General features: G+C 41.4%; 1 protein-coding gene across 2 annotated transcripts; it reads left to right on the plus strand.

Moving 5' to 3' along the window:
* The first annotated feature begins 2,058 nt into the window (after positions 1 to 2,058).
* gabra3 (gamma-aminobutyric acid type A receptor subunit alpha3) lies at positions 2,059 to 115,840 on the plus strand. Of its 2 annotated transcripts, XM_058076969.1 has the most exons (11): positions 2,060 to 2,368; positions 38,248 to 38,354; positions 64,013 to 64,134; positions 68,346 to 68,413; positions 89,223 to 89,443; positions 91,964 to 92,046; positions 94,035 to 94,178; positions 97,203 to 97,355; positions 99,701 to 99,906; positions 109,628 to 109,666; positions 109,817 to 115,840. In XM_058076969.1, exons 2-11 carry the CDS (start codon positions 38,269 to 38,271, stop codon positions 110,177 to 110,179), a joined length of 1,485 nt encoding a protein of 494 aa, XP_057932952.1. In that variant the 5' UTR covers positions 2,060 to 2,368; positions 38,248 to 38,268; the 3' UTR covers positions 110,180 to 115,840. The 2 variants fall into 2 exon arrangements, with proteins under 2 accessions (XP_057932953.1, XP_057932952.1); XM_058076970.1 differs by lacking the exon at positions 109,628 to 109,666 and having other exon boundaries at positions 2,059 to 2,368.
* The last annotated feature ends 12,117 nt before the right edge of the window (positions 115,841 to 127,957 follow it).

Genomic DNA, 127,957 nt, shown 5'->3' on the forward strand with positions numbered 1-127,957 from the left:
GGTTGATTTTTCTCACGAGGTGAAGGACAGGTTGGAGTCAACTTGACTGACGGGGGACTAATTAACGTCCACATTGACTCTGCACGCATATCTCTTTGCGTGAGGTGAAAGAATCATAAGCCGTCATTAATGAGAAAATGAACTTTTTACTGCCACGATAACCTGGCAAGTCCACCTTATGAAGATTTTGGGACTAATGACATCGTCCACGCTGTCCCATACATTTGGCTAAAGGATGGTTCCAAGCAGCCAATTAAACGATGCTCTTTCATGCAGTGTTTGTAGCCACTGACTACATTTGCGGCCAGAACTGACCTACAAAAAAAAAAAGTACTCATCTTTCGAAAAAGCTATGACTCACAACACCGTCTAGACAAGTACAGGAAGACCGGTTGGCGAAAAAAGGCTATTAAATGATGAATTATGCTTATTTATTGATGAGATGTATTGTTGACATGGTAAGCTTTTGTGCCACACAAAACAAGATGGGTCCAACATGGAAATCATTTTTTATGACACAATCTCCAAGAAAGGCGTAGGCGCATTGATCAAAATACCAATGACAATATCAGTCAGGTCGATACTAATGCGTTGAGATTGATATGTTTCATTTCTTTTCTATCTTTATTTCCACAAATACACAAATACAGAAACATTTGGCTTGAAGGTGCGGTATAAACACATTTTGAAAAAGAGAACGAAACAAGAACAACCACTGTGTCAAAGTTGGTACATAATGTCCTGTAAGGACTATTCCACAATAGCAACAAGGCTGTAAACCTTTCTACATGTTATATAATAACATATTTTCATAGCCAAATGTTTACTGTGGGCGGCTATATGTACATATATACAATAAATAAACCCCTTTATGGTAATAACGAAGCCCATTTAAAACAATAACTACACTTAGCATTCTATTTGGAAGGCGGCTAATCTTCATCTCCATGTCTTGAGGCTTAAGTCTCCAAATTCTGTAAGTTCTCGATTTCATCTCCAAATGTCTGCCTCGTAGATCGTAGACGTTCCGTTGAGTGATTTGAGTCACTTCCGGAATTGAGGCTGAATGGAGAGAACTAGCTCCCCATGGGCGGCGGCATGAACTTTAAATGTCATTGTTGCAAATTGACCGTTTCCTCATTCATTCATTCATTTTCTACCTCTTATCCTCACGAGGATCACGGGGGTGCTGGAACCTATCCCAGCTGTCTTTGGGCTAGAGGCGGGGTACATCTTGGGCTGGTGGCCAGCCAATCACAGGGCACATATAGACAAACAACCATTCACACTCACATTCATACCTATGGACAATTTGGAGTAGCCAATTAACCTAGCATGTTTTTGGAATGTGGGAGGAAACCGGAGTACCCGGAGAAAACCCACGCATGCACGGGGAGAACATGCAAACTCCACACAGAGATGGCTGAGGGTGGAATCGAACCCAGGTCTCGTACTTGTGAGGTCTGCGCGCTAACCACACTACCTTTAAAACATAATCACAGACAATAAATAACAAATTCAAGCCAAGTTGATGAATCCTTTAAGTGCTGAATCGGAAGCTGACGAATCAGAAGCCAACTTTTCAATAATAGCTGACGTTAGCAGCTAAACTTGGCCAAATCACTATCAGTCGCTGACAATACGCCGATTGCACTTGCTACGGTTCGAGGTTAAAGGTGACATTCCACACTTGCGACATCGCCTAATTTAGAAGGAAATCAGGTATCATCCCCCCCCAGCACATCTCTCAGATGAGAGCAAAACATCCCCCAAGGTCACACGGAGGAAGTCATCTTCTTCCATTTCCTGCCTCCTGCACGACTCAAATGAGGCTGCTATATCACTGTCAGCTTGGCATGTCTTGGAACTTGGACCTGCAGCCCAGGTGGGCATGCGGATCAAGGGAGTCCATCCTCTGCGGTGCTTTCTGCTGCAATCAGGGGCAAAACGAGTGGGTGGTTGATGCATGTGGGGGATGTAGTGGACGGGGGGGTCCCTTCCTTGCGGTTGTCGTGCACATTACAGACAAGCTGTCCCGCTTGCATGCGATGCGCGTTCACGTGGCCAGTGGAGCGCCTGTAACGCAGCCCCCCGCGGCTTCAGGGTTTGCCTCTCCTGAAGAGCACCAATCTGAGATGGGTACATGGAGGGGGCGGGAAGGATAGTTTGAGGAGGGCTGAGCTTTTTTTTTTTTTTGCAAGAGGACGCCAATTTCTGTATTATTTCACTGCTGGAACAACAAGCAGCAAACAGAGAAAGAAGAAAAAACATCAGCCGGACCGCGCGTCAGAACCTCATCAACTCCAAAGAAATCCAAACCGGGAGGGAGAACAAGAAGGAGCAGGACCAGGAGCTTTATTTCCAAGTGGTGAGAATGTTTTTTTTTAATTATAATTCTTTCTTGTATTGTTTTGGGGTCGACGTGTTCAAGGTGCCGCACATGTGGTGGAGGATGCTCGCAAACGTGCACACGTCAGTGTTTCTTTCACATGCAACAACTGCGGCTGGTGAGGCGACTGCAGTGTAATTGATGGTTTAACAGGTCTCCTTCTGCATGCATGCGGCTGTGCTTTCTTTGCGTGATCCGCTTGTAAGGGCATCGGCGTGGAGTGCGACAGCGGTGCCGCCGTCCAGCCTGAGCCCGATGCGACACTAAAAAAGGAGGCGTCGTTAATGGGCAATTAAAAGCAACGTGACGGCGCGTGACGCAAACGAGAGGTTTTGCGCAAATAAATGCACACGCGGCTCTGACCCAGCGTGTTTGCGAAACTGTTTGAGTCGAGCCGTCGCAACCAGTGACAAGACTGTTGAGCAGAGGCTAACTTAACCTTGGAAGCAAGGCTCCGGCAAATACAGCACCCCACCCCCTTCCATAAGTCATCACTATAATGTCAAGCTTTCATGGTGTGAGTGAGCAGCACTGAGGCCAGCGTGGAAAAGGGACAGCAATGTACATTCTCTGCATTCCTCCCATCCTTACCCAGCAGTCACTGTGCAGCACGGGGGACGAGACCTTGATTCGGTACCTTGGTCAAGGTAACAGGCTTGAAATTAGATTTGTTTTTGATTGTGGAAATCAAAGTACCCGGAGAAATCCACACAGGCCCCGAAATGGGATGTGAACCGGGAAACTTATTACTGCAAGGCTTCTTTGCCAGTCACGGACCGACCCGTATGCCGTGTCAAATATTCAGGAAATGGATGACTGGTATTAGTCGGATGCCTTTCGTAAGGCAGGGAACCATATTTGGTAACTTAAACTCAAGTTGATACGGCTGTGACACGCCTCACCATCAAAAAGGTGCACTGGAACCCACGAAAGTCGACCAAATCATCAAGTCCTGGTCCATCGTGTTGTTATTTATTCATTCTTTCATTCATTTTCGACTGCTTTTCCTCACGAGGGTCGCGGGGGGTGCTGGAGCCTATCCCAACTGTCTTCGGGCGAGAGGCGGGTACACCCTGGACTGGTGGGCAGCCAATCACAGGGCACATATAGACAAACAACCATTCACACTCACATTCATACCTATGGACAATTTGGAGTGGCCAATTAACCTAGCATGTTTTTGGAATGTGGGAGGAAAACGGAGTACCCAGAGAAAACCCACGCATGCACAGGGAGAACATGCAAACTCCACACAGAGATGGCCGAGGGTGGAATCGAACCCAGGTTTCCTACCTGTGAGGTCTGTGCGCTAACCGCACTACCGCCGTGCAGCCCTTGACCGTTTCCTTTAAAACACAATTACAAACAATAAATAACAAATTGAAGCCAAGTTGATGAATCCTTCAAGTGCCGAATCGGAAGCTGACGAATCAGAAGCCAACTTTTCAATAATAGCTAGCGTTAGCAGCTAAACTTGGCCGCCAATTAACCTAGCATGTTTTTGGAATGTGGGAGGAAACCGGAGTACCCGGAGAAAAGCCACGCATGCACGGGGAGAACATGCAAACTCCACACAGAGATGGCCGAGAGTGGAATTGAACTCGGGTCTCCTAGCTGTGAGGTCTGCGCGCTAACCACTAGAACACCGAGCAGCCCTGTGTTGTTATGATTACTAAAAAAATCAACTTAAAGATGTTGACAATAAGGCTCCAATCATCTATTTTGGTTTTTGATTACAGCCATCCCTCACTATATCCTGCTTCGATTATCACTCCCTCGCTATATCACACTTTTTCACACATTCATTGTTTCATGGTTGACTGTGGCCTATTATTCGTCAAAACATATTGAAATAGATGAGATATGTAGTATTCTAGTCACTAGGTGGCAGTAATGACACAAAACATCTAGACATTACATGTCAGGCATCTCCTCCCATCTCTTGTGGAAGTGGTGAATTTTTGGCTTTTTAATTTTACAAGACAAAAATTGAGGCTGATTGGTTAGCTCGCTAGCTGTCCCTGCAACATAACAGTTGCACAATGTGTTGTAAACAATGACTAATAAGAGTGTAAAGGTGACTCTAGGTGTGTTATTTCATGTTTGCAGGGCTGTAATAATGGTAAAAAGCCATCCTTCAGAAAGTAATAAACGGCTTTTCTATGCTGGCACTATGAAAATATTCAATTTATTAACATTGGATCTTCTAGAGGAGAAATTCATTGATCACGGTCTGGTTCGGTCTACCATTCATCCATGTTCTATGTCATTTATCCTAACTAGGGTCACAGGGGTAATGCTGGAGCCTATCCTAGTTGGTGGGGTAGACCCTGGACTGGTGGCCAGCCAATCACAGGGCACATATAGACTAACAACCATTCCCACTCACATTCATACCTATGGACAATTTGGAGTTGCCAATTAATCTAACATGGGAGGAAATCGGAGTTCACAACCATTCGCTTTGACTTTGGAAAACCATGATTGACATGTTTGCCTCTTTTCGGGTATGTTGCAGACCAAACCAATAATGGCATGATTCTGGAATACCCCAAACAATCAATTAGAATTTCATAGAAATTCTGTTGAATTCCTTTGATTTGATTGCCAATTGTGATGTCTTTGCCATTCAAATTCATGGAAATGAATTGAAATTTGGGAGACACTCAAAGTTGACTTTGGAGGTCCGCACAAGCCTGCTGTCCAGTAGCTGCTAAATAGGAAGACATTTCACCCGTCCGGATGAAAAGGTCGGAACTTGGATAAGACACTAACTTCGTGGCTTGTCACAATGGCCTTCTAGAAACTTTTTGCAACCTTTTGGTTTCACTTCAGTTCGCAACAGTACGGTTTGAAACGTTCAATCTGTTTTTCCGCCAAAGGCAGGGTACAAAGGAACGTCTCATCAGTGATCAGTTATTCACCAAGACTTTGACAAAAGAAACAAGTTCAGTCCTTTAGATTGTCTTTGAGGGACTGAACTGTGTTCTATATCTAACTATAGTCCACGGCCACACACACACACACATACCTAAATCCGAACATAACAAACCCTTTCTTTCACCACGCATGACAGTGAAGTGTTTTTTTGCCTTCGCGCCAACTTGTGTTAGACGACAGAGCCAATGTTCCATTGAGTCTGTGCGCTTAATGTGGACGCATCAAGGTTGGTGTTCTTCCAGAAAAGATGATCATAACAAACAAAGCAGTTGGGTGCTGGATTTAAAATACTCATGACACAAAAAAACCCACCACAAAATATTTTTGTCATATTGCCGTCATCCATCCGCCAGTCACCGGCGATCAAATACGAGTCAAATGAACTTGTGATTATCAAACGTCCCCCAGCGAGCGTTCTGAACCATGATGTCATGCTGAGGATGCTTTCCGGCAACCACACTCATCAAAACACAGCCATGGACGCACAGCAAAGCAAAAAAAGAAAAATATCCCCAACAATAAGACAAAAATAACATTCACTGTGATATGTATGCAATCGTTTTTCAGCATTTACAGAATAAGCACTATCCATTGGGCATCTGGTGTAACACACATGAATAAAAATTGCCACCAGAGGTGATACTGACAGATTTGTTAAATATGAGACGAGCGAGCTAGCCTTGGCATGAAAAGCCATATTATTATTCTAGGATCTGTAGTCTACAGTATACGTATGTAGCAGACTAGAGGAATATCTAGCCGCACGGTGAATTAGTGGTTAGCATGTTGGCCACCCAGTCAGGAGATCTGGGTTCCTATTCACTGTGTGAAATTTGCATATTCTCCCAGTGGGTTTTCTTCAGATACTTTGGCTTCCTCCCACATTCCAAGGTTAGTTAGTCAGTTGCAAGTTAGGTTAAATGGAAACGAAATTGTCCATCGGGATGAATATGTGAGCGTGAATGGTTTGTTTTTATGGGCCTTGTGATTGGCTGGGGTCTAGTCCAGGTCGTAAAATCAGCTGGTCCAGCATTCCCCCCATGACCTAAACACACATCAATTATGTTATTTCTGCACTACACCACAGTAACATGTAAACAATGTATTCCGTATATATGAACATAACAGTAATATTGTGGTGCATTGTTTGTTGATTTTCTGTTGTTGTTTCATATTTGTTTGATATAATGCCTGCTTGTTGTGTGGCAGGATTTTGTTGGAACACTGGAACAGACCAAGACGGCCTGTTTACATTCCTAAAAATGCCATTTGACCCCCACCCCCGACTCAGTTCAGTTCAGTTCACAGTTCCACAAGTCCAAAAGGAGTAGGAAGAAGCAAAGCTTATTAAATCCTACCCCTCCATCTGGTACTTTTACAATCAGTAACTGTTACATTTGTTCACTTCCTGCTTTCCATAATACAGTTAATAATGAATGAATACAGTATACAGTAAACATTTTCATTTTCTTATTGTTTCTGCAGTTGAACATAATTTGGGTATCTATTGTTTGCTTATCTGCATCTACAAAAGTGAGTAGTCGGTAGTCAATATGCGGGACAGCTGATGGTAGTAGCACCCTCCCAAACTTTCCTTTATCTGAGACACAGTATCAAAACAACTGTCCTCCAAATACACTGAACGTAATATGGAAGAATTTGATGCAGTGGATGGTGTCTGCAGGACATCTGAACATGCGTACTCTGTCTGCTCTAATATTCCATTAAAAAGCTGGAATATTAAAAAAATATGAAAAAACAGCAGAAAATCAACAAAAAATGCCGCACAGTAATATGTAAACAATGTATTCCATACGTATATCTAAGAGGGAGGGTTCTGGAATGATGTCACTTCCTTCTTCCTCTCCAATCGCCGACATGATTGGTTTTCAGTGAAAAATGTAATTAAAAACAAAAGGGCTACTATATCAACTTTTGAGCAAACATCGAAGCAAATATGATTTCAAAATAAGCACTTTTGTAAAAATCTTGCCCATCATTCACAATGAACACATGTTTTTTTCGCTTTTCTGTGCATTATAACTCGAGAAAACAAGTTAATTTCAGCTAGCTTACAATGCTGTCATTGGGATACACCTATTTCGAGTACAACTGTAAAAACAAACCTCTTCCAACGTTGCGTGGTTTGATATCCATGCTGTGATCATGCATTAACACGTACACTGATGATAACCTTGAATAGTTGCAGTATCTTGGCCTATTTGGAGTATTTAAAACACTACCCAAACTTTTTTTTTGGTGCATTGATACACATGTGCACATACACATATACACGCATGCTTATGCTGGTTCTGTCAACAACAACATCTACGATATCCGCTGTCCTTGGGATGGCTGTATCTTCCAGCACAAGACGTGTCTCTCCAGTCATCAGGTAAAAAATGCTGACGGCAAACCAGCATCTTGTTGAGTCTTTGAAATTGAGGTATCCACTCTTCCGTCTGTGAATGACGCTGAGGCGAGCGGTTAGCAGTGTCATGTTAGTTAGGTAGCATCAATGCGCAGAGGAAAGAAGTCTCCCGTGGCCATTCTGTGCGTCAAATATTCGTGTTTTACCACCACTCTTAATGTGATGTAATGCAAAGTCTGACTTTGGTCCGTCAACCATCCTTCTCGCGTCTGCACACTTCAGGACTCAAAAAGCGATGACTCCCTCGGCTCATGAGTGTGACTGTGAGTAAATGACTTTTCTCAGCCAGTTTCTTCAGCTGTTGAGACATACGGAGCCCCCCCACCCCCTGTCGTCTCCCAGTAAATATCTGTGGTGGCGGACAGATAGCGAGCTGATTTATCGTCCAGCATGCAGAGAATGTGTCAAGGAGAGCAGATTTGTTTCAGAGAAAGGTGCTATTTTCTCTGCCACTTCCAGATGGATGGGCTTTGTTGATGTGACTTTGTGGACCGGCTACATCTGAAGTCTCAAATATAACGTGGAGGGAAAACAGTGAATATCTTGATGGGGTTAACACTGCCGTATTGTTCCTGGAGGCACAGTAAGGAATGATGCAGTAAATGCAGGGCATCTCCAGTGATTCCAAGATAAATGAGTGGAATGTCTCCCAGAGAGTTGAGCAAAAACATCATCTTTGCTCAGAAGGGGGAGAAAAATACCCCATCCGAAATGAATGTTTACATCATGTTGTGGAAATGACTCAGTATGCTAAATAACGCAGCCCTCCATCTACAAGAGGCTACTTTCTGAGATGGAAGCCGCCCGGCTATAGTAATGCATAGCTAATGTCTGATGATGAGGAGAGTGATGCTAGCTGACAGGAAAGAATCACAAGGGCCCTCCAAGTGTATTGAAACCCCCACCATGATCATGTCAGTCATGACCAAGAGGCTTTGAACGGGTATTTGCAGCTCGGCTCCATCGGGCGAGAGATGAGGGGAAGTGGAACAAAGTCGAACAATGAGAGAGCCAAGCTGGGTTAATACAGACACGAAGCGGACACTTCATTACCCAGCGTGACCAAATACCCTTGGTGGTTATGGAGGCGTATATTTTACGTCAGAGTCTACAAAGTGAGTTGTTTTCCAGATCATGGTAATCTCTAAAAGGTTGAATTGGACTTTTGTTGCCAAGTCCTTCCTCTTCTATTCAATTGGACTCTTCTTGTTGGTAGACTCTTCAACCGGACTCCTCTGGACTCTCAACTCGAGTTGCCTCGATTCAAGGCAGCTCCTCGATTACATCAACTGGACTCTTCCTGTTGGTTGAGTCTTCAACCAACAGGAAGAGTATCCACCCACGGATACTGGACTCTTCTTGTTGGTTGAGTCTTCAACCAACAGGAAGAGTCCAGTATCCGCCTCAGACTCCAGTTCTTCGGCAATTCACTGGTGACCCCGACGTGATTTGAACACGCAACCTTCTGGACTGTTCTTGTTGGTTGAGTCTTCAACCAACAGGAAGAGCCCAGTATCCGTAGAAGGTCCAATCAAGGCAACTGGACGTGTCAACCAATTCTTCTTCTTGATTATAAACCCCACAAGGAATGGTCCAATAGTCATTGGTTGACTCTTCCACCAACAAGAATAATTGGTTGGTGGAAGAGTCAACCAACAAAAAGCATTCAACCAATCAACCAACCAACCAAGTCATCTTCTTCGCCTTCTGTTCTATTCCATTCTGTCCAGTTGCCTGGATTCGACATGTTACGGATACTGGACTTTTCTTGTTGGTTGACTCCTCAGCCTCTTCCTACAGGAAGATTCTAGTTGCCAATTATATCATCTGGACAAAAGGAAAAGTCCGGTTCAAGAATCAACCAATGAGAAGTTGTCTAGTTGCCTCAATTCAACCTTTTACCGATGGCCATCGAGTGACTGGTTCAAGACTCTTCATCCTTCTATTTAGCAAACATCAACTGCTTGTATTGTTTCTTGAATTGGCTCATCGTTGTGCATTTTTTGAGGTCCTTACTCAATCCATTCCATAGTTTGATTCCACATACTGATCGAGGCATCAAGGCATCAAGGCAACAGGCAACTAAACTGAACTGGACTCTTCGAGTAACAAGAAGATCCCGGTTTCCTTGATTCTCCAACATCCTCAGGTCTGGAGACAAGTCTCATCGCAGACCTGAAATGATGTGAAAGCAATATAGATGGTGAATATTAAACCAACAAGAAGGGGTCCAGTTGCCTGACGAAACCTTTTACGGATCTTCAATGTGTTGTTAATACCGTTTTCTTGACTTATCCAGGCCTGCTGTCATAAAGATGAACCTTTTGGTTGTTTGTGAAAAGCTGCCAAATTTGAAGTCTGCTACACAGGAATGAAGAAAAATGCTATTGTAGTATTTTGGCAGCAAGTAAGGCCTCCTGCCAAGAGTAATCTCAAATGAAAGCGCATCTCAAAAATGTAGGGAATCAAAGTAAATTCCATGAAACTCCCTGATACATCTTGAATGAGAGCATAATGAGCAGAGCAAATCAATGACTATTGATTGATGAGCTGCGGTTGAAGTCTTTGCTAGTTGCTCACTAACACCCAATTTAGTGTTGGGTTTCAATTCCAAAAGTGTATTTCATGATGAATCTCTCCAAATAGTGTTTGTGGGGAGTATAAGAGAGCTAATACAAGTAGATTAAATCAACTCATGCAGAACAATGGGCACTCGCAGGATACACAGATGTCACCACAGATGTGCTTTTCTCTGACGCTCACACGTTTTTTTTTTTTGTCTCACGAAGCCACAGGAGGACTGTTTTGATCCATTTTAAGAATATGAATCCCATTCTAAGAAGACGGTTTAAAAATAGTGCTACAGCGTTGCATTTTTTTAGATTTACTCATTATAAAGCGTATAGTCTTCCTTGGACCATTAAGGTTAGGAGTTCAAGCTAAAGCCTAAAGCTGCATATCTGGGAAGCCGTATTTGCAGAGGCACAACATCCTCAGGTCCTGAGAAACGTCTTATCCCAGACCTGAAATGATGCGGAAGGAATATAAATGGTGCTCTTCCCCTGAACCACTGCCACAGTCAAACATTCATTTGATATATCACAGCTGAGAGGGGCGTAATCCAATAAATATCAAACTTTCAACATAGACAAAAGGCTTTATGCTGCACTGCAGAGGACCAGCATGTCAGAAATTACAGACCTCTGACACGGAAAATTGGAACCCTACTGGAAGTTGAAATTTCAATACTTCTGGCATATTAAAAATGAACCCGACCTCGTTGAGAGTAACGGTAGTCTGTCCTCAACAGACAGGGTTAGGCTCCCACAGAAAGATCTTTTTTGGTGGCATTGTGGCTTCTTTTTCAGCCGTGGCGTAACTGTGTTAGTTAGCAAAGAACTACAGAGTCAACCACCGATGACATCAAAGACAGGCGACGGAGCTGAAGGACAATGACTTATTGTTGCGGATTCCATGCTAACACCATGCTAACAGTTATGGTTTGTGATAAGTACATTAAGGACACCGTTAGCGTAGCGGGTAATACAGCACAACAAGACGCACAGCATTTTGTGTGCTAACCAGAAAATGTACAAAAACCGAGGCTTTTCTTTTTGACATAAACTGAAACATGCATTAACCGGGGAGTACAGTAACCGAGGCTCCACTGTACTCAATTTCGCAACTCAAAGCTTGTGTATGCAAACACAGCTACTAGCTATAGCTAGAACTGCATAAGTATGTAAGTATCAGTGCCTCCAAGACTTCGCCAGCCGGAGCCTTGAAGGAGGCCCCCGCTAGGGCGCCCTGAGAGACCCGGTGCCCCTTGTGCTAATACATGTACGGCACAGAAACAACAACAATGTCCATTTATGATACAATTATGAAACAGTTACATAGCAAACCCTTTGCCCCCCGGCGTTCCAGGAATTGTGTGTAAAAAAATACATTTTCTTGGGTGGGGGCCTTGCATATCATCCTTTGAGCCCCCAAGGACCCTTGCCCCCCCCCACTGAGCTTTTCACAAAGTTGTGGCAAAAGTTCCAATGTTTTTAAGCTAATTTTTTTCAGTAACATTGCATCAGCTTGTGACTTTATGAATTTGTTATGAATGTCTTTTTGTATGTGTTTTTTGTAACAATAACCCCTAAAACCAATGCAGAGACATTACTATAGAACTGACACAGCTGTAGAATATACACCCACACTGTAGACATATCCTTTCCAAACAGAACCGTGGAAAAGTCTGTGTGGCGAGAGGAAGTGGCCCTTGATGTGTGTGTGTCTTAAGTACGTTGGGCGTATTATTGTTGCTTGGTTTCCCCTGATGGCAGAACCTTGTTACTAACCTTGTTAGTGTGGAACTCTCAGCTTTCCCAGGTTGAAATCCCCTAAGAACAGATTGCAGTGGGTTGCCTGTTGCTCTGCAACCATCAGTGTGCCTTGAGCTCCTGCAACAAATAAAGAGGTGGAGGTTTGACTTGGAGTTGATGCAGCAAATCCTGCATTGTGATTTGCTGCACGGTGGCGTCAGGTGTACCTAATACACAGGTGTATTAGGTATCAGCATTACTATGCATCATTGGCGTAGCGAGATGAACAATGATACAATATTGGTTGTACATAAATACTCTAGTATTTGGCTCTATGAAGTGAAATTGATAAATAATTGTGGTTGGAATATATCATCATATATCATCATAAGGATGGTTTTAGGATATAACAACCTGCCAGAAAATACTGTATATATACAGTATCCATGCAGTATATTATTTTTTTCCAGCCTTTTGAAAACTAAATTAGGGTTGGGCATCGTTTCGATTTTGGCCATTTCAGTTTCATTTTGATTCCTCTTTTTGATTTCGGTATCTAACAATTCTCGATTCTGTGTGGCAATGTCGTAAAAGTTAGCATGGTTTAAATAAAGGTGCTAATCAGAATTATTTTTGGATGAAACGTTTGACCAGCTCTGTGATTTTTTTTTTCTTTTTAATGACATGAACTTTATTTGAACTTTTTTATGAATTTCTCGTAGGGTTATTTCCAAGGATGATATGAATATCAAACCATTGGACTTGAATATCAACATTTCAATATTGATATTCAATATAATCATTTCAATAATAATAATAATCAATAATAATAATAATAATTTCAATATTTCTGTCCACAGCAGTAGACTTTCTCCAAACCACGTGTGAGTGCGCTGACAAGCGATGCTCGAGCTTGGGCAGCGGGGGCAGGCTGTTATGCGCATCCAGAGAGGCCTCCAGCTGCCCGGGAGTGGTGCCGGGAGGCCGGCCAGAGCGACGCCTGGAGCACACCCAATGAGTCTCCATGGAGGGTGGGAAATGTAGCAGGGAATTGGGCTTCACCCTGGAAATAGTGTGTGGAGCCCAGCATTAACAGTGGTCATAATGGCAAAGTGTTCTGCCTGGCACAAGTCCAGATAAGCTTCATGAAAGGTTGGGTTAGTGTGGAGGGCAGAGAAGGAGCCTCCTGCACCCGGGAATGGCGCCTGGAGGTCGGCCAGAGTGGCGAGATATTCTGCCTGGAGCACACCCAGCAATGCTCCATGGAAGTTGGGGAAATGCAGTAGGAAACTGGGCTTCACGCAGCCTGGAAATGGTACATGGACCCTGGCCATGACACCGAGGTGTTCTGCCTGGTGACATAGTGCCAGGAGCCAGGCCAGAACAATCTGTTTCTTCTGGTCGTGGGACTGGACAGCCCCTTCGATGCCCAAGACTAGACTAGACTAGACTTGGCCAACCCCAAAAACTTCTACAAGAATGTACAGTTTCAAAGTAAACAACCAAAACCACCTTGCACGCAGTACTGGCTTCTTAGTTGGTAGACAAACATACCAGTATAATTGCATGCATAATGCATGTGCTTCCCCACTCCAACGTATGGAGGAAATAGCTTGCGTTTATAGCATAATCCTGCTAAATGTGTCTACCTGGCAACCTGATGGCAACTTCATATCACGTATCTCCCATCGTATAAGGCAACCTGGCCTTTCATTTAGCCTTTCATCCCATCCATCCATCCATCCACCCATCCATCCGTCCATCCGTCCATCCGTCCATCCATCCATCCATCCATCCATCCATTCATCCATCCATCTGTCCATCCATCTGTCCATCCATCCATCCACCTGTTTGTCCGTCATCCATCCACCCGTCCATCCATCCATCCATCCATCCAACCATCCATCCATCCATCCATCCAGCCATCCGTCCGTCCATCCATCCACTTTCTCTGCCAGTTTTCCCCACTAGGGTAACAGGGCCATACTGGAGCCTATCCCAGCTGACTTTGAGTGAGAGGCAGGTACACCCTGGACTGGTGGCCAGCCAATCACAGGGCACAACTATTCACTCTTACATTCATACCGATGGGCAATTTAGAGATTAAGGTAATAAAGTACAGTGGCTTATACGGATTAGCATGTTAGCCACACAATCAAGAGATTGGTAAATCGAGGTTGGAATCTCCGCTTAGGTATCTTTTTGTGGAGTTTACATGTCCTCCTCGTGTGGGCGTGGGTTTTCTCCAAGTACTCCGGTTTCCTTCCAAATTCCACAAATATGCCTGTTGGTTTAAGTTAGGATTTCATCCCGTATCTGATGACTAAATAATGTCTTCACTGGTGTACAATTGGGAATTGGATAGGTCCCGATCAAATTTGAAGGTAAGAAGCAAAGAGAGACAGTGCAAATTGTATGAACAGAAGTAAGGGCGATTTGGACAATTATCTGAATAAACCCTTAATATATCTTTTATTAATTATGATGTGTACCATGTCCCTACCACATACAGAACTACAATATATGGTTTCCCCGGCAACCCGGTGAACCTGCTTTGTTTTTCGACTGGAGAGACAAGGGGAGGATTTTTGTTATGTCGAGCGGTGAGAGCAGTTTTAATCATCTTGCCATTTTTCATTTGGATTTGAATAATTAGTGTGCACGGGGTTGTACAGCGTCGCCACGGCGTGAGTCAGAGGAACACAGGTGTTGCAATAGTCTGGTCCTCGCGGCACAATGTTTTATCAAGAAAACAATTCAACCTTGTCTCTGTGTGTGTGTGTGTGTGTGTGTGTGTGTGTGTGTGTATGTGGTCTGGCTTTGTGCAATGAATCTTTACATCAAAATTGTGATGTTGCAATAAGCCCCTCCTGAGTCAGCATCTGCTCCCATCACACCGTAAAACAATAGAAGCCGTAGATGCTGCCCTTGGACTTTATGCTGTTAACGGAATCTTACTACATCAATACAAAAAACGTATTGTTTGCTTTCCGGCAAGGTCAGTAGCATCCTTAAAATAGCACACAACAGGCCGATAAACCTTTAGATTGTGTCAGTGCCTTAATAAAGACTCATTGTTTTGGTATTTCTTCATGCATTGATTTCCTCTACAAATGAGTTCGGTACACGGTGACATCCGTGCAAAAATTAATCTCCCCTTCTTTGAGGGCCATCTACCAACTACTCCCAACCACCGTATTATTATTTTTAATCACAGCCTGCCAGATGAGGGTGGCCGGTTTAATTGTATAGCTTTTGGCCACAGTCACGCTGCTGCAGCCTACACAGGATTGCAGCAGGTACGACAGAAGAGAACAAATTATTTCCTTTGCAGAGATTATTTTACATCACCGTTGCATTGCAGGGTGAAATATGGAATTAGCCAGATGGGACTCAATTATTGTAGCAGGGTTGGCTGCATTTTGGACCACAGCACCGGTCAAAGACAGTGTCATGCATATTCAATAGGAGGACATACAGTACGGTATGTGACATGCAGTATAAAAGGTCTGGAATGAGAAAAGAAAGTGTTGAGTCCTGAATGAGATGAAGATTTTTTTGATTTAGCTCAGATGCAGCTGCAGATCACTCAGGAATTGTCTATGAATGCGAAGAGATGCTGAGCTGAAGAATTTATCAACTGAGCAGTATCACACTAGATAATACATCACAGCATACTGTATCACGGGGATGGGGGGCGGGGGGGGCATCGTACCTCTGGGCTTTTGTAAGGCTTTGATGATTTCTTTTTTTTTATTTCTTTTATTAAAAGGACGTCATGGGTGTTACAAATATCAGGAATACTGTTGTTTTAATGGAGGATGGAGGATGGTGTATGGAGGGTGGAGGATGGAGGGTGGTGTATAGAGGGTGGAGGATGGAGGATGGAGGATACATGGTCGAGGATGGAGGGTGGAGGATGGTGTATGGAGGTTGGAGGGTGGAGGATGGAGGATGGTGTATGGAGGGTGGAGGATGGAGGGTGGAGGATCGTATATGGAGGATGGAGGATAGATGGTTGAGGATGGAGGGTGGAGGATGGAGGATGGTGTATGGAGGGTGGAGGATGGTGTATGGAGGGTGGAGGATGGAGGGTGGAGGGTGGAGGTATGGAGGTTGGAGGATGGTGTATGGAGGGTGGAAGATGGAGGATGGTGTATGGAGGGTGGAGTCTAACAGACGAATTGAATTTGCTCCCAAAGAACACAAAGTACTCAGTTATCAAAAAAAAGTTCTAAACATTTTAGAGCACAAGACAGGAAGCTGTAGAAGCTAAAACTATCCAGATCCGACAGGCTGGCGGGATGAAAAAGGAAAACCACAAAACAGGTTCTCATTTGGATGTAACTCTGTTGGAAGCTGGTTTCTACAACGCGGGAGCCGGAACAGCGACAGTGCACGTAGAGGGAGTCAGTAGACCCCTGACTGAGGACATCAAAATGCTTGGAATTTCTTCAAAGAAAATTCAAATGAGTGCTAAAATAAGCACCCGATGGGAAAATGCTGTAATGGCGTTGAGGTGGGGCGGGTCTTTGTTTTCATAGAAAGCTTTGTTGAAATAGTTGAAGATAGCGTCCTCAGCGATTCATTGGCCAATGTGAAAACGACATTGTTACCACAGAATGTCGCGTGGTTGCTGTTACCAGGCTCCACCTTGGCATCGCCTTGATGCTAAATATCAGCGAGCATCAGCGTCAGGCAGGAAAACATCCTTGTCAGACTCTGATCCCAGCATGCCAAGAATGCAAATACCATACTCAACAAGGACAACTGCAGGCTGAATGTCGTGCAGCCCAACTTGTGACAGGTTACCTTGGAGAGCTCGGAATCTTTCACGTGTTGATGCCGTTTCTGTAGAATCAGAGGTTAATGATGATATGAACATTGCTGACTTATAATGATCATGTCAACAAGCATAGCACCCTTGTGTATAGTCCCAGAAATACTTTCATTTGGGATCATTAGCTTTGATTTTATACGTTTGGAATTTGCCCATCGACTAGAAACTTGTTGTTTTGATCAATTGAGTGATCGGTTAAATCAACGTGAGCCAAACACAAACAGTTGCACTCTAAATCCGTTGCGGAGCTGGTCCTGATCCAGTGCCAAAACCTTGTAAACAGGAAGTCGCATTTGCCTGTGCAGCCGCAGTGTCGTAGATTTGTGTGTGTTTTTTGGTGCCTTTTGATTTATACATTTATTATTATTATTTTATATGCTTTATTTTTATTATTATTATTATATTACATTAAAATTTTATTTGTTATATTATATTATATTATATTATATTATATTATATTATATTATATTATATTATATTATATTATATTATATTATATTATATTATATTATATTATATTATATTATATTATATTATATTATATTATATTATATTATATTATATTATATTATATTAATGTGTTTCATGACTTCATATTATTGTTTGACGGAGCTGAGCTGCATCACATGTTATATTATATTATAATATTATATTAATATTATATATTATATTATAATATTAATATATTAATAATATACTATATTACAATTGAATTAATTATAATTGTATTAATAAAAATTGTTACAATTAAATATATTATATTACACTATATTATATTATATTATATTATATTATATTATATTATATTATATTATATTATATTATATTATATTATATTATATTATATTATATTATATTATATTATATTATATTATATTATATTATATTATATTATATTATATGTGTTTCATGACTTCATATTATTGTTTGACGGAGCCGAGCTGCATCACATGGATCTAGTGTGAGCAACAGCTGGGATATCTAAAGGATTCAGTGGATCCCAGCTTTCGTGGTTTGGTCTGCAGCATATCAACGAAAATCATCGGTTTCCAAAGTTTGCCAAAAACACAAATACAATTTCTCTGCTTTCACGAAGGAAATTCATATCTGAGAGGCTGAAATCAGAGGATGTTTCCATATTTACGTCATAAAACAATAAATAACAAATCGAATGTCGATTTGCATCTTTAATAGCAACTAATGAGGAAAAGCACATTCAAACCACATGACCCAGCCATGAAAATCCAACACAGGCATGCAAGTGAAAGCAACGCTGGGTTATTTTCTTTGCTTAACTGGGCTGGCGTCTGGTGAACTGCATTTGATGACTCCTATTTTCAGGGCAGCAGATGGTGTAACCCAGTGTACTGTGTTTAGCAGTCATTGTCCAGTCATGAGCTTTTCAAGAAGTGACTTTTTCATTTATGAATGAGACAAAAAGGCAAAAAAAACTTTTTTGGTAATGGTTTTATTTCATTTGAACATGCATCAGATTACAATTGAGTGCATCCCATAATCAGTTCACAGTTCCACATGTCCAAAAGGAGTAGGAAGAAGCAAAGCTTATTAAATCCTACCCCTCCATCTGGTACTTTTACAATCAGTAACTGTTACATTGGTTCACTTCCTGCTTTCATAATATAGTTTAAGTTTGGGTTTTGGGTTTTTTGTAATTATTTTGTATTTTGATTTTTTTTTGTCACGTACCGAAGTACGAGGTGATCTGACCATACAATGACATAATAACATAATAATATAGCACATCATGTTTAGTTCTTCCCTGAGATCATATTTCTCCTCTCTTATAGAGAAGTATTGGATGACATTTTTAGCTAATTGCTTATTTTTAGCCTGTTTGAAGATTATTTTAGCTGTTTGAAGATGAACTATATCAGCAAATTTAAGTATTTGTGATTTTAGAAATAAGGAGTTAGTATGTTCTCTGTAGGCGGCATTATGAATTATCCTTACTGACCTTTTTTGGTCCATTTGTTTGCCCATATTTCCACACAATAAGTAAGATATGGTAGAACCAGAGTGATTTCTGATTGAGAACAAATTTAGCTTTGTTCAATATTGAAATGTTTCTCACCACCTTATGTTGTATATTTTTAATAAGAGGCTTCCAGCTCATATATTTTCATCTATTATGATGCCATAGACTTATTTTCCTTCACCCATTCATTGTCTACACTGTCTATTTGTATTTGCTGTGCTACAAAATCCTCTACAAACTGTATTGTTCGCACACTGTTTGGCTGTACTAAAACCGAGACAGTGAAGGAAAACTGTGTGCAGAAACCGAGGTACCGCAGTATTTTAACAAGCAAAATTACTTATCAGCCCTCCACAAAAACTGCACGCTTCCCCCAGCCTTTTCTGTTCCCCATAGCGTCTCCTCAAACCAGCAAACTTCACTTGCCGCACTCGTCAAAGCCGCTTTGATCACAATACTCCCTCTCGCCAGCCGCCCTAGCAAAGCCCACACAGAGCGTCCAAAATTCTGCTCACTGCAGATACCCTGTCACATTTCCACAGCTGGGTTGATGCAGTCACGGTCGGAGGAGCCGGCAGAGCTGTTTTTTACCATCATCTGCCAGAGTCGTCACCAGCGTTGCCCTCACCCGTGCGGCATTGAGCATCATGCTTGCTGCAGTCACAATCAGTCATGCTCACTGGAGTGCTACGCCACCCGAGCACCTGGCGCTGTACGCTACATGAGACCAGGCAGCCATCGCTGAAGTCACACTTGCCAGAGGCGCCCTCACAGCCGCCATCATTCACACTAAGTGGGACCCAAATGGCCACACGAAAAACGCCCGAAAACATCTCATCCACAGGGGCTAAGCTGATCAGAGCCCACAGTCGCCCTCGCCTCATCCCCCCCACAGGGAGCGCTGATTATTACTAAGACGGGAGGCAGGTAGCCTACAATGGAAAATACCAGCGGGTTTATTGATGTGCGTATCTTCTATGCATCCAATTTAAATACGTTCTCTATTCATGTGCTGTAATATGATGGTAATGGAAGGTGATGCCCGTGTGGAAATTTGCTGCGTGGAGACTTTTATGATACACCCCATCAGTTCTTGAGATAAAACGCAGTGTTTCCTGCAGCCCTGATTCCAGCTTCAGTTCATCTCCACGAGTGACTGGATTGACGTGGTAAATCACATGACAACGTATGACAACACCGTCGATGGGCTCGGCTGCTGTAGAAACGCTTTCGATCTATATTTCAAGCTCAAGCTCGAGAGTTTAAAATTGCATGGAAAATAATTCAAATATTAGATGTCTGTGTGTGATTCAGCTCATTTTGCAATTTGGAGTTCAGCAAACTTGATGGACGGATATGTTGGAGCCAGGCTGATTTAGCGTTTAGCGTGTTTTTTCCGTTACCCTTGAAAATGCTGCCTCGGTTCAAGTCCATTTTCCGTTTATGGCGCGCATGCGGTATCAACACACCGCATGCGTCTGACTGTGTCCTTGATGCTTTTTTTATCAGTAAAAACGTCCTTGTTAGCAACACGCTCACAGTTCAGTTGCAAATGTATGGTAATGGTAATGGTAATGGTAATGGTTTTATTTCATGTGAACATGCATCAGATTACAATTGAGTGCATCCCATAATCAGTTCACAGTTCCACATGTCAAAAAGGAGTTGAAAGAAGCAAAGCTTATTAAATCCTACCCCTCCATCTGGTACTTTTACAATCACTAACTGTTATATTTGTTCACTTCCTGCTTTCCGAATAAAATGTTATTTTTTTATTTTTATTTTTATTTTTATTTTTATTTTTATTTTTATTTTTATTTTTATTTTTATTTTTATTTTTATTTTTATTTTTATTTTTATTTTTATTTTTATTTTTATTTTTATTTTTATTTTTATTTTTGACATAATGGGTACCATAGTAAGTGTCAATATAGTGATATATATAGCACATCATGACTAGTTCAAGACTCTTCATCCTTGTATTTAGCAAACATCAACTGCTTGTATTGTTTCTTGAATTGGCTCATCGTTGTGCATTGTTTGAGGTCCTTACTCAATCCATTCCATAGTTTGATTCCACATACTGAAATGCTATGGCTAGCATAACGTAGTCCTAGCATCGAAGTGTTTCAAATGTACTTCTTCCCTGAGATCATATTTCTCCTCTCTTGTCGAGAAGTATTGGATGACATTTTTAGCTAATTGGTTATTTTTAGCCTTATGCATTATTTTAGCTGTTTGAAGATGAACTATATCAGCAAGTTGAAGTATTTGTGTTTTTACAAATAAGGAGTTAGTATGTTCTCTGTAGGCGGCAGTATGAATTATCCTTACTGACCTTTTTTTAGTGAGTGAAGATTGCTTTTATAGTTATTAGCCCATATTTCCACACAATGAGTAAGATATGGTAGAACCAGAGAGCAATATAGAGTGTGGAGTGATTTCTGATTGAGAACAAATTTTGCTTTATAAAATAGAATAGAATAGTAAATAGTCCATGGTGCTATTTTTCTTTTTAAAATTGTTATTTTTGTGTTGTTTATGTTGTGGCATCGTTGTTTTGACATTTTGTCTAAATATATGTGGTTAAATTTGTGTCAAAGTGAAAGTTATGCTTGAAATGTATATTTTCACAAAAAGCCTTTTTGTCCCGTTTTTGTTGATATTTTGCTCAAACTTCGCTATGTTCTCCTGCTGATTAGTACAGAACGAAAAAAGGTAGAAACTAACTTGTTTTTTTTGATGAAGGATGAGAGTCTAACCTTTCTTTTGGTGTATACCATGTCTATAACGCCCTACATCACATTATTCTATCTTCCTCGAAAAATCACAAAAAATCATCAAAATGTCCTGTTTTTGTCCTGTCCAGCCATTGGGCCAGATAGTATTATTGATTTAAATGTCCTTACATGCTGAACAGATTTGCTCTGCCCTGTTATATGGAATAATGTTGTGTAAATTTGGAGCAGGAGGGGATAGAAAACAAAACAAAAACAACAGCAAGAACAACAACTTTTAAAGAACGGCTGGGGTTGAATATGTTCAAGATAAAGTTATAGAAATTTCACGATCTATAGATCATCAAGGTGAATCACGATCCGGATACGTGATATATGGTTGAAATGATTTTAAACCGCACGTCTCTCTGTGTGGCCATTAGCAGTAAGTGAATGGCGGCCTACCAATTACAGTTAGGCTATATAGCTGTCAGTCACGTTAGTAATGGCCGCATCGTCTTCTTCTCTCGCTTGTGAATGCCTCAACAGTTAGTGCCATCGATCCGTTCTCGTCAAGCCACTGCAGAGATGCTCTAATAAATTACAGAGACTCAACTTTGGGGACATGACTCAAAAACATAGCAAATGGTATATATTTATGTTTAAAATGGACTTAAGTAAGTAAGGGCACACCAAGGTTAATAGCAAACCTCTGCATAATTAACAACAACCTTATCCATGGTGTAGTGCAATAAACGCCATTCAGAGAAGAGTTGCCTGCACTACTGTTGCATGAATAGGATGCACACCTAAAGTCCAATTGACATCCATTTGTAACTCATCGACAGGCCGATGGTTGTGGCGTCTGCACTTGGTCCATCGTGGTGAACAGAGAACAATGGTCATGAGCTGCCGGGTAGTGAAGGAACAGACTTGGGTGGCTGGCCTCCACACGGAGAGGGGCCCAGTGAGGTGGCTTGGGAGTCTGGTCAGGTTGCCTCTTGGACACTTCCCACACTTTTTTGCGATTGGTGTTGAAAGGCATTGATTGGCATGTGCCGATCACGTACTTTTCCACAGAATGATGATGGATCGTTCCAATGTATCCCAATGTACCGTGGTTTAATACAGCTGCTTTTTTAAATCCAGATTAATTTTGGCTCGACCATATTAAAGTGTATCACTGTCTCAAACATTTTAAGCGGTGAAATCACCCGGCACTCACCCAATCTCAGTCAACAATTCATGCAGGAGCGGTGGATCACTGCAAGCACGACTAAAATGGTGTCAAATATTAATGAAGACTGATAAAATGTCTGGCGACCTGACATGTTCATCCGCAGACCATAGTTACATCTGTAATGGGAAAGGACACTTGGAGCATTTGGATTGATGGAAATGACACGCAAATCCCATTTGAGAATTAACAGCCCATCTCACAGTCTTGCACTATTGACTTCCATCTCCCAGTGAAACCACAAAATACAGCTGACACGTGTTTGGCTGCTGCTGCTGCTAGTAGCCCATTTCTGATTACCAAAGATGGCCTGTTGAAATACGTTGTGGAATGTCTTGGTTTCAAGCCCAAAGACGGCGACTTCAAGGAGATGTGAGGGACTAACAAAGCAAACAAAGGAGAGAGAGACATACAGTAGTGTATGTATGCTTGAGTAATGCAAATGCTTGTACATCCAACACAAGCATAACTTAATGGGCGTTTCCATATTCCTTGTTTTCAACCTTTAACATCTTAGCTGTGGTGGCTGTGCTGTGCTATTGTGGCACGCTTGGGTCACACAGGAAGTAGTCTGTAAGCTAGCACAAAAAAAACAACACACACAATGTAACCACGTGAGCATACAAATAATGTCAACGTATGATACACATCCAAAAATATTCCCCATATATTCCTTCCGCAAGCCATGCTGGGTAACTTGTGGTACATTCTCTTCCAACATTTTCTTGTGTTTGTTGCACTTTTGCGTGATTGTAAAATATTTGAAGGAGGTCCTCAGGGAAGCAAACGAGAAGGGTCGTTAATATTGTTGATGCTGGGCTTCCCAGCATGCCTTGCGGGCACTTGTACACACCTTAAGTTACGTGTTAATCAGTGCTTAGTTGTTGAGCTGATTGTTTGATAGTGTGACTTAGTGTTTGAACCAACTACTTCAGCACACACAGTACAACCTCCAAAGTGGAACAAATTCATTCCGGGATGGTTTTCAACGTGTCCATCCATCCATCCATTTTCTATGTCGCTTATCCTCACTAGGGTCACATGCTGGAGCCTATCCCAGCTGGCTTTGGCCAAGAGGCGGGGTACACCCTGGACTGGTTGTGTTGGAATTCTCATTTGTTCATTTGTGCAACTTTAGAGACATTTTTAACAAAATATTTAGAAGAAAATGTTTGGCCTTGTGGTTGTTTGATTTAAGGGGCTGCGCTGTACTGCTGACAGTATGTCATGGGGATGCTATGACAACTCCCCAGCTTGAAAATTGCCCTAACGCTTCATCTAATTCATGGTAATTAGTCAAAGATTTAGATGTTGGAGTTTGGAATGACCATTTTTCAGTGTGGTGTGGACGCTTCATTAACAAAACCAAACAGTGTGAACCCTTTAATATCCGAGCTGCTCTTGCTACTGGGCTTATCCCAAAACGTGTGGTTCCTGAGATATTTTATTGGATCATAAAAAGTATCCCACTTCACCGTGCCCAAGTGATTTCATTTGAATTTATTGCTACCTGGCCGTCAGCCATTGCTCTTGTGGGAGACGGCCTTGATAAGGTGACCCAGCGTCTGCAACAGTGGGGGTTAGCTGGGGTACATCTACTCCAGGAGCCAAAGCATGAAAGCTGCCGAGATGGCAAGGTGGCATTGAATTAATGTTGATTTACTTCCGGGTTTTTGGGATCACGCCGCTATTGGTTTACAAATTGTAGGAAAAACGGCCCGTCCCTCTGGAAAGTCAAAGCTAAGCTTGTGTGTGAGAAATTGGCTTTAACTGATTTCAACTATGTTGTGCTACTCCAGTTGTGCTATGTGAGTGTTGTGCTACTCCAGTTGTGCTATGTGAGTGTTGTGCTACTCCAGTTGTGCTATGTGAGTGTTGTGCTACTCCAGTTGTGCTATGTGAGTGGTGCTACTTCAGTTGTGCTATGTGAGTGTTGTGCTACTCCAGTTGTGCTATGTGTGTGTTGTGCTACTCCAGTTGTGCTATGTGAGTGGTGGGTGTCATGAAAACATTCCTATGGGAAGCGATAAGACCGAAATACACTAAGCCAATAGACTTAACTCAAAAGTATTTTGGGTGTCTTTTCTGAGTTTTTCCACTTCCGATGTTGCAGCCTTGAATATTGGCCACTAACAACATTACTCAGCAGTAACAGGGGCCCGCTCTTTTCCGAGATAGCTAATACCTTTTGTCGTCCCGTGAGAGCTTCCCGTGCATTTCTGCTTCATATTCGTGATGGTATTAAACTTCCCCGGTTCTGCGCCACCACGGGAAACTTGTGCATGACAAGTTTTGCACTTAGCTGCAACATCTTTTTACCGCCACGCTGCCGATACGTGCTACTTTGTTAGCACGCAAGCAAACACCGTTGTTGTGATATTTGCTTTACTCTGTGCTGATGCTAATATTGATACATGATGGATGTATTTTTGACCAGGAGACCAACTTGTGGTAGACCAGCACAGCTGCACCCCTGCTTGATTTCAGGTATGCAGGTGATACTTTGCATGGTAAATAGGCTAGCAACACTGTTGAAGCCTGCTTGTGTAGCGTAATTCACAATAAACCATACTAACAAATGTTATCAATGTAGCGTTAGCAAGTTAGCTTCTTATACACCTGTTACCAAAGTCAGTTAGCTAGCCATCCTTCGCTCACCGTATGATTACATTGTTGTGAGGTTCAGTTGGGTGGTTAAGTGGTGTGGAAAGTGGAAACCATTGTTGTTGTTGAAAGAGCGAATGTTCAATGTAACCAAAAGTGCTTGAATGGATGATTCAGCCATTGCTGAAAGTGTAAAAGTCTCTCAGTCTATTCAGAACCAGACAGGAGGGGTTAGGCGTGACAGTAAAATAACACAGAACACGTGTTAGACTAAAATGAAGTAATAGCCGTTGATTTGTGTCTGCTATTATACAAGATAAAACCAACTTTAAAGTGGTGCTCATTTTCCGACCATTTGTATCGAGTTGTGGACTCCCATAGAGCAGCTACACACAATAACACACACAGAAGGTTTTCTTCTAGAATCTGCACCTATTCCAGCTGGATTTCCTTGGATTTCCAAAACTCTCTGTTCCACTTATTCCCCTCACAGCCCGCCTCCCGGCAGCTTGCATGCCCATATAAGGAAGTCACCATCGTGCTTGTTGGCTTATATTTTTCTACAATTCCAAATGATGCCTGGTCAGCATGACTGTAATGTCAATGTTGACGATTTATAAAGAACACAAGCCCCCTTTCACATTCCGCAGCAATGAAAAGATCCACGGGGCCAGATGCTACCTGCTGTGATAATCAGACCCCCAGACGACCACAAATGCAATTGCTCCAACAATCAGATTCCAAAGAGGAATGGAGTGAGCCATCATCAGGTTCATGATAAAATAATGACTGCTATGCAAACAAGGGGCGCATGCTGTGACGGATGAATAATGCAAGCCACCCCACAGTCAAATGGTGCATCAATACAGAAAGGGACGCCACTTGCCAGACACCTCTGGCCTGATTTTTACCAAAACCTGAAACACCATAGCTTTCCTTTCCACGGCGTTCAGCAGTTTTGTATTTTGCTGGTAAACCTGGATCGCAACATTTGTCAATCCTTTCTAGCACTGGCGGGGTATTGAGCGGCGGATCAATGGTATGACACTCATTTGTATTCCCGTAGCGCCCCCGCCGCACGGGATTACTGTGCTGACCCACAATATCATTCCCTGCACGCCGCCTCACTGGGATTGCTAAACGTGAGCACTCACACAGGTAGCTGAAGATGAGGAACATGTCAAGAAGTAGGCGGACGCTTACAGACCACCCACTTCTTTGCCTTACAGGCGGCAGGACCGGTGTGGGGTGCACACCCCAGTCCATACATTCCTGAAGGAACTTTGGTGGCCCATCCGAATGTGCAAAGGCTTTTCTCTCACTACACCAATCCGCTGAGGACAAGGAGAACATGTCTCCGTCTGAACGGCGATATTAATTTACCCGCCATGTGGGGCCCCGCTCAGTCGGCCATGTAATGCCGTCGGCTTTGGAAGACGCTCATCTGGTTAAGCATTTCACAAATATTCCGCGTGACATGTTCTTCAAGTGAAAGGACTCTGCAGTGGACATGCTCCATTGTCATCATTTTGAATAGAAACACTGGAACCTCAGTTTGCGTCGTTCATTCCTTCCAATCTTTCTGCAATACCCATCTTCAATGATTAAAAATAGAGTAACTCTTATAAGCATACGAGATTGATGTTAGATTAGATTAGATTAGATTAGATTAGATAAAACTTTATTATTATTGCTCATGTCACTGGTACAGGGCAACAAAATGCACTTAGCGTCCAACCAGAAGTGCAAATTTATAAATACCATATGAGTAAATAAATGAAGCAATAAAATAGAGCTGTAAAAGATATATGTACAAACTATAACAGGCTATGACTATGATATAGTGTGGATATGTACAGGGATATAAATATATATGAATGTGACAAGATATAATAGTAATATGTACAGTAGTGCAGTAAAGTAGTGCAATGAAGTGACTGGGGGGGGGGCTATTGGGGGGCAGAGTTCAACAACGAGACATCTGTTGGGAAAAAGCTGTTCCTGAACCTGGTGGTTCTTGTTCATAAGCTCCTATAGCGCCTCCCTGAGGGTAGGAGGGCAAACAGTCTGTGTGCTGGGTGGTAGGAGTCCTTAGAGACAATGCTTCCTGTAGATGTCTCCGATGGCAGGAAGTGAGGCTGCGGCAATGCGTTGGGCAGATTTCACTACTCTTTGCAATGCCTTCCGGTCCGCAGTTCCCATACCAGGCTGTGATGCAACTGGTGAGGATGCTCTCGATTTTGCATCTGTAGAAGTTCAACGTTTTAAAGTCATCAAAAAAACAAAAATATATATATATATGTATATATACCATATTTTCCGGACTATAAGTCGCACTTTTTTTCATAGGTTGGCTGTTCCTGCGACTTATACTCCAGAGCGACTTATAAATGAAAAAAGTGTTTATGTTACATAAAGACTGGACACCTTTTCTGTTCATGTTTACTTTTTGTGTAGCTGAATAAGCATTGTGTTAGCATATCTTACACCTATTCAGCCTGTTCTCTATTCTTTTATTGTTAGAACTTGCCTTCCAAGAGGACGTAATGTCTGTTTTGGTCAAGTAGTTTGGAAAATGAATCACCCACAAAAAAAATGACTTCAGTGCAACTTATGTATGTTTTTTTCTACCAAATTATGCATTTTTGGCCTGGAGCGACTTATACTTTGGGTCAACTTATAGTCCAGAAATATATATACGTATATATATATATATATATATATATATATATATATATATATATATATATATATATATATATATATATATATATATATATATTTGCTTTTTGGGTGTATGACATAAAACCGATAACAGTGAGTTTCAATTGCAACCATCTCACTTCTGCGTTATTAACACTTTCACTTTGACCGCACTAATGATTAATATAATAACATATTATCAAACACTTTACTACACTCAGCAATCAGCATAAATGTGGTACTTTTTGATGATTTAAAAGACTGAAAACATGACCTGATAGAAGGGTTCTTAAAGGGGACCTACTGTGCTTTCTCCACTTTTCTGACCTATAAATGTAGTTAGAATGTTGTATTCCCGTGTTAAGCGATGCCAAAGTTTCAGATAATGAGGGTTGCGCATTTGGAAGTGAGTCCTGAAAGAACTGAGAGTTCGGTTCCAGAGAGTTTTTTCCAATACCGGCTCACTATGACATCACAATGAGTCAGACTTTCTTATATGGGTGTACAACCTGTTGGCGGGCCGTGGGTGGAAATAAATTAAAACAGAGGAAATCCAAGGAAATCCTGCTGGAATAGGTGTTGATTGTGGAAGATCTAGAAAGCTTACTGTGCAGGTTATTGTGTGTAGCTGCTCTATAGGAGTCCACAACTCAATACAAAGGGTTTACTCGGTGGGGTTGCATCCTGATTTGTTTTGGCAATGAGCTCCAAAAGGTAAAACCTGAGCACAGGTGGTGAGTGCCAAAGACGGCCTTGCTCGTCACCATGAATCCTTCACCAATGCCGGCAGATTTCACCTACAAGGCAGACGCCCTATCCCTCGTCTAACAGCTGCTTTGCCTTTCTTTTTAATTAAGTCTGCACTGATTTGTATGCAGATTTGCTTCACCACTCTAATTGCAAAAGTCATACTGATTTAGCTTATTATTCCATTTATCTGATCAAATCTCCTCCTCCCGGCAGCTGGGTTGGGGTTGTTGCAGGGACACTTGCCTGATTACAGCACAAAGTGCACAACACAACATACGAGCTTGAATAAAAAAAAAAGAAACAAGCTCTTCCACTTATTCCAGCATGTCAATAAATAATTGAAAACCTTTAGTAAATCCTGGTGTGCTGCCTTAAGGACGCCGTTTGCGTATTAACCTGCTTCTTTGAACTGCCTTGCTACAAGTGTCAAGGGACACACTCTGGTCACGTCCATATTGTGTACTTTGCAGATTTGATAAAGGGCTAATGTTCATATTGGTGAGTCAGCAGAAGGGAGGGGGAATTGTTTTGTTTGTTTGTGAACATGCTCGACTCGGTAAGCAACAAACATTGGATGGACTTGTTAGCCTCAGCTCGGGGCATAACGACGGTCAATAGAATTAAATGGGGGTCACTGGAGGCGCCATAACAGTCACAGCAATATAAACAGGTACACATTTTCATGGACTTCACAGGAACAAGGGAACCCGAAAGACCGAAACACCACAACAGTCGTCCCTTGTTTGTCGCGGTTAATCAGTTCCACAAGTCGGTTCGCGGTTTGGTTGGCAACAGACCAGCCGACATGTTCATTGGTGTTTTGTCAAAAACGATGAGTGGGAAGATCCGGTGTGGCCTAAAACACAAAGATAATGCTCTACCTTCATGGGTGGCCAAGGACTTTCACAAATATTCATATATTGGAGGACATTTACATTTTTAAATTGACAAAAACTATTATTCCAATAGCCAAACAGTTGCATAGATGAATCTGATGAATATATATATGATATATAGATATATATAGAGATATATGATTATATAGTAATAAATAGTAATAAATTACGTATATACATACATATATTTACTACTGTAATCCGCAATCAGCGTCAGCAACGCTTTGTGAGATTTCACACACTGGCTGGGGGGGGGGGGTTACAACTTGTAGTCCAACAAATGTTGCTGACAGTTGCCCCCCAACTGTTTGCTTTATTGGAATGGATACATCAATCAAGCCAGGAAGGATAAGGGTTCAATTCCACCCTCGGCCATCTCTGTGTGGAGTTTGCATGTTCTCCCCGTGCATGCGTGGGTTTTCTCCGGGTACTCCGGTTTCCTCCCACATTCCAAAAACATGCTAGGTTAATTGGTGACTCCAAATTGTCCATAGGTATGAATGTGAGTGTGAATGGTTGTTTGTCTATATGTGCCCTGTGATTGGCTGGCCACCAGTCCAGGGTGTACCCCGCCTCTCGCCCGAAGACAGCTGGGATAGGCTCCAGCACCCCCCACGACCCTCGTGAGGATAAGCAGTGGAAAATGAAGGAATGAATGAACGAATATTATGACTTTATTCTTGTACAATTGGTTGTCCACAACATACACCTGCCCCCTTCAGGGGCATTTTGTTATTTCCGGTATTCCAATTCCTTCATCAACCCTCAAGCTTTCCCTAACAGAGCATCAACGAGCTGAGCTTTGGCAGTGGGAGACGAAAATGACATTTGAAGTATTCTGTTTCAGCGCTAAATTGTTCACAGGAGCTTATTATCTTGCAATACCCACAATGCATTACCTTGCATACCCACAATGAAAAAAACAGAAGAAACTTTGCTCAGGGCCATGGGCTAAAGTGGAGCATGCACAAATCCCCAAGGAAGATAAAGACGGAGTAACAGCAAGATTAAGAACAAGGCTGACAAATGATTTAATAATAAGACCAAATTGGACGGTGACAGTTTACATTTAAAACCCTTTTGGTCGGAGTTATATTATTTATTCTTTGACGCTCCTTAGGGTTTCTTACTTGACTAAGTACAACAATCTACAATGTTTGGCGTAGTTATCGTTGGGTAATGCAGTGCTATCAGTACAATGACAGCAACATTGGGTATACTTGAACTATTGAAAGTTTGAAATACTTTCAACATAAACATAAAAAAACATAAACTTGGCTGTATATATAATTTTACTAAATTGTGTATTTTTAGAATTTTTGAATTGAGCAAGCTAATAATTGCTAACCTACCAAATTTATGACAAATTTGGGTACTTCTCCTCCTTATTATACATTTGAAAGTTTCCATGTTTGTTTATTGAGCACATCATTAGTCTTTTTAACAAGCCATGTATCCTTTTTTTTAACAATTAAACTATTTCAGCCAACAGCAGTGGGTCCCACCGAGGCCTATGCAGTGGAATCTCGGTTAGCATACGCCCCGGTTAGCATGGTTTTCTGTTAACATTGAACATTATGCCTGGGTTTGCTTACAGGTTTTGGTTTTTTTTTTTGCGTCCTGCTGTGTTATTGATAAACTGCGTGAGTCAAAGCAGGTTCCTATGTATTTTTATTGTCTTTGCTAACATCTTATTAGCTTGCTAATAGAGTTAAACCTTCTTTACCTTGGTTAGCATTCGGACTATTCCACAGCTTAACCCCACAAACTGATAACGAAAAACATCTTCTGGTGGAATTTGCCATTAGAATGACCAAATTCCCAAAACCTCGCAAATCAAATGTCATAGCTCTGTGAGAAAATGTGTTTTGAATATTAACAGGTAATGTATCGTGAAATACTTTCAACATAAACATAAAAAACATAAACTTGGCTGTATATAATTTTACCAAATCGTGTATTTTTAGAATTTTTGAATTGAGCAAGCTAATAATTGCTAACCCACCAAATTTACGGCAAAATTTTGCCTTGGTTTACATATGTTTTCTTGGTTAGCGGACAGTATGCTTGCTAATACAGTGGGTATTATTTCATTCTCATTCAATCCCAGCCACCTGTCAGACCCACTTCAGTGTCGGCCATTTTGACTGATTTTGCAAGGCACGAAGAATATTGCGTTCTTCACATGGAACCTACAAGAATGATTAGACTCTCGTCTTTCATCAGAAAACAAAAGTTTGTCTCTACCTTTCTACCGTCTTAAGTACTCAGCAGTAGAACATTGGGAACTTTCAGGACAATATCAGTTCCCGACTACAAAAAGTCATCTCTTCGTGAAGAAGTTCAAGCACAACTTTCACTTTGACACAAATATGTTGCTTCTGTGACAGCTGTCAATGATACCAACATCCATCCATCCATTTTATATACCGCTTATCTTCACTAGGGTCACAGGTATGCTGGAGCCTATCCAATAGCCTATCCAATAGGCACATTCATACCTATGGACAATTTGGAGTGACCAATGAAGCTAGCATGTTTTTGGAATGTGGGAGGAAACCGGAGTACCTGGAGAAAACCCACGCATGAACGGGGAGAACATGCAAACTCCACACAGAGATGTCCAAGCAGAGATGCAAACCCAGGACTGCGTGGCTAACATGCTAACCGCCCCGATATCAACGTAAACAACACAAAAAGGTGTTGGTAATCCTATCCTGCTTAGTTTAGAAAAGAATAAACTGGGTGTCCATTTATAGTATGCCTCTTAAAACCGTCCAATTGGAGGGACATTTAGTCCGAACACTTCACCCTGACCCCCGGATGCCTGCAAGAGTCCAAAGAAGAATAATAGCAAGGAGGGAAGGGAGGAAATGGGATTGAGCTGCAGCCATTTCCTTTAGGTCATAACTTCCATTTCTTATCACTTGACGTTAATGCGCATATCGCTCTGCAAACACATCCAGTCAGAAACCATAAAAAAATTCATCAAAAGGCATTTTCAGCCTTTTATTTCAGTCAAATGAGATTATTTTACTCATTACTCATATATGGCTTTTTTACCCTGTGGAAAATGACAGGAGAATTGAAAGCAAATGTTACAAATGTGAAATGTGCTTGAGGTCTGCTGTCACCAAAGGCAAGCTATTTTAATTTGCCAACAAAAGTGGCGTGTTTTTTCTTTCCTTCCGTCTCTGCTTTCAGCGTAGTCTAAGCCCCGGGAACCACTGAGCCCTTCATTTGCATGCAGGTATTGGTAGATCGGCTGAACAATTGTACCCGGCAGGCCGGCGGCACTCTTTCTGTTCGTCGTATTCATATGTAAAGGATTTGTGTTTCTTTGTAAGAGTGCTGTTGAGCAAGTTTTCTTTGTGATATTTCATATACTGTAATTGGAGAATCAAAACAGCAGTATAAGGATCTTTGGGTAATTCTCCTTATTATACATTTGAAAGTTTCCATGTTTGTTTATTGAGCACATCATTAGTCTTTTTAACAAGCCATGTTTCCTTTTCTTTTTTAACAATTAAACTATTTTGTCAAACAGCAGTGGGTCCCACCAAGGCTTATGTAGTGGAATCTCGGTTAGCATACGCCCTGGTTAGCATGGTTTTCTGTTAACATTGAACATTTTCGTGGGTTTGCCTGGGTTTGCGTATAGGTTTTGGAGTTTTTTTGCGTCCTGCTGTGTTATTGATAAACTGCGCGAGTCAAAGCGTGTTCATATGTATATTTATTGTCTTTGCTAGCATCTTATTAGCTTGCTAATACTAGAGTTAAACCTTGTTTAGCATACGCCTTGGTTAGCATTCGGACTATTCCACAGCTTAACCCCACAAACTGATAAGGAAAAACATCTCCTGGTGGAATTTGCCATTGGAATGATCAAATTCCCAAAACCTCGCAAATCATATGGCGTAGCTCTGTGAGAAAATGTGTTTTGAATATTAACAGGTAATGTATTGTGAAAAACTTATTACCAAATCGAATATTTTTAGAATTTTTGAATTGCGCAAGCTAATAATTGCTAATCCACCAAATTTACGGCAAAATTTTGCCTCGGCTTGCATATGTTTTTTTGGTTAGCAGACAGTATTGTGCATTTTACTCTTAATATATTTTTATCACAACACCTCCTTGTTAGCAGCCTATTAGCTTGCTAACACAGTGGAGCCGGCGTTAGTATACGCCCTGGTTAGCTTGTTTTTGGTCAATGCCACATTATGGCCAAATTTTCAAATTTCCAGTTAGCGTACAATATGCCGTGCTTTGTCATTTCTTTACTTTATTAAGATATTTTTGGGTTGATGTTAAAAATTTAGGGCAAAATTTGCCTCTATTGGCACACATGTAAATGTAAACAATGTAAAAGGGGATGGTGAAAACATGACCTCCATTACGGTGTCAACAACATTGTGTATGTAGCCAATTAGACTGGAATTGAATTAATTGGAATGTAAATAAAAACATAAATTTGACTCCTTCCTTTCTGCATTTTGTTAAGGCTAATACTGGATCATTATCCATTGAAGGTTTTATGTTCCCTGGTAAAAGTAAAGGATACCCTCTGGGCTCATGGATGTCATTTCCCTGTCTTGTAATGTCAGACAGAAAAGGCCGCTGTTTAATTTCCTGACATATATTATCCACTCTCCCACACACGTGAGCATTTTCATTACACACATCATCCTCGGGGCTCTCGTCTAGCCTGAATACATGAATGTATTTTTCAAATATACCTCATCTCATGATACCAGTAAGCATCATTAATCCCTTCCAGAAGGTCCGACTCTAACATTTAATGTCACTTTGACCTCGATTGAAAACGAGATTGTTGACAAAGACTTTGAAAATGTTGCCATAAGTTGTATGTTAACTGAAAAACACGCTAACCGGGGCGTATGCTAACTGAGGTTTGGCTGTAATAGCAAGCTGGAAAAAAATATATAATAAAAAAAAAACTTGCTAACCGTATGCTAACTGAAAAAAATAATTAATTATAATTAAAAATAATAAAAAACAATAATTAATTAAATATATAGTATATATATATATATATATATATATATATATATATATATATATATATATATATATATATATATATATATATATATATATATATAATAAAAACTTGCTAACCAGGGCGTATGCTAACTGAGGTTTGACTGTAATAGCAAGCTAATAGTCCGCTAACAAGGACATTTTGTGATTTAAAAAAAATACCTTAAGAACACAGTTGGACTCATGCAGTGCGGCAAAATTGTGGCATACATTTTCTGACGTGAACTGAAAAACACTCTAACCGGAGCGTATGCTAACTGAGGTTTGGCTGTAATAGCAAGCTAATAGTCCACTCACAAGGACGTTTTGTGATTTAAAAAAAAACCTAATCCGGGCATGTGAGAAAGTGTGTTTTTCAGCTTGTGAATAGTACAGGAACAACATTGGGGCATATGCACCAGGCGCGTGTTTACGAAGGCGTGCTAATCCAAATTAGCTTTGTTTTTCCTCCGCGGAGAAACGCGCCGTACCAAGTACCATTCTCCGTTATGCAAGTCACTTCTCAAGTGATTTATGCAAATGCATGTAGACTAACCTGGGTGTGATTATATCCTCATTAGCATATCCAGTGAGAGATCAGATAAGCGTAAAGTTAACATGGCTGACACACTTTCTCAGAACAGTGCATTACTGTCGCCGTTTATTTTTTGAAGCGGTCGCAGGCTGCTGTACAAAACTGTGGGGGGGGGGGGACCAGACCGACCCCGAAGCACGTCGAAAACATCTCATGGCTGTCAGACTTATCAAGCACTGCAGCAAAGGGCAAGAATTTCAATTGCATTCTTTTTCCAATTTTCATTCAGTCATTGAAGGTAGCACAGTGAATGACATGCTTCCTAAAAATACCACAATTGTCATCAGAGAGATCATATTCTGTATTTGCACGTTACTTACAAACATAGTATCGTAGTTTTCTGCAGCAAAAAGCATCGGGTAGATATATGAGCATGTGATTGTGGACATAATCGGAACTGTAACAAGGCAAGTCCCTCTTAAGAGTCCAAACAGAAACCATGTCGAAGGACGCTAGTAAGACAAGCAATAAAGCGTTCTGTCTATATGTCCAATCATTTGTTTACTCCCCGTGCGAGGAGGAGTGCTCTCAGTAACAAAGACAACATTGATTCCCCTGAGGGGACTGTTTGATCCTTTCTCTCCGTGCCGGCCGTAAGGGGTTGGGGTGGGGGGGGGGGGGCACAATCTCACAAAAGCACAATAAAAGTCTTTAAAGTACAAAACAGCTGCCACACATGTGCGCTTCAGTGGCTGTGCATCTGCTCTGCTGAGGTCGTTTGGCTTCTTTTCTCGTGGTAATGGAGATTATAGAATGCCTTCAATCCCAAAATGGCCACTATCTATATATCATATCTATATCGTATATATCATATATATATATATAGCTCATTCTTTCATTGTCGAGATCTTATCCCTTCATCGTCACCACAAATACTTCTCAACCAACAAAAAATTTGGAGAATTCCAAAAGTGTAACTTCATTCATTTTCTACCGCTTATCCTCACAAGGGGCATGGGGGTGCTGGAGCCTATCCCAGCTGTCTTTGGGTGAGAGGCGGGGTACACCCTGGACTGGTGGCCAGCCAATCACAGGGCACATATAGACAAACAACCATTCATACGTACCTATGGACATTTTGGAGTGGCCAATTAACCTAGCATGTTTTTGGAATGTGGGAGGAAACCGGAGTACCCGGAGAAAACCCACGCATGCACGGAGAGAACATGCAAACTCCACACAGAAATGGCCGAGGGTGGAATTGAACCCTGGTCTCCTAGCTGTGAGGTCTGCGCGCTAACCACTCAACCGCCGTGCAGGCCACAAGTGTAACTTGACTGCGCTAAAGTATGTTTTGGGTATTGTTTACATATTATCTGATACCAGTGCCTGACGGGGAATCGACTTCTGGTGGCGGGGGAATCATCTTGACAGGGAAACGACCAGCCTTCCGAAACGCGTATATGTATAAATAGAATTTTGTGTAGTTAGAGCATAGAAAAAATTCTTGATATGATTTTTAACAGTAGAAGAGCCCTCCAAACATGAAATAACACCCCTATAGTTCCCTTTTTACTCCTATTACCCAATATTGTAGACATAAGCGAAAAGAAGACGTAATATAGACACATGTTAGCATTGGAAGAGTTATTTTTTTTACTTCCTGTTCTGTAGAGTGACTACGGTCTCATCAGTGTAATGTAATAAGCATTAAGGCCATTATTATTATTGTGTTCATGTTATTGTTTGTTGCTGTAAATGTGTTCCAGTGCGAGGGGAGCTGAGTGGGGGGAGGGGGGGTGCACAGGAAGCGACGTCAGGGGATTCAGAGTGGAGTTTTAGCTCAGCCCGTCTTAGCCGTCATTGCGGCTGTTGTGATATATTTCAAAGCTGGCAATCAGAACATTACTGACACCTAGTGGCTCATATGGAATAGTACATCACCACAACATCTTTGAATGTCTTCTATTCATTCATTTTCTAACGCTTATCCTCAGGAGGGTCGTGGGGGATGCTGGAGCCTATCCCAGCTGTCTTTGGGTGAGATTGGTCGCCAGCCAATCACAGGGCACATATAGACAAACAACCATTCACACTGACTGAATGTCTTATATTTGTATTTATTCATTTAGCCATTGTTATGCTTAATTTAGGCAAAAAATATGTAACATTTGCTTAAATAGAAATTTTTTATGACTAACAATGAGCCACATTCCACCATAAAACCAAATGATTTATTCGTAAATATTTGGAAAACCATGATAGAGTGAAGCTGCAAAATAGTGAGACATAACCATACTTTCAGACAATAATGGGATAATATCTGCCAAACACTCCAAATGATCCGTTTCCTTGAAGTAGACATAGTTCAATAATTAAAGGGGACTGAGTCCCCCGGGCAACAGCGCACCAGACAATATTTATAGTGCAAAGTAATTATCTCCAGACAAGGATTGTCTACCGACATGGCGAACAGAGGCAGCAGCACCCTTGGAGTGCTCCCTCACCCCCTCACAAGGCGATTGGCTGCCACATGCGCCGTGACACGCAGCGAAGAAGCCGTACGTGTCTTGGTTATGTTTTAATTAACTGAGGAAGTATACCGTGACACCGTGTGCGTGTTGCCCCGCAGTCACGAAAATACGCAGGCGGTGAAGCGTATTTGTAAAATTGCAGACGTCAGTGTATTCTTTATCCGAGTTAAAAAAAAATATATCGCATTCACAGTATGTTCTCTTTCTGTCAAATTTGCAGTTCTAGTTCTCAAAACATGGGAATTACTTTGTCGATACGTTAAAAGTTTGAATATATTGATATGATTTGGAGAAATTCATGTTGTTCTGTTTCCTTCAGGGACATCCGCTCTCAGGTGATATGGCTGCTGCATTTAGGAAACCTGAACCCCTGCACTTGGCCTTGTGGATCTTCCTTCTACACCTCAGCCTCCTTCCTCAAGCCAGGTAGATCATCTGCTTTCAGTCTTTTCTTGGCGATTATTTGCCGTCTTCATTCCTCCCGCTCAGACGTTGTTTCCGCGAGGTGTTTGGAATCATGCCTCATTAATCACGCTGGCTGCCGCAGTAGACGTGGTCCAGCAGCTCCACTCCCGATGGAAGGATAAAACTCTGGGAAAGTTAGAAGTACTCCCACGTAAGGATCAAACAGCACAAAGAAGAAAGAGTCAGCAATTTATCGAAAAGTGCATTTGAACTCCGACAGCTGATCACCGTTTTAAGTTTGAAGTCAAAATGTGTGCTCAAATGTGGCCTTCGTGTCGTTTTGTGATAGATGAGAGACTAGACAAGTTCTTTCAGAATAATGAGAGGTCCCATTTAATAAGACTTGCACACTAGCTGACAATCAATACAAGCTGAACAGAGGGCTTCAGGTCCAACTTCGACAGACACGTTACTGTATAGATGGGACATATGTGGGGGGGTTCAAATGAGAGGCTAAAGTTATCTCTCACATGCCCAGACACTATTTGAATCAAGGGTCGAGCATATGGAGGACGTCTAAAGATTAAGATATGCCTTAAGATATGCCTTTATTCGTCCCTCAGTGGGGAAATTTGTAGACAAGGGGGAACATGTAATATTTCTTCATAATTTATTTCAGAAATGCATACTATGTTACATTAATGTTTCTCACATATACACTTACAATACAATACACTTACAATATCTTTTTATATACTTATATATATATATACACACACATATACTCACACACACATATATATTCATTCATTCATTCATTCATTTTCTACTGCTTTTTCCTCACGAGGGTCGCGGGGGTGCTGGAGCCTATCCCAGCTGTCTTCGGGCAAGAGGAGGAGTACACCCTGGACTGGTGGCCAGCCAATCACAGGGCACATATAGACAAACAACCATTCACACTCACATTCATACCTATGGACAATTTGGAGTGGCCAATTAACCTAGCATGTTTTTGGAATGTGGGAGGAAACCGGAGTACCCAGAGAAAACCCACACATGCACGGGGAGAACATGCAAACTCCACACAGAGATGGCTGAGGGTGGAATTGAAACCTGGTCTCTAACCACTCGACCGCCGTGCCGCCCATATATATATATATATATATATATAAGGGTGTCTCTCACAGCTCATCCAAGACTAAAACACAAACGATAAAAACCAGGATGAGTGGAACGCATGCCTATAGGGTTTGGGGGTGTCCGCTTTTGCCAGGCCGAGTTCTATTAAAACAAAATGGCGTCAGGACTGGACAGGACAGGACAAGGCAACATTGTGTCCGAGGTTGGATGCAGTAAGATTCTACATTTCTTACAAGATCTTGAGAGAAAAAAAAAAGCCAAGTGGTAGATACTTCCCCGCAACCCAGCCCCCCCACAAGGAGCCAATGAGCTTGTCAGTGAAGACCATACTCGACTCAAATTAGGGCCCTTACTGATGCCGCCTGACACCCAATAACCAGAAGACGCCATCTGCAAGGAGTCCCTGGTGACAAAGTGCCACAATCTGCACGGTGATGGCTGACTCTCTCAACATCTCCACATCGCCATAATCTACAAATGGTTCTGCTACGGTTCTGAGTGGACCACCCACTCTCTTTAGCTGCTGGCTCCATTGTGGGCTCATTTTGCAGCCGTAATCAATAAACAAAGCAAACCCGTGAGGGGAGAAACACCACTGAAATCAAGAAATAACTCATGGCAAAACATGAAGGTGGCGTCCTTGTTGATCTTTGGATTTATTTCCCCCTTCATAATTCTCGCATGTCCATGGCCTCTCTATCAAAACTACAATTATTCAAACTAAAACATTTGACTTTCTGGGAAGGATTCATTTGATTTACATGATTTCTAAGGAGAGAAATTGATTTGGTTAGCGTACGTTTTGGACCATCTGAAACAGATTAATGATGCTAACCGGGTTTGCTTTATTTTACTAAAAAGATTTTGAATTGAAATGAGGATTAAAATGGAACACCTCGTGTTAAAACGAGGCGAGCGTGTCCCTGCATCTAAATTGTGCGCTCCTGTACGCAGATCGACGTTTCACCGACTGCTGACTTAATTTGCATGGTGCAGCACGCCATCGCTGCTATTGTCCGCTCGCAGCATTTCCTCTCCTGCTTCTTGTGCACATTCTCCAACGTGTGTGTCAGGAGTCAGCTAAAAAGAATGCCCCCCCGTGTCCAGGCGTCATTCTAATCATGCCCCTTGTAATTCCACGGAAAGAGAATGCGTAGCGGTTGCCACGTTAGCATTGTCGATAAGGCCGGACGTTACAGCAGGGGGAAGCGGCTGTGCGTAAATCGCTTTAACATTTTGCACACTGAAGCAAAAGCTGCCCAAACCAGGAAGAAGAAAGCAGGCTGGGGAAAATGTGAGCAGGATTAGCCCAGTTTGCTTTGTCATGGTGCACCTTGGTTCTCCACGGTCATTAGGAGCCCACTGTGTTTGTAATTACGTCTATCAGATGGAAATGTAGTCGCAGGAAAAGGCGCCAGTCACTCACCATTTCCATTATAGATAAGGTGCATGAGGATAACCTGCATGGGGTCAAAGCTGCTCTTAGACTGCTGTGCACACGTATGAGAAAATAATGGGCTACCGATTTTTCATCAGCTGGGGTAGGCTCCAGCTTGCCGGTGACCCTGAACACAAGTAGAAGAAAATGAAGGAATGAGTGAAGTAATAATATATAATATAATATAAATAAGAGCGGCACGACGGTCAAGTGGTTAGCGCGTAGACCACACAGCTAGGAGACCAGGGTTCAATTCCACCCTCGGCCATCTCTGTGTGGAGTTTGCATGTTTTCCCCGTGCATGCGTGGGTTTTCTCCGGGTACTCCGGTTTCCTCCCACATTCCAAAAACATGCTAGGTTAATTGGCCACTCCAAATTGTCCATAGGTATGAATGTGAGTGTGAATGGTTGTTTGTCTATATGTGCCCTGTGATTGGCTGGCGACCAGTCCAGGGTGTACCCCGCCTTACGCCCGAAGACAGCTGAGATAGGCTCCAGCACCCCCCGCGACCCTCGTGAGGAAAAGCGGTAGAAAATGAAGGAATGAAATTGTCCATAGGTATGAATGTGAGTGTGAATGGTTGTTTGTGTATATGTGCCCTGTGATTGGCTGGCCACCAGTCCAGGGTGTACCCCGCCTCTCGCCCAAAGACAGCTGGGATAGTCTCCAGCACCCCCGCGACCCTTGTGAGGAAAAAGCGGTAGAAAATGAATGAATGAATGAATAATATAAATAACTCACGGGTGTCCAACTTACAGCCCATGGGCCATTTGCAGCCCACGGCTGTTTTTGTCTTGTTTTGACCGGTGGCAAAATCTAAAAATAGAATTTAATGGGAATAACCAAAAAAGGACGGAAAAGTGGAAAAATCAGCAATTTTAAAGGAATTGAGTCAAAATTTTAACAAAACAAACATTTAGCGAGAAAAAGTCATAGGGGATAAATAACGTCATAGAGGATAAATAACATTAAATATTTTTTAATTTATTATTTTATTTTATTTATTGATTTTATTCAATAAAAAAGATAAGTCATAATATTATGACAAACAAACAAAACAACTAATAAAGTCGTCATTTTTAGAAAATGAGGTTGTAGAAGAAGTTGTTATGTTACCTAACGTATGTCACATTTATCCACATTGCTACATAAATAAAGTCAAAATATTGTTGGAATAAAGCCTTAATTACAAGAAGTTGAAATAATTAAAAATTTAAAAAAAACCATCAGAAATGGAAAAAACTGCTGTCATTTTAATAAATCTAATAAATAAATGTAATACATTTTCAAACAGAGTAGGGAAGGACAAAGAAGCACAATTTACCACTTCCACACATAATGAGAGGAGACACTTTTTTTCTACTCAATCTCAGCCATGGCATGTCCTTCCCAGCTCTGGCATGTCCGTCCCTGCCATGGCATGTCTGTCTCAGCCATGGCATGTCCTTCCCAGCCCTGGCATGTCCGTCTCAGCAATAGCATACCTGTCTCAGCCACGGCAGTGTTAAAAGTTATGTCATCTAACATTTCTAATGCCTAGCACCACAATACTACATATAACCTGTCTTGCTATATTTTTACCCAATAATAATATGCCATAGTCAAACACGAAACAGCCATCATGTATTAATTAATTAATTTTTCACGAGGGAGCGATATTCCAACTGCAATATAGCGAGAGACGACTGTCTTTGAAATACTCATAGTTATTCTTATGGGACTTCCAAAATGTTAGGACATCAGCACACAGGATGTCTCTGTATCATCAGCGCTTCCTGTCGGAGAGCTGCCACCTCCCTGGTGGCGTCTGATTCTATCATCGGGCTCCAAATCGGCTTTCGTACAGTAGAGGCAGGAGACATTCCTGATGAATGACCGTGTAACTGACAAATCCCCTTCGGGGGAACTGGCATTCTGCACATTTCAAAAAGGAACCTGACACGCCAAATGGTTTGTTTCACAAGTATATCTGGGAAGGAGTTGATAGGAAGTGTATGGAAAAGGCAAACAGACATGGAAGGTGAATGGACCGATGTCCATGGTTGGTCAAATCCATTCGTAAACTACAGGGGGATCACGTGAAGCTATGTGACAATCACGGAAAGTATTCGGTTCTGTTCAGTACTGCTGATGTTTCAGTGAAAAAAAATGCTGTCTTGTTGTGATAAAACTGCTCCAATAGCTGCATCCATGCATTGGTGTACATGGGCAACTGTTGCTAGTACATCAAAACCCAAATTATTACTTGAATGCACTGTATCAATCAGCAAGTCAGGGGGAATTCTGAATTTTTGTCCCACGATGTTCTGTTTATAGCGGGATCAAATAATGACACCAAGCAGGAACATTGCGTGTCGCACGTATTAGACGTAAACAAGTAATAACAAATAAGTTGTGCGGGAGCATGGTCATTTTGTGCCAATGCGCACCATTTTTGGTCACAAATTGCGTCCTCCTGGTGTAATTTATGTGTAAACAGAAAGAAAACACAAGACGCGAGCCTTCACGGATTCAGGCATGCCCTGAATAAAGACGTGACACGTATTCATTCATTCATTTTCTACCGCTTATCCTCACGAGGGGCCGGGTACACCCTGGACTGGTCGCCAGCCAGCCAATCACAGGGCACATATAGACAAACAACCATTCACACTCACATTCATACCTATGGACAATTTGGAATGGCCAATTAACCTAGCATGTTTTTGGAATGTGGGAGGAAACTGGAGTACCCGGAGAAAACCCACGCATGCACGGGGAGAACATGCAAACTCCACACAGAGATGGCCGAGGGTGGAATTGAACCCAGGTTTCCTCACATGATACGGCAAATTGCAGGACAAGTGTGAACGCTGCTCTCTGACAGACAGCTCTCTGTTGCTGCTTTCACCCGAAACTGAGCATAGACATTCAGTGCTATTTACTGATTGGATAAAAAAAAACACACCTGTCAGTCAGTCATGTTCGGCACATAAAACACGGGTGGGTTCACCTGCATGTCATCCAGATACCTGGAAATAAAAGCCGATTGTTGCTCTGTGGTCTTATATTGTTCTTTTCATGTCACCCAAATGGGCTGCATGGCGGTCGAGTGGTTTGCACGCAGACCTCACAGCTAGGAGATCAGTGTTCAATTCCACCCTTGGCCATCTCTGTGTGGAGTTTGCATGTTCTCCCCGTGCATGCGTGGGTTTTCTCCGGGTACTCCGGTTTCCTCCCACATTCCAAAAACATGCTAGGTTAATTGGCCACTCCAAATTGTCCATAGGTATGAATGTGAGTGTGAATGGTTGTTTGTCTATATGTGCCCTGTGATTGGCTGGTGACCAAAGACAGCTGGGATAAGCTCCAGCACCCCCCGTGACCCTCGTGAGGATAAGCGGTAGAAAATGAATGAATGTCACCCAAATGAATTGGCCTCACTGCTCCAATAGTTTTCTTTGATGGAACCGTATCAGTATTCCGCCTCTAGAAACTGGGCATGATTGAGCCATTATAATAATCAACAGCCTATGCATTAGAAATAAATAAACAAGATTGCTTGTTTCCAATTGTGCCTTCCCCTGGACAGTCCAGTCGGGGGCCATCTTCTTGTCTGTTTTGTTTATAATGTGTAGCTACGTAGCCGGCTAATGTGGCACCTAATCAATAGCTGGATGGGAGTGCAATGTGTACACTTTCACTATGGATTGGCTCCATACGCTGGCCGCTGTTCTCCCCTTGTCTCCCATGAATTATTCACCAAGCGGCAGTGAGGGGCATCACTTGGGGAGGTGACCTGGTCAACAGATAACATTGTGTTTCGGCAGCGCTGTCAAGGTTAATGTGTCACAGGTTTGGAGAAGGGTAATGTATTCATGGCCTAGCCACTTTGCTGATTGAATCTTGGGATGGGGGGGGGGCAAAACAAATGTTCAAAAATCATAGCTCATACATAAGTGAATATTTTTTGCTCCTTTTTGCCGAATGCAGCAGCAAAATGCTATGCTATCAGATCACAGATAATATTTTCTCTGCCTGGTCACAGTGGACACCACGTTGTTGAGGACCACAACAAAAGAGCATAAAGATCGAAGTTGCACGCAGCGTGTCACCGTGTGTTAGAAATCAACCAATACCTGCCCTGTTCTTTAACATGGACACACCCACCTTGTACCTTTGGCCGCTGGAAACATCTGATCCTTCTGGGACCCTCTCAGTTTTAGACCATCAGAAAGCCGTCCCTCTAAATACAGTTTTTAACATTTTTAGAGCCCCGTGGACATGAAATAACACCCCTATAGTCACCTTTACACTGTTATTTGTTGCTTGCACCACATTGCAACAGTTACGCTGCGAGCGGGCTAACCAGTTAGCTTGAAATTGCATCCATCTTCTATGCTGCTTATCCTCATTAGGGCAGCAGGAGCCTATCCCAGCTGCCCTTGTATTTCTTCTAAACTCATCTCATCTCGAGACATATTTGGCAGTCAATAAGTTAAACCTAAAATGTACCACTTCCACACAGAATGGGAGGATATTTTTTTTTCATGGCTGACTTCATGCAGTCTGTGTTTGTCAATGTTTTGTGTCAATACCGCTTAGTGAGCAGAATACTACATATCACTTGTATTTCAGTATTTCAGTATACCACGAAACTACTATCATTTATTCAGTCATTCCTAATAAAATGCAGTATAGAATCTGCAAGATAGTTGAGATGCTATTTGAGTCTTCGCTCGTGCAGGGATGAACGTAGCTGACTTTACTGCAGCTGGCGAGCCATCAGTTGTCGCTCGATGCTTTCTTCCAGGTTGGCCTGTGATTGACAGATTGGCTGGGAACACAAGTGACTACCAACTTGAGTCTTGCCTCCAGTCAAGCGGGGTGGTGGTACAGTCATGCTTTGAGGAGGCACGAGTGCTGCCTGCTGGGGGGGGGGGGGGGCCCTGAGGGTTCATTGATGGGGCAGGAACCGCTGCCTTTGGGCCGCATGGCAGTTTTCCAAAATAACGACCTAAACTCAAGCCCACTGAGCACCTCAATGCAAGGAGCGCTAACAATAATAAAACATGGTTGGTAGTACATAGTACATAGTATATTTATATGGTATTCCATAAATACTAGTAGTACATATATGGATATGTATATGGTATTCCATAAATACTAGTAATACATATATGGATATGGATATGGTATTCCATAAATACTAGTAGCACATATATGGATATGTATATGGTATTCCATAAATACTAGTAGTACATATATGTATATGTATATGGTATTCCATGATAAATACTAGTAGTACATATACAGTATGGTATCCGATGATAAATACTAGTAGTACGTATACAGTATGGTATTCCATAATATGTACTAGTAGTGTATATACAGTATGGTATCCAATGATAAATACTCGTAGTACATATACAGTATGGTATTCAATGATAAATACTAGTAGTGCGTATACAGTATGGTATTCCATGATAAATACTAGTAGTACATATACAGTATGGTATCCGATGATAAATACTAGTAGTACATATACAGTATGGTATTCCATGATAAATACTAGTACTACATATACAGTAAGGTATTCAATGATAAATACTGGTAGTACGTATACACAATGGTATTCCATGATAATACTGCTGGTACATATACAGTATGGCATTCTATGATAATACTGCTAGTATATATACATTGTGGTATTCCGTGATAAATACTGATAGTATGTGTACAGTATGGTATTCCATGATAAATACAGATAATACATGATGGTATTCCATGATGAATACTGATAATACATGATGGTATTCCATGCTAAATAATGCTAATACATGATGGTATTCCATGCTTAATACTGCTAATACATGATGGTATTTCATGATAAATGCTGGTAGTATGTATACAGTATGGTATTCCATGATAAAACTTCTATTATATATACAGTATGGTATTCCATGCTAACTACTGCTAATACATGATGGTGTTTCATGATAAATACTGGTAGTACGCATACAGTATGGTATTCCATGATAATACTTCTATTATATGTACAGTATGGTATTCCATGATAAACACTGCTAATACATGATGGTATTCCATGATAAACACTGCTAATACATGATGGTATTCCATGCTAAATACTGCTAATACATGATGGTATTCCATGATAAGTACCGGTAGTACGTATACAGTATGGTATTCCATGATAATACTTCTATTATATGTACTGTATGGTATTCCATGATAAATACTGCTAATACATGATGGTATTTCATGATAAATACTGATAGTATGTATACAGTATGGTATTGCATGCTAACTGCTGCTAATACACAATGGTATTCCATGATAAATACTGCTAATATATGATGGTATTCCATGATAAATACTATGTTTTCAGAAGCAGGCGTACGTGACGCAAGCGTCCCACAGACTTTTCGGAATTGAAACGAGCGGTGCGCTAATGACGTTTGACTTTCAGTCAGTTTTCCAGTGATATAGCGAAGGTGTAACCAATTAGCGGACGTCCCCAGAAGGCTTGAATTAAACATGAGGCCAATTGGATTGTGAAAGTTTGCCTACTACACGTCGGAATGGAACCCCCGTGAGAGTCCCTGAAACAATTGCATTAAATATTCAGCCACTTATTTTCCAGGACATACATAATGCATATTACACGTCAACAGAAATCTCCAATATCACTTTCTGCGCTGCAGCCCATTTTCTACGTGTACTTCATTTTGCTGAGCGATACCGTAATGTGGAAACTTTGGCAAAACAACAATGTTTGGTGCCAACATTTCAAACTCCATTAGACTAAAACTGAAAGGTTCAACTCTTGTTACAGTTGGATCATTTTGAATCAACCCCCTCTGAAGAAATAGTGTAAGACTGCAGGGAAAGACTCTGAAGATGAAAAGTCAACATTTGCCGCAAGGTGTTTAGTTCAACAGAAGAAAGTTATGAAAACATATCATAGATTGCCACTAGAATGTCACTCTAAGTATAGAGTGTGATGATACAAGTGGGCACTCCATTATCACATTCTCATACTCTAGCTTCCCTTCGTCAAAGACGTAATGCTTAAATCTCCTCCATCGCTTGTCTAGCGTCCTAAAGGCGTGTGTGCATGGAAGGTCATTCAAAGGTCATCAAAGTTGCAGTAGCTGCTGCCATACACAGGTTGTGCTACGCACTCTAGGCTCCTGAATAAATGCTGGAAAATATGACCTGTAAAAATATGCTCAATTGGTCTTCTGATTTATTTTTCCACTAAATAAAATATCGAATCGAGAATGTATGTACTTTCTACCTGCCTACGTGCCGTCGTGCATGAAAAACGAGCACACCTTCTACAGAGTCAGCTCTTCCGTCTCGTCACAGGATAGAATATTCCAGTTACAAATGATTCCTTCATTGCTGCTGATAGCATCTCTGCCGTCCCCGCAGATATCAGCGACACGCGACGTTCGTCTCGACGTGAATCAGAGTATATTGATGTCAGCCGCAACGATAGCACACATTTCAGATGCTATCGCCGTGTTTGATCATTTCCTGGCCGTCGTACCTTCACAACGCCCTGAACGCTAACTCTATCCTGCTTGGAAATACTAACCGGATACCTGGAAGGGCATCAGTGGCTTTGGAGCAGGGGTGCCCATCGGGTGGATCAGTCAGCTGACATGAAGCTCCCCTTCTGATTCGCCGTTGATGACTAAGTGGTGAACAGAGCTGCACAGTGAATGCAACTTTCATTTCTCTTATTCAGGTATGGGAAAAAATACGAAAAAAAACTACGAAAAGATACTTGTACAATGAAAAAGAAATTTTTTTGCAAAAATACCATGAAAAATATGACAGTATATTGCAAAGTAAAGTATTCATCATCACCTTTGTCCAGTTTCTTGGCCAAATGGATGCGGATTGGGAATGAGTTCTTTCTATGCGTTTACGTTCTTTTATCAAAAAGAAAACAGACAAGCCAATCAACCTCCTCGCATGGATGCTGGAGGAGGTCTGTGTTCTCCGAGTGGGCTTTTTCCTTGTTGTGTGTGTGTGCGTTTGAGCCCCAAAGTGGCAGCGTGACAGCTGCACAGATAAGAAAGAAGGCGAATCGGCTTTGAGCACAAGTGCAGACTCTTCAGTCAACTCTCTTGAAGTGCCACTTTTCTTTTACTGGCCATTTCTGAGCACGCCGTTTAAGATTGATTATGGTCTAGGCCGGGGAAATTAGCATACGACTGCTGTCAACTCCAGCTCAAAAATCGTCTGAATGACAAAGCGCCTTATTCATTTTCGGAGCTGCATTTAGCAAAGACCCGTCCTACTCTGCCTTTGCTCCGTGGAGTCATGCGGAGGATTTATGGTGAAAAGCCAGAGGAATAGAGTGTATATGAGAGACGACTGCAGTTTATCGTGCATTAAATGGAAAGACGCGCACGCCGCCAGGAATGTTGGAATTGCAGCTGTGACTAAGAGTTTTGACAACGTGTACAGCATGTTTAATCGCCGCTATAGGATGTTTCACAGCCATTTGATCTCTATGAAATAACCCTCCGACAGGCTAAGGCACATTTGAGTTACGTATGCAGCTTCTCTGCTGGCCTATTGACAACTTCCATTCTGGTGTTCGACTTCCATGGAATTCTATGAATTGATTTTATGGATTTTTTATGGATTTTTTTTATGAATTGAAATTGGGGTCGAGTGGCTAGCGCCTCACAGCTAGAAGACCCGAGTTCAATTCCACCCTGGGCCATCTCTGTGTGGAGTTTGCATGTTCTCCCCGTGCATGCGTGGGTTTTCTCCGGGTACTCCGGTTTCCTCCCACATTCCAAAAACATGCTAGGTTAATTGGCCACTCCAAATTGTCCATAGGTATGAATGTGAGTGTGAATGGTTGTTTGTCTATATGTGCCCTGTGATTGGCTGGCCACCAGTCAAGGGTGTACAGAATCAGAATCGCCATTATTGTCATTTTATTTCATACAACCAAATTTGAGTGCAACTCCACGGTGCATTTCGTAGAAAGTAAAAATAAGAATAAGGAAAAGGATAAAAACAAAACAAAGAATAAGAATATAAATATAAAAGTGACAGGTGCTGTCCAGATTAAGTGTAAATAAATGTACATCAAAAACAATAACCTATCCAGTAACAAGATGTAGAATTGCAGTAACCAAAATGTGGCATTTCAGTAAACAATATGTAGTATTTCACATAGTGTACCTGAGTTTCAGGAATGAATCCTATTGCACATAAGTCCAGTATTGCACGTTTGAAGCTTATTACTTCGCCTCTAGCCCAAAGACAGCTGGGATAGGCTCCAGCACCCCGGGGTAGAAATAAGCGAATAAGCGGTAGAAAATGAATGAATGAATGAATTTAAAATTACAGTTCCACAGAATCACAGATTTCAGCAGACTCATCAAGTTGAGAAATACAACGGATCAGCCATATTAACCCAGCGACACGTTATCATACCGACAAAACATACAGACTATTTAAGTTCCTGTGTAAGTTACCGATGGCGGGGGGGTGCCACGTTGGGTAGGGCCGCTTGTGCTATTAACTCATTCGCTACCAAAGACGTTTTTATTTTTATTATTTTTATTTTTATGCTTTGTTTTGTTTTTTGCGGGAAAGGCACAAAGAGGTGATGATGAACTCCACAATATAAAAAGTCACGTTTGTGGCCAAAAAAAAAAACACAAGATGGCAGAAGTGCATTTTATAAGAGCTCTGCAAGTGAAAAAAACATCTCGCCGTGTAGCGAATAAGCGGTTACGCACTGAAGAGGTTGCACACACGTACACACATAGTTTAGTTGTGAAAATGGGAAATAATTCATTATTATATTTGTTTTAAAACAATGGTTATTGTCATTTAAAAACATATTATTTGTGTTGTTGATGTTGTGGTATGGATGTTTCAATGTTTAGCCAAATAATTTTGCTGAGATGTGATATTTTGCTGAAACTGCTGCTGATTATGAAGAACAGAAAAAGGAAGAACCAAACTGATGAAAGAGTGGAATCTTTCTTGTGGTGTATACCATGTTGGCGTCGTCCTAGAACCCAACTTTCTGTGCGCCTCCAACAATCAGTCAACGGGTAGAATATACGGGATTGAACGTTAACAAACAGTCTTCAATGCAGTGTGTGTGCGGTTGTTTTTATTAGCTCAGGGTTTCCAGTCCTGACTCGAGGGCAGGTCGAGACTCTCCAAGCATCAAAAACATGGATGCTGGAAAAGCATGGCTAAAGTTGCCTGGAGGTGGACTTTCCCGATACAGCTGCTGCTCTGTGAACGCACCCCCATTGATGTCCCTCCCTCGGCGTTTGTGCATGTGTGTATATCTGGCGTGTGTGTACATAGCATATTCAATATGACAGAGAGGCTTGAGGATCTAATAAAGGCTCCATGCTTTGAGGTTGGACACGTGTGTGGCCACAGCGTATCTTTGCAGCACCAATTTCTCCGTTTGATTTCAATTGCATTGAGTTAGGAATGTATTCCACTGTCTTTTAATAGTGGAATGTCCAAGTGTAAAAATGGGCAAAAGGAAGAGCTCTTTGACACTCCCAGTGGACATGTAGTAACCTAGCCGCAGTGGAAAGAGTTTAGGTATTTGCTGCATCCCCAGGGTGGCTACCTTTAAGTCATCTTCCAGCAACAACACCTGGGAAAAAGGCTTTCATCAAGCTGGAGCTTTCTTTTTTCCACTGACTCCGTATCCATATACTCCGTATCCATACAATCCATATACTCCATATCCATATACTCCATATCCATACAATCCTTATACTCCGTATCCATATACTCCATATCCATATACTCCGTATCCATACAATCCATATACTCCATATCTATATACTCCATATCCATATACTCCATACCCATACAATCCTTATACTCCATATCCATATACTCCGTATCCATATACTCCATATCCATACAATCCTTATACTCCATATCCATATACTCCGTATCCATATACTCTGTATCCATATACTCCATATCCATATACTCCATATCCATACACTCCATATCCATATACTCCGTATCCATACAATCCATATACTCCATATCCATATACTCCATATCCATACAATCCATATACTCCATATCCTTATACTCCATATGCTTATACATTATAGTCCGTATCCATATACTCCATATCCACTCCATATCCATATACTCCATATCCATATACTCCATATCCATATACTCCATATCCATACAAGCCATATACTCCGTATCCATATACTTCGTATCCATATACTCCATATCCATATACTCCATATCCATACACTCCATATACTCCATATCCATACACTCCATATACTCCATATCCATACAATCCATATACTCCATATCCATATACTCCGTATCCATATACTTCGTATCCATATACTCCATATCCATATACTCCATATCCATACACTCCATATACTCCATATCCATACACTCCATATACTCCATATCCATACAATCCATATACTCCATATCCATATACTCCGTATCCATATACTCCGTATCCATACACTCCGTATCCATACACTCCATATACTCCATATCCATATACTCCATATCCATACACTCCATATACTCCATATCCATACAATCCATATACTCCATATCCATATACTCCATATCCATACACTCCATATACTCCATATCCATTTTTATCTGAACTACTTTGATACCCCAAAGTTCCCTCCAAATTTGACGTCCAAAACCAGGCTATTTACTGTGCAGCACATTTCTTCAGGTGTCAGGTAGTGAGGTTTCAAATGGCACTTTTCATAGTAAAGGTTGCCGACCCCAAATCAATACAAAGCCAACACAAACAGCTTACGGTCCATCACTGTTTTCCAAAGTCGATTGTTTACCCTCACTTAAAGGGCAACTGCACTTGTTTTGGAATTTTGCCCACCATTCTCAATCCTTATGTGAAACATGAGCATATATTTATTTCCCTTTTCTGTGCATACTAGCACAAGAAAATGAGTTAATATAAGCTAGCAAATAACGGACTTCATGGGAAGTGCCTATTTTGACACAAAATCTGGCACAAAACTCAAAGAAACGCCAACAGTGTTGTATTTACATAACTGACTTGTATATTAACCCAGCTACAGTGATATTATTATTATTATTGTAGCAGCTAGCATGAAAAACTATATTTATCTGGCGGACTAAAACAATGCGTCGTCTCAGCATCATTCACCAACGGAAGAGTGGATACCTCGCTCTCCGTTTGGCTACAAAGACTCAACAAGATGCTGTTTTTTTACCTGAAGACTGGAGCACAAGTCTTGTGCTGGAAGATACAGCCATCCCAAGTAGAGCGGACATCGTAAGTGTTGTCACTGTATCTATGCTGCTATTATTATTGAAGGAACTAGCATAAGTATGTGTATCAATGTGCCAAGGAAAGACATTTGGGTAGTATTTTAAATCCTCCAAATAGGCCAAGATACTTCAACTACTCAATGTTATCATCAGTGTACGTGTTAATGCATGAAACCATGCAACGTTTTTTTAGAGGGCTTCTTCGTCAAAATAGGTACAGTACGTCCCAATGGTGTGCATTTTTAGCTAGCTCATAGTGACTCGTGTTAAAAATGCACAGAAAAGGTTGCAAAATGTTCTAATGCTGCCTTACCAGAACAAGTATAATTGAATGAGAATGCATATACTTTGTCACCGAAGATTCCAGGATACAAAAGATTGTATGCATTTTCATTTGGAGTGTTACCTCAGCACATCTTCAACTCAAACGCGGACAATGGCAAATATGTTGAGCTAGATAAAGGACTATAGCTGCAAAAGCGCTCTGTTCGCGCCTATTCCAACTCCTCCATCAGTCTCCAGTGCATATTATCTTCTTAAACAGGCAAGTGGCAGACAGAAGAACCAAGCCAAGACAAATCCTTCACATTGTTAAGGCTTTAAAAAGATACATGGCAGCCATTGATAAGAGACAAGGCGCTACATAATGCGCTGCTGCATAACTTTATCAACACATTGTTGAGCGGGAGGACCTGGTGAGGCAGATTAGTCATGTTGGAAAGGTTAACTCATGCATCATTTTGGCCATGGAATTTATTCATCTGGAATGTTCTAATTCCAACTCCTCCACTTGTGTACCCACGTTTTCCCTGCTTTTGATGATAGGTGCCCGGAGTTTAAATATTTATGGTAAACAAAGTAGGTCTCCCAAAGCCTCAGCCAGAGAAGCTATTGGATTTCAATATCCTTTTTTTGCAAAGCTTCAAGCAGCCTCGCTAATTAACTTGATTTGATTTTACTCGCCCCTGGTGCTCCACAGTGAAACTTTTCAATGAGGGTCTCATTTGGCACTGCGCTGGAATATGTGGATTTTTACAGGAGATTTTCACTGGAGATAACGGGCAAAAGGCAAACAGATGGCTTCAATCGTCAAAGGAGTCATGAAGAGGAATAACATACAGAATCTTTGCAAAAGGATTCCCCCGATCAAACTATTAAATGACTAATAATGACTTATTTGAAAGAGATAACTTTGGAGGATCTTCTACTCTACTTTGCTCTAATTTCAAACATTACAGACGTATATTCAATATATACGATATTTCAGATATTATAGATATTTCAGTATGTGGAATCAAACTATGGAATGGATTGAGTAAGGACCTCAAACACTGCACAACGATGAGCCAATTCAAGAAACAATACAAGCAAGTTGATCAAGTTGAAACAAGTTGATGTTTGCTAAATACAAGGATGAAGAGTCTTGAACCAGTCATGATGTGCTATACATATCACTATATTGACACTTACTATGGTACCCATTATGTCATTGGATGCTCATATCACCTCCTACTTCGGTACGGAACAAAAAAAAAACAAAAAAATTAAAATTAAAATTAAAATTCATTTTCTGCCACTTTTCCTCATGCTGGAGCCTATCCCAGCTGTCTTCGGGCAAGATTAAAATTAAAATATAATAAAATAAAGTCAAAATAAACAAAAAAACAAAACTTAAATTATATTGGGAAAGCAGGAAGTGAACAAATTTAACAGTTACTGATTTTTCATAAGCTTTGCTTCTTCCTACTCCTTTTGGACATGTGGAACTGTGAACTGATTATGGGATGCACTCAATTGTAATCTGATGCATGTTCAAATGAAATTAAATCATTACCATTACCATATAGTGATGATAAAGTGAATCTTGGATTAAGTTTTTTTTTTCCTGATTGATGATTTACAAAAAGACCCCAAAATCTGACTATGACGATTTAGAGTGGCTCTCAAATTAGGTGTAATTGTAATTCTATACTATTATGTATGTACTGATATCTATAAATTGCATGGTGTCCAGTCGTCATGATTGTTATCACATATTCCGGTGAGTGCAGGATTTTTGACACTGTTTTTCATGAACACTGTAAAGTTATGTTTTTTCATGACTATCAGATGTTACACCATGTTAGCAATCAATTGTTTTGGGAGTTCAAGGACCCCCAGAAACTAGCTGGCAGCATATTCCATGAATGAGATTGTACCGGCCTGCATCGACAATCAAACAAAGAGCAAGGAGCAGAAGTCATGACGGCCATGTGGCAGGATTTTTCCTTAAAATTCCAAAGAAGACGTTGCAGTTGAATGCTAAACCTGTCATGTTCAAGTTCAGAACCAAGGAAGTTTAATACGACCAACCTCATCATGCATGTGACGCAGCTTCACTCAACAGGAAAGCGCATGTCGGTGGAGAGTGATGTGCGCTTTAATTGAGCAGTACTACCTCAGCGATATGATGCTGTGCATAAACCTACTCCACAGATGCACAAAGACGTGAATGGGCCAGTTTTTCTCATACGTACTGGTGTTGACTACTGTTCTCTGTTTTAGTCACATCCCTTGATTAAGGCTTTTCTAACATTCCACACTCCAAAATGTGCTACACTACACACGACACGAATGTGCTGATCTTATATTGATATCGGTATTCAAGGCTGTAATATCGCTATCATATCATAAGTGAAAAAGTCACATACAGTGAGGGTCATAGTATTTACACCCACTAGTTCTCCCACTTAGAAAATAGGGAGAGATCTGAAATTTTCATATTCATAGATGCATTCCACTCTAAAAAATAAAATCAAAAAATCACATTGAATGATTTTTTTTTATGATTTATTTGTAAATTCCTATTTCCTATAAGTATTTGCACCCTTGAAATAATCAGTGCTAATATTTAGTGCAGAAACGGTTATATACAATTACAGAGGTCAAACGTTTCCTGCAGTTCCTCACCAGGTTTGCACATACAGCAACAGGGACGTTGGCCCACTCCTCTACACAAATCCACTCTAGATCTGTCAAGTTTTGGGGCTGTCGCTGAGCAACACAAAGTTTCAGCTCCCTCCAAAGGGCAGTATACCACCATTCCGGTGCTTCTATCCCGTTAGACTGCAATAGCTTGTTATTGAAGACGGAGCATTGAGCCATCATTGTCTGATTGAAAAAGCCGTTTGACGCCCCTGCGCAACTCGAAGCTCTATCGTTCTATTGAAGGACCATGATGGCGCCCCCTTCAGTGCTAATATTTAGTGCAGAAACGGTTATTTGCAACTACAGAGGTCAAACGTTTCCTGCAGATCCTCACCAGGTTTGCACATACAGCAACAGGGACGTTGGCTCACTCCTCTACACAAATCCACTCTAGATCTGTCAGGTTTTGGGGCTGTCGCTGAGCAACACCAAGATTCAGCTCCCTCCAAAGATTTTCTATTGGATTTAGGTCTAGAGACTGGCTAGGCCACTCCAGAACCTTGATATGCTTACACTACATCCTCTTTTTAATACAGTACAGTCGTCCTGTCCCCTTTGCTGAAAAGCACCCCCAAAGCATGATGTTTCCACCCCCGTACTTAACAGTAGGGATGGTGTCCTTGGGATGCAACTCAGCCTTCTTTTTGAACCAAAAAGCTAAATTTTTGTCTCATCTCACCACATGACATTCTCCCATGACCCCTGTGATCATTCAGACGGTCCCTGGCAAACTTTAGACGAGCCCACATGTGCGGACTTCAACAGGGGAAACTTCTATACAATGCATGCTTTTAAAGCATCACGCCGTAGTGTTCTACTGACAGTAGACTTTGAAATCGTGGTTCCAGCTCTCTTCAGGTCATTGACCCGCTCCTACCATGTCATTCTGGGCTGATCCATCAGTTTTCTAATCATGAGTCATGCCCCACGAGATCCTACATGGAAACCCAGTCCCAGGTAGATTAGCAGTCATGTTGAGCCTTTTCCTTTTTCTAACAATTGCAGCAACCGTTGATTCATTCTCACCAAGCTGCTTCCCGTTTGTTCCGTAGCCTTTTCCAGCTTTGTGGAGCTCTACTATTTTGTCCTTGGAAAGCTCTCTTGTCTTGCCCATGGTAGCAGTTGCATTATAACTGACTGTGGGGGTGCACAGGTCACATTAATGAGCTCAAAACGGGAGTAGGTGGGGGGGTACTTGTGGGGTAAAGGTGGACTTTTTTAGGGTGGACTGAGAGCTCTTTGAGAGTCAAAATTATTGCTGATTCTCAAGGGTGCAAATACTTATGAACCATAGTAATTTACAAATAAATCATTAAAAAGTCATACAATGTGATTTTTTGATTTTTTTTTTTTTAGATTATGTCTCTAAGAGTGAAAATTTCAGATCTCTTCCTATTTTCTAAGTGGGAGAACTTGCAAAATTGCAGGGGGTGTAAATACTCATGACCCTCACTGTATACGGGGACACCACGACCAAAAAGAATAGTAAGGACTTGTATGCCTTTAATACAATATGCAAAGAAGTACAGAAAGTCATGGTTGAGAGTTGATGCAGGAAATGGTTTATAAATAGTTGTTAAAGTGTTTGAAATATTCCCTCCCAAAAAATGCTAAATACGGTAAAAGCATTTTATAATATGGGGGTGCAAACTGCAATTTATCACAACCATTTTCATTAAGTAGAGGCTTGTGTGTGGAGGTATGTTATTCCGTGTTTTTCTCTCCTTTTCTCAGCATGAACGTTATATCATATGAACAATACCTCCATCCATGCATCTGGTGTCTATGCTGCTAATCTTCACTAGAGTCGTGGGTAGGCTGGAGCCTATCCCAGCAGAGGCGGGATCCGCCCTGGACTGGTCACCGACAATAGATGTAAAATGAAGTGTAATTAGAAGTACTTCAGAAGTAGTTCCAGTACTAGAATCATTAGATGAGATGTCACGCTGCACCAATGGGTCCACCGGTCCGATTAACAGAATAAAGGAATCGCACATATTCCATCATTCCTACCTGTGCTGCCCTTAATACGTTGTATTGTTTGGCTGTTGGTCTGGCAACACCTAGTGTACGCAATCATCCACTGCGATTTTTGTTGTCTGCTGTTCACCTCGATCCCTCGCCACAAACGATGTTACTTGTCGTTACGGAATACGATCCATTACGCCTCTGCCCTGGAGTCTATATGTCTGTGAGTAACATATAACATCATTTAAATCATCGTATGGCATTAGAAACTTAATTGTACGACTGTCGTATCGTTGTATAAGTTCACTAAATGTGATGCTAGTTGTGGCTAACTTGTAGATCGTAGCTATTATGCTAGCTTTACTCTTATTGTTGATTATTCTTTGTATCATATCGCTGTATATAATGTATATTTTAGTGCTGTGTTTGTTCCTGTACAGTTTTACAGTATTCGAAGAATTACCCCAGTAAAGGCCAAGAAAAGACTAACCTTGTTTGTTTATTGTAGCACGTTGGACTGTTGAGCTAGCTGCCTAGCTTTGCATAAAGAAACGCACTGTAAGGACAGTATATCACCATTCCGGCGCTTCTATCCCGTTAGACTGCAAAAGCTCGTTATTGAAGACACAGCATTGAGCCATCATTGTCCGATTGAAAAAGCCGTTTGACACCCATGCGCAACCTGAAGCTCTATCGTTCCATTGAAGGATCATGATGGCACCCCCTTCACTGTGCCGTGTGGAAAACATCTCAGGTGGGATCTTCCTGTCATGCCAGGGAACATCAGGGGAGAATAAAAGTTTCTTCCACTTTTTCTTTCACTTTCATTTCTTGTTTTTTTTTTCATTTTGCATTTTTGATCAGGAGTGTACTCATCAGCGTCCGTGTACTCTGTAGGAGATCATATTTCTCCTCTCTTGTAGAGAAGTATTGGATGACATTTTAGCTAATTGGTTATTTTTAGCCTTATGCATTATTTTAGCTGTTTGAAAATTAACTATATCAGCAAGTTGAAGTATTTGTGATTTTAGAAATTTGTTTGGTTGATTGTTGTTGTTTTTCAAGCGTGTGATCATCTGATGTGTGCTCCTGCGCTCGCTGATAGAAGTCTGAACCAGAAAATCAATTCGATCAGTGAGTCATCCTGCATTTTATATTCTAGTCTATAATAATTTGGAACTCTGCTCTGATTTGCAAATCCCAGAAAGAGAAACTGAATAAACGTGTAAAAACATGATTTAATGATAATTTTATGTCTGTACTTAATCTCTGAAAAGCACATCATCTGTAGTGCGGACTGTGGATGCGTACCTCTCTCTACCTTCTCCAAGCCCAGCAATGAAAGAATGGAAAAGATAAAAATGGTGTAGCGAATGGAAATAACGGCAGTGTTTTGGGGTCTACACGTAGAAGGATTCTTGTTGTGTTCGAGTGGACCAAAGCAGTCAGACAGATAAAAGATTACAGGCTTGGCCACGGATGAGACGTGCTGCAGCGCCATTTGCCTCTCAGGGCGGAGGGCTGCTGTTGCCAGTTAGGAGGCGTGTGACCATATTAGACATGAGGGCCTCAGGAGTGACTTGGATGAGGAGGCGTTCAAGCACACTGTGTACTTGTTCACGTTCAGGTTCAAGTTGCAACTCTGGTCGATCTTTGTCGGTATTTTTTTTTTTGTACACTGTGAAGCCTCCAAGGTTTTTCATGGGAAATAATGATATTAATTCGGGCTGTTAAAGGATTCATATTTTTAATCAGATTACAGTCTGCCCTCGTTAATCATGGTTAATTGGTTAACCATCAATCAATTAGAATCCACATCCTTCATCCAACCATGGAATCGATCTAGAGTCCAGGATATGTTTTGTTGTCCTCGACATTCATCAGCCCCCCCCCCCAAAAAAAAGCATCAGTTTTCTTCTAATTGCTTTTCGGGGCAATTCAACAGAATTCTCAGAGCGAGGAAGCGAGTAATGAGCATTGGAGTTAAAATGGCCATCAATCAGGAAGAAGTTAGGAAGCTAATGAAGGTTCGGGCCCGGTTTGTGTCAGAGAAATGTGTGCAGGCTGTTGGACCACAGATACGAGACGAGCAGAAGACCGGGGCGATACGAGGAAGGGGGCATTAGTGCTTACTTTTTCTGAAGGAAGAAGTGTTATCTACCTTGCGAGCAGCTCCAACTTCCTGGTTGAGAAAACAGCCGAGTAAGGTCCTTGTCGATATCCAGTATGTATGTCTGTTATCTACTTATGCCTTTCTTTCCTCCTTGCTGCAATCCCTTCGCCTTTCAGGTGTTTTCCCTCCTTCACATGTCTCAGGTGTCCTTTTAGCACCTTCCCACTTCCTCTTCCTGTCCTTCATTTCCTGGGTCAGGCCACTTTGAATCCATTTGTTTTGCCTTAAACAGATTTGAATACCATTCCACATTTTTTTCTACTGTCTCGGTAAATCCCAAAAGCGACATTAATATTAATTTTCTTGTACAAAAAAAACAAAACGTTAATATTTGTGAAGTTTTCCACGACTTGCTTCACATATCATTTATTCATTTCTCTCGTCCTCTGATCAAATAATCGCAATTCACTTTTAAGCACCGAACTTCCACTTCACATTGATGATGACAAAACATAATAAGACAGCTTGACAGTTCCGAGTTCAAAATGAGCTATTTCAATGACAAAGTCGGACAAGTATGCATAATTTACAAATACAGAGACTCTCAAAATTTCACTGGATGTCAGACAGAGTGACGATGGAAAAACTTATGAAACATTTTGAATGCTTATTGTTCATTTGACACTGAATTAAAGTGTAGATACTTTTTTTGTTTTTATTCAACATTCATGAAGAGCTGAGAAACTAGCCACAACATGAGGTACCCCGCAGATTGTGAAGTCTAAGCCTGAGTCTAAGCTTACTAGAAGGGTGGACTTACTACGACCACATCACTAACATCAGGAGAACCAGAGTATAGAGCGGATGGAGTCACCTGCTGTGGCCCAGCAAAGGGCACTGTACTCAGACACATCCGCCGAGCAGCCGGGGTGCCACTATGGAGGTCTGGAGAATTGGAGGATAAGGAGGAGCAGGAGAAGCCACCTGGCTTGGCCCGACAAGGTGCACTGTATTTGGGCACACGCTCCGAGCAGCCCACCCGTGTGACGACACAGAGGTCTCTAGGAAACATTTTGCACTTTTCAAATGCCGCAGTGTTGCCGTTTCAGGTAGCCGATCAGGTAGTTTTGCGTGTGCAATGGTTTTTCTACAGAACCTGGTTTGAGCCAGGCGGAATTCGGGGCTGGCTGGACCAGGCGGGCCACACTAATATTGGTATATACAGTAAACCTCGGATATATCGGATTAAATTGTTCCCACTGGTTTTGTCCGATATAAGCGAAATCCGTTATATGCGTATACCGGAAAATGTCCGTTTTACGCATATATCGGATTTATATCCGGTATATGCGTAAATCGGATTTTATCCGTTATAAAAAGGCACTTCCTTGACTATGTTTCAAATGTACCTGGACGCGCAGGCAACGCTGCAAACTCTGCAAATGACGTCGTATAGCGGCCTGTCACGATTCGGCGAATTGGAGCACCACGATGCGGCCATCCGATATATGCGAGGGAAATTTAATGGAAATGCATTGGAACGGGACTGGAGATTTTGTCCGAAATGGGCGAAATCCGTTATAAAAAATCCGATATATGCAATTAATTTTTATTGGAAATGCATTACAGAAAAATCAGTTCTTTTTTATCTGTCCGTTGTGAGCGAATTTCCGATATATCCGAGTCCGATATATCCGAGGTTTACTGTAGTTTATAAATATGGGCACATGACTTGAACAGACTTAGCGTCAACATTTTTAAGCTTTGAACTTGACCCAGTAAGTGCTTTAAAGGCTGAGGTTGTAGGCCTTGTTGGGCACGAGGCCTTTCTAAGAGGAAAGATTTGCTCCACTTCCCTACAAACTTCATTCAGGTTATTCAGGTTCCTTAAAACGACGTCCATTCCCACCAGAACAATACCGGTATCAGTTTACCCGAGAGTTTGCTGATAGGGGGTTACTTGGATATTTTATCCTCTCAAGGGATTTTGCTTTAATTAAAAGACTATAGTCATTAACTCATCAGCACTCTATAGAATAATTGCCTTTCTATATAGTCACAAGGAATATGGGACATTTAATTTTAGAAAAATCTTTAATAACTGGTGGCTTAAACCATGTGATGAATTTTCTAATCAAAGCTTTCAGTGCGGAGTCAAGTCGATGAAGAAAAGTTGACACTTACAAGAATATAATTACTATAGAGATTATATATTATATAATTATATATATATTATATATATTATTATAGAGATTTGTCTTTTACCAGAATACTCAGGTATCACTAATTGGCAGGCCGCGGTATGTACAGTACCTGGACTTATAGTCAATAAAATATTTAACTACTTTATGTTTTCACGTTTGGACATGTAAAGAGGACAGGGAGAGACGGGGCATAGGTGTGGATAGACTGGACAGGGAAAATGAGTGATAGGTGCGATAAAGAGGACAGGGAGAAACGAGTGATAGGTGTGGATAAAGTGGACAGGGAGAAACGAGTGATAGGTATGGATAGATTGGACAGGGAGAAGCGAGTGATAGGTGTGGATAAAGTGGACAGGCAGAAACGAGTGATAGGTGTGGATAAAGTGGACAGGCAGAAACGAGTGATAGGTATGGATAAAGTGGACAGCGAGAAACAAGTGATAGGTGTGGATAAAGTGACAGGGAGAAACGAGTGATAGGTGTAGATAAAGAGGACAACGAGAAACGAGTAATAGGTGTGGATAAAGTGGACAGGGAGAAACAAGTGGTAGGTGTGGATAAAGTGGACAGGGAGAAACAAGTGATAGGTCTGGATAAAGTGGACAGGGAGAAACGAGTGATAGGTGTGGATCAAGTGGACACCGAGAAACGAGTGATAGGTGTGGATAAAGAGGACAGGGAGAAACGAGTGATAGGTGTGGATAGATTGGACGGGGAGAAACGATTAATAGGTGCGATAAAGAGGACAGCGAGAAATGAATGCTCGGTGCGGATAAAGAGGACAGGGGAAATGAGTGATAGGTGTGGATAAAGTGGACACCAAGAAACAAGTGATAGGTGTGGATAAAGAGGACCGGGAGAAACGAGTGATAGTTGTGGATAAAGAAGACGGACAAACGAGTGATAGGTGTGGATGAAGAAGACGGAGAAACGAGTGATAGGTGTGGATAAAGAAGACGGAGAAACGAGTGATAGGTGTGGATAAAGAAGACGGAGAAACGAGTGAAAGGTGTGGATAAAGAAGACGGACAAACGAGTGATAGGTGCGGATGAAGAAGACGGAGAAACAAGTGATAGGTGTGGATAAAGAAGACGGAGAAACGAGTGATAGGTGTGGATAAAGAAGCCAGGGAGAAACAAGTGATAGGTGTGGATAAAGAAGACGGAGAAACGAGTGATAGGTGTGGATAAAGAAGCCAGGGAGAAACGAGTGATAGGTGTGGATAAAGAAGACAGGGAGAAACGAGTGACAGGTGTGGATAAAGAAGCAAAGGGAGAAACGAGTGATAGGTGTGGATAGAGTGGACAGGGAAAAACGAGTGACCAGTGTTCCACGAGAGATGAGAACCACATCGTGGCTTTTGTACCGAAGGTTCATGTACAGGTTCTCCAGCACTCGTGGAAAGGCTCTCCCAAATATTTCTGTGTAAAAATACTCGAGTATGCTATAATTTGCCTTGTTGCCTATATTTTGCGTCAAGTTGTTCAATTTCTTTCTGCAGGGCCGTCGTTGGACACAAAGAGCCGCTGCCTGGTGACAGTAAGGACAACATCACCATTTACACCCAAATCTTAGACAGACTGTTGGACGGCTATGACAACAGACTACGTCCTGGGCTAGGAGGTAAGGTACAGTACGTACTCATATGGGTACAGTGCGTTTTAACGACACACAAGTACCAGCTGCTTTGTGTGGTGCAGAGCAGGTATTGGCTATTGGGTGCACGGTCCCGGAGTGAAAGCTTTCAGTCACGGCGGACAAGCACATATGTCGGTAGAAAGCCGTCTAAATGGCGCCATTTCCTCCAAAGCTTCAACAAAGCAAGGCCACATGCTTGAGCAGACTTTTCTCAGTCATCCAGCTGGAATGCGTGCTTCCGCTTGGCTGCTCGCTGCCGAGGCCACAAGCGTTGCTACCGGGCTGCCGACCACCAAGCTGCAGGACCTTGGAGCGCTACCCAGGCAGCAGAGAAATCAGGCGCAATGCATCCACGGCTTGTTTGTCCAAGTCAGAGGATATGGAGGCCGTTCTTGTTGGAATTATGGATGTATCCGTTTAGTGTGACAGGAAGTCATTTGTGTTGCAAATGAATCCTTTTTAAAACGGTTGCAAAATGGAAATGTTATTACTCGAGGTTGATTCCAGACCTAAAGAGTTCGATGAGACATAATTACGTGCAAACATCTCAGATAATCAGACCGCATAGTATAATTTCATTTTCATCAGCATCTATTCACGCTGATGCATTGTTGTAAACAGAAAAAATGGCAAACTCATTCTGCCCCCCGCCGATGCCCGCCATGCAAACCGCTGATGCAGCTCTGCGATAATCACATACTTTGCCAGAACTATTTGTGTCCTCGGGATGATTCATGTGGAAGTGGATCTCACCTCTCACGGGGGTTCTTCGCCACAGGAGCGGAGATTTCACCTGTGGGTGGTCTCTTAGGTCTGGGACGTAGTTAGCGCAAAGTATCTCCTTCACTTTTGGATAAAAGCCTCATCACTCTCTGGTTGTTGTGCTACAGGGGGAAGCTATTTGTCTCACCAAGAGCCCAAAAGCCTGCTTCACACATCCCCCCCAAAGGAGCTGATTCAACCCACAAAGAGAGGAAGACAGATTTCGGCCTCTCTCGACTCTCGCATGGTGTCCTACTTAATGTTTTAAAATCAAGGCGTGTTTTTCTTCGGAATTAATACCGCGCTTCTTAATTGAATTGCTGCGCGGTGATGGTTTTCATCATGTGCAACGATACGCGTAATTATTCCAAAATATGAGGAAAAAACACATTGGAGAGTCATAAAAGATGATCACATTTAATGTGGTTATGATATGTCTATAAGAGTGTGTAATGGCAATTAATTGTCCTCGTTATGGAAGAGCCACAGAGGGCCATACGTTCCGTGCTAAGCTCCTCCTTGCTGAGCAGCAAATGTTTCAGGATGGATGCTAATGCTTGACTGGACAAAACAAGTTTGAGTCAGTAATCCCGACTAACACAGTCGTCCCTCGTTTGTAGTGCTTAATTGGTTCCAGACCCGACTGCGTTAAATGAACTTCCACTATACATATTCCGAGTTCCAGCATAGAAAACCTGCTCATGACTTTCTAAATATCGTTTTTAGCCCTGCAGACATGAAATAACACCCCGATAGTCATGCCGGTAGTAGACTCCTGTTGTGCATTGTTTCCACCACATTGCAACTCTTATGCTGCAGGAACTTGTAGCTGATGAGCTAACCAGTTATCCTCAAAAGTATTTCTTCTAAACGTCAATGAAAAGTGTATTTTGGGGGAAATTTCTTCATCCACAATTTGTATGTGAGACATGGACACTAGGGGTGTGAATCACAGCACTGAGGACGATTCGATGCACTGCCGGCGATATGATACTTTAACGATACATGGAATTTTCTGGCGATACGATTCACCCTCGTCACGATATGATGCGATACGATGTGATAATCAATTAGTTCAAATCAATGCAATCCGATATGATATGGTGCAATTTCTTGCGATATGATGCAATTCAACATGAAGCAAATAAGCAACGGGAAAAAATGGAATTCCGTATGGCCCTACAAAAAGGATTTGGCTTTATTCCTTCTAGGCACTTGGCAGTAAATTCAACTAAAGTGCTGTTTGTCTTTTTTACTATGCACCACTTCTTCATCATTCTTTTTGTCATCTTAAAACAGCAACAACTTTTCAAAAACAACTTTCCTCCCACTTTCACATGGGCTATGCAATTCCAATAGCAGTGGTTCAGTGGTGGAGTCAAACAATTCAACAATAATTACTGCTGTAAAAAATACAGTACAGCAACAACAAAGTTAAAGTGACACTTTCAACAGTGCAATCAATGTTTGTTTATATTCCTGTCTGCAAAACATACTGCTAATATGAATGAGCTAGCAGCTAGGCTAATACAGTAGTGAGGAGCAGAAAGTGGAAAACAACTTCTACCCTTTTTAAATTGTTTCCAAATTCAGGAAGAAGCCAACTGCTCTGCTGTTCTAATGTCACCTACTGTGCTGAACACTCAGATGGGGGGGGGCACTTGTTGCAGGGACGGACAAATAGCTCCTGGACAATTTGGAGAGCAGCGGAAGATCCACTTGTTCTGACCTGATTTGCTTGGTTCTTCCCCGGTGTCCGACGAGGAACTAGACGGGGAGGGGGCGGTAGACTTGTCTGTGTTGTGGTGTCCCCTTTTTAAGAGGGTCTGCATGTTTGTCGTGCTGCCGTTGTACGACTTCTTAACACGGCATTCTTTGCAAATGACGGACGTTTTGTTGAGCTTTCCGTCGCTCTTTCCGAATCTGTAGTGTTTCCAAACATACCATTTAAACGTTGTGGGGGGGTTAAATATAAATATAAGTTCCTCGCTGCTGCTTGCTACGAACGTCCATGCTGTTTTACTAGTAGTTGGATGTGCCTCACGGCTTCCGTCCGTATTCAATACAAAACACCAAATAATGATGGTGCATTCAATGCACCTGGGGAACAGCATATCGGGTGAAGTTGAACATAAAATGGCGCTTGCGTCATATTTTACCGATACCCACAAACGCATCACAATGAATCTAGATTTCACCCGTCAATTGCATCCATACCCAGTGAATGAGCTGATGCACTTGATGTATTGATTAATATTGATTATTTTCCACACGCTTAATGGACTTATTCCTACTCTTCTGTGTGTTCTAAAGATTTAAAAACAGACAAAAAGAGGCAGCTAAAAATGCGTATCATGGGATGCACCTATTCTGTCTAGAAAGCCTTCTGAAAACCTCCAAAAAGCATCATGTGACCTACCTTATAACCAAGCCACAGCTACATTACATTATTGTTATTGTTTTGACCATTGTTACGCCCAAGAACTACGTTAATAGCGTAGTGGCACCTCGCAACACCACAACGGATATCTACTAGCTGGCTAGCGACTAGCTTCACCACACACTCGCTCACAATACCTCAGGTCACCACTGAATGGTAAACGCTACATACTGCTGTCAACACTGCTGCTGCTGTTTTTGAGTTTGGATAATTTAACACTAATGCTAATTTCGTGGTTGTGGCGCACCCCACGCAGTGGTAATTCCATCCAGTGCACAATTTGGTAATTCGGTAGGCTGGACTGCGCCGAGATGGGCGTGGCGGCGCACCAGGGGAAGTGTCCACATTTTCAGCCTGGCGCAGTGAAAATATGGGGACAAAACAGCGCTCCAAAAGTACCTGAAAGATTGCCAGCTCCGACTTGGACTGGCAGACGAAGCACACCATGCGCAACAACACATGTAGGTTTTTCAGTGTAATAAACAATCACAGTGAGAGTGATGCCACTCGCAAAAATTGCAAAGTGCGCTGGCCACACCCCATTGGCGTGGTGTAGATGAAGTGCATTTCAGGTGCGCAGCATATAATTCATTAAAAAAGTCCACTTTTCCTTCAACAATAAGAATTGTTCCTGTTATCTGTGAGTACATGATTATTCCTCCAACCCTGACTACCGATAGAAGAGTTTATGCTAAGAGTCCACTGGGCCGGCGCCACGCCAATGCAATTGGCCAAGAAGGTGCCTAGTGGCGTGCAGTGGCTCAAACTGCCTCCCAACTGGCTCAGGCAGGAATTGACTTTGGCGTGAAAACTGTCCTTTCTCACATCCAGCTTGAATACGGCAGGAAGGATCCAGACCTGCAGCAAACTAAACAGCCTGTTGATGATGGCGTAGCGGTGTGAATGCTTGTTATCGTTAAAAGCGAGCTTCCGCTAGAAAATGGACTGACTGAAGCTGTGCTCTGTGTGACATGTTCTAATCTTTTCTTTACAGAGAGCGTGACGGAAGTGAAGACAAACATTTATGTGACAAGTTTTGGTCCAGTGTCAGATACAGATATGGTGAGTATTCTTCTGCTGTTTGTGGTTTTTGTGATGAATCCGTCTATGAAAACGGACCAATGCATTGTTCCAAACAGCCAAAAATGTAAACACTTTTGGTGTCCAACAATTTAGTCTTACATGCAGAAAAATATTGGAAATGAATGAATAAATGAATTTGGACTGAAATAGAGTGATGAACATTCAACGTCACGTTTTCGTTGATGAAGACGGCCAATAGGCAACGGCAAAGGACGAGGACAGGCGATACAAGAGATACACAGACGAGGCCACGACACATGGCTATGAGTCATTTCTCACCTTCTTTATTGTGAGTTATTTTGAAATCCGTGATCAATAAAAAAGCGAGAGAGCGATAATCAAACCGCAACATTTCGTGGGATGACTTCCTTGTCCCATTTATGAATTGAATAAGTGAAAAAGGTGTGTATGTAGTATGAAGTCTGTCCTTCTCAAGCAAAGGTTCTGATACTTTGTTGGAAAGTAAAATCACCTTCTGGTGAACTTTTGGTGATTTACAATCCTCCATCTTGGCAGTCAAATTCATATTCAACAATCAATCAATTCAACAATCCTCCTCTCTATGGAAAGGCAACAGCATCCACGTATACATGGACCCAAATATTCCAATTGCATCCGGTTTATTTGCTCAAACAGAAAGAATGTAACCTTTGTATACACCTCGTTTCGAAAGAAAACTGCCAATCTGAATGAATATATAATCGGATTCCCAGGGGTGGAATATTATTTTCCCCAATCCGATTGAAGTATCTTGTACCCGCTCAAACGGAAAGTTGTCAGGGTGCGTTCTTCTTCGTGGTGTTTTTCTTCTTCTGTTGTTTATTGGCGGTTGGCAAGCAGCTTTCATGTGCATTAGCGCCATCTGTGGAACAGAATCTAAACCCTTCTATACGCCATTCAAGTCCACTTTTATTCATTCATTCATTCATTTTCTACCGCTTTTCCTCACAAGGGTCGCGGGGGTGCTGGAGCCTATCCCAGCTGTCCACTTTTATTAAAAAAGAAAATATATATCTATATAAAACATGTCCTGAGTTTAATTATAAAATATTAGCTAGATTGAATTTTATCTTTTAATGTTTAGATTTATCCCGGGTGCGTTCTTTCAGCGCAGAATAGATAAATGGATGGATGGATGGATGGATGGATGGGTGGATAGATAGAGAAAAACTCCTCACTTAAACATGGCTACTGACAAGCACCTTCCTTTGGAAAACCGAGGTTCCACTGTACTGTCCCCAATCCAGTCCAGGAACGTGTCCAAGGTTTGTATAGAAGTACATAAAAAAAAGAATCTTTTACGACCACTACTAATGTGATTTGCAGTCGATGGCCTTGCAGATGTCAGCGATAGGCTCACCGCCCAATAAACACTCATTTATTTGAGAGTGAAAAATCTACATGGTCCGCCCAAACTCTGCATTAGTGACATTCCGTGAGGCATTTAATAGCCCTTGGATGAGTGCCTTTAAACAGCAGGCGCAGGAGATGGTTCAGTCTTTGTCTCGGGATCTTATGTAGCTTTTGACACATTTGATCATGCAGCTCTAATTGACCGCCTTGGGCTAAGGAAGTTTTTCCAGTTCAGCTCGGAGCTGTCTCGACATCTTGTAGGATGTAGTAAGATTAGCGGGCTTTGGAGTTCTTTGGTCTTGTTTCGCTCTCTAACAAGAAAGTGCTGCGGTGTAGTTCAGGGCTGTCAAAGGCAAACTTCACACAAATCCGCAAGGATCTCTTCAAATAGATATATCACTGACAATAATTAGGGTGGCTGAGGTTTTTAGAAAGTATTCCCCTTTCTTTCATTAAAGGGGTACTTGCAGGAGATTATGTAAAAGTCTGTCCTCACTATCGTCAGGCTGTCAGGCAACGTGGCAAACACTTGATGAACTCATCACGAATAATTGTTATCAAATTCATGTACGGAGTCCAATCCCTGGTTGTGCATGACTGATAGCAGGGGTTGACAGGGTTGACTTCGGCTCCATCGTCTTTTCTTAAACCATTTCCATTTCTAGTGTATCAGTAATGTTTGACAGCAAATGATTACTGGACGTGATACATGAAGTGTATGTTTAACACACCCATACTACTCAGGTTATGTACACAACGACCAAGGAATGATGTGTAATGATTAGGTATGTCTGATAATCATCGGTCCGAAAATCGGTTGATATCAGTGTCAGATTTTTACCCAATTATGAAAACTGATATTTGAAAAATGCTATATACAACACATATGTGTTCATTCTACCACAGGAGATATGTCATGTTACACATATCGGTATTGATATCAGTATTGCAATTTGAGAGTTGGACAATATCGGCATATCGGTATTCGGCAAAAAAGCCAATATCGGACATCCCGACAGTGTGGGCACCCCTGACCTATAGATTCTTTTTCCATTCTTTTACAGAACATACTGGATGTGCATGCATAATATTAAGACAAAAAATCCTTTACGAGACCATTCATGCTCATCCGCTCACAGCCTGAGGACATCGGGGTCATGAGAATATGTTAGTTCTCTTATCACAATAGAGAGTACTTTATCTTTTTCAGCAGATATCACCTCTGGGGTTTTCTGGCCTGACTTTGTAGTCCCTCTCTTGTATTGTCTTGTTTTGAAACACCATGAATCAATGGTCCGATACGAGGGCGTACAGATGGCATGTGGGGGACTTAAGAGGAGTGTGGTTGGGTGAATACGGGCCACCGTCCGATCCCCCCAGGACTGCACAGGCGTGTTGTTTAGATTGGTGCAGCCTGATGCTGCGTGGGCTTTTCCACAAAAATGGAATTTTAGCTTCTAGCCAAGAGAAGCAAGTCTCATGGGGTCTTGCGGAGAGAGCAAGGATTAACAGATCCCAAAAGGTTGTCAGGAAAGGGGTGATCTTTTTTTCAAACATTTTCCAAACTCTTGGCCTTTTTCCATCACTGTGCAAAATAGAATGTTGTAGAAATCATATTTTGAAGGAGGCTTCTGCATATACTGTATGTGCCTGTGGCTTATTCATTAAATGTTATTATTATTACACATATGCAGTAGATTCATTCTATGAGCTCATTCTTAATACAGGGGTGTCCAAAGTGTGGCCTGGGGGCCATTATAAAAAAACAAACACAAAAAAAAACATCAAAAATAAAAAAATCAGCAATAATTTATAGTTAAAGTTATAATCTAATGAGAAAAGTCATATTTTTGTGTTGTGATATTACAAGGAAACAAAAACACCAAAAGTTACAAATGTAACAGTTACTGATTGTAAAAGTACCAGATGGAGGGGTAGGATTTAATAAGCTTTGCTTCTTCCTACTCCTTTCGGACTGAATGTGGAACTGTGAACTGATTATGTGATGCATTCAATTGTAATCTGATGTTCAAATGAAATAAAACCATTACCATTACCAAAGTTAATGGAAGGCAGTTTTTAACGTCCACTAGCAAGCAGGACAGTGCCCCCAGCCGGCTGTAAAGAGGCCCGATGTGTCCTGTATGCGTTTGCCAATTACCACGTATCGCAGGGGTCAAATTACCCCCCCTTTGTGGGTGAAATGATCCACCAAATACTATAATTATCGTACGTCTGGCAATGCTGTTCCAACTCCACAGTTTGCATATGAAAGAAGAACAGCCACAACCCAAATGCACTTTTACAGTGAGAATGTTGGAATGTAAAAGCAACATTTACACAATAGTACGCTGCATGCTCAGCTTTGGGGTTACAACCTGAAATGGTATTACCCCAGTGACATGCCATTGTAGCCCTGAAGGTCCAACAATGTACCTTGAAAGTATTTATGCATCAATTTCCAGACGAGGCTCGGGCCATCATTTCTAATGGGCTTGCACCGTCTGCATTGTCACTTGTGGGCTGGATGTTTCAATATCATCATCATTGTTGCTCACCCAAGACTCGGCGCGGCCTCAGGCAATGCTGTTTGCATTCTCCGTGAGCACATAAACACTACATCAAGGCATCAAGCATTCTGTTTCAACACTCCAGTCTCACCTCCAAAGGTTCACAGTGAAAAAGTGTCATTTTGCACTGTGATCAAAAAACATGACGTTATTATGTAGTACAGCGTCTCTATTGAATGAATACAATGGTTACATTGCAGTACTACATTGCAGTAGTACATGCCAAGCTGAGCTGAAATGTTGAAATATCCCGGAAATGTGTTGAAATCTATTCACGGACTGAGGATGGAACCAGCAACCATCAGGTTGGGAGCCAAGCACTCGACCTGAGCCACGCACGGAATATTAATAAAGCAGACAAAAAGGGAAGACTTTGAAATGTTGGAATGTAAAAATGGAGATTGATTGTCGGAATGTATAAATATGTTGAAGCTATGACCAATCTTCCACCTCAGCCATGTCGTCCTGCGGATTAAGCAGAATTCCACAATGAAATTGTCCGTTCATTTTCCTATTGGAAAAATGTCACGGAAGCATTGAATTATGGGAAATTGTTTAGCTTTGAATGAGCTGAAGTGGTTGAAGATGTGGCAGTAGCGAAATCTGACATGTTGGGATGTAAAAATGGAAATGTGAAATTACGTGAGGACTAGTTAAACATTTTGATGCTGGAATGGTTGGAAGCCGCTGAGTAGCAGGACTAGCTAGCGGACAAAAAAGACGGTGAAACAAATTGAATGGTTATACGAGGATCGAACCAGCAACCATCAGGTTGGGAGCCGACTGATCTACCACCTGAGCCATGTCGCCCTGCAGAACACATGAATGTTGTTGAAAATAGATTTCATTTGTCCAGTTATTGTTAGCAGAATAAAAACAGTGGAATTTGAAATGTTGGATGTAATGTAGGATCAAACCAGCAACTGTCGGGTTGGCACAATAACCGCTGTGCCACCCGAACCGTGTCCCCCAGTAGGATCGGTAAAAAAAAAAAAAGCCACAATAACGGAAAATGGGAAATTATATTCCACCAAAATAAAATTGCCCATTCATTGTCAACAGACAAAATGTGATATGAAATAACTGTAAATATGGAATATATCGCCAAGTCCTGATAGATAGATAGCCAAATTGTTTTCAATTTGCTGAACATTTTGATGCTGGATTGGTTTGAAGCAGTTGAGGAAAAATGCATTCACACCACATCGAGAAAAACAGGCCATAGCGGGCCAGACTAACTAAGTAGGTCTAGACTCTGAACTTGAATAACGAGCACTATAAATTGCTGAAATTGGTACCAAGTTCCAAAAGGGAGTCAAGCGCTTAGGGGCGGGTGTTGTGCCACTTCAAATCCTAACAAAGGAGGCGCTCTTGAACGCATGATGACTTATTTGGTAATGGTAATGGTTTAATTTCATTTGAACATGCATCAGATTACAATTGAGTGCATCCCATAATCAGTTCACAGTTCCACATGTCCAAAAGGAGTAGGAAGAAGCAAAGCTCATTAAATCCTACCCCTCCATCTGGTACTTTTACAATCAGTAACTGTTACAATTGTTCACTTCCTGCTTTCCACAATACAGTTTTTTTTTGTTTGTTTTTGGGGTTTTTTAATAATGTAACTCGTACCGAAGTAGGAGGTGATATGAGCATCCAATGCCATAATGGGTACCATAGTAAGTGTCAATATAGTGATATACGTATATAGCACATCATGACTGGTTCAAGACTCTTGATGTATTTTGTACATTTTTCACTTGATTCATGATTTCATCTGAAGTGTAAACACAATGACTGTGCTCGCAAGCGATAAAAAGTCAAATGGGGATGGGGTCAACGTTTGTTTTCAAAGTCGGCTCCGGAAATGAAATCGTTAGGCTCCGATACTCAGACTTAAATGTCAACGAGGAAAGGACTCAAAAATGTTGTTTTTAAGAGCTGCTGTGCCACTTTGGAAAAAAAGGCATTTTCTCCTGGAATGCAAGCTGGCTGGGATATCTGTTGTTCACATTCCTGTCAGCGTTTCCATTTCTTCAGCCGACCGCAATCTTTACTCCTGAGGAACAACAGCATCCCGGTTTCATGACAACCGATCCTGCACTTCTTTCCGCGGCGGCACCTTCAGGAATAATCAGTGTTGTTTTAGATACTGTCTAAACCTTCCTGTGAGTGAAAATGTCAACTTGCTAATGCCAATATGATTCATCCTCAAGCGGGCTACGACTGTATTAAATGGGAAAAGCTCCCTCCCTCCCTAAAGCCACACCATTCGGGCATCAAACGCTTGGAGAAATTGTTGAAAATGAGCTGTTCCTCAAACAAATAACCGCGTATATCCGAGGGATCTATTTCTTTGACATGCACTGTATCGCCACTGGTGCAATTACGCATCTCTGGAAGCGCAACTGTCCCAGAAATGTCTTCACCGGAACCCCAGCACACCACACCTCCCTCTCCTCTTTCAGAAATGCAACCGCATTCAACATTGAGTAAATAACAAGTACTGTTGTTGCAAGTCGGGGTGTGGACGACATCTCTGCACTGCGACAGACCAAGACCGAGAATGTAGGTTACGATCTTGACACTGATCTCCACTAAGTAGGTGGGGGGTGGGGGACGTTCTTACTTCGAGGACATTCATTCACAAGGATGTTTGTTCCAGAAAAGGGCCCGTTCCATTTTGGTGAGGATTGTTGGATATTATACAATAGCTGTCACTCTAATGACTTCTCACGTTTGCACCATGGTATCTTAAATGAGTGGAGTAAAAATGGAGTAAGTACTGTTTTTATTGTGTCAAGGCTAAAAGTGATTAGATTCAGAGGGATGTTGCTACTCTGCTGTTCTATTAAGGAGTTGCCAAGGACATGCAACAACAACAACTCACCAGGTGAACCAAACAGGTGAACGTCCATCACCATTCATTCATTCATTCATTTTCTACCGCTTATCCTCACGAGGGTCGCGGGGGGTGCTGGAGCCTATTCCAGCTGTCTTCGGGCGAGAGGCGAACCGTGGACTGGTGGCCAGCCAATCACAGGGCACATATAGACAAACAACCATTCACACTCACATTCATACCTATGGAAAATTTGGAGTGGCCAATTAACCTAGCATGTTTTTGGAATGTGGGAGGAAACCGGAGTACCCGGAGAAAACCCACGCATGGAGAACATGCAAACTCCACACAGAGATGGCCGAGGGTGGGATTGAACTCAGGTCTCCTAGCTGTGAGGTCTGCACGCTAACCACTCGACTGCAGCCCCGTCTATCACCAACTAATAATTATTTTCTTCGACAATTCATGTGAAGCTAGTTGTTTCGATGAGTAACAGTAATGGGTGAGGCCCTAGACCAGGGGTGGGCAAACTATGGCCCTGGGACACATGCGGCCCACCAAGTGTTTGAATCCAGTTGCTTTCTAAGTATTTCAACTTTGAACATACAAACTTACTTAAATTACATAGTTTGATGTGGGGGCTGCATGGTGGACGAGTGGTTAGTGTGCAGGCCTAAGAGACCCAAGTTCAATTCCACCCTCGGCCATCTCTGTGTGGAGTTTGCATGTTCTCCCCGTGCATGCGTGGGTTTTCTCCGGGTACTCCGGTTTCCTCCCACATTCCAAAAACATGCTAGGTTAATTGGCCACTCCAAATTGTCCATAGGTGTGAGTGTGAATGGTTGTTTGTCTATATGTGCCCTGTGATTGGCTGGCCACCAGTCCAGGGTGTACCCCGCCTCTCGCCCGAAGACAGCTGGGAAAAAAGACTTTGGAAAAAAAGGCATTTTCTCCTGGAATGCAAGCTGGCTGGGATATCTGTTGTTCACATTCCTGTCAGCGTTTCCATTTCTTCAGCCGACCGCAATCTTTACTCCTGAGGAACAACAGCATCAAAAACATGCTAGGTTAATTGGCCACTCCAAATTGTCCATAGGTGTGAGTGTGAATGGTTGTTTGTCTATATGTTTGTCTATATGCCTCTCGCCCGAAGACAGCTGGGATAGGCTCCAGCCCTCGTGAGGATAAGCGGTAGAAAATGAATGAGTTTGATGTGGTCTGATGTTTAAAGTGTTAAAAGGGACATGAGAAAATAAAGTTGATAGTATAACACTTTTACAGATAAAATTAGACAAATAATTCAAGGAAAATTATAAGCATAAAATAGTGTGTGTGTGTGTGTGTGTGTTAAATATATGTTCTGGCCCCCCCGGACTATTTTGTTATCTCAATGCGGCCCACTAGCCAAAATATTTGCCCATCCCTGCCCTAGACGCATCAAAAGCAAACACAAACAACAACATATGGGAGAAAGGGCAAAAATGTCCAAAAAACAAGGATAATAAATAGGTCTGCTTTCTGACTATGGAAATGTAAACACAGTCACATCTGAGTGGGCTGAAATCAGAGGATATTTTACATTTTGAAATGAAAAAAACATGAATGGAATACTTTTATCACCAATAGTTGATGATGCAATACATCCTTGGACAATTTTTCCAAGTATCTTTTATTTTTATGGCTACAGAATCCTCAACAAACAATGCTTGTGGTTAAAGAAGACGCAGTTGCAGATGCCATTGCTATCAAGACACTATGCCAAGGCACTCGTATTTTATTATCACTACTACGCATGCGCGGCTAACCTAAGCTAACCAGTCGGTTCACACTGGCCGTTGCGTACGCGAGCTCATGTTCGGTGAAGAGTGTTTGCAGACTCGCTTGAGAGTGCTGGTAATGGTAATGGTTTAATTTCATTTGAACATGCATCAGATTATAATTGACTGCATCCCATAATCAGTTCATAGTTCCACATGTAGTTCCACAGTAGGAAGAAGCAAAGGTTATTACATTTACATTTTATTACATTTGTTCACTTCCTGCTTTCCTAATATAATTTAAGTTTTGTTTTTTTTTGTTAATTTTAATTTTAATTTTAATTTTAATTTTAATTTTAATTTTAATTTTAATTTTAATTTTAATTTTAATTTTAATTTTAATTTTAATTTTAATTTTAATTTTAATTTTAATTTTAATTTTTGTACTGAAGTAGGAGGTGATATGAGCATCCAATGACATAATGGGTACCATAGTAAGTGTCAATATATTGATATATATATATCTATATTGGCTCATCGTTGTGCATTGTTTGAGGTCCTTACTCAATCCATTCCATAGTTTGATTCCACATACTGAAATGCTATGGCTAGCATAACGTAGTCCTAGCATAGAAGTGTTTCAAATGTACTTCTTCCCTGAGATCATATTTCTCCTCTCTTGTAGAGAAGTTGGATGACATTTTTAGCTAATTGCTTATTTTTAGCCTTTAGCTGTTTGAAGATGAACTATATCAGCAAGTTGAAGTATTTGTGATTTTAGAAATAAGGAGTTAGTATGTTCTCTGTAGGCGGCATTATGAATTATCCTTACTGACCTTTTTTGCAGTACATTTAGCGAGTGAAGATTGCTTTTATAGTTATTAGCCCATATTTCCACACAATAAGTAAGATATGGTAGAACCAGAGAGCAATAGTGTTAGTGGTTAGTGTTTGTGAGTATTTCATTCACAGTATGTCAATATTGGTGACATTGTTTTTATTGCTAAATTCCATTCAATTATCAGGCCTTATGCTGGGTGTCAACGTAAATATACTGGCTTCTACGACCTTTTGTCTGATTTGCAAGTCAACATTCCCAATGGTTAATATTCTAATTTAGGTAATGCAATTGTAAAGCTAACATCATGACTAAGTAGGATTGACTGAGGCGGTAATTAGAGCCCAATAAAGCAGGTTGTGTTTACTTGGATGCAAATGAATGACAAGTCTTAGGGCTGGGAAGTTATGGACATTGTCCTTCATTTCTTTACTGACATCTGATTACATTTATGGAACAAAGTGCGCCCTGGTAAAGCGCCAGGATGTGTTGACGCCTCCAAGCGGGAAGATGAACACTGACGATAACTGGAGTCGCTACGACGTGCACAGGTTCCACTCCCAGCAGGGAGATGTGCAGGGAGAGAGACTCCTTTCCAAGAAGGAGCGGTAATTAAAGCATTCATCAAATCTTTGACTAATCAGTGCAATGGCCAATGAGGCCAAAAGAGAGGAGATAATAGATACGCTGCCTGAAGAAAACGCTGTGTGTCATTATCACACCGGCGGATGTCATCTCTGGCCTGCTGTGCGTTGTCAAGAAGAAGACGTCTCCACATACATCATCACACTTGTGCGCGGTAAGCCCGAGCCAAGACGTTTCTCCTGCAATATACACGTTCTTGTCAGGGGCGGTAAATCACAACTGTCACATGACTTGGCTAATGTAGACAAACAGCCGTATGTCGGGCTGGGGGCATTTTCAAAAGTACATTTACGTCTTCCTCTGTTGTCATGTGAGAGAAAAGAGCAGACTGTTAAACTATAAAGTATTGACAAAGACATCAAAGACTGAAATGTAATCCGGTTGATGTTTAGAAATGAATGGAGGCGTTGGTTTCAAGTAAAGAGGCTGCATCAATATTCTGTTGGCTATCACACAGCTTCCTGTCATCATCACGGTGCCGCTGTTGCTTTTTTCTAACCGTCTGGGCTCGTATCATTCAGTCTCATTTAGCTTCCTCGTCGTTTTGGACATTTACTTTTTCAAACCTTATGATTTTATCACCACTTCTGGCTCATTTTATACGCAGGCCTTCTTGTTACGCTTGTCTTGTTACGGCAGTACCTGTAATTACCTGACCTTATTCACAACCTTAAATACCACTAGACCAAGCAATGTCAGTAAACGCTGCGTGTGAATGCAAAGCTGAAGCAAAACTGAAATGCTGTCAAAGTATAAATCCTGAAATGTACAATGAATGTTGGAATGGTTTGTTATTTTAAACATGTACAATAGCTATAAAAATGGCTAAAAAGCTAACATGCTAACGTTAGCAACTGAGAAAATGGGTCAAATGCTAACAATGCTAGCATGCTACCACTGAACATGAAAATGCTTACACACCGCTATATATATGTATATATATATATATGGTATGATATATGTATATCTATATATATATATATATATATCAGCAGTGCTAAAAAGCTCACATGCTAATGTTAGCATACCTGTCTATGTGTGAACCACATAGACCACGTGTCTATGCACCCACTAAATTGAGAGTGCAAAACAGATTTGTACATGTATAAGCTGCACCAGTCGGTAAGCCACATGTGTCCACATCATGGTATGCACGAGTCCGTGAGGACGAGTCAGCTCTTTATTTGACTGGAGCCCTTCATGAGCTAATTAAGCCATGACAAGCTTCTCAGTCCATTGCAAATAGCAGAAGGTCATTTGGTCTGACTCACGGCATCATCCTGCGAACATTAAATCATCACACAGCAACTTAACACTAAAACGTTATACCTCAGAAAAATACAAACATGTGCCAATATGAGGGAGGGGGGGTGATGTCATAGCAGAGCCCCAATGAATGTGTTGCTCAGCCACAATAAGGTAAAACCTTTGGTACATGTTTGTGTATTTGTTAGGGTGCACCTTTTTAGTGTTAACTTGCTGTGCAATGAATTTAGTAGTGTTTTTAGTAAGACGACAGCGTGAGTCAGACTGTCATATTGTTACATTGTTGCATATAATGACTTCCCACATTTTCCTGTGGGTAGTCCACTAAGAAAAAATTAAATCATCACACAGCAACTTAACACTAAAACGTTATACCTCAGAAAAATGCAAACATGTGCCAATATGAGGGAGGGAGGCTGATTAATGTGTTGCTCAGACACAATAAGGTAAAACCTTTGGTACATGTTTGTGTATTTGTCAGGGTGCACCTTTTTAGTGTTAACTTGCTGTGCGATAAATTTAGTAGTGTTTTTAGTAAGACGACAGCGAGTCAGTCGAGTGAGTCAGACTGTCATATTGTTGCATATAATGACTTCCCTCATTTTCCTGTGGGTTGACAAGCTCGTTGTGAGTCCACTGATAGCTTGGGATTGTCTCCTGCCCAAGAAAGAGTTACCATTTCCTAACTGACTTGCGAGTGGTATAGTATTTTAACAATTTGTAGTAAATCTGAACTAAAGGAGATTAGAATTTAGCTATAAATTAGCTGCAATGCTGTAAAAATCATGGGGTTAAAAGTTAAAGAAAAAAGCAGGCGTCTCATCCACTGGAAATTACAGTAATAATCTCATTGTAATCCTTGAAGAAATGTAGCTTCCTTCCTTGCATCAGATATCGAAGTGGTTCTTTGGCCATGCATGCAGTTTGCAGCAGGTGCAGCAACAAATACGAGGGGATGAATACAAATACAGAAGGCTGTTTGGAGATTTTATTTATCCAAACGCCGAAATACACCAGACAGGCAAAGGTTAAAATTATAGAAAAGGCAGCCCTGAGCGCTGACCGGGAGCAGGCAATAATCAGAAATCCAATAAACGAGCAGATATCAGGTGTTCGCTAGAAGAAGAGTAGAACATAGAGGCTGAGAGCAAAAACCAAACGGTTTAAGGAAAGGATTGCAGTCGTGGGCAGCCTGTTTGTTCCATGGTTGGCTGCATGTCACCACCTCAAGATTCCATGTTTTTTAAGCAACAGTGGATGTGGCTATTTTCCCCAATTATGAGTACTCCTAATCGGAAGGGGGCGGGATGCAATGTTCGCCTCCGTGACATACGGCAGATTTAAGGTTGCAGCAGACAAGCAGACAGCAGGTTCACAAACAAAGCCGTATGTGCTTTCTCCTTCGGGCAATGTGCCAAAACCAATATACAATCTTTAAAAGGCTCTGTACAGATTAAAAGACATTCATGACGGAAGGCGTTGTCAAATTAATCCGCCGGGTTTATGGCCCCTTTCTGTCCAAAACAAGCAAACAAATAAAAAGCTTTGGGCCTTTATATTCCACTGAATGTTTTATACTGACTTGTGTGGGATTATTGGATCTCGTAAATAAACCGTTGGGGAGGGAAAGGGGCAGGTGGATATATGCTAAGCTATTTGAAAAAAATGTGGATGCCTTAGCTTCGTGTTGCAGTTGACAAGGCAAATAGTTCTTAGTGTAACACCTAATAAGGTACCCAGTTATTTACTCATTCATTTCATTTCTACAATATGCAGAGGTCCATAAAATACACAAGCCGAAAATGGCCCCCAGGCCACACTTACAGAACTTTGGGTCGTGTTCTGCTATGATTTGATTAAGCATTACCCCACCATGCGGAGGCATGCCGGCAGCAAGGTTCAATAAAGTCTTTTATTAAACCCGATCAGCTCACATGCAGCCAGACGGCACACAAAAAGGGCAAAGTGGTAGCAGCAAAAATAATAAAGTAGGAAAGCAGGCACAGCTAGGACTAACATCAACTCACCATGGGAGGTGGGAACTGTAGAAGGATGCCAGGAAACAGGAAATCAGCACACCGAGATGGAAAACGGATTGCATCCAAAACACAAGTAGCACGTGAAGCAAGAACACTGAAGATGCAAAACAGCGTGTGTCGACTCCGAGCGAAAACAATGAATCGCCGACGAGCTGAACCAAATTTTCGGGAGGAGACGTCACACTATTTTCCATTGTTTGGATGGTGCTACAAATTGAAGTCAGGGGTACATACAGTATATAAACATGTGCTGCCTTTAGGTGGGACACCGATTGGACGCAATGATTCATTGAGTTGCGCTTGTGATGCATTTAGGCACAAGTTGAATGGCACAGATCATACAGGATGCCTTGGAGAGTATGTGTCTGTAAGTAATGTGCAACTATAATTACATAAAATTACATAGTATGTGGAATCAAACTATGGAATGGATTGAGTAAGGACCTCAAACAATGCACAACGATGAGCCAATTCAAGAAACAATACAAGCAGTTGATGTTTGCTAAATACAAGGATGAAGAGTCTTGAACCAGTCATGATGTGCTATATATATCACTATATTGACACTTACTATGGTACCCATTATGTCATTGGATGGTTATATCACCTCCTATTTCGGTGCGAGGTACATTATTAAAAAAAAAAACAAAAACCTTAAACCATATTATGGAAAGCAGGAAGTGAACAAATGTAACAGTTACTGATTGTAAAAGTACCAGATGGAGGGGTAGGATTTAGGATTTAATAATCAAAAATTTTAAAAATCAGCAATAATTTATAGTTAATGTTATAATCTAATGAGAAAAGTCACAGTTTTTGTGTTGTGATATTACAAGGAAACAAAAACACCATTTAAATATTAAAGCTACAAATGTAACAGTTACTGATTGTAAAAGTACCAGATGGAGGGGTAGGATTTAATAAGCTTTGCTTCTTCCTACTCCTTTTGGACATGTGGAACTGGGAACTGATTATGGGATGCACTCAATTGTAATCTGATGCGTGTTCAAATAAAATAAAACCATTACCATTACCATAAAACACCAGCGCTGTTTAATTAGGACACTAATTAAGTCTATGGTGGAGATTACGTCAGCCCCTCACTAACTAAATACACACATATGATTGATTATCAGTCTATTGTAATGCATTTGTGAATACTCAAAGGACGTTTTGGTTTAAAAATTTCCTTCGTGAAATTCACTTATCACTGTTGAGTCTAGAACCAATCAAGCGCCATAAACGAGGGACTACAGCAGGGTTCCCTAACCTTTTTTGCACCACGGACTGGTGTGATTTGGGGAAAATATAACTCAGGCCTGAGCTTGTTTCGTCGGTCCCATCTAGGTGTGATGGGAAACAGTGAGTCGTTAATAAATGATTTATTATTTCTGTGCGGCCCGGTAGCAAATGCGTCATGGTTGGGGACCCCTGGACTACGGTATAGACTGACATGTTAGCACTGAGTGAGCTCCTTGTTGTTGTTCTTTTTTTGACTTCCTGCTCTGTGTCTCATTAATATAACATTACTGACACATAGTCCTATGTTTGCATTGTAGTTTATATGCATTTTTTTAATGAATAATAGACCGATTTATTGAAAAACTATGTCAACGTGAAGCCACAAATTCAAAGCAAGCATCCAAAGCAAGTGTTGCTGTATGAAGATGCGCACCCATATTACTGGAAACGACAGTGAAAATGTATAATATATAAGCTTCATAGCTAAGACAGTAGTAATAAATGTAACTCTCATATCAGTGCTATCCATACAGCCAAGCAGACAGCACCAACATGAACAATTCATTCCCTTTGACACATCGGATGGGTGTAAGTGAAGCCGGAATACCGCGGTGTGGCTGTGAATGTCGTCAGAAGGAATTGGCTCCTCAGCTCAGACCTCTGATTTACCTTCAGATCATTTGAATCACTGAATAGCCTCCCCTTTGAAAGAAAATGTGCTGTTGTGTAAAACTATGTATAAATGAGGGAATAAATAGCATAATGGTGGAGGGGAAATGTTTTCGGTTGTCCCAGTTCTTGAATTCTGAAGACAAGAAAAACTGTATAGAATTGTTAAGTAATGCTGGCAGACTATCAGCCTTGTAAGCTCCGAGCAAAACAGCCTAGAAGGGCTTAAAAAGATACGAGCGAGGGGGGTGAAAGGGTTCTCCAGCTTACACAACACGCACAGATACAGACGTGACAACCAGATCATCACAACAAGTCGGAGCCGAGTGCGAAACCCTTTCAAGTCTAATCTACTCCAACCTGTGACGTTGCCAAAATACTCTGAGTCAACCTGCTAACCGCGTAAGTATTTGGCCAATGCTTGAAAAAACAGCTCCACTGTGATTGGTCACAGTCCCGAGCCCTCCTGAGGACTTCCGGACTGCTGCCGAGCTCATTTGATCTGATTACTTACACAAAATAAACGCAGTGAAATTGTTCCTTACAGCTTCTGACTCTTCAGCACGACGTTCAGCAAAAGTTTGGCGGATAGTCGGGCTTCGTATTGGACCGTGTTCTCAAAAGATGAGCATATTTTTTTCTTGCTAGCCAGGAATCAGAAACTCCGACCACTTCTGCCCGATGCTTGCCTCTTTGGAAAAGCAAAACAAAATTACACCGGAACAAACATTTGAACAGAGCTCATCAGAGAAGGGGGTGGGCGGGTTGACCGCGTGTCTAAGCATGCCCATATGAGGAAGTCTGGGTTGCATTGATTCCAGTAGAAGTCGATGTTAGAAACAACAGAGCATGCAGAGCCATCCAAAACTTCTTTCAACGCACGTCATTATTATTGTCAGACAGCGATACAGAGAGGAGTACTGTCGTACCTTGTTCCTGAAATGTTCATTTCACTTGATTTGCGCTCCCTCCAATTCAAATTGTACTGCCTTTTCAGTAAATTTGAGTGAAAAAGGAGTGAAAAATGTATGCAATTTGGATCCCCGCTTGTCATTAAGGGGCAAGTGGGGAGCCAAATTGCATACATTTTTACAGACCTTAATTTCTGTATGATTGTACATATTCATGCAAAAAGCATAATTTTGATTGAAACATTATTTGGAAAAATACTGAAAATGCCGGGACTGCACGGCGGTCTAGTGGTTACCGCACAGACCTCACAGCTAAGAGACCTGAGTTCAATCCCACCCTCGGCCATCTCTGTGTGGAGTTTGCATGTTCTCCCCGTGCATGCATGGATTTTCTCCGGGTACTCCGGTTTCCTCCCACATTCCAAAAACATGCTAGGTTAATTGGCCACTCCAAATGTGAGTGTGAATGGTTGTTTGTCTATATGTGCCCTGTGATTGGCTAGCCACCAGTTCAGGCCTCTTGCCCAAAGACAGCTGGGATAGGCTCCAGCACCCCCACGAAAATGAATGAATAGTACTCATGGCAAAATGTTGTGTTGCTGCTGGATGTTCACAGTATCGGAGTGATAATGTAAGTTTGTTTCCTTTTCCAAAAGAAGAGGGAGGTTTAAGACAAAGATGGATTAAGCAAGTGAGGGGAACTAGAGACAGATGGATGTTCTTTGCAGTGATCATTTCACTGTATGGTATAAACACATTTAGAAAAAGTCATGTCTTGTTGACATCATGTCTTCTAAAGACTATTTAATGATTGTGACAGGGCTGTGAAGCTTTATGCATGTTATATAAATGTCTTTTCACAGTGACATACTAGGTTAATTGGCAACTCCAATTTGTCCATAGGTATGAATGTGAGTGTGAATGGTTGTTTGTCTATATGTGCCCTGTGATTGGCTGGCCACCAGTCCAGGGTGTACCCCGCCTCTCGCCCGAGGACAGCTGGGGCATGTGGAAAAGCGTTAGAAAATGAATGAATGAACTGAAAATGCCCAACAATCTTTTGCATGCATGCATCGTGCATTTTGGGCTAATCTTTTCCACAAAGAAAACATGGCTTCCTTGCCAGGGGTGCTAATAGTCTAAATTGTAAAAGCTCTGCCCATTTGGTTTTTATGTTCAATTGTGTCCTGCATGGTCTTAAGCGTTGGATATAAAATAGCAGTTGGTGTTTTGGAATGCATGACGAATACAGCTGGCCTCTAGTGTCGGTGTGTGTTCATCTGTCCATGCTGACCCGCAGCCATTTCCTGTTTGTCCCAGGCTAACAATATCATTAGCATAATAGCAGATGGATTACCTTTAGCATGTTTTATAGCTATATATGTGACGGCATTGTTGGGAGTGCAAATGAATAATGAGATTCCAGGCACGCCTTTTCCTGCCGCTGGTGTACGCATGTTTGTGTTTTTAGTGCTATTTTGAGGACACAGGCAGTATAATTGTTTTATCGAACTGGCCGCTGCGAGGTCAGCCACATCAATTAACATCCTTCCCGCGCTGTTTGGAGAGGCCATTTTGCTGCGTAGAGTGGAGGCCTTACAAATCCCCCGCTGAGGACGATGGCCTGGCGTTCCAGCCACTGATAAATGATGACTAGTTGTTGGGTTTCATTCACAGGGCAGCGTGTTCCACCTCGCCGCTCACCAAGAAGCCTGTATGACCGTATGAGCAAAAGCCCAATTATTGATCACTCAAGTCTGCACAGCTGCAAGACATGGCTGATCAGAAGACTGTTGCTAGGACACCAACTCCTATAGAATGAAAAACAGGAAACACAGCCCCCATTGACAGACCACTTCCTACATTCTGACTTGCTTTGATATTATTTCTGAACTGATAACGTCCTAGACGGGCAGTGGAGTTTCAGGTCCTGGTTTCCGTTTGATTAGCATTCTAATGTGCTGCTAACAAGAGCGTGGTGTGAGAAAGTACTTCACGATAGATAGTTGGACGCACGTGGACCAGGGCAAACCCTAGTGATGGCGAGATGAAGCCCCGTGAGGCTTTGAACCATTTCAGTCAACTGGTTCAAGAATGGATTCATTTCTTGAAGCTTCATGTGCACACGAAACCACCTGCTGGCCTTGGATAGAATTACAGGCGGATGGATCTTCATGTGTGATGCATTAAATGCTGATTTTGGCTCTTGGAAATGATTATGTACTACAAAAAAGTGATTAAAATGATTAAATGATTAATGATGATGATTAATCTAAAAAGTAGTAAATCTACAAAGATAAAATATACAGTATATATAAAATACTGAATGTTTTCTTGTCCATAAATGCCATGTATCATGTGATATGGCTAGCTTCATCATGGTTTTATGGCTCAGGGAAAGTGCTTGTGTAACTAGGAAGATGTATGCTTGTGTAACTTGGACAGAATATGGGAGATTTAATTGATATTTCATTCATTCATTTTCTACTGCTTTTTCCTCACACGGGCACATAGTATAGACAAACAACCATTCACACTCACATTCATACCTATGGACAATTTGGAGTCGCCAATTAACCTTGCATGTGAAAAATGTTCTCCCCGTGCATGCGTGGGTTTTCTCCAGGTACTCCGGTTTCCTCCCACATTCCAAAAACATGCTAGGTTAATTGGCCACTCCAAATTGTCCATAGGTATGAATGTGAGTGTGAATGGTTGTTTGTCTATATGTGCCCTGTGATTGGCTGGCCATCAGTCCAGGGTGTACCCCGCCTCTCGCCCAAGGACAGCTGGGATAGGCTCCAGCACCCCCGCGACCCTCGTGAGGATAAGCGGTAGAAAATGAATGAATTGTTGGTTTTAGGCGATTCCTCTTTTTTGATACATATCCACTATGCTTTAGGATTTTGTATCCTTGACAACCATGTCAACAAGGGCCTCATCCTCTCTTGTTTTCTTGTGGCTGATTAAAATGTGTGATCTTTCATTTGCACAATGAGCATAAGTTGTGTTAGTAATACGGTAATATATTAATATTATAATGCAGTACTATTAACCTTACCATGGATGAATGAAGGTCCAGTTTCATCTTTGTTTGTGAAAGGCACGTTAATGTCTGAACATGGATGAGGTGTTATTATTTACCCCAACTCCTTGAAACACAATAAGCACTTCACCTTTCAATAACAATGAGAAACAGTGAAAATACAGGTTTTGAAATGCAAACATAGCATCTTTTAATATTGTTGGATTTGTCTTAATTATTCGGACTGATCAAGTCAAAATGTTCCCAAAAGGAGAAATTTTCCTCCGTCTAGCTGGCTCCATATCTTCTCTCTTTGGACTCCAAACTAACGTAACCGTAGTAACCAAACCCTCCAAACCATCGACAAACACTATACGCTCAACTGACTGACTCTCACCACAAAACCCCACATTTTAATGTTTAAGCCTGAGGGGTTTATATCGCTGAGTGACAGGCAAACATCGGGGCAAATTCTGAACCTTTTCCCGAATCCGTCACGTGGTACAGCCGGGCAGCGAGGCGTCGGATGTCATCAATTCCGGCCCCTCCCCCAAGTGTGCCCACTCAATTACTCGACACACGCTTTGAAGCCCTGGCACCTCTTGTAACATCACTAGCAAACCGAAAAACAAGGTCCCTGGTGTGTACGCTAACCCTAAAAAAGAGTGGTCGTCTTATATTCACGGTTATCTTATATTGAGATTCATAATGCGCTAAATATTTTAGCAAATGCTGCACCAACAGATATACACTATAAAATCGCTCACTAGTTTGTTTGTTTTTTACACTGGCAGAAAATGGCAGAAATTTAGATTTTGCACTGTTGGATTTTAGGGAGAAGATTTTTGAGAAGGCAATTGAGTTTGAGGAAGCAGTGAAGAAGTGAAACAGGAAATGTGTCAGACCACCAAGAACAAATTTTGCTTTGTTCAATACTGAAATATTTCTGGCCACCTTATGTTGTATATTTGTAATATGAGGTTTCCAGCTCATATTTTCATCTATTGTGATCCCAGAAATGCATTTTCCTTCACCCTTTCAATGTCTACACCGTCTATTTGTATTTGCTGGTGTGTGTCCTTTCTGCTGTTACCAAACAGCATTATTTTAGTTTTAGAGTGGTCGTTTTATATTCACGGTTATCTTATAGTGAGTTTGATACTGCAGAAGTGCTAAATATTCCCATAAGCCTCCAGGAAACACTGGCATCAAGCACGCCCAAAGCCATTTTTAAAGTGATTATTTCTATTTTAGGGGATTTTCGAGTTTTGGTCTTCAACATTTGCTCAGCTGGTGAACAACCTTAGTGCTTGTTAACAATAAATTGCTTTTTGTCTGATTCCCATGTCTAATTTTACTACTAATTTTTCTACTTAGAACCTCCTTAAGATCCAACAGTGCAAATGTTAATTCTTGCCCAGGTGTTAATGTGAGTGTGGATGATAATGGATAGGTTGCATCTCCTCACAACCTCGTGGGGAGAAAATGGATGGATGGATTTGCATGACCCAGCGTGGCTTCACAGTGAATTATACTTGTTGAGTGATATTTGTATGTGTAACAGGAAATCCATACTAGGTCAGTCCTACGGCTTCCACAACTACACTTTAACACGCCTCTCGTCCCCACAGGAGTACACCATCGACGTCTTTTTCCGCCAGAGTTGGAGAGACGAGAGGCTGAAATTTGACGGACCAATGCAGATTTTGCCTCTCAACAACCTCCTGGCCAGTAAGATCTGGACGCCTGACACCTTTTTCCACAATGGCAAGAAATCGGTGGCCCACAACATGACGACTCCAAACAAACTTCTGCGACTAGTTGACAACGGAACTCTTCTCTACACTATGAGGTAGCGGACCGTGCCGTGTTCGAGACTCGAGCAGTTTGTCAGCGGTGTTTTGGTAAATAACATGTACATTGTTGTAGATGCAGCGATGCGTTGGGGGTCACTCAGCTACATAACATAGCATTTGAGCCATGTGTGGATAGTTTTGGAGGAGAAAAGGAGGGACAAACATTTGAGTTAGAGAACGTGCAGAACATGAATTGGTCGCAGGTTGGACGGGATGCTATGGGTAAATTACGCTGTTTATGTTTTAATTATTGTTTTATATTGGCTTCTTAATGAGCGTAATAGCCTTTATAGCCTGATTTATTTTATATTTCATCCACATCGCCGCCGCCGCCCCCACAGTAAACATACATACCACTGTGAAAAGACGTTTATATAACATGCATAAAGCTTTACAGCCCTGTCACAATCATGAAATAGTCTTTAGAAGACATGATGTCAAAAAGACATGACTTTTCCTAAATGCGTTTATACCATACAGTGAAATGATCACTGCAAAGAACATCCATCTGTCTCTAGTTGCCCTCACTTGATTAATCCTTCTTTGTCTTAAACCTCCCTCTTCCTTTGGAAAAGGAAACAAACTTACATTATCACTCCGATACTATGAACATCCAGCAGCAACACGACATTTTGCCATGAGTACTATTCATTCATTTTCGCGGGGGATACTGGAGACTATCCCAGCTGTCTTCAGGCGAGAGGCGGGGTACACCCTGGACTGGTGGCCAGCCAATCACAGGGCACATATAGACAAACAACCATTCACACTCACATTCATACCTATGGACATTTTGGAGTGGCCAATTAACCTAGCATGTTTTTGGAATGTGGGAGGAAACCGGAGTACCCGGTGAGAACATGCAAACTCCACACAGAGATGGCAGAGGGTGGAATTGAACTCGGTTCTCCTAGCTGTAGGTCTGCGTGCTAACCACTCGAACCAAGTCGACCATTTTCCTCAAGAAGTGTTTGTTTACTCTGCTTTCGTTGAGAGGTGACGTCACAGTTTGTTCGCCATGGGTGGCCAAATGAACTGAAAATGTTTACTTTCCTTTTTTTTAACTCTATTTGTAGAATGTGCTGTATGCAAACAAAAAAATACAAATGGCCAACTGGCCTTTTTGTCTTTTTTCTCTGGATTTAACGTTGTTAGTATAGCGGTGCCATAGGACTATTTTACTTAAATTTCATTGGTAAAACAATAACTTGCAATAACCCTTGCTGTAAAATACTCCGTGTTTAATGAACTTTCCTCTCTCATTTGTAATTGCTAATGCAGTGGCACCGCTAAACGATTTCAGGTCCTTATTCAATGTCTCTGTTGTTCTCCCTGTGAACTCTCCCTTCGTCTCCCTTCACCAGTAACTTCCTGTGTGAGAGGAGAGCAAAAGTCATCAGATTGTGAGCGGTATTCAAATTCCCCTCCACAGGGACATGAATGTATGGATGAAAAGCCAAAGCAGTCCACTCAATTTGTGACTTCATATTTCTCTTATAAAGAAAATGATTGCACTGTCAGGGGGCAAGAGGCACACAAGCTGATGCAGCAACTATGCCGGAGTCGGATCGTTTATTATTGCTCCAAGTCAGCTGCTGTTTATCTGATTTTTATCTTTGTGGGTAGCCACGGATGAGTGGTGAAGAATGTGACCAAAGGCTCTGCTATTCGATTCCGCTGCATTCGCAATAGAGATGGCTCTGATAAAATGCCCCCCCCCCATCTCACCCTGCAAAATATGCTCGCTGCTGGAGCATCTCGCTCACCATGTTTGCATGCGTGTTTTGTATTTCCTGTGCAGTCGTCACATTGAAATACACGTGCTATGTAGTCACCTGGTCACCAGGCGGCAGTAATGTCACAAAAACATTGCTTAAGACAATCATTTACATTAAATTGACTCATTTTTGAAAAAACGTGACATGGCGAGGGATGACTGTACACTCAAGTGATAAGTGAATTTCCATGAAGTAGGATTTCTTATTTATGAACACAATATTTTCATCGTTAGCGCTTAGAAAACCTGTTGGTTTTACCGTTATTAGAGCCTTCCAGACATGAAATAACACCCCTATAGTCACATTTACACACCTGTTACACAATACGGTGAACACGAGCACAGAAAATTATAATAAGATTTGTCCTTGTGTGTGTTCCTTCAGATGTGTTCACTAGGGGCGAAGAGTGAGTGGCGGACAGGAAGTGACTTTGGGAGTTGAATTGTAGCTTGCTGGTGTTTTTATTAGGGATTATTGTGCCTGCTTGGGGGAATTCCAACCTGCAATAAAAAGCCTGTTGTTCTGGTGATCAAGTCTGGTGCTTGTGTATCTCAGCCAGCATTGCAGATATTACTGACACTTAGTATGAGTATTGTGACTGCATGTCTATTTACTCATAGTAGCAGTATAAGAAAGGAATTTCTGGCTTGTTTCTGACTGGTGTTCTGTCCCCCCCCCCCCCCCCCCCCCTTCTTTTGACCCCTGTCTCGCTGCCACATACTCCCCTCCTCACACAAGGTTGACCATTCACGCCGAGTGCCCCATGCACCTGGAGGACTTCCCCATGGACGTGCACGCTTGTCCCCTGAAGTTTGGAAGTTGTAAGTCACAGCGAAAGGTCACCACAAAAAACAGCTTAGCACGACCCAGTCAAGTGGGCTTCACAGTCCTGGAGGGGGGTTACATTCTTTGGGGCTGCTGGACTTCAGAGACAGCTTTTTCATTTGGACCAAAAAGTGAAGCAACAACAAAGCATCCTGAGTACAGCAGCAGCCCTTAGAGGCCGTCTACACAAAGATATATTATTCATTTTTTCATCCTCACAAGGGTCGCAGGGGTGCTGGACCCTATCCCAGTATTACCCTACCCTATCTTCCGGCGAGAGGCGGGGTCCACCCTGGACTGGTGACAAGCCAAGCATATACAGACAAACAACCATTCCCACCCACATTCATACCTATTAAGGGTGTGGAAAATAATAATAATAATAATATTAATCGATACACATGCGCTCGATGCGAGTGCATCGGCTCATTCGCTGGGTATGGATGGAATTGATGGGTGAAATCTATAGATTCATCGTGATGCGTTTGTGGGTATCGGTAAAATCCGATGCAAGTGCTGTTTTATTAATGTTCACAGGGCTTGACAATAACGATGTACCGATGGCCCAGGGCAAGTTAAAACAAAATTGGGGCAAGTAAATCCAATCAGTGATATTCCCGTCGGGCAAGTGCACTTTGGCATTCCATACTGCCAAGAGTTTTTTTAAAAGCGGTTCTTGTTGGGTGTTGGTGAAACACAGACTGCGTAATTCCGGTGGTAATTTGCAAACCAACCCTTGCAAATCTTGAAATGGACCAATCAGAATCGTTTATTTAGACCGCGGTCCGCAGTCCACAAACGCGTTTTACCCACATCCATTCTTGTTCGCGATCAACCAATCAGCAATGGTTTGACTAGGAAAACATCTATCATGGCGTCCCTGCCAACATGGTCTAATTCTTCAACAACTTGTGAAGGAAAACAGCAAAAAGTGATGAACCAGTGCCTCCTAAACAAGTATTTTATTAGCGGCAGCAAATCAAATGATGGCACAGGTGAGTGAATCACATTGTTGTGACAATTTTAATTGGTCACAATGAAACACCACCGATTAGATCCAATACCAAGTGCTGATTTTGCACAAGCTACAAAATCTAGCGCTTCCATTTCTCTGTGTATTTTTCTCACCTTTGCTTCACAAATTTTTCTTTGACCTTTGAGCATTTTTTTCTGGATTAAAAACACTTGACTAGTACACAAATGTGTCTATTCAATAATGTTTCATTTTGGTGCACAACTTATAAATATCACTGCTTACTACGACTACCATGTGTAAGCTAGTATGGCATGCCATGTTAACATACATCTCCACAATTCTTTTGTTTTTAAGCACAATGTTTATTCAATCATGAATGTACTTTTATTTATCAAGGCAAAGTGCCTAGAAGTCTCTTGACAATCCAGATTTCCATGCAACGTCATGATCTATGTAGGAAAACAACCACAAGAAATGATAATTTCATCTTTATTTGAGATTCTCATGTGATGCCACAAAAATGAGATGATATCATTATGGCAGTCTTTTCATTTTACATGGGGCAAGTTCGGGCAAGTAGTTCTCACCTTAAGGATTCCCCATGAGCAAGTCATTTTTGTTTTTATTGTAGTGCCCTGGTTCAACTTCACCCCATATGGTGTTTTGTATTGAATATGGACGGAAGCCGTGAGGCACATCCAACTACTAGTAAAACAGCATGGACATTCGCTGCCTGCCGTCTGTCCTGGTCCCCGCCCACCCTTTGCCACAGTAACTGCTGAATATAGACCCCAAACCCGTTTCACATTTGATAAATCACACTGCATTTTCAAAATAAGGCATATTATTAGCAATATTATTATTAGCAATATTATCTGTGTTATATTCACCATTGAGGGTTGCTAGTGCTACTTTGCTCATCTTAATTCCCAACCAAAGCTACCATCCTCCAAGCGTCCTCGGTTGAAGACATCTAACCCATGTTCTTCTCATCTGTTTGGTCCCCAGACGCTTACACCAATAATGAAGTCATTTACCTCTGGACCAAAGGAGACGAGAAGTCGGTCGCCGTGGCAGAAGATGGCTCCAGGCTCAACCAGTATGACCTACTGGGACATGTTATTGGCAAAGAAACCATTAGCTCCAGTACAGGTACAGTATAATAAATTTTATTTCAGAACACTCAAAGACTCTTTACAGTGACAAGAAAATACAGTTGAGTAGAAGACACATTAACATTAAAAAGCGGAGTTCTGAATATATTGTAGTGTGTTTTTGGTTTAGGATGGTGTACCGTAGAGAATACTGTTCCAGTAGTCAATTCTAGATGTGATAAATGCATGGATCAGGGATTCAGCGGTAGAGAATGTAAGTGATGGACGGAGTCAGGCTATGTTCTTAAGATGATAAAATGCAGTCTGGGTTAATTGTTTGACTTGGGGTTCAAATGAAAGAGTCGGGTCTAGGAGGATACCAAGTTTGGGGATCAGAGGGGATGGAACGGGGGTGGCGCTGTCATGTTGGAGACAGAAGTTATGGGTGGATGTTGGGATCTTTTGGGCACCAATGATGATTATATCTGTTTTGTCTCTGTTGAGTTTGAGGAAGTTGTGTCCCATCCAGTTTTGATGTCGGTTAAACGGTTGCTGAGGGTGGAGTAGATATTGGAGTTGATGGAGATGTATAGCTGTGGAAACCGAGGTCATGACGACGGATGATGTTGCCAAGTGGGAGGATGTAGAGGATGAAGAGGAGAGGACCAAGCATCGAACCTTGGGGAACACCTTGAGGTAAAGGGGCTATGGAGGAGGAGCAGCTATTGATGTGCACTATCTGATGATGATTGGTGAGGTATGACTGGAGCCAGGACTGAGGATGGTAAGATGGCCTGAGTCGGAGCAGAGAAGATCATTAGTGATTTTAAGAGCTGTTTCAGAGCTGTGTTTGGGACAGAAGCCGGACTGGAAGGATTCAAACAGGATGTTGGAGTTGAGGTGAGTTTGTAGTTGAGCAGTTATGACACGTTCAAGGATTTTGGACAGAAAGGGGAGTGGACCGGACTGGGAGTCAGTTAGGAAATAATTACATTTGGGGGTGGTTAAGGATGAGGAGTCATTACTGGGCTTTCCGAGTGTCTTGATTGTTGAAAAAGGAGATCTAGGATTGTTTCAGCATTGGATCCGTGTACTCCTGCTTCAAGATGACGGCTCTGAATTAGCGTTCTAGTATGTGTGAGCGGTTATCTGTGCGTTTGTCAGCACAGGGATTGATTGGTGGACCTCCAAGGTCTAACCCGCCCTGCAGCAGCAAGCCTTCACACGTGTAAAGATGCACAGATGGAAGGACACGGTCAAGTACAAGCAAGAAACGGTTGATTCTGATCCAAAACGCTTCCCAGTGTGCAGTCTTTCACTGCTTTGACAGCTGCTACAGGAAGGCCAAATTTGTTTTATCGCACGGGATACTGCAGGCAGTGAAAGTAGCTTTTAATGGGATCGGGGTCCTGCGTTTGAAATATAAAGCCTCATCAGTGGAGTCTGCATAAAACGTATTGTAAAAGACTGACCTCCTTCTTTTATGGTGACACACAATGGCTCAGTCTGCCCTACTTTGGCATACACCGAGTCCTGATACACTAGCGATAGGTCATCAACAACAATGATGGCTCTACGTGACCCCCTTTATAAAGACTATGACGGTCCTACGGTGGTGAGCTTTGGGTAGTGACCTAACAGACACGACCACGGCTACAAGCGGCCAAAATGGCGTTTCTGTGTTGGGTGGCTCGGGCATCTGCTCAGGATGCCTCCCTGGGGAGGCGTTCAGGGCACGGCCTCCACATTGGAGAGACTATGTCTCTCAACTGGCCTCGGGATCTTCCGATAGGGACTGGACCGAGTAGCCCGGGGGGTAGGGGGGAAGTCTGGGTGGATGGATCTACTACAACAGGTACAATGACATTCAGAAGTACATTTTTAATGACCTCTTCCATCAATAATTAACAGTGACGAGAACAGCAAGTCAGTTAGTGTCATAAGTATATAAGTACACCATACATGTACATGTACATGATAAATCATTGGCTCATCATAGTGACCCCACATAGGTGACAGAATGCCACTTGGATACTTGATACTACTACTTGGTACTTGATACTACTACTTGATACAACATGGAGATATATCTAAGGAGTTGTACTGTATATATTTCAAGAAAAAAAACTACATAGGGTTATTTTCCTCAATTTCAACTGTCTTATATAGATAAATATCTATATAATATTATGACTTTATTTCCAAAATAAAACTTTTTTCCCAACCAAATTTTTCAAAAATTATCTTAATTTTGTTTTCTTTGTATTGTGACTTTTTTTAAATATTTTAATTATGTTTAATTATGAGAGTTTTCATTTGTGCTGTTTTTGTACTGTTTTCATTTGTGCTGTTTTTGTACTTTTTTTCAAAATTTTCTTCTTGTAATTATTCTTGTAACTTCTTCGGCAACCTAATTTTCCCAAACTTACGTTATTTGTTGTTTTGTTTGTTTCTCGTAATATTATGGCTTAGAGAATGTGATTTTACATGCTATTACATGCTATTTTACATGCTATTAAAATGATATTATTTTTACTCATAATATCATAACATTCTTGTAAAATTCTGACTTTTTCTTGTTTTTTTGTGAATATTTGGACTTTATTCTTAAAGTTATTACTGGTGATTTCATTTTTGTTGGGGTTTTTTTATTAAATACAATTTTTCAAAACTGCCGTGGGCAGTTTACTCATAATATCATAACATTCTTGTAAAATTCAGACTTTATTTGGACTTTATTCTTAAAGTTATTACTGATGATGATGATGATTTTTTTAATTAAATTCTTCAAAAGTGCCGTGGGCTGCAAATGGCACTTTGCACTTTGGGCACCCCTGATGTAGCCGCGGGTTCGTTTGGTTGCCAGGAGGCCGGCCCCCTGAGCCACAGAGATCTTTGCAAGCGTGACTTGGAGACCAATCCAGCAGAGAAACCACTTTGTTGTCCTTTCCTGAAAGCAAACCGTGTTCTGTACGCCGCCAGACACTCAGAAAGCACCTTGAACAGCTGTTATGTTGTCATGAGTGCCCCGTTTGAATGACCGTCCTCTGTCTTCTCTTCTCCTCTGCCGTCTGTCTCCCAGGCGAATACGTCGTGATGACAACACATTTCCATCTGAAAAGGAAAATTGGCTATTTTGTGATCCAAACCTACCTCCCCTGCATCATGACCGTCATTCTGTCTCAGGTGTCCTTCTGGTTAAACAGAGAGTCGGTTCCTGCGCGCACCGTGTTCGGTGAGTGTCATCTTGTGTTTTTATGCAAGCCCCCCCGAAAGCACTAAATAATAACTGACGTCTGAGAGGCTGATGGCTGGTGAGTACGGGGCTTTTAAAAGGTGAGGTAAGAGCACAAACAAATGTGCAGAGAAGCATGGCGAGGGAGCAAACACACGGAAAGGAACACGACGTCGTGTACCGACCATGTAGGCCATCTCATTAGAAAGTGCAATGAGTGTATAGTCTGTCTTTTCCAGCTTTCAATGGAGCCTTCATGGAAATGACTCACGGGATTAAGCAGACGCTAATGTCTGTTCGCTGTGTGATCAGTGTGATCGTGCAGCACCCAAAGATGGCAAGCCATTTGCAATTCTAAGTCTTGTTATTATTGTGCTGCATAATGCATGCCCTCTTTACCTTTTGTACTTTCAGCGGCAAAAAAAAATGCAATTGTACAAGTCCTTGCATAATACGGTACATCTTGCATCAAGTATGAGTGTATCACAATAGTAATATGTCGCAATATGTTCACAAAGATCACATACAATAGAAATCCATCCCAACAGCGTGAGAAGACACGTTCAATCAGGGGTGTCTAACATGCACGCTATAAATTTAAAAGAAAAATAAAAGAATAAATATAAAGAATAAGAATAAATAAGAATAAAGTTAAAATATGAACAATAATAACATTATGAGGAAAAATAACTTTTCAGTTGAAATATTAAAGAAAAATGTCTTCATATCAAGAGAAACAAAACTCATAGATAAGATTTTTTTTTTAGAAAATTGGTTTGTAATATGTCTAAATATTTTAGGAATAAAACGATTATAAGAATATTTTACAAGAATAAACACGTAATACTATGTGGGAGATAAAGAGTGTCAAGATAGATAACTAACTAATAGTTATACAGAAAATCAGTTACTATGGTACCCATTATGTCATTGTATGGTCATATCACCTCGTACTTCGGTACGTGACAAAAATAAATTAAAATTAAAATTAAAATTAAAATTAAAATTAAAATTAAAATTAAAATTAAAATTAAAATTAAAATTAAAATTAAAATTAAAATTAAAATTAAAATTACCAAATGGAGGATTAGGAGTCCAGGACATAACATCATTTTCGTAGTGTGAAGTTGAAATATTTCATGAAAATAGGTTTTGCTTTAAGTAGTAATATGACAAACACACAAACGAAAATAGAGTTGTCAGTTTAGGAAAATTAGGCTGGGGAGAAAGTTATATTAAAGAAGAAAATGAATATTTGGGGGAAATTTTGCCCATCATTCCCAATCCTTATGTGAAACATGAACATATATTTAATATTTCTTTCCCTTTTCTGGCCATTATACTATCACGAGAAAACAAGTTAATTTCAGCTAGCTTACAATGCTGTCATTGAGATACACCTATCAACTGTGATCATGCATTAACACGTACACTGATTATAACATGGAACACTTGCAGTATCTTGGCCTATTTGGAGCATTTAAAATAGTACCCAAATGTCTTTCCTTGGCGCATTGATACACATACTTATGCTAGTTCCTTCAATAACAACAACAGCAGCATAGATACAGCGACAACACTTAAGATCGGCTTTCCTTGGGATGGCTGTGTCTTCCAGCACATCTTCTGTGTGCTCCAGTCCTCGGGTCAAAACCCAGCATCTTGTTGAGTCTTTGTAGCCAAACGGAGAGCGAGGTATCCACTCTTCCGTCTGTGAAGGACGCTGAGACTAGCGGTTAGCGAGGCTAACGAAAATAGTTTTTCATGCTAGCTGCTACAATAATAATAATATTGCTGGGTTAATATACTAGTCATTTTGTGACACTGTTGCTTTGTGAGGGCTTTAGTGTCAAAATAGATATTTATATTTTAATTATATTCACACATTTTCTATTGCTAGAATGCACAGAAAAGGGGGAAGAAATATGTGTCCATGTTTCACATAAGGAGTGATGGGCAAAATTCCCCCCCCAAAAAAGTGCAGTTCCCCTTTAAGAAGCAAATTGGTAAATATGGAAATGTAAAGAAAACAATACAAACGTGGGACAAAAAAGTGAAGTTGATACTAAATATGCCTTTTCAAGATTTTTTTTTGTATGTGACCCCTGCTGAAAATAGTTTGGACACGGCCATTACGGCCAAACACATCATTTGTGTTTATTTGGATGATAAAGATGAGATATGCAGTTTTCCATTGAAGCATGTATCGGTGCACCCCGAGTATGAAGTACTTAGACGAGGGTTACACCCGTTACCGATGAGCCCCCAAAGTGGAACCATCGCAAAACAACGACTTTCCTTGTGGGGTGTGTCCACCTTGACTGATGTTTTGACTCTGTCCTCAGGCGTCACCACCGTCCTCACCATGACAACCCTGAGCATCAGTGCTCGCAACTCCCTCCCTAAGGTTGCCTATGCCACAGCCATGGACTGGTTCATGGCCGTGTGCTATGCGTTTGTCTTCTCAGCCCTGATTGAGTTTGCCACCGTCAACTACTTCACCAAGCGCAGCTGGGCGTGGGATGGGAAAAAAGAGGGCATGGAAATCAGGGTGAGTGGCCCCCGCTTGAAAACTGCACGCACATATCTCGACAATAAAAGAGGCCCCCGTGTTTATCTTTTATATTCTTGCTCCGAGCGTCGTGACGTCAGTTGACAGTGGAGGGCGGATTGGAAATTGGGAGAGTTCCCCTTAAAGCAGCCCAGACTACTTTGTAAAGGCGCTTTTATTTATTCATTAAGAGCCAAATGGAACAAGGACGCTGGGGTGGAGCAGGGAGAGCAGAAACAGAGGTAAACTCCCCGAGACGCTGGCCCCAATTTAGGATGGCAGCATATGTTCAAGCCCCATCTTAGTCCGTGTAAACCCATTCTGTCAAGATGAGACAGCATCTTGGGTACCGTCTGCTCAATTTAAGAAAAAAAGGCACACCGACGAGGAAAAAAAAAAAAGTGAGAGTGCATGATTTGGAGTAATCCCCAGAGGCCGATATTATTTTCTCTCCCAAGGCGTATCACAGCCCGAAGATTTGTCAATAGTCTGCGCTCTTTTGTGTTTTTATGAGCAGAGAAGACGGTGGAAGTAATTGGATCAGTGCAAGAAAGTTGAAATAAACATGAGAGCGCAGCATTTGCTGCTAGTTCATTTGTGTGTGTGTGTGTGTGTGTGTGTGTGTGTGTGCTTGACTCAAGTTAAAGGATTGTGTTTTCTTTGAAAGGCGAAGCCAAAATGCAAATGCTGAAGTCTAAACAGCCTTCAGTAAAATACTTGAGAGCCTCAACACCTACACTTGCAATGCCTTGTACATCTTTAAAGGCTCCTTTCATGTTATATATTGTTAGAAATATCTTATATATTCTTTGTAAAATGTGCAAAAATCCCATTTATAGTTCAGCCCCGTAATCGGGGTAAAGTCAGTCTGGTTAACAAACACAGTTGATGTTTGAGGTGATTAGAGCCAAGATCGGCGTGATGTGTCCTCAGAAACATTAGATATGAAATAGAGAACATGGATCCAAGCAATGGAAAAGACATGGAGATGAAGATTGGTCGCCTAAGAAACACAAAATTGGAAGTATAAATGACACTGGAGGACTTATAGCCTGTGTTATTGTACGTGGAAGAATGTCATTGTTCACCTCACCCCCACCCCCACACCCCACTCTCCACAATGTACTCGCATGTGTCATCTTTGACGCATTGGTCGTTCTTTGCAGTTCTTTCCTGTGTACCGGTGGAATAGCATATTATAATAGCATAAAAGGACAGAATTGGGGTTCTCTGTCTCTCGTTCTCGTTCTCTGCACTTGCTTCATCCATTGTTTTTTGCCTTAAACAATCTTCTTTTGGAAAAAAAAAAAAAACTGACCGCATCATTCAGAATCATGAACATCCAGCAGCAACACGATATTTTGGCACAAAGACTATTTTGATGAAAAATATACTGAACCAAGGATACCCGATGGTATCAATGTAGAACTTGGAATTTCAAACAATATATAATATATTTATTGAAGTTAATGAATCATGTCAGGTGGCGTTTAAATGACACACAAATGCAGTTTTAATATAATGTAGCCGTAGCACTACTGCATATGGTAGTTTTATCTGCATATGTTCCATTAAGTGTCCAGCAGTCTTCGCTCCGGAGTATTGCCGGACACACACGGGTGTCCAAAGTGTGGCCCAGGGGCCCTCGTGGGGCCACTCGGAACGGGGATCATAGAGCACTAGGGAATAATGTGACGAGAAAGAGCTAAAACCTGGATTCTAACAACTCATAAAAACATTTGTCTTTAATAGTGAAAGATGAATGGCCTGTGATAAATATAATACTATAATACTACGAAATACTGTACACGTCCCAAAGCCAATTCCACAACGTTTAACCTAAACCTCTGGCACTTCACCACGTACCTGTGTACCTTTTCATGCTATTGATTGGACTTGGACAACCTGAATAATAGTTAGTAAAGTTATAAGTAATAAAATTTAATTTAATTATTTTAGGAAAGCAGGAAGTGAACAAATGTAACAGTTAGTGATTGTAAAAGTACCAGATGGAGGGGTAGGATTTAATAAGCTTTGCTTCTTCCTACTCCTTTTGGACATGTGGAACTGGGAACTGATTATGGGATGCACTCAATTGTAATCTGATGCATGTTCAAATCAAATTAACCTATATTGAAAAACCTCTGGCACTTCACCACGTACCTGTTTACCTTTTCAATATATTGATTGGACTTGCACAACTTGAATTTCAATAAATAACTTTTGAGCGGTAATGTATATCATTATTATTCATTAAAAATGTACACAATTATGTCAATTAGCGTAAATTTGTTCTGTGTTATTTTTCATTCAAATGAAAAGGTAACTTTAATCAAATCTTGCCTCGTTCTTGTGGATCCAATCTGGCGTATCGCCCTGTCTGGTTGTGAGTTAACACTAATAAGTAATAATAGTACAAAGTGTACTGTTATGCAGTACTTCAGGTGCATCCAGAAATTGATTATTAGCAATTCCGGTGATGCTAGACTAGCGGTGTTTGCTAGTTCAACCTTTGCAGCGTTTTCTGATGGTAAGATCGGCAGTGCGGGGAGCGCGGCGGGGGATAGTGAAATGAAAGAATCGTTGAGGAGGATCTCCACTCTAAAGCACACGGCGGCGTCTGTCTGATGCCTCGTCTTGGTGGCATCAGCCCGCGCTTGGCTCTCAGCGGCGATGCTGAGCATGCAGTTGTCGTGATAGATCAAAAAGAAGCGGGTCACAGTGGGAGACACGACACTAAAATCGGCCTCGCTGCCCCACATGAGTGAACTACTGGAAAGCAAAAAGATCCGATGGCTGCTTTTTTGGCCTTTTTTGTATGGAAATAAACAGTAGAAGGGGAGCCTACGAGGGGTGGGGGGCGGTTTTAGCCTCATGAGACCTTAGGAAAATACTGTCCTCGGTCATCAGAAGCAGCTTTTCGGCTACTGGAACCAAAGGATGACTTCATCTCCCGCAGGCGCTTTCTTTTTTAGGTCTGATATGATGAGCTGCAGTGGAGTCAGCGTGGACTCATTTGCCGTGGAGGTTATACTGCTTCAATGGCGCGTTCTTCCCTCCGGGTTGACTAACAATCTGTTTAACCGCCGGGCTAATTAGCTCACCTCCAGCCGGCTAAGGTGTACGATGGCAGGAATGGGACGCGGGCGCCGCAAAGCTGGTTGAGCGGATGGGGCGGCTCCTCTATGGTCGCTCCTCTTCCCTCCCCTGGAGCCGCTTTCTGGTGTGCCGCGTGATGTCAGACGGACGGAGCGTGACGCTGGTCACTGCCTCGGCTAATTGGTCTCCGTCTCGTTAAGCAGTTTGATGGATATTATTTTAATGTGTGACAGTTTTACACAGAATTTACACTCAAATCGGCAACACTCGTGTAACTACCCAGCATGCTTTGCGGGTTACAGATGAGCATAAAATAGCGTCATTTTTTTTGTCAGCGTGTATTTCCATACCTGCATAGTACTGCGTACTATTTACTATTTCCATAGTACACACGGGGTTCCATGTGTCGTTATTTTTCGTTGCAGCTTGAGTGAGGTTGATAAGGATGAATGGCCAATGAATAAGAAATAAAGCACATACATAATCCATTCCGGACATCCAAAACCTAACATAAAGCATATTTTCATGGTTTTAATCCAATATGTGTCACGATCGGGCTTCTCCACCTCGTGACAGCTCGTTTAGTTCCTTTTTTGCCTCTGTTCCTAGTTCATACCCTTATTTTGTATTATTTACTGTGTTGGTCTGTCCTAGTGTTCCGGCACTTTTACTTTCTCCTCTACACGCACCTCTTTGTAATTTGTTGATTGTATTTAGTTCAGCCGGTGCATCTTCCTTTTGTCGGTTCATTGCCATGTTTGAGTTGGACTTGCTAGTGCGTCATTCCGCTGCATAGCATAAATAAATATATTTTTACTTGCATTTGGGTCCTTATCTCTGCATCCTGGGGTCGAAGCGCAAAACTCACAAGCCGCAACGTGACAAAATGCATATCAATGATGAATGAAAGGGATAAATTATCACTTTTATTTCCACTGAAAACAAAAATCACCCCCATTTTTGTGTTTTGTTATGAGAATTCAATCGTGTTTTCTCAGCTTTTCCATCAAAATGCTGGCTTTGTCTCCATTGTGGCTTATTTTGCAGTTGTCATCAATAAGAAAAGCAGAGGCTTGCGGCATAACTACGTAAGCAATCGGCATTTTCGGCCATATCTGATACTAAGGGCTCTAATTTCCTAGACCAGGATCTGCACCCCTGTATCTCATTAGAGATGACCAAAAACAAGCTGGGGGCTAAAAGAGACCCCTCAGATATACTTTGACAGTGTGATGCTATTTGTCATTGTACATTTACGGAGGTGTAGTGTTCAAAATCAGGCGCGCTGCACCTTGACGACGGGGCCAGGAGATAGGGAGACCAGGGGACCTGGCCCTGATTTTGTTCGATATAGACTGTGTCGCTGGGGGAGATCGTCCCTCCCTTGGAATACATGTGGACCATGTGGGAAAGGGGATATGAGGTCAGAATATACCGCAATGAGGTGGATTGTCCAGCATGGAATGGAAAACAGGACACGGCAGCACATGTACCGTTACGTCCCTAGCCTGGACGCAATATTATACCATACGTACGAATCCTTCAGGCCAAATATGCCAACACCTCATCTCTCATCTTCGAGAGGGACAGACGGTTACAAGGCGTCCCACACTTGAAGATGTGAAGACAATGTGGTACATTCGCCTCCGGGATGTTTCATCACACTCCGAAAAGACGTGACATTTGCATAAATCAAAGTTAAGGTCAGTGAAAGCGTTGGATTTACATTGCGTGTCCAAGGCCGGCCTAATAATCACAGGAAACTGGCTGTGAGAATATAGAAAGTATACCGCGTACTGTATATACTGTAGAAAGTATACAGCATACTGTATATACTGTACATGATACGTACTTTGTCCGATGGTGACAGTAAAGAACTGCAGAGCCAAGAAGACATTCAGGTAGCTCCGATTAAGGTCATGCGCCGTGTTATAGCCGCCATTAAGCTTTTCCTGCTGAGTCAGCCATCTCTGCGATACAAAAAGGAATCAATGTCCCGGAAAAGACATTGGCTGTCCGCGGGGCAGACTCCGACTTTTGTCTTCGTGCCTCCAAAGTGACTTGAGATGGACCCCTTCAGGCCCCCCGAACTTTATTACAACCCGCTGTTTTGGCGGAGAAAAGTCGATGGCGGTCTCGGGGCCAGCAACAACTTGAAGTCACCGTGATACCAACTCCTGATTGGACTGCAGAAAAAACACAAAAGCCTGAAGCTTAGCAACCTGTCAGGGTTTTTTTTTTCCAAAAAAGCTTTATCTACATTTTGTACTCTTCACTACCATGCATTCATTGCTCAGTGTCGCAACAATGCAATGCTTTTCCACTAGATGGCGCAATTAAGATGCATATCATTATGCCTCTACTGTGGAACCTTGGTTTTCGTAGGCCAGTTTTTGTAGAGTTCGGTTATCAGAACTCTTGGAGTTTGGCAACTGGATAATGGTTCCTATAGAGTCGGGACACTATAGACAGATTCCGGCCAGGAAATCGTTAAATAAGCTTGCAATTTCTTTTTTTTTTTTTACATTCCGGCTACCCCCGCCCCCCGTTCCCTCTCTCCATAGCTGTATTTTTTTCCACCCGCGCACATGCGACAAACGTCATGAATCCTCTGGGATGTCCCTTCCTGCGACCCAGACATGTCACATGACCCCAAAAAAGGGGGCGTTTGGGAACCACAGCGTTGAATCATCCTTATTATGCGTGTACGTTTGGACTTTATTTTGCACTACTCAAACTACTACTACTACTCCTACTACTACTACTACTAATAATAATAATAATAATAATAACAATAATAACATAAAAATAATAATAATAATAATAAAGGTCCATTTAGTATCTTTATTCATACTTGAATGATTCAGGTGCCAGTAACTCATACAGTACAGTACAGTACAGTACAGTACAATACAGTACAATACAGTACAATATAGTATAGTACAGATAACTAAAGAAATTGTATCAGGTTCTCAGTAGCATTTCAAACCAAAATAAAGGTACTAATCATGCTAAAGCTTCATTAAGCCACTGAATTTGCCGTGTGTTTGTTTTGTATATTTTTGGATGTCTGGAAGGGATTCATTGGATTTATGTTGGGTCTGATCATTTGGAACAAATTCATGACAAAAAACGAGGTTTGACTGTGAAGTAATCCTTGGTTCATCCTCTTTAATTGAATATTTTCATAGTTAGAGCACCAAAAACCTGTTTGCAACCTTCTAAATACGGTTTTTAGCATTGCTAGAGCCCTCTAGACATGAAATAACACCCCTATAGTCACTTTATGTTCCTGTTAGCCAATGTAGTCGACATAATAAAAGAAAATGAGACATGAATAAGACTTGTGCTTATGTGTGGTACTGTAAATGTGTCCCGTCATCATCATCGGGGGGGCAGGAAGTAATGTGGGGGGGGCTCAAAGTGGAGTTTTAGCTTGGTGTGGGTTACGGGTTAGGGATTATTGTACCTATGGTGAGATCGTTCAAACCTGCAATCAAAGCTTGTTGTACCAGCAATCACGTCTGGTGCTTGTGTGTTTCGCCCAACATAACAGTAACATTACTGACACCTAGTGACCAATCTAGAATACTACATATGATAACAGCGTCTTTTAATGCGTTTTCTGAATGCCTTATATTTGTATTTCAGTGATTTTAATCATTTTATGCTAGAAATGCTTAATATAGGCAAAAAATAAAATTACCTTAAATACTATATGCATGTTTTGGGGCTAATAACAGTTCATTTCATCCACAGAACAGTATTTTTGGTTTTAGCTCAACACAAAGGTGCCTTAGAGCTGTGTAGGTAGCCTTCGCATTGGGTGGAAATCAGGTTTGAGTTCCCGATGGTGCCACAGCGGCCTATCCCAAGACTCCATTGTGCCTTTTCAGACCCCATTTGTGTGTGAACGCCGACATTAAGTATAAGACTTAACAAAACAAGCCATGATGAGCAATGTGCACAAAAGAGATCCACCATGAAGCATTTGGGAGCGGAAACGAGGGACATTAGTTATGCTAATTAAAAAGATGGAGTGAAGGCAGGAGGAAGGAAGGAAAGTCAAATGAAGCTGAAAAAGTAGAGCAAAAACCAAAGCTGTGGGCTCCAAGCAGAAATGAAAGCAGTGAGACGCTAATGTATGTACCAACCTGTTTAAGTGGGAATGTATTGTTCGGATTTAATGACCTCGTACCAGAACTCCACTCGGCTTTTATACGATACTCCAGTTTCTCACTCTTACGCTTACAACACTACATCACATACAATTTTAATACATGTAATTATCCCCACTCCCACGTCCCTGAGTGCCGTGCATATGGTTCAGGACCGTTACGGTGGACTACATTTCATGGTTGCCTCTGGTAGACCCACTTTGCATTTATGACAGGAATATTTCAGTCAGGAATGTTAGATTCAACGGTTGAGCGTGTCAGGATGCCGTAGTGATGGCTTTCCTTTTCTTTGGCGCACAGCCATGAATAGAAAATCCAATACAAAAAACTCAAGCTTGGCTTTTTCCAGTCCAAAAACTTGCTAGCTGGTGCTAGTTAGAACCACATCAAACAAAAACAGCACAGAAAATAAATGATACATCATTCACCATTCAATATGGCAATAAAGATAATTAGGCGCAATACATCAATATTTCATGATAATAGTACATAGCCTTCATTATTTCCACAGCACACATCCGGTTTGTTATTAAAGAGAACAAAATAAAACCAAGTCATTATCACAATGGCAATACAGCCGAAGTCGAGGCAACACATCAAAAAAGTCAGCCGTGAGACCCTTTTTTCAATTCATCATAAAATAATAGCAGCAATAACAAGCAAGTGTAGAAAATCACATTTCCCTAATGGAGTTCAGGGCATGGCGCAATTACAGCGTATGCATGGGCCGCTGACTTATTTATTCCAGGATGTGGATAATAAAGATGAAAAATGCAGTTTTGAATGATACAGATACCGGTATTGTTGCCTTCCTAATAAACAAAAATCTAACTCATAATAATAAGTCAAGTTATTCTTTCCAATGGGGCTCCTAATATTATCAAGGGGGGAAATGTCATTTTAGTAGCATAAAGTTGAAGTATTTGTTGTAAAATTATTATTTGAGAAAAAATAACTTAATTTTTAGAAAATTTGAAAAAAAAAGTTGTGTTACGAGAAGTCAAAATATTATTGTAATAAAGTAAGAAGAAAGTTGGAATAGGCTGCACGGCGGTCGAGTGGTTAGCACGCAGACCTCACAGCTAGGAGACCTGAGTTCAATTCCACCCTCGGCCATCTCTGTGTGGAGTTTGCATGTTCTCCCCGTGCATGCGTGGGTTTTCTCCGGGTACTCCGGTTTCCTCCGGTATGAATGTGAGTGTGAATGGTTGTTTGTCTATATGTGCCCTGTGATTGGCTGGCCACCAGTCCAGGGTGTACCCCGCCTCTCGCCCGAAGACAGCTGGAATAGGCTCCAGCATTTCCCAAAAATGAATGAATGAATGAATGAAAAGTTGGAATAGTGCAAATATTACGAGGTAAAAGTTGTATTCCAATGAGAAAAAAACATTTTTGGAAAATTAGGTTGAGGGAAAGTTTAGCTTTTTCACCTACATGACAAAGTTTCTCTTGAAATATAAACAGTATAACTTCTTATCTTATGGCTCACAAAATAGCAACGTGTCAAAATTGAAGTTTGAACGCCCCCGTCCTACACTGACTGGATAATGTTTCCAGGATAATGAAATCACGTCCTGCTAAGCTTCGGTAAATAAGAGTCTTGACAGACAGACAAAAGCGTTCCTCCAGCGTCAAAGATAGTCTTCATGGTTTTTCCTCCGGAAGTCCCCCCCCTCCCCGTTTGCCTCATGCAGGCTTTGTGGTGTTTGTTTTATCGCCGGTTGCTTGCCTGAAGAGGCCTGGTTGCTCTCATTGATTTGTCAGACATGACTACAGGGATTGTTATTTTCCCTTATTTTTCATGCCCAAACCCCCTCCCTTCCCCGCTCCACCCCCCCACCCCCACCCCCGCCGGCATCATGCTCTGTGCTGCAGCTGTCAGCGATATCACACACCTGCCATCCCAGCTCTACTTGAATTCTTCCAATTTCAGCACTTTTTTAAAAATAATAATAATAATTGACAGCTTTTTAGGGGTGTCACAAGATCTCGCGAGACTAAAATGTGAAAATAGTGTTTTGCGGGTCCTTGGTCCGTGATGGTAATCAATGATATACTGGCATGCGCGTCTGTTTCCCTCGTCTCTGGCCTCCAAACAGGCAGGAAGAGGGGTCACTCTGCGTATTGTTGCATAGAACAACGGCATGAAAGGAGTGAGCCCTCTTCTCAGCCGTACGGGATCTGTGTCTCGGTGGTGTGGTGAGTGCAGAAAAGTGACGTAGCAGACACCAAATGAGATTGCTGCATACCCACGTCTGCTTTTTCTTACGTAAGTAACGTCAAACCCGATCTCGTGCATCGCCTCATCTGGTGACACCCCTACAGCTGATGATTTTTTTGCCCTTTTTTTCTGCCATCAAGCCTTGTATGATGCAGATTTGACAATAGTAATCGTGTCAAATGTAACTGGTAAACTTTTTTTCTTTTTCTACTTTTCTTTTCAGGAACCGTTTCAGGCTAACATGGCCAGGATTAACGATATGGTTAGGCTTTTGTTTTGCTCTTGTGTGTGTCGTGTCTCGTGGTGTTGCTTCTATTTCCTCTTTATGAGTTCAAATGGAAGTATTGTGGAGTCCGCTACATTTTTCCTCTGACTACCCTTCTGCTGCCTTTTTCTTTTCTTCCCTCTTCAGAGAAGAGAATCTGCAACTCTCTCCAAAAAGGCAAATAATACCTTCAACATTGTTGGAACCACCTACGCCATCAACGTGGCAAAGGACCAAGGTTTAACCACCATTTCGAAGAGCGCCGGTGCCGCTGCCGGAGTCGGGGTCGGGGCCGGTGCCGGGGCCGGGGCGTCCGCCAAACACGCCGCCTACCTTCACAAAATGGACGATCCCTACACAGAAGCCAAGAAGTCCTACAACCGAGTCAGCAAAGTGGACAAGATATCGCGCATCATTTTCCCCATTCTTTTCTTCATCTTCAACTTGGGCTACTGGGCCACATACGTCAACAGGAAGCCCACCATCATAGAAACAAACAACCTCAACTGAATCTGATCTCTGCTCGGTCTGATGGCTTCAGGATGGAGGGTAGACAGCTTTACGGGAGACCATGAAACACCTTGTTGTGTATGTGTGTGCGTCTGTGTGTGTAAATAGTCTCACTGGACATTTCTCCTGCATCAGCTAATGAGATCCAATACGCGGATGTTAGTACAATGCAGTGAGCTTCTACACCACTGCAAATCACAACAATAAACATCAATACTGTGATATTAACACAGAAGTATTATTGCCTGCACACAACCTAATGAGCGCCATCGGTTCATTAGCACGCAGGAATTACTGGAAGTAGAAGGGGCTGATGTAGCAAGGAAGGAACCATTTTCGCTTTGATTCACGGCACCGACAGACAGGAAGAACAGACGGGTCACCTGGAACGGCAAGTGAACAGTTATTCCGCATAAAGAACATTCCCGGGAGGCCCAAATTAACACAACAATCCAGCGAGTACAAGGTCACTGATAAGAAAGTTCACCGAACTCCCGATCTCGTTCCGCATCACTGACTCCAATGAGTTCTTCATCCTCGGTGTCGCTAGCCCGGATCGCCCTCTGAACGGGCTATCGATGGTAATAAATGATCAAAGTGAAACCAAGTGCGACTTATAGCCCGGAAAATCGGGTAACAGCAGCCATCCCGCCCAGGCTGGATCCCTTGACCACAAATTCCCACTGTCGACTAATCAATTCACTGATGAGTTTTTAGACTTGATCATCGCTCATCCAATTACAGCTGTCCCTTGTTTATAGCGGTTAATTGGTTCCAGATACCACCATAAATTAATTTCCATAATTCAATGTTAATAAAAGGAATATTGTTGTAGTTTCATTATAGAAGCCTGTTTGTGGCTTTATAAACAACATTTTTTTCACATTATTAAACCCCTGTGGACATGCAAATAACACGCCGGTGGTCACTTTTACACTCCTGTTATTCATTGTTTACATTAACATTGCTAACTCGCTAGTGTGCTAACCAGTTAGCTTCAAATTCATTCATTCATTTTCTACCGCTGAATGTTTCATTTAGAGATTAAATACAAATGTTACATTTAGAGGTTTAAAAACAATTATTACCAAAATTATTACATTTAGAGATTAAATATAAATGTTACATTTTTAGGTTAGAAAAATTTAAATTTAGAGGTTAAAAAAATTAATTTAGAAGTTTCATATGAAGGCCGTCTACACAAAGATACATCATTCATTCATTTTTTTTATCCTCATGAGGGTTGCTGGAGCCTATCCCAGCTGTCTTCGGGCGAGAGGCGGGGTACACCCTGGACTGGTGGCCAGCCAATCACAGGGCACATATAGACAAACAACCATTCACACTCACATTCATACCAGAGGAAACCGGAGTACCCGGAGAAAACCCACGCATGCACGGGGAGAACATGCAAACTCCACACAGAGATGGCCGAGGGTGGAATTGAACCCTGGTCTCCTAGCTGTGAGGTCTGCACGCTAACCACTCGACCGCCGTGCAACCCAGCTTCAAAGTTAATGTGTCAAAAGCCAAAAATGTACCACTTCCACACGGAATGGGAGAAGAGTTTTTTTTCTCACTCAATCATGTGGGACATGCCATGGCTGACTTCATGACTTCATGCAGTGTCAAGCTAATATCATTACTGCCACCTAGTGATGAGATTATATCATATAATACATAATATATGGCTTATACCCCATTTTCTGGACTATAAGTCGCTCCGGAGTATAAGTCGCACAAGGCCAAAATTGCATAATTAGGTAGCATACTACCTACTCCATACTCGCACTGGAGTATAAGTTGCATTTTTCGGGTAATTTTCCAAACTACTTGACCAAAACAGACATTACGTCCTCTTGGAAGGCAAGTTCTAACAATAAAAGAATAGAGAACAGGCTGAATAGGTGTAAGATATGCTAACACAATGCTTATTCAGCTACACAAAAAATAAACAGAAAAGGTGTCCAGTGTTTATGTAACATAAACACTTTTTTCATTTATAAGTCACTCTGGAGTATAAGTCGCAGGAACAGCCAACCTATGAAAAAAAGTGTGACTTATAGTCCGGAAAATACAGTATTTTTATGTGTTTTGAATAATAATAGACCATAGCATAGCACCAAACAGCCAATATTTATTCATTCATTTATTTGTGAAAAGCTATGATCTATCAAGGGATGTAGTTCAACAGAAGAGCGATGTATAAACCCGTTCCATACGAAAGGTATTACCGTATTACGCTAACACACCAGACTTGAATTGGAAAACGCGGCGTTCGCATGCCGAGGTGCCTTCACCAACTCTGGATATCCAAACAGCGACGTGTACCACACAACCAGACCGCCCCTTTGGGGGACACGGGTAAAGTCCCGTCAGTCCATACACTGACCTCAGCGGCACTGTAAGGCCCGTTAAGAGAGCACGAGGCTCCGGTGGGAATCCCGGATGGCGTCCCCCTGGAGGCCGCCCTCCTTCAACCAGCAGCAGCCGACAAATAAGGAACAGATGGACCAACCGGAATGAGTCTTGGCGGAGTACAGCCCCTGTATTGGATCTCATTAGAGTGTGAAATGAAGTTTCCGATGAGTGTACGTACGCGTGTGCTTGTGCTGTGATGTTTTGCTCATCTGCATCGACGGCGGCAAGCAGTCACATGACCTCCCATCAGACCCTTTATTACACAGCCAGTCAATGTGGCGCCATGGTTACACCTCGGGGCAATTGTCAACAGAAGTACCATATTGTGGTCTGTGTAAAGGGTACCACTTTAGAAAGCTCGCTAAACCCCCCCCAACACCGTCGCTGGGGGCGGAATAATATGACGGCGATGCGACGCAGTGTGTTGCGTTTGATTTCCTTCCATTTAGCTCTGGCCCTGTCGCCTCTTGAGTGCTCCTTTTGTATCTTGACCGTTTGCCGTTTTGTAGAGTAGTCAAATGCAAGCATGCGTGTCAGGTTTCAAAGGCAAGAGTTGATATGCTAACATGCATGTACACACAGCGAGGACGCGGGGATGCGTTAGCTACGCCGCCATTCCGGGCTAGCTTTACTGTGGGCAGGCAGTACACTTCCTTAGGACCGTTATTAATAATCCTCACAGTCTGGCCTTTCAACACAGCCGATGCGGTATCATCTGGAATTGCGTCCGCATCCCGCGGGGGTCGCCGATGCATTTTCAAGTCCACTGGCTTTAGTTGGGGATGTGTGTTTGATGAAAGAGGATCCGTGTAGCCTACGCCTACGTGGGTGAGCTACGCAAGCTCACCCACTCTGGTGGTGCTAACTCTGGTGATGCTATGTGGCTGCGTCCCCCCGCCTGCACCGGGTGTAAAATTGCCCATCAGCGCGGAAGGTGAAGTCGTCTGGCTGAGACGGGACGACACAAACACCTCAGTCGGTTAAGTCACCATCACCTGTCAATCTTAAAAGTGGCGACAAGTCGCTACTTTGTGTAATTGGGCGATCCCTGAGCACGAAGCCCGCCTCGCAGTGGCGATGATCCGACATAAGAGTGACAATTCCAGCGGGGGAGGTCCTGATCCAGATGTTTGGCCTCTGATTCCAATCCCATTTTGACAATTCTGCTTTGGCTGGTGGAACTGAAAGGAAGCAGTGGTGTCCAAAGTCTGGCCCGGGGGCCATTTGCAGCCTGCTGCTGTTATTGTATTAATTTAAAACATAAAAATCGTAAAAATCAGCAGTATTTTCAGCCATTTCATGATTTCATCATACTATAACACTCCGCCGTCGGTCTGGAACTGCCATTGTTCGCTCGCAATGAAGGAAGCTAACAATGCAGTAGGTCAGTGATTTTCAACCACTGTGCCGCGGCACACTAGTGTACCTTGAGAAACCGTCAGGTGTGCCGTGAGGAATTATCCAATATCACTTTTTATAATTAACATTGATTAATCATCATTTGCAAATATTATGTCAATTATGGCCCAAATATTCCAATTGCATTTGGTTTATTTGCTCAAACGGAAAGAATTGAACAGGGGTGGAATATTCCTTTAACCAATCCGATTGAGGTATCTTGTACCGGCTCAAACGGAAAGTTGTCAGGGTGCCTTCTTCTTCGTGGTGTTTTTCTTCTTCTGTTGTTTATTGGCGGTTGGCAAGCAGCTTTCGTGTGCATTAGCGCCATCTGTGGAACAGAATCTAAACCCTTCTATACGCCATTCACAAGTGCAGTTTTATTAAAAAAGAAAATATATATCTATATAAAACATGTCCTGAGTTTAATTATAAAATATTAGCAAGATTGAATTTGATCTTTTCCTGTTTAAATTTATCCCAGGTGCGTTCTTTCAGCACATGCTCAGATATTACGTAACACGCAGATCCAGACGTTCTTCACTTTTAAAAATGGAGGCCAGCAATCGGCACTGGACTAAGCAAAGTTTGTTTTTGATTCAAACTAAATTTCAAGACTGGACAGACGAAAAACTGGCAATACGGAGTTATATAACAAGTGAAAGAAAAACTTGGGGAAGCCGGTATCACGTGATGTTGATGTTTACATTTTACTGGGCATGCCCTATTGACTATTCTGGTTGATTTTCACGGCGCATGTTGACAAGAGATTGGAATATTCCTTTCCATGGATACCATTGTTTCCCAAAAGGTCATTGGGAAAGAGAAAAAGTGGTGATGTAAAAACGTGGCTACTGTGGAGTGTCTGTGGCGTAAAGACTGGCAGAGCAATGTAATATTGGTCCGTGTGGCAACACCTACCTTGTTCCTCCCATAGACTTATTGATGCACGTGTGAGGTCGTGGTGACATTTTGGAACATTTTTGGTTAGTGGTGTGCCACAAGATTTTTCCAAAGTAAAAAACGTGCCGTGGCTCATGGTTGAAAAACACTGCAGTAGGTCATCAAGAGTTGACGTGCCGGAAAACAGCGCCCCCTTGTGTTTCAACAGAGAATTGCACAACCCTGGCAAAGGGCTATAAAAAGGTGGCGGCGGCCTTGGGGAGGTGGGCGTAGGGACAATGCAGGAGAATAATCCAGGGTTGACAACGATGAGGTTTCACGTCGGGGTCACCAACGTCAGGGTCGAGGTTTGTCGCAAGAGGTGTACGAATATGCTGTAAATATCGCAACAATGATGCCAACACCTGGACACGATTCGATTCCGCCGTTACCTCAGCACATTCGATCGAATACGATCAATAAGTTAGTGTTTTGTAGATGAAATGTCTTTGAATATTCGGAAAATATATTTTGTAGTTTCCGTGGTCATGTTTTGGTCTTCGCTTGCTTTCTTTCTTGTGTTTTATTGACTCATGTTGTACTTACGTACATACGTTACTTACAATTTACTTACGTAAATACTTGTACACTTGTTGTACTGCATATGTGTTTAGTAGCAGACGACCGGCAACAATCTAGTAACTGATCCCCAACATGGTAGGCAGTAGACGCCAAACGCGGTGGAACACAATCCCCAATTCCAACCTGTGGGTTTTGGAGTCAATAATGCACGACGGGGGCTGCACGGTGGTCTAGTGGTTAGCACACAGACCTCACAGCTAGGAGACCCAAGTTCAATCCCACCCTCGGCCATCTCCGTGTGGAGTTTGCATGTTCTCCGGGTACCAAAAACATGTTAGGTTAATTGGTCACTCCAAATTGTCCATAGGTATGAATGTGAGTGTGAATGGTTGTTTGTCTATATGTGCCCTGTGATTGGCTGGCCACCAGTCCAGGGTGTACCCCGCCTCTCGCCCAAAGACAGCTGGGATAGGCTCCAGCACCCCGCTTATCCCTCGTGAGGATAAGCGGTAGAAAATGAATGAATGAGTAACGATCCTCAGCTGCAGCCTGACGGTATTACGCTCACGTAGGACGCGGTCTCCGTGTTCTTGTGGGTTAAATGGTGTACTCATCCGTGAGCGACTCCCAGCCCAGGAACACCTTCATAAATTAGCGCCGTATATTGATGTGATGTTCATTTACACGGACCAGCTTATCAAAGTGCTTTTAGCCTCGTTTGCAGACATGCAGATTTTATGAGTCGGCTTTTCCTGCCGGATCCGCTACGCATGCTGTATAAACCTTGATGAAGCCCCCCCCCACCCCCATCCCACCCGCCCCCGGTAAAGTCATGCAGACCTTTTTGCATCCAAGGTCAGCAGAAATACAGCCCATGGAGGCCGGTGTCCGACCATAGCGACGCAGCACATAGAGAGAGGTGGGGCGTCCCAAGCGTTTCCTAAAATATCATTTAACCAAACAAATCAGCAGAGATTTTACAAGAATAAGTCAACATATTATAATTTAACGTGTCATTTTATGGGAATAATGTCATAAAATTATTAAGAGAAATAACTTTTTAGAAGTATTAAGTCAAAAACATTAAAAAGAGACTTTTTTATGTATTTTTAACAAATAAAGTTGTCCATTTTGGAAAGTTAAGTTACGGAAAAAAGCCAACACGGTGCAAGAATAAAGTCCAATCGATTATCGCTCATCCAATTATAGCCGTTCCTTGTTTGTAGCGGTTAATTGGTTCCAGACCCAACCACGATAAATTAATTTCCACGATTCAATGTTAATAAAAGGAATATTGTCATAGTTTGAGCATAGAAACCTGTTTGTGGCTTTATAAACAAACATTTTTTTCACTTTATTAGTATATGTTTACATTGTCATTGCCAACTCGCTAGCATGCTAACCAGTTAGCTTCAAATTCATTCATTCATTTTCTACCACTTATCCTCACGAGGGTCGCGGGGGGTGCTGGAGCCTATCCCAGCTGTCTTTGGGCGAGAGGGGGGGTACACCCTGGACTGGTGGCCAGCCAATCACAGGGCACATATAGACAAACAACCATTCACACTCACATTCATACCTATGGACAATTTGAAGTTGCATGTTTTTGGAATGTGGGAGGAAACCGGAGTACCCGGAGAAAACCCACGCATGCACGGGGAGAACATGCAAACTCCACACAGAGATGGCCGAGGGTGGGATTGAACTCTCCTAGCTGCGCGCTAACCACTCGACCACCGTGCAGCCGTGTAGTAATAATTGGAAAAATAATTTTACCAGAAGTCAAACTAGAAAAGGTGGCAAGTTGTGATATTGTGATATTATGAGCAAAAATAATGTCATTTTAGTAGCATAGATGAATATGATATCGGGGATAACATCATAATATTACAAGAATCATGTCAAAAAATCACAGGACTAAAGTAGGCATGTCCGATAATTATCGGTACTGATATGTATCGGCTTGATGCTGGTTGATATCGGTATCGGATATTGAGGTCATCACATAATTACTACAAGGAAATGTATGACGATTATTTGAGAATTTGAAATATTTGGAAAATTACCAAAAGTTGAAGTTGATACTGATATGCTTTTTCACTGATATCACAAAGATGATATTTTCTCCAAATATCGGCGGTTCAATTTCTCATGTTGCTCTACAAAACATCAAAGTTGCATCATTTTTCCCTGCGTGACCCTGCCTGGGAAAAGTATGACATACAGTACATAGAGTATGGACTAAAAATATATTATTATGCTTATATTTATGTTGTGACGGGGCCGTTGGTTTCAGCAACTCCACTCCTGCAGGGCTTTTAAATTATTTGACTGCATGGTTAATTATGCATAGGCGAGGACTGAAATGAACCGCCACATCTCTCAGAGCGAGTGTGGAAAATCTCTTGTCCTGCAAGTGGATCAGGGGATCGCCGGCTCCTGAGGTTAAACGGGACAGCATGAACTTCGTGGGATGCGGAAGGCCCAAATTCAGCTCATCTCTTTGGAATAGTTAGCTTTCTTTCTCACATTTAGCTCATTCTCGTCACGCTTCTGTTCAATTGAAATATTACGTCTTCAACATGACATCGAAATATTGACTCTAAATGTTCAATATGAATGCTACATTTTGAGGTTAAATATAAATGTTAAATTTAGAGGTTTTTTTTTTTTTAATTTAGAGGTTTGATATGAATGTTATATTTTGAGGTTGAATATAAATGTTAAATTTAGAGGTTAAAAAAATGTTAAATTTAGAGGTTGAAAAACATTTAGAGGTTTGACATGAATGTTACATTTAGAGATTAAATATAAATGTTACATTTAGAGGTTAAAAACATTTATTTAGAGGTTTGATAGGAATGGTTCATTTAGAGATTAAATATAAATGTTAAATTTAGAGGTTTTTAAAATGTTAAATTTAGAGGTAAAAAATAATTTAGGGGTTTAATATGAATGTTTCATTTAGAGATTAAATATAAATTTTAAATTGAGAGTTTTAAAAATGTAAAATTTAGAGGTTAAAAACATTTATTTATAGGTTTGATAGGAATGTAAATGCATTAGTAAATACATTTAGAGATAAATATAAATGTTAAATTTATAGGTAAAACATTTTTTGATTCAGAGGTTAAATATAAAAGTTAAATCTAGAGTTTCGATATAAATGTTAAATCAAGAGGTTCGATATAAATGTTCAAATTCAATGTTAAATTTAAAACGTTAAATCCAAATCAACATGTTGAGATTTAGAGTTACTATTTAAATTACATGTTTTAATTTATTTTATTATCATTTATTTTATTTATTTATTTTATATTCGGATTTAGAGTTATAATTGAGATTTAATTTTTACATTAAGATTTGTTATTTTTGATTTAACATTTAGCATCAAGATTTAGATTTTGAGTTAGAATTTAAATAGATAGATTAGAGTTTAGATTTATCATTTTGATGTAGATTTGACCTTCAGATTTGTTATTTTTTATTTAACATTTATAGATTTAGGTTTGACATTTCATGTTTATGTCAGATGTGAACAAAAGTCAGCTAAATGTGAGAAGAGTGAGCTAAATATGAAACATACGTGTGGCACCACATGGAACATAGAGTATCTTTGGACAGCACTTTCATAACAAGGTGCGGGAAAAAAAACAAAAGGCAAGTTCTGATTGGCTGCTGGTTTGTGTTTCACTTCACCGACCAGCGGAGCGGCACTGACGTAACGCCTCAAACGCAGCAGCCACTGGTCATCAAATCGCCAAGACGCCGAATGAACTGAAGAGACCGTAGCTTGTTTCACTTCACGCTGGAACCAAAGATGCATTCAGATGCTCCCAGTCAGTTTCAATCCCCAAGATGTGCTTTACCTGTGGGTGGGATGGACACAGATAGGTCTCGGCGTGGACAAAGGCCAAAACAGTACCCATATGGACACAGCCTAAGTGTGACGTTGTTGTTTTTGCTAATCTGACACAGGAAGTGACTCCGCTCCAATGATGCACGGTAGCATTGGTGTGACTCAGTGTTATGGGCATGCCTAGCCAAGCCAGGACAGTATTCCATCTTACTCTGTGGTGACTAATGCTAAGAAACCATGCAAAGAACCCCCACACATGCTACGTACATCGCCGGTAAGCTATTGAATGCGATTTATACTCGCTAACCACGGCTACGTGATTAGCGAACAAAGTCGTGCCCATTCAGAAATGTTTGTTAGATGTCTCTAAAATATTCAAATTCAGTTTGCTAAAACGGATTTAGTTCCGTATTGGACGCGTCATCACAACACTTGTCGTCTCCCCGCCGGCACGTCTTGCGTGGCGTTTGTCCGTCCACGAGTGGCCACCGGAACGCCACAACTTCATGGAGGTCATGTGAGCGAGGGCAGCGCCGTGCGTGTAAGAATGGCTTGCCTTGGTTTGAGTTCCCTGCACTCTTTTCATGCAACTGTCGGGTGTTTGGAGTTCCTTTCACGCAGGGCCAGAGTTAACACGTCACGCCATCCAGATGCAGTATATCCACAGTACTTCAATATATTTATGGGATCCGGTACAGCTTATGTTTTATACAACCTAACCTCTAAAATGTGGATGCAATTCTCTTAATGGGTAGATAGCCGTATACACGTAGTACACTAACGACCCATAGCTGAGAACCGTGTAACCGACTTGTGAATTTGTAGATATCGTGGAATCAATTCAGATAGTTTGTGAATATTATCGATATGTCGCGTCATTTCTTTTTCCATCCGAGACGTAGCGCCGTCTTAACGTTCGGCTCGTTCACCGACGTACGCTGGATGAATATTCATGAGTCAAACTTAACCTGTGAATTAGCAGCTGTTTGCTAGCTCTCCAGCAACGCCACTGCATGTATGTACGCACTGAGCCATGGAAGACACCCCCTCGCCCCCCCCAACCCCCCACCCCACCCACAAAGACGGGTCCGGGACCCCGGTGGACTCTTGTGTTGTTGTTGGGAAGCGGCTCTCTATGTGCTCAGTGACTGGACTGTCTGTATGTTGACTTATCTCGTTCATGTGCTTACTGTAATGAGATGTAGCAAACAGAAATGGAAATAAAAAGGATGTTGTATTTTGGCCTGGACCTCTTTGGCCCCATCGCCACGTGCCAGTCGTCTCTCCAAGGTGGGGTCATGGATGGAAGCCCATCTCCACCCCTGAAAGGCAGCACATATCCCAATGGTGAGTCAGCCATCGCATAAAACACCATTACAGACGGCAAAGTCAGAATCGGGAGATGAAAAGCAAAAATGATTCCATTAAAATGTCAAAACTTAGAGATAATAAGTCAAAATGACAAGATGAAGAGCCAAAATTGACATAAAAAGTCAAAACGATGAGATAAGCCATAATTATGACATAAAAAGACAAAATTAAAAGATAAAATGTAAAAACTATGAAATAAAAGTCATAATTATGAGAGAAACAGCCAAAATTATGGTATACAAAGCAGAAAATAAGGAGATAAAGTCACTTATGAGATGAATTATCTCTGATTATGAATTATGAAATTAAATCCTAAATTATGAAATTAAAAAGTCAAATTGACAACATAGTCAGTTTTTTTCTTAAATTGAAATTATGAGATAAAAGGTCAGAATTATGAGATTCTAATTAAAAATGCAAAGTCATATTTATGATATAAAAGCCTAAATGATGAGATAAAAGTCATATTCATGAGATAAAAGTAATAATTCTGAGACAAAAATCATAATTATTAGATAAATAGCCCAAATTGCAAGATAAAAAGTTCAAATCATGAAATAAGAAAGTCGATTATAAGTTAAAGTCAAAACATCATGAGTTAAAATGATGATTAAAAAAGTCATAAGACATAGCAAAGTTCTAATTATGAGATAAATATTTTTAATTATGACCCTAGTATGAACTTTGATCTCCTACATGTGACCTTTGCCCTAAGTATGACCTTTAATCTCTATATGACCTTTGATCTTCTAAGTATATCCTTTGATCTCTTACATATGACCTTTGCCCTAAGTATGACCCTTAATCTCCCTAATATGACCTTTGATTTCTGACGTATGACCTTTGATCTCCTTATCCTATGTATGACCTTTGATCTCCTACATATGACCTTTGATTTTGATCTGCATGACCTTTAATCTCCTATGTATGACCTTTGATCTCCTACATATGACCTTTGATCTACATATGACCTTTGATCTCCTAGATGACCTTTGATCTCCTAAGTATGACCTTTGATCTCCGATGTATGAACTTTGATCTCCTACATATGACCTTTGATCTCTGTATCCTACGTATGACCATGGTCTTCCACAGATTACCGTGGATGACCTTTTTCATACTAAATGGAATATTTTCATATTCGAGAATAGAAAGCCAGTTTACAACCTTCTAAATATGTTTTTAACAGAGAGCCCTCTAGACATGAAATAACACCCCTATAGTTACCTCTACACCCCAAAGAGTAGACGTGATCATAGAAAATAAGACTTGTGCTGACATGCGTTGCTGCAAATGTTTTCCCGCGCTAGGAAGTAACGTCAGGGGTTCAGAGTTCACTTTAGCTTGGTTAGCTTGAGTGACGGCTCCATCATCAGATCCTTCCAACCTGCAATGAAACATTACTGACACCTAGTGAGCAGTGTAGAGTACTACATGTCATCACAAGGTCTTTGAATGCATCTTCTGAACGCTTCATTTAGGCAAAAACTGCTTAGTAGTGCATACTTTTAGACGAACGATAACGGCCGTAATCAACCACACAAACAATATGAATTATTCATGAACATATTTGTTGAGTAGCCACAGAGCGGCGAAGGATTCCCGTGTTTGCCGTGTTTGCCAGCATGTGGCGAGTGTTTTAGAGCATTTACACGGCTTAATTATGGACAAGCGCACGGCCGAGTGTGAAGGCTTCCTGCAGGGAACAAAACAAACACAACATTTCTTTTCAATTTTGCATGAGCAAGATGCATCTTACAATATTTACCACAATTTTACATTACACTTGTAAAAGAGCCACAAGGTGCACACATTATTCACAAGGAAAATGTCTCGTCCTTGTGTGGAAGGAAAGCGGCTATCATTTCAATACGTCGGATAGAAAATTCTTGCATTATAAAACTATATCTACTATATGCCTGTTTCAATTAAATTAATAATAATAAGCATAACTGCTCCTACCTTTCTCAACCAATTCATTTTTACTGTTTCATATCTTGGCTGACGGTTTCCCCATTGTAAATGAATGGACAATTTGTTTGGCGCCCCCTACCGGCTCAATATCACAACAAACAAGCTTTTGATTGAAACTAAAAATACACTCAAAATCAATATAATAATAATAATAATGAAGGAAATGACTTCAATAAAAATGTAAAAAAGAATATAAATGACTTCATTCGAAAATACAATAAAATACATAAAAAATAATAATTACTTAAATGTATATCACAATAATAATAAAAAAATAGAAATGACTTAAAACCTATTAAAATAATAAATAATAAATAAATGGGGAAAAAAATCCACAATATATTCCATAATTATTATTATTATTATCATCATCATCATCATCATCATTATTATTAATAATAAATATTGTTTCATGTGAAAAGTCCATATTTTTATCGTCGCCACTTGCAGTCGCGAGTGTGAATCTTGCTCAGCGATTCTGTCAACAATTCTGTCTGTGTACTAAGTGTACTAAGTGTACTAAATGTACTACCTCTCTAACAAAAGCCGTCTTATCTTTATCTAAAGGTGTAGTGGCCGTTGTACAACTCTTACTGTGTAGAGTATTATATAGAGTAATACCATACTTTGATACAGCTATTTTAATGCATACTGTATGTATCCAAGTGTTGTTTACGACTTTGGTTCCTCCCTGAAGAGTAAAAAGTAGAATTGGTGGATTATGTTCAATAAATCCTACATAAAGGAAAGATGAAATAGTGTTTGCATTATGCAGCCAGGGTAACCATAGCAACCACACAGCAGCATCAGAAATGCAGCCATCCTGTGGCCTCAATTATGGAAGGGCAAAAGCATCTAGTGGGGATGGTATGGTGGTATTGTGGTATGACGATATGGCTGTGCTTTTCCTTGGCCGCCCCGCCCCACAGCCGTGGCACGACAGCCACAGCCGTCCACAGCCGTGGTGAGATTTGAGCGGCCAGCCGTCAGCCGGCCGAACAAGCGCAAAAATTAAATGACCTCTTTTCAGCTCAAGATAGTATAAATTGTGTGAAAAAGATGATATAAGGAGACATTAGTGTTGACACCAACTAAGACATTTGTGAAGAACTTTCGCAGAAAGCAAAAAGTCTTGAGTTTTCCATAGCCGTGGCCACAGCCGTGGCCATGTTCTTGAGATTTCTTCAGCCCGCCCCGCCCCCTCAGGCAAGGAGTCCGGCCAGCCGCTCCGTATGTATAGACCTCTACGTGGAACTGTGATAAATGAGGGCTGACTGTATTATGAATTGATTTTCTGGATGATTCCAGTACATTTTTGTAATGTATAAAGAGTCATAAACATGGCTTAAATAATTGTTAAAAGGTAATCAAAAATCAACAAAATTACTTAAATAATTTTGTACAAAAAATAAAATTAATATAAAAATTTTAATACAAATAAATAAAATAAATACCAACGTTTTAATCAAATTAAAATGACTTGAATAAAAGTGTAAAAAAAATCAATTTATCAATACAAATTAAAATGTCAAAAAAGTGCAAAAAATAATAAAAATATATTAAAAATGCCAATAAAAATATAGAAAAATGAAAAATGACGTCAATAAAAATGGCTTGACTATTGATAAATACGTGAGTCCCGGGTTGAGACCATTTGAGAACCCCTGCTATCATGTAACATTGTTTTGGAATGGCACCCCCACCTCCACCCACAACACCAACACCCCCAAACAACATCCATAAACGTGTTGCACAGCCCACATTTGGACATGTTGTAATAAATGGTAGAGCGGCGTGCTGGCTCAGTGCTAGCCATGTAAGCCTGAATGGAATGGAACAATGAATAATGTTGCCAATGACCTGTGTTTACCATGACAAACGACTGCAGAGACAAGGGGAATAATAGTACGTTTGTAAGCGTAAACAATAAACATCTCTTAGGAATCCTGACATATTGATTTCATAAGGTTGTAATATTCTCCAATGTGTGAACAAAGAAAGGTTCTAAACGCAAGGCAAGTACGGTAGGTGGCCTGAGGCGGCGTGAATAATAACGGGCGTGGAAGCCAGCTTGGTGTTCGGTGGCTCTCAGATAATAGGGGGAGGGCGCACAGGTGGATTGCGTAACATCCAACCTACAAAAAACATCTAAGCTGGCAGACTGTTAAGCTCGATTGGTCGTCCTGTATTTCCTTTGGGCATACGACTCATTCACAGGGCCTACGGTCCACCTTCGCCAAATCCTTGCCCTCCAATTTCAGGTCTACATTTGCAATAAAAATATGCAGTGAAAGCAGGGGTTCCCAAAGTGCGGCAACTGGCTCTTTTTTGGTTGTAGAAAAAAATGAAACCAAAAATACAAACATCAATAATGTAAAAGACATAATGTAACCAGAAAACACTGAAGTGTTGATAGTTATAACCAATAACACAATTTGTTGTTGCTTAAATTGTCTCAACCTGGGATCCAAATTTAGCAATGCGCAACCCATTTTATTTGTAATTTTTCATTTTCATTTTTTTACCCATTTATTTAGTCAATTAATTAATTCATTAATATTGATATTGATTAATTTTGTATGATTTTATTCTGGGTAATTTGATTGTAATTTTATTATTTAGTACAATTTTATCATGAGTCATTTTCTTTATTTTTATACATTTTTACACTGATTTAACCACTTTTTATTTTCATTATTTTTTTATATTACAAAAAAAACTACTGGAATCGTACAGAAAATATATTTATAATTGACTTTTACGTTTATCATGGTTTATCACGGTTTATCACGGTTTATCACGGTTTATCACGGTTTATCACGATTTATCACGGTTTAAGATTAAGATATGCCTTTATTCGTCCCTCAGTGGGGAAATTTGTATTTTTACTATACAATAAAATAAAATTGTATTTTTATTTTTGTATTTGTATTAAATTTTTATTTTATCACAGTTTATCACGGTTTATCACGGTTTATCACGGTTTATCACGGTTTATCACGGTTTATCACGGTTTATCACGGTTTATCACGGTTTATCACGGTGGAACAATTGGTTCCAGACTTGATTGCAATAAGTAAATTCCTGCAAAGTAAGATTCAATATGAATGAATGGAATATTTTGTTGTTAGAGCATAGAAAAACCTGTTTTTTTTTACTATTATTAGAGCCCTGTAGACATGATATAACACCCCGATGATCACCTTTACACTTGTATTACCCAATACAGTAGACAAAATAAGAGAAAATAGCATTTTAGCGGTGATGATGATGGCGTCTTTAGGAATTGTAAACTGTTGCTTTGCTGCAACCGACCAGTCCAGGGTGTACCCCGCCTCTCGCCCGAAGACAGCTGGGATAGGCTCCAGCACCACCTGCGACCCTTGCGAGGATAAGCGGTAGAAAATGAATGAATGAATGCATGTTGCTTTGCTAGCAAGTAAACAAAGGAGCAGAGCTTGGGGGAGGGCTTAAAGACACGCCCATATAAGGAACTCCGCTCTCTGTGATGTCACAAAGGGGCAGTTTTACCAGGCCTTTTGGAACCGAGCGTTTTGAGCCACAAAAGCCTAATATTTGGGATTTTCCTTCATTTAAAATGTCATGAAAATGTTGATACATACAATACAATAGACTTTAAAATAAAATGTAAAAAATATGATTAAAATATGATTTTTTAATGAATCATACACTATATTCTACCATATCCAACAGTGACATTTATTAATACATTTTTGAAAAACCATGGTCGAGTGAGCGTGCAATGTCAGAACGGCGATGTACCGAAGCAAAGGAAATATTTATTCATTTATTATATCATGACTTGTTGACGTATGGTATGGCCGTCCATCATCAGGCTTTGACGACTTGCTAAACCTACCCTGGAGGCATGTATGTACCTGCTGTGGGGGGAGCGTGATTGACTGAGAAAGAAGTCCTTTTGCACGGGGTGCCTCCCGTACACGACTGCCCTGCTGAGCCATTCCCCTCCCCACAGGGTCGGCTATGATTCGCATTGTGTTGCTAATCACGGTCAACTTGTTGTTTTACTTGGACATGAAAGGGCGGGGTGGGGGAGTGGCTCATTAGGATGCCATTTGTAAAATTTGCTCATAATGATCACGTCGTTGCCTCAGTTCCACGGGTTGAAACGATAGCATGGTCGCGACGGCTCAACACACCTTTTCATTTTCATCAAGTCCCTCAATTAGTGGCCTGTGGGCAATTACATCTTTTGTGCAAATACCCGAAGAATACAGAAGGTTTCTAACCCCATGACTTGCATACCAACCGGTGCTTTTCTGCAACGTGCCTCGTGCCTTCCTCCATTCAAGCAACTGTCTAAATGACCATTAAAGCAAAAATAATTGCCTTTTATTTTCTCCGAGCGATGATGGCGTCACGTTATGTCTGCCTGGAATTGCCTCATAATGCCGTGACCATAAAGCAGCCAAATAACTGGAGTGCAGGGATCAGGCAGGAGATGACAAGTTCACAATAAAAGTAATTGCTTGAAAATAATTACTTCGCACAGGAGGGCGGTAAAGCCGAGCGGCGAGGAGTTCAAACAGGCGGGGGAGATGCAGACATCCTCGGAGAGCAAACAGTTCAGGCAGGAAGTCAATCAACGTTATTGTGTTATTATTGATTAGCTAAATGGCAATATGGATGTAGCCACCCCTACCTGGCAGTTTAGCATTGCTTTATTTTATTGATTGCCGCAGATTCATATATATATATATATATAGTGTCTATTTTGTCACATGGCTGGCTAATAATGGATGATTTATGACGAATGAAAAGATGGAGTCCCTTGCAGTAGCACGGTTCAATTACCGCTCCCTCACAATAAAGCGTTTTTTCAGAATTTAATGAATAAATGATGGCTGTTTGGTGGTAGACAACAGTCTATTATGGTCAAAACATATTGACTTACAAGTGATATGTTGTATTCTGACCACTGGGTGGCAGTAATGACACAAATCTTGACATAACATGTCATGAAGCCATGGCATGTCCCACATTAGTGGAAAAAGTTCTCCTCCCATTCCATGTGGTAGTGGTAAGTTGTTGGCTTTTTGAGTTTAGGAGAAATAAATTTGAGGATTACTGGTTAGTTTGCACCCTGTGATTGGCTGGCGACCAGTCCAGTGTGTACTCCGCCTATTGCCCAAAGACAGCTGGGATAGGCTCCCGCACCCCCCGCCACCCTCGTGAGGAAAAGCGGTAGAAAATGAATGGTTAGTTTGCACCCTGTGATTGGCGAGCGACCAGTCCAGGGTGTACCCCGC

The sequence above is a fragment of the Doryrhamphus excisus genome, chromosome 7, assembly GCF_030265055.1.
Source record: "Doryrhamphus excisus isolate RoL2022-K1 chromosome 7, RoL_Dexc_1.0, whole genome shotgun sequence".
Classification (NCBI taxonomy): Eukaryota; Metazoa; Chordata; class Actinopteri; order Syngnathiformes; family Syngnathidae; genus Doryrhamphus; species Doryrhamphus excisus.

What these genes read in the sequence shown, in the direction of transcription:
- gabra3 (XM_058076969.1), top strand. Translation starts at nt 38,269, where the DNA reads ATGGCTGCTGCATTTAGGAAACCTGAACCCCTGCACTTGGCCTTGTGG. An exon ending in AGCCTCCTTCCTCAAGCCAG is followed by an intron (nt 38,355 to 64,012) that starts GTAGATCATCTG and finishes TTCTTTCTGCAG; the next exon opens with GGCCGTCGTTGGACACAAAG. An exon ending in TCCTGCGCGCACCGTGTTCG is followed by an intron (nt 97,356 to 99,700) that starts GTGAGTGTCATC and finishes CTCTGTCCTCAG; the next exon opens with GCGTCACCACCGTCCTCACC.